Source organism: Emydura macquarii, unplaced genomic scaffold (assembly GCF_026122565.2).
Source record: "Emydura macquarii macquarii isolate MOO-44397 ecotype Brisbane River unplaced genomic scaffold, CSIRO-AGI_Emac_v2 contig_1043, whole genome shotgun sequence".
Lineage (NCBI taxonomy): Eukaryota > Metazoa > Chordata > Testudines > Chelidae > Emydura > Emydura macquarii.
The window spans coordinates 3,242,773-3,386,951 of record NW_027131180.1 but is presented as its reverse complement, the minus strand read 5'-3'; the positions used below and the strand labels follow the sequence as shown (position 1 = coordinate 3,386,951).

General features: G+C 40.3%; 3 protein-coding genes and 1 long non-coding RNA gene across 10 annotated transcripts; 1 reads left to right on the top strand and 3 right to left on the bottom strand.

The window, feature by feature from the left end:
* Positions 1-11,464: 11,464 nt before the first annotated feature.
* On the bottom strand, positions 11,465-26,040 carry LOC137151063 (uncharacterized). Its single transcript, XR_010919153.1, has 3 exons — positions 26,012-26,040; positions 23,095-23,205; positions 11,465-11,549 (listed from the first exon to the last, which is right to left on the bottom strand). It is a non-coding gene; the product is annotated as an uncharacterized lncRNA (long non-coding RNA).
* Positions 26,041-31,344: 5,304 nt separating this feature from the next.
* Positions 31,345-57,544, bottom strand: ZFX (zinc finger protein X-linked). Of its 6 annotated transcripts, none has more exons than XM_067545048.1 (8): positions 57,422-57,544; positions 52,071-52,159; positions 50,943-51,509; positions 40,962-41,111; positions 40,615-40,758; positions 40,387-40,521; positions 37,525-37,665; positions 31,345-35,125 (listed from the first exon to the last, which is right to left on the bottom strand). In XM_067545048.1, the coding sequence occupies exons 2-8, from the start codon at positions 52,129-52,131 to the stop codon at positions 33,939-33,941; spliced, it is 2,385 nt and encodes a 794-aa protein (XP_067401149.1). In that variant the 5' UTR covers positions 52,132-52,159; positions 57,422-57,544; the 3' UTR covers positions 31,345-33,938. The 6 variants fall into 6 exon arrangements, with proteins under 6 accessions (XP_067401149.1, XP_067401151.1, XP_067401150.1 ...); XM_067545050.1 differs by lacking the exon at positions 57,422-57,544 and adding an exon at positions 56,342-57,292; XM_067545049.1 differs by lacking the exon at positions 57,422-57,544 and having other exon boundaries at positions 52,071-52,380.
* A 25,547-nt stretch (positions 57,545-83,091) lies between these two features.
* Positions 83,092-100,657, bottom strand: EIF2S3 (eukaryotic translation initiation factor 2 subunit gamma). The gene is made up of 12 exons (XM_067545047.1): positions 100,316-100,657; positions 98,130-98,193; positions 96,843-96,970; positions 96,596-96,717; positions 94,888-94,982; positions 93,146-93,304; positions 90,686-90,820; positions 89,101-89,195; positions 87,849-87,993; positions 87,154-87,323; positions 85,886-86,058; positions 83,092-83,600 (listed from the first exon to the last, which is right to left on the bottom strand). Exons 1-12 carry the CDS (start codon positions 100,382-100,384, stop codon positions 83,537-83,539), a joined length of 1,419 nt encoding a protein of 472 aa, XP_067401148.1. The 5' UTR covers positions 100,385-100,657; the 3' UTR covers positions 83,092-83,536.
* Positions 100,658-104,567: 3,910 nt separating this feature from the next.
* Positions 104,568-143,182, top strand: KLHL15 (kelch like family member 15). 2 transcript variants are annotated; one of them, XM_067545044.1, is made up of 4 exons: positions 104,568-104,896; positions 105,184-105,231; positions 113,728-114,439; positions 136,492-143,182. In XM_067545044.1, exons 3-4 carry the CDS (start codon positions 113,735-113,737, stop codon positions 137,599-137,601), a joined length of 1,815 nt encoding a protein of 604 aa, XP_067401145.1. In that variant the 5' UTR covers positions 104,568-104,896; positions 105,184-105,231; positions 113,728-113,734; the 3' UTR covers positions 137,602-143,182. The 2 variants fall into 2 exon arrangements, with proteins under 2 accessions (XP_067401145.1, XP_067401147.1); XM_067545046.1 differs by having other exon boundaries at positions 105,115-105,231.
* The last annotated feature ends 997 nt before the right edge of the window (positions 143,183-144,179 follow it).

Below are 144,179 nucleotides of genomic sequence, written 5' to 3'. Positions count from 1 at the left end.
GACTGTTGTCTCCTACATGAATATCTGGATTGGCCTTTAAGTTCTCTTTTATTTTAAAGCATTTTTCTTCTGCATCTCACACACATTAATGTTGTTGACTTTAGTTCAAAATGTTAATTCAACTTTCTCTTGCAATACACACACCTTAGTCATTTGTGGGACTGAAACACGCAGTCTTGTGAAGAGCTTTTTGGTGAAGATGAGTAGAAGCCTGCAGTGTGTGGGGTTCTCAGTGAGCCAGGACCAAAACTAAACAGGGCTTTATAGACCTTGACCTGTATCCAAACTATTTTAACCAAGAAGTGGGTTCTTGAACAAGGGGCTGATGACTACTTACTTGGAGGATGCTGGCACCTTCATTTCCATAAGGAAGCAATCATAATCTCCAACACTAGGCCAGAGGGCTCAACATCTCCCTTATAGATCTTACTAGCCATAAACATCAGTTGTCCAAATTTACAGAGTGCAGCTACACTAGCACTTCCAGAACCTCCACAATTTAAATAGACTGCTCTTGGGAAATGGGATGCTTTCAAATAGCTGAGTTTCATATTTGACACACTTCGAAAGTTACATAGTCTGGCCCTGGGCCTGCCCTTTGAATAGTGGTTTTCTATTGTGAGAGGATAACCCTGCTTTGATAATAAATTCTAGCCCTACTCTGCATTCTGGACATAAAATTCAGATATTTTATGTCAGTATATGGGTATGGGCAAATTACGGGTAAACTACAAATTAGGAGAAGGATGCTTACTGCCCATGCATGTGATGCATTTTGCACCAATCACCAACCTCAGATCCGGGTCTGGCTTCTAGTTATGGCTCCCTGAGTAACAAGGAGGAAGGTTCTTTGTGTCTTGTGTAGCACTGCACTCATTGATACAGAGATATGGACTTAGTAAACCCCATCAAATCCACAAAGCAATCTGAAATGAAAGCAGTGTTAAAACTCTGAGCTTCTTCCATTGTGACATGGAGTAGAGGAGGGAAGCTCAGCAGAATTATGTGGGTTTGGCTCTTGGAGGGGAGACCAAAATTTGTGCAGCTCACCCTGTTTTAAGTGTTTGCTGATTTACTGCTATGACCTGCTACCTTTGTAAGTTTAAATAACACACGTTGCATTCCAGTTTTATAAATATTTGTTATTGTTTAAAGGTTGAAATAAAAAGGGTTAAAAATGGTTAAAGATGCATAACAAATTCTTGCATTGCATTCCCGCTTTATAAAATAGTTTTAATTGCTTAAAAGTGACAATGAAATAGTTAAGAATGGGGGAGTTAAAGAGTCAATGTGTTGATGACTGGGGGAGTTATTGCTTGATTTGTGTTGATGAGTAACTCGGTTAATGACCGAGCCCAGCAGCTCCTCCCCACAGCACAGGATCTCGAGCTGCTGCAGGCGGGCTGCTTGAGCTCTTGGGGACGAGCCAGCCCAGGGGTCCTCCACACAGGCTGGCTGAGCAGCCCCCTCAGCTGGGCAGCTCACACTCTCTGAGACGAGCCTTCCCCCACCCTCTCGTTTAAACGTTTGATTAATTCGCTAAATGGTGAAGCTGCTGCTCACCATTTAAACGTTTAGCCTGTTACCTCCCTAGTACATACGTATGACATCGCAGGAAACATGCTACCATAACAATAACGTTCAGTGTATCAAGAGCGTTCCAAGAACACCTTACTTTGCATGAGACAATACACAGTTACACTGTAAGGGTGAACATGAATGATACATAAATCACACCATAAGGGTGTACAGGGGGTGCAGCATGTCACGCCTTATTTTTATTTCCAACCTGAATTTGTCTAGCTTCACCTTCCAGCCATTTGATTTCGTTATACCTTTCAATGCTAGATAGAAGAGCCCACTATTAAATATTTGTTTCCCAGGTAGGTACTTATAGACTGTGATCTAGTCACCCCTTCGTTTTCTCTTTAAATTAAATAGATTAAGCTCCTTGGGTCTATCATTAAGGCATATTTTCTAATCCTTTAGAATTCTCTCATGACTCGTCTCTGACTCCTCGCCACTTTATCAACAACCTTCCTGAATTGTGGACACCAGAACTGAACACAGTATTCCAGCAGTGGTAGCACCAGTGCCAAATACAGAGGTAAAATAATCTCTCTGCTTTATTCAAGATTCCCTTGTTTAGGTATCCAAGGATTGCATGAGCCTTTTTGGCCACAACTTCACATTAGAATCTCATGTTCAACTGATTATCCGCCACAACCCACAACTCTTTTTCACGGTCACTGCTTCCCAGGATGGAGTCTTCCATTGTGTAAGTATGGCCTACATTCATTATGCTTTTCAATTGCTATAAAATGTACTATTGGCAGCTTCGATGTTCATTTCATGAATCAGTTTCAAAATAGCTGTTAGGCATTCCTCCTACATTTTATCATCTAATTTCAGTTAAATTTATAGCAGTAGCATCTTCCTGTGTCATCACTAGAATTCCTGAGAAATGAGATGATTTAAAAAAAAACCCACGCCAGATGTATTGTATGTTAGTGACATTTAATGGTTACATTTCTTTTCCCAAGAAAGGTTGCAGCTGAGATGCAACAAGATAGGGCCTGCTTTTTACCCACTATCAAACACAAGCAGATAAAGGGATTTACATACAGTCACCTCGTGAGCCAGAGGCTATTTGCACTTCCTTTGTACACTTCTTCTCTTGAGTTTTATGCATTCGTTGTATATTTTCATACATCAATCATATTCCCAATGTCTTGGCTCTCTAATCCTTTGTTATTTTATTAAAATCTTTTCCTTCTATAGGATCAACCATTGTTTTAATGTTTAACTTGCACCTGATGTGTTACAGCTCAGACCCAAGCATGCTGTTTGTCTGTTAGTTCCCATGGTAGCATCTATTAGCTCTCAACTACTCAAACACCTTATTTTTCCATTTACCTCCACTAGCCATTTACATTATCTCCTCCTGCCACCAATTTCCACTCTCCTTGCATTTGACAAGCCATTTGACAGCTTCACATAGTTTTCCACACCAATCTCACAGCTCTTCCAGCATGACTCACTTCTTCTTGATGGTTGGATAATATGCTACACATCTAGCTTTCAAACCTGTAGACCCAAGGGAATAATTTAGAGAGAGTGTTTTACTGAAAGGTATGTGATGCTTTTTTCTGTCCTCAAATTGTCCACAAGCAGTTTATAATTTTCTCATATTCACTTACTGGCATTTAATTCTCAGTTTGCAGATTATGAGCAATTAGTTGCAGGAATTCAAATTTTGAATCATGGTACTTTTATTGGACATACAGGTCACATGGTATATTTTGGTTTCCTAACTGGAAAAGTGCAATTCTCTTAGCCAAATTTCCAGTGTGAATACTCTCACAAATTCTGAAGTTACTTTCCACAAATATTATTCAACTATTTGCTTTGAAGTTACTGTTGCTAAAAATATTCCTATCCATAAAACCCATTCAGTAGAATATTTACAGAAAATCATATTGCCAGCTCTCATGGTCTTATTAGAAGTCTCGTGATACTTGGTGTTTTTCTTAAAGCCCAATTCCTGAAGTCAGGAGATTCAAAAACCAGAGGATAAATAAAAAGAAACCAACATTTATGCTTGTTTGTTTGTTTTTTTTTTTAAAATCATATGGTTGGGGGTGCTGAGTCATGAGTTTTGAATACTTGGGCTGGCAATACTTAGAAAAAATGCAGTTGAAGCAAATTAATTTTTTTAATTAACTTTTTTAATATTTTTGCCATATTTATCCAACCTGTTGTTTTTTTAATAACTGTGTATAATGCATCCCCTGTTTAAAATTTGGGGTTATATTGCCCCAAGCACAGCATTAAGCCTTATTAACATTATTATTAATTTATTACAGCCTCAGCCTATATTAACTTGCTCTGATTTCCTCTGCAGGTCTGGGAAGCGTTGAACCCAAAATAGGAACGTTTCAGTGTGGTTATTTGCATGCTGTCTACAATTCACATTGGATAGGGCATTCTATATCCAGGTTGTTTTTCACCCCAGAAGTGGCTGTATTTCAGTTGAGAATAAAATTATTTCTATACACAAAGGTCACACGGCGATTTGGGATCCTGCGAGATAAAATATTCAGTAAGGAAGTCAATGGGATGCTCTAACTCAGTGGTTCTCAACCAGGGTTACGTGTACCCCTTGTGGTACACAGAGGCCTTCCACGTGGTACATCAGCTCATCCAGATATTTGCCTAGGTCAGTGTTTCTCAACTGTCCCGGGACAGGTTTAGGGGGTCGCACGTGCAAGGCTGGCTTTGGGGGGTGGCAAGCAGGGTAATTGCCTGGGGCCCCACACCACAAGAGGCCTGTGAAGCTAAGTTACATGCTTCAGCCCCGGGTGGCGGGGTTCAGCTTTGCTTTCAGTCCCAGGCAGGGGGCCCAGGCTTTGGGTACACTGAAATGTAAGCACAATGTTTATATTCCAATCGATTTATTGTATAAATATATGGTAACAATGAGAAAGTCAGCCATTGTTACGTAATAGCGTGCTGTGACACTCTTGTGTTTTTATGTCTGATTCTATAAGTAAGAAGTTTTTAAGTGAGGTGAAACTTGGGGTACTCAAGACAAATCAGACTCCTGAAAGGGGTACAGTAGTCTGGAGAACCACTGCTCTAACTGACATGCTTGAAGTTAGGTACATGCTTAAGTACCTTGCTGAACTGGGGCCATAGTGAGCACAGGTAGCATCTGCTAAGGCTAAGATGGCGTTCCAATACCTATTTTCCTCCCTTCCCCCGCTGTTCTCCCCCACACAACACAAACAATTGTACTGTATTAAAGAAATTATACATGATCACATAGTTAAAGACTGTCATACCACCTACGGTGTAATGTACAAGGAGACAGAGATAATTTTGCAAGTTAAACCATAAAACTGGAATATCCTGATTTTGAGCACTTAACTCTCAGGATGGATAACCAGCTGAACATGAGTGGCTAGTGTGACTCAGTGGCCACAAGTGCTAATGTGATCCTGGGATGCACAAACAGGGGAATCTCCAGTAGGAGTAGAAAGGTTAAATTTTACCTCTATATTTAGCACTGGTGAGACTTCTGCTGGAATATTGCATCCAGTTCTGGTGTTCGCAATCCAAGGAGGATTTTGATAAATTGCAGAGGGTTCACCAAAGAGCCACGAGAAGAGTCATGATTAAAGGATTAGAGAACATGCCTTGTGATTGAATTCCTTGAATCTATCTATCTTAACAAACAGAAGATTAAGGGGTGACTAGATCACAGTCTATAAGGAACAAATATTAATAATGGGCTTTTTCAGCCTAGCAGAGAAAGGTATAACACAATCCAATGGCTGGAAAGTGAAGCTATACAAATTCTAATTAGAAATAAGACATACATTTTTAAACAGTGAGAGTAATCAACTATTGGAACAATTTACTAAGAGTCATGGTGGATTCTCCATCACTGACCATTTTTTAAATCAAGAATAAGTGTTTGTCTAAAAGATCTGCTCTAGGAATTATTTTGAGGAAGTTCTATAGCCTGTGCAATACAGGAGGTCAGATTAGATCATCATAATGGTCCCTTTTGGCCTTGGAAGCTATGGATCTACGAACCTTGACAGTGCCTCAGTATAGTTTTTCCTACAATGTGCTAGCAATCCCTCCCAACTTGGTGTCATCTGCAATTTTATAAGCTTACTTTCCAACCATTATCCAAGTCAGTAATGAAAATATTGATTAGTACCAGACCCTGGACTGACCCCTGCCAGACCCCCCCTAGACAGCGAACCATTGATACCTACTCTTTCAACCAGTTGTGCACCCACCTTATAATTATTTCATCCTGACCACATTTCCCTAGTTTACTTATGAGAATGTCATGTGGGACTCTGCCAAAAGCCTTATCAAAATCAAGATGTATTATAAGAATGGCCATATTGGGTCAGACCAATGGTCCATCTAGCCCAGTCTCCTGTCTTCCGACAGTGGCTGGTGACAGATGCTTCCTAGAGAATGAACAGAACAGAGCAATTATTGAGCGATCCATCCCCTGTTGTCCAGTGCCAGCCTCTGGCAGTCAGGGCTTAGGCACATCTAGAACATGGGGGTTGCATCCCTGGTCACCTTGGCTATGAGCCATTGACGGACTTACCCTCCATGAACCTATCTAATTCTTTTTTTAACCCAATTATACTTCGGCCTTCAGAGCACCCCGGCAATGAGTGCCACAGGTTGACTGTGCATTGTTTGAAGTACTTTCCTATGTTTGTTTTAAACCTGGTGACTATTAATTTCATTGGGTGACACCCAGTTCTTGTGTTATGTGAAGGGGTAAAGCAGTGGTTCCCAACCTGTGGCCCTGGGGCCAAAAGTGGCCCACGGCTCCCCTCCCGCTGGCTGCAGGAGAGAGCTGCCGCCTAAGGACTCAGGCGAAGCATGTTGCTGCAGGGCTACAAGACTGGTGCAGGCTCCTTGCTACAGCCAAGAGGATGGGAGATCAGCGCTTCCCTCCCCTTGGCTCCAGCAGAGAGCAAAGTGCTCTGCCTGCATCCCTAGGCTCTGGGGTCCCAGCTGGAGCCAGAGGGAGGGGAGTTGCTGAACTCCTTCTGTCTGGCTGCAGTGCGGGGGCACTGCTGGTGGAGCAGCCAGGACCTACCATGCTTGAGGAGGGGCAGGACTCTAAAAATCAGTGCTTTCTGGTTTGGCCTGCACTTAGCAGGCCTCCCACCATGACTTAGCTGCCAGGCCACGTGCTTCAGTGTGTAGTGACAGTCCCTCATCTACACTAGCGCTTTGTCTGTGCGTGTGTGACATACTGTGAGTAATTTGTAGGTGTAAAATAGTGAATGTAAAAATGAGCACAGTAGCATCAAAATGTTCCTTTAAATATGTAGTGATTTATAGTCCTTAATGATGTATATGTCAATACATTTTTTATGAGTTGATAGACTGGTGGCCCTTCAGGTTTGTAAAAATGATATTTGTGGCCCTCAAGCCAAAAAGGTTGGGAACCACTGGGGTAAATAATACATCTGTATTCACTTGCCCACACAATTCATGATTTTATCGACCTTATCATATCCCCCCTTAGTTGTCTCTTTTCTAAGCTGACTAACCCTTGTCTTTTTAATCTCTCCTCATGTGGAAGCTGTTCCATATCCCTAATCACTTTTGTTGCCCTTCTCTGTACTTTTTCCAATTCTAATATATCTTTTTTGAGATGGGACAGCCAGAAGTGTATGCAATACTCAGCGTGTGGGAGGACCATAGATTTATATAGTGGCATTATGATATTTATTGTCTTATTATCTGTCCGTTTTGTAATGGTCCCTAACATTCTGTTAGCTTTTTTGACTGACACTGCACATTGAGCAGATGTTTTCAGAAAACTGTCACAATGACGCCAAGATCTCCTTCTTGAGTGGTAACAGCTTATTTAGATCCCAACATTTTGTATGTATAGTGGAGATTGTTTTCCAATGTGCATTACTTTTCATCTATCAACATTTAATTTCATCTGCCATTTTGTTGCCTAGTCACCCAGTTTTGTAAGATCCCTTTTTTTAGTTCTTTGCAGTCAGCGTTCGACTTAACTATCTTGAGTAATTTTGTATCAGCGTCAGACTTTGCCACCTCACTGTTTACCCCTTTGTCCAGCTAATTTATGAGTATGCTGAATAGCACTGGTCCCAGTACAGACCCATGACTGACCCTACTATTTATCTATCTGCACTGTGACCACTGTGACTGACCATTTAGTCCTACCCTCTGTTTCCTGTCTTTTAACCAGTTACTGAGCCATGAGAGGACCTTCTCTCTTATTCCATGACTTATTCAGGGCCAGGTCACAGGCAATAAGCACAAATTCACTGAAGCTGCAACCTCTCGCTGGCTGTTACTAAAAAATACCCTGGGGGTGAGAGGGGAAAATAGGTCTGCTGGGGCTTGCAGCTGCTACAGCTCCACTGCTCCAGTGGGCTGGTGGCTGATGAGCTGTTGAGTGTGGAGGATGGCCCCCGCTCGGCTGTTCGGTGGCCCTGTGACTAGAAATCTGTGACTTCCATGACCAAATCATATCCTTACCTATGACAGCTTACTTTGCTTAAGAGCCTTTGGTGAAGGACCTTGTCAAAGGCTTTCTGAAAGCCCAAGTACACTATATCCACTGGATCACCCTTGTCTACATATTTGTTGACCCCCACAAAGAATTCTAATAGATCGCTGAGACATGATTTTCCCTTTACCAAAGCCGTGTTGACTCATCCCCAAAAAATCTATGTTTGGTAAATCTTTTCTTTACTATAGTTTCAATCAATTTGCCTGGTACTGAAGTTAATTCTTATGTTCCTATAATTGCCAGGATCACCTCTGGATCCATTTAAAAAAAAATCATCAGTGTCACATTAGCTAGCTTCCAATTATCTGCTACACAGGCTGATTTAAGTGATAAGTTACATACCACATGTAGTAGTTCTACACTTTCATATTTGAGTTCCTTCAGAACTCTTGAGCGAATATCATCTGGTCCTGGTGACTCATGAGTGTTTAATTTACCAATCTGTTCCAAAACCTTCTCTATAGACATTTCAATCTAGGGCAGTTCCTCAGATTTGTCATCTAAAAAGAATGGCTCAGGTTTGGGAATCTCCATCACATCCTTTGCAATGAAGACCAATGGAAAGAATTAATTTGGCTTCTCTGCAATGGCCTTATCTTCCTTGAATGCTCTTTTAAGCACGTCAATTGTCCAAGCACCCCGCTGGTTGTTTGGCAGGCTTCCTGCTTCTGATGTACTGTTAATTTTTGTGTCTTTTGCTAGTAGCTCTTCAAATTCTTTTTTGGCCTGCCTAATTATACTTCTACACTTGACCTGTCACAGTTTATGCTCCCTTCTATTTTCCTCAGTAGAATTTGACTTCCAGTTTTTGCCTCCAACCACCTCTTTTACTCAGTTGTTGGCATGGTGGCATTTTTTTGGTCATCTTATTGTTTTCTTTTTTTTATTTGGGATATACCTCTATATCTGAACCTCTATTATTTGAACCTCTATTATTATGGTGTTTTTAGAAAGTTTCCATGCAGCTTGCATGCTTTTCACTCTTGTGACTGTTCCTTTTAGTTTCCATTTAACTAGCTTCCTCATTTTTGTGTAGTTCCCCTTTTTGAACTTAAATGCTATTGTGGTGGGGTTCTTTGGCATTTTCCCCTGCACAAGGATGTTAAATTCAATTACATTACAGTCATTATTGCCAAACAGTTCAGCTATATTCACCTCTTGGACCAGATCCTGTGTGCCACTTAGGACTAAATCAAGAGTATCACTTCTACTACTTCCCCCCTATCACTAGGACAGTACTCCTGTCAAAGAAGGAAATTAGCTTGGTTTGGCATGATTTGTTCTTGACAGATGCTTGCTGGCTATTCCTTATAACTCTAATATGCTAGCAGATTTCTACCTATGACTAGAAACATTCATTAAGATAGCTCAGTCCTCCTTGACTGTGCAGCTAGGGATGTTAACTTTGTTTAATATTGGCAAGTTCTTGAAATGTTACAGGTCAGAACTGCTGCTTGCAATTAAGTTTAATTTGTTATGGCAAAATTGTCATAAAACCACACATTGTGCAGTCCAACCCATATACTCATTTAGGAATAGTATTCAATTGCCATAAAAACATGGGAACAAATATCACGGTCAGTTGTACAATCCAGATAAAGTGACAAAACCTGAGACAGGACATTAAAGGGACACCGTCAGAGTGGAGAGATCCCAAATCAACCCTATCCATTTGCCAAATGTATGTAATTCTACAGCAGAGAGGAGTTCCAGACAGAGGGAGTGTGCGTAGGCTTGAAAGACAGTGGCAGTGAACTCAGGGGAGTTAGTACTAGGGTGACCAGATAGCAGGTGTGAAAAATCGGGACAGGCAGTGGAGCGTAGCAGGCACCTATATAAGAAAAAGCCCCAAATATCAGGACTGTCCTTATAAAAATCGGGAAATCTGGTCACCCTAGTTAGGATTGTGGCACTAAGCAAAGTAGGCTGCTCAGTTAAGGATCTAAGGTGAAGAATATCTATTAAATAACTGAGGAGGCTTCTCACAGGTAGTGAGGAGCACTTAGGTCTGAAAAAGACATCTGTTGATTTCAGTGGGGCACTGAGTGAGTGCACAGGTCCATCTGTGAACATGTAATTGCAAAATCAGGGCTATTGTCTATAACAAGTTACATATAGAACATTTCTCTGTGGCGCTTGGGCCAAGTTACAACATTTGTTTGCCTCAGTCTCCTCATCTGTAAAATGGGAATATTTACGTACTTTATAAAGTATTGAGAGGCTGCTTTCATTAATGCTGTCTTGAGATCTGCAGGTGCTATAGAAGGACAAGTAGTATTATTAGCACCTAGGCCCAGATCCTCAAAGATATTTAGGCACCTAACTGTGTAATGCATCATATAATGTAATGCACATTGATTTCAATCGGAGGTAGGCAACTAAATACACCTGAGAATCTCGAACCTACATACTATTACATCATACATTAGAAATGCCACCACACATAGGCAGATACATTTATTTTTTCCAAGCTCCTTAAATCTCATTGCCAATATCTTTCTTTTCTGGCATTTCCAAAATGACCACTTTGTTCCATTATAGCCCACTTGGCTATGCAATTAGCCCTCCTTTTGCTCATTTGTTCCCAGACTACTGGTGAGGTTTGTTTGTTTGTTCGTCCATCCAGAAAGGGAAAAATAGCAAAGAGAAAATGTTCATAATTCTGTAAATAAAATTACTTTAGATTCTCATTCCTTGCATATTATTCTTGTAAGGGTAAGATATGAATCATTCTCTATTGCCGCATTTGTTCATAGCAGTAAAGTGCTAAAATGTGGAGTGCTTTGAGATTAGAAATGTAATTGCGTAGACATAAAAATCCCCTCCATAACCATCACATAGATACTTATCTCGAGATGACTATGTGTGTCCTTCAGAGCAATAACTGTAACAACTGAGAATGTAACAGAGGGAGCTTAAATGTTATGACTCATTTATCTCTATCAAGTCTAATACACTTCAGAAAAAGCATATTGGACATGACATAAGGGACTCTCAGATATACTGGCAAAGCTTAAAGGCCATTAAAATAAAATACCCACCATTACCGCTGTTCAAATATTCTTCAATTCTAATTTAAGGCACCAACACCAAAGACTGTAATTGTGTTATTCCTACTGATATCTAGTATCTATCTAAGAAAAAAGTCTATATTTTGCACACTGTTTGTGTGATAGGAATGAGGGAAATAAACCAGGCTGATAAAACATGTTATTCTTATTGTCATGTGTAATATTAATATTCTATATATCATTTAAGATGTTAAACATACCCTTTATACATCAAAACATGTGAAAATTCTTCCCTGATTTTAACAGGAGGACTTAAGTACAGTAAGTTTGTTAGAGCAGGGAAGTGGGAGTCAGGAATCCTAGATTCTGTTCTCCACTTTGACACTGGTTAGATGGGTAACCTTTGAATTCTTGCTTAATCTCTGTAGCTCCATCTATAAAATAATACTCATTGTAAAACATTATAAGATCATTAGTTCAAAAGTACTCCAAATGTGTAAAATATTATTATTATTATTAAAATACATATTCTGTACCATATGTGGCATATTTCTAAAATTTCAAAGTCAATACATAGAACTACAGATAAAAATGAAATATATGCCAAAAAAAATTGTTGTTATGAATTGTTCTGTGGGCAAGGGAGACTACAATTAGGAAGAGCTATTGAATAGGGAAAATATCTATTTACAGGTAAATATGATTTAGCTGAGGTTAGTCCTGCTTTGAGCAGAGGGTTGGACTAGATGACCTCCTGAGGTCCCTTCCAACTCTAATCTTCTATGATTCTATGAATATTGAGAAAAAATAATTTTCGTTATTTACGTTTGTAGTGAAAGAAAGGGGGCTTTCAAAGACTGCTAGATCCCCTTGGCACGTTCACTGCTTGAAGTCTGTTACAATGATAATTGAAACTGTCACACGGGATGAAAAAAAAAAAAAAAGACCCAAATCAGGTATTATTCTTCAGTCGAAAGCTATACTGTAGTTTAAATTAGCGAGGTGCGGTTGAACCCTTATTTAAAATGTGGTTGCACTGACATCCCAAGAAAAGAGTTTCTTTGTTTAATTGCACTGTCAATGCAGCATGCTTTCAGCTAAAACTGTTTGGAGTTAGACCTTTTAATAGAAAGTGGCAATTTAAATTGCCACAATAGCAGCATACATGGTGCTTAAAGTCACTACTAAACTGTCATTGCAGTTGGCTCTAGCCCAGTTTGTTAAAGCGAAAGAAAAGGTGGAGGGGGTGTGAAGAGGAAATTAAGTGGTGAATCATTATTAATTCATTTGGTATTCACTGTAATAACATTAGCTGTGATGAACTCAGTTGGCTGTACGATGGATGCAACGTGTAATTCCATTCCAGCTTTGCGCTTGTTAACATTCATTGTTAGTGAGCTGATAGCATTGATATGCACTTGTTTTTCCATGGATTGATATTCTTCTGCCATCTTTCACTTCCACGGCCCATGGAGTGGGCAGATTTTACCCAGTGTGCTTACCTGAGCTCAGTTAAATACCATCTGTGATACTTCTAACCTTCCTCCTGAGTTATGAATGATATTTCCAAAGTGTTACTCTCTCGGAATTTGGGGATTTTGCCCAAAGTTCCATCTCTGTATCATACCTCACTACTATTAAGGATGCATTTATGTTCCTTGTGTTCATTTACTTCTTTCTGATCACTAGGGCATCTCGAGGAGGACACTGTGGGATTGCGGCCAGCATTTCTCACAGATTTTCCCGCTCACCAAGTGGCCCTCACTAACCAACAGCAACCCCACTTATCTGGGGGAAGATGGAGTCAGAAACTTTCAAGCATCATCTTGCAGAATAGCTTTTGTCCAAAGAGCGCTGTGGGTCCTAAGTGTCACCGTTCAGGACAACTGTACCTGGATTCCCCCTTCGTGGTTCAGCAGCAGGAGCACCCCATTCTCAGGCTTTCAGCTCCCTCACCATTGCCTTTCTTGGGCAGAGACACGTGACTCGCTTCCTTCTGATCGGGGTATCTCTAAGATGAACAGTTCCCTGCTTTCACTGTGTCATTCCCAGAAAAAGACAGGCTGCCTCAACAGACCGACTTGCTTTCTTTCCAGAGAGACTAACCACAGTGTAACTACCCACATCTTAGGTGGCTTAAATTTGGCTTCCAATAACTCAAGGACACAAAATTAGTGAGCACTTAATCTGGTTGTTAACTTTTCCCATGCCATGCAACTTTGAGGGGGAGGGGTAAACTTTTTTAGTAAAATTCAAATGATCTCCCAGGCCAGATCCCTGACAAAGGTGTTCAATAAAACCAGACCTAACATGGATCCCTACAGCACCCTCTCCACGCTCCCCACCCACTTCAATACCTTTTCATGTATCACCATGCTTGGCTTGTGCTTCATCAGACAGCTTTAAATTGAGGGTATATCTACACTGATGGCAGCAAAGTCACTGCTACCAGATCAATCTTTCTGGATCAATTGAGCGGTCAGTGAAGACCCACTCAATTGATCAGGAAGTCGGCCTAGTAAAACCACCCCCTCAAGTGGAGTAGCGCTGCGTCGATGGGAACTGTGTTCCCATCGGCGCAGTGCAGTGAAGACACCACGCAGAACGAAAGTACAGCAGTCGATGGGAGTTACGCAGCTACTCTCTGTAGCTTGCGTAACTCCCATCGACTGCCGCCGAATTTCCAGGTAAGTGTAGACCAGGCCTGACATGACGGGCTTCAGATCCGCACCAATTTGAATGAACTCCTCCTATGACATGATGACAATATTCTATTTTATGAGTCTCCCATGATTTTTTAGAAGACCCATTTAGCCCAAAGTCCCACTTTCAGAGACCAATCTTCCATCCTATAAAACATATCATGATGTGATTATGACTCCTCTTTCTGAGTGTTGAGTTTAAGTGCCAGACAATTTAATAATACTTTGGATTTCTATACAATCTCTCTAAGCCAAGGATCTCAAAACATTTCACAAATAATCCACTCCCACTCTACCACTACAAGATAGGTAAGTATAATTCTTTAAAGAGATGGGAAAACTGAAGCGCAGAGAACTTAGGTGATTTAGCCAAAGTCACACAGCAAATTTATGGCAGACACAAGATAGAGGTCTCCTGAGTCACAGTTCAATACGCTAATTCCTACAACATGTCCACTGACAAGAAAGAGAGAAAGCAGATTTTTAAAAGCATTTGTTAGGAAGTAGAAAAGACTTGAAATTAGCTTTATGGCAATTTCTGCCTCTCTAGGAAGTACACTATAAAAAAATAAGTTTCCTCAAGCAAACAAGGTGTCAAATACCAGGTCCATTGTATCCTAGAAATAAACAGAGATTAAATCATCTGCTTCCAGTATTTTTGACTGAGCCAGTTAGTAAACTAATGCCATCTACCTATTAAGAAACAAATCTACTGTATAGCTGTTTGTGTGTGATTTTATACTCTATTGCCACCTAGTGGAAAAGACTTTCAGATTTATGCAATCTACCAGATTAAAGTAAGGATCCTTACTTGGTCTTTCATCCTCCACTTACCTAATAAAATAATTATTGTTTACACATATTTGAGCACATTAGTTTATTTTAAGAAACGATCCACATGAGCCTATTTGTCTGAGACCACAATTTCATAATTCAGCTTTTGGCAGAACTGCACAAGCCATGCATAAAGTTTTGGGTAATGGAATTTAAGACTGTTTGTTTTGAAAGAGAGCACTTCCTCTAAAACATGTGTTTACTGACCACATTTTGATATATAGCTGAGAAGAAAAAATATTTAACATTAACAAGCACAAGCGCCTCTTCTACAGAAAGTGTTCCATTAAAAGAAGTAAAATTAGGATTGTGTCAGCACTAACTCTAACCACTGGACTGTGAGCTGGTTAGTTTTCATAAAGGGCTAAGCCTGGTCAAGAGCTGGATAAGCAATTTTCCTCAACCCTGGTGTGACACTGGCTGGATTAAAGAGACCATTTGTAATATTATTTAACATCAATATTTCAAAATTACAATTCATATGAGATATCATTAATGATCTGGAGGATGGGGTAGATTGCACCCTCAGCAAGTTTGCGGATGACACTAAGCTGGGGGGAGTGGTAGATACCCTGCAAGGTAGGGATAGGATACAGAGTGACCTAAACAAACTGGAGGATTGGGCCAAAAGAAATCTAATGAGGTTCAACAAAGATAAGTGCAGAGTCCTCCACTTAGGAAGGAAGAATCCCATGCACAGCTATAGACTGGGGACCGACGAACTGGGCAGCAGCTCTGCAGAAAGGGACCTGGGGGTAATGGTGGATAAAAAGCTGGATATGAGTCAGCAGTGTGCCCTGCTTGCCAAGAAGGTTAATGGCATATTGGGCTGCATTAGGAGGGGCATTGCCAGCAGGTCACGGGAAGTGATTATTCCCCTCTATTCGGCATTGGTGAGGCCGCATTTAGAATATTGTGTCCAGTTTTGGGCCCCCCACTACAAAAAGGATGTGGACAAGTTGAAGAGAGTGCAGCGGAGGGCAACAAAAATGATTAGGGGCTGGAGCACAGGACTTATGAGGAGAGGCTGAGGGAACTGAGCTTGTTTAGTCTGCAAAAGAGAAGAGTGAGGGGGATTTGATAGCGGCCTTTAACTACCTGAAAGGGGGTTCCAGGGAGGATGGGGCTAGGCTGTTCTCAGTGGTGGCAGATGACAGAACAAGGAGCAACGGTCTCAAGTTGCAGGGCGGGAGGTCTAGGTTGGACATTAGGAAAAAGTTTTTTACTAGGAGGGTGGTGAAGCACTGGAATAGGTTACCTAGGGAGGTGGTGGAATCTCCATCCTTAGAGGTTTTTAAGCTGAGGCTTGACAAAGCCCTGGTTGGGATGATACAGCTGAGGTTAGTCCTGCTTTGAGCAGGGGGTTGGACTAGATGACCTCCTGAGGTCCCTTCCAACTCTAATATTCTATGATTCTATGCCATATTAGGTACTGTTTAAAAGGTTACAATTTACTAAGTATGATAATAATGTTTATGTGTCTGTGTCATATTTGAATAGGAAGTTATGGATATGTTTAATGTATCTGTATTTCAATTTGTGCTGTGTTTCTGGGCAACACCCCAGACAGGATGGCTGCAGCAATCACCTGCTTAATGGCCCATTAAGGAAACTCACAGGTACAATGGGCCCAGGGGGAAAAGTGAGGGCTACATCTGATGAGTCATCAGGACTTGTTTATGTGACCCTGGACTCCATCTTTTTTCTGTAAATTTCCACAAGCAGCATGGCAAAGGCCAAGGGACATAAAAGGCAGCTGCACCCCACATCCATTTTGTCTTCAGTCATCTTCAGTCAGTCATCACCTACCTCTGGATCAACCCATCAACAACTGAAGCTATGAATCAAAGGACTGAGACCCATCCAGGTACTAGATATTCACCAGAGGGACTATACAGGCCTGCAAACTCCACAGTTCTACTGGAAACCTGATATATATGGACTTTCAAATCATTTGTGTGTATCTGATTGCTTTAATCCTTTAACATTTCTCTTATAGTTTGTTTCTTTCTTTTTATAATAAACCTTTAGTTTTAGTTACTAAAGGATTGGCTGGCAGCATGGTATTTTGGGTAAGATCCAAACTTATATTGATCTCGTACTGTAGCTGACCCTTTGGGGTCAGGAGGAACCTTTGTGGTAAAGAGCACAGAGTTTTAAATAACTGGTATCTTTACTGGACCTAGTGGCTGATTGGGAGTCAGAGACTGAAATGCAGTAAAGGGGGCTGTGTATATTTATTTTGGCTTCTTGATAACCAGTGTGGGGAATCAGAAGCACTGTTTGTGGCTGGTTCGGAAGTCTGACTTCAGTGTCACCCACCAGTGCTGGGAGAATCTGCTCTCCTTTTGCAGCCTGCCCTGACCTTGGCATTTTCAGGTGGCTACCCTAGGCACGGACGGGTCAGACCTGAGACCGGGGGACCTGCTACTAGAAATTGTGCTACTTTATGGCACTCTTCTCATTGCATCAGTACTTAATCCACATTCAGACCCCTAGCATAGTGTCACAGGGCTCTGTACTGCAAGAGGCATTCTGGGTAAACAAGTAATTTTATATTCTAGGGGTGCAGTCCACACAGGTACTTAGGTGCCTAAGTTCCATTTTTGGGCACCTTGAACCTCAAAACTCCCATTCGACTGCTTCTAATGCTGTAGACTCCTCAACTCACTTGGTGCCTAGATTTTTGACTCTGCTCACTGCTGCCTCTAGGTACCTGGGCACCTATATCCCAGGTAAGCCCCAGAGTGATTTACAAACTGGGAAAGATAGGTATTCAGCTGCCTAAGTCATGTGCGGGGGGCTGGATCCTGTCATTGTGCTCAAAGAATGCCTATTGGATCAGGCCCCTCAGGTAAGTTCACACAAGACAACTAGAGGATGACACGTTCCCTTGTAATCTTTAGCCTAGTGGTTAGGACAATAACCCACAATGGAGGGAACCTCCCCCATTTCAAGCCCTTCCCCATAAGGGCATGGGATTTGAACAGGGATCTACCACATCTCAGATAAGTGCCTAAACCACTACGCTATAGAGTCATTCTAACTCTAGCTGTGGCCCAATTAATATTTAATGAAAGTGGAACTACTTAAATTGGAGAGATTGAGAGAGATGCACATCAGAATATTCCATAGCCTAGTGATCTGGGCACTCACCAGATAGGTGACTGTGACACTAAGCACCCCGGCATTCACATCCTATGCACTATTGGAACAACCTTTATACAAAATATGCCTTGTGATGTGTCACTTGAAAACTAATAACTCACTGACTATTAATATTCTTGCATGATGTATGTACGTGGTGGATATTAATAGTTATGGAAATATATTAAAATTATAACTAAAATGTGTGTAAACCAGGTATGTCCGGGGGAGTTTTAAACAGGTCTGCCCTAAATAAAGGAATGTGTTTTGCCCACCTGAAAGTTACTTCCAAAGCAAGTTGAAAGACAAAGAGACTATATTTACATATCACGTAAACACACCCATCAAGCCACAAGGGGTGGAGGCAAACCTCACCCTAATAAGCGTAGGAAGAGATAGCATGGCATCACCACCTAGCAGGAGAGAGAAACTTGGTCTGGGATTTACTTTGTCGAATAATCCATTTCAAAGGTTTACTGGTCTATAAAGACAAGGGACTGAACCACAAGTGATAAGCAATTGAATCAACTGATTGTATATAATATCACTGTATTATCGGAGTGTGTAGAGTGAGGTCTTCTTTGAAAGCCTATGATGCTGGTGATTAATGTCATTGTGAATGGTATGTATTAACACTATAGAAGGAATTATGGATATTCATTGGTCTTACGCTGTACAATCTGCCCAGACAGAAAAAGAATGTCACAGCTATCTAGCTGTCTCCCTGTGTAAAGTAAGGATGGTGGACTCAAAACAATGGAAGCTGCATTTATATACAGGGGGTTGGGAAGCCCACAGGAAGGGAAGAACAGCCTGAGGTCTTCCTGGCTCTTGAAACAAAGTAATTGAACTTTGGAAGAAAAACAGATGCTGTCTTTGCCATCCATCACTAGACAGACGCAAGGGAACAGGGATATTGCATGCTGAGAAAGATGGGTCCTTTGACCAAAAAGGGGTTTGAAGTTTCTGGGAGCTGCATATAGGTGAGAAACCTGTTTAGCCAGAGATCTTCCACCTAGGGAGACCAGGGAACCTAGCATCTTGTACTTCTGTGAAAAGTCCTGACTGAGGGAATGTCAGCCACGGCTGGGAAGAAGGAAGATTGATGAGAGAAACATTTTACCTTGCTAGAATAAATTTTAGACTTTTAGATTCATGTTTTCACTTGTATTTGCTTGTAACCCTTCCTTTATTCCTTTTACTCGGCATCACTTAACCTATGTCCTATTGTTAATACATTTGTTTTACTATTAATCTAAACCACCAAGGCTGTGTTTGAATTAAAGTGAACGTTAACTACAGTTAATATGCAAATTGGTGGGTTTTGTGTCCTTAAAGGAACAAACAGACTTCAACATTTCTCTGACCTATGCAGGAGAAGGGTGAACATTGCAGAGCACATGGTTTTGGGAAAATTCAGGACTGGGAGCATGTTGGGATCACCTTGCTGGTTGTTACCAAGGCTGGTGGAAGCCAGAGTGGAGCTGTGGGGTTGTAGACAGGCTGCTGGCATCAGAGTTGATGAACCAGGGCTGTCTAGTACACAGACACTTCAGAGTATGACCTGCATGCTCGTTGGCTGGTTGTAAGCATCCCAGGCTAGGAGCTACAACAGCAAAGCAGTGTGAGGCACCCAGGGTTGCAGCACAAGTGATGACACAACCTCTTACTGGTCTAGATTGCATGAACTGAACTCCATCACAGTGACCAAAACCTGTTCAAATCCATTCTCCTACTCAGAAGGAAGAGGGCCTCAAACAAGAGGTCTCACACCCTGTGAGAGTACCTATCCACTGGTCTGAAGGTTATGAGGGAGGTCGTCCCTCTCCTCCCCCTCTGCGAATGCCTACCCACTTACATGACTTTGATGGCCAAGAGTCTATCTTCCCCCAGTTCATGGATTGCTAGCAGGGATTTGTACCTCTCTGCAGCCCAGACTTAGGCCCTATCTCTTAAAAACAGGGGGGGGAGGGGGTGTTAGCACACACCTCTCTCTCTTCAGCATCTCCCCATTGGCTAGCATATGTGGCTTCCTGCCTACCATGCTGGCTTTGTGGATCACCATCTAAGGTGCCTATCTCTCCCCATTTATTGTATAGGGAGTCTGGGCACTTAACTCAGGCTCTGTGGATCTGTGCTGTTACTGTGATTTTCAAGGTGCTGTGCTGCTCAGCATCATAATGCCCAAGTCCCTTTGTGGATCTGGGCCTAGCTACCTAAATTCACTTTGCCATTTCAGCTGGAAGGGCTATTCTTCCTTGTGTTCTGTCCTTAGCTGTTGGGTAAAGTTGCTCCGACCTGTTAAAACAGCTGCCATGTTCCATTCTAATGGTGGGTTCATGTCATCTATATAGAGATAGCAGCTACAGGCAAAGCTAAGTTTACCCTTTTATACATGTTTACTATCATGTAGTTATCCTCATCACACTCTCTGAGATACTATTTTCCCATTTTACAGATAGGGAACTGAGGCCCAGATGCACAAAAGGATGTAGATAACTCATTCCCACTTTAGGCGCCTAAGTACAAAATGTAGATGCCAGTGAGAGGTTCAAAACCCCTGCTAAACTGCTACCTCACCCTGGAGAAACCTTAGATCCTTCAGTGCCTATATTTCCACCATTAAATTTCCCTATATTTCTTCCTTTGGGCATGTGCACTGCTATGTTAGGCAGGCACCAGTGGCATACTGAGGGAGGGGACGGGGAGGGCCAGGCCCCAGGTGCCAGCCTGGCAGGGAGCACTGGGCTGGCCCTTCACGATGCACAGGGGGAGGGAAGCATAGGAGGCTATGAGGGGTGGCTGGACGGTGCCTAGGGGCAGGCGGGGAGCTATGGCTGACCAGGAGGAGCTCCCCCCCCACCTCCCACTACTCCCTGGCCCGGGGGGCGAGAACAATGTGCCCAAGCCAGCGCCGGCCTATGGGGCTGGAGCAGGAGAGGCGGGCTCCACACAGGGGGGAGTGAGAGAGGTGCGGGGGTGGCGGAGGCCGACCAGAGCCAGGCTCTGTTGCCGCAATGAGCGCCAGAAAGTCCCCCGCACAGGAGGAGGTAAGTGACTTGCCCCCCTCCGCAGGTACAGACCCCCCTCCCTGTGGCAGCTGGGGGGCAGCACCTGCTGATGAGAGCCTGGGACCCCTCTTGCCCTACACGGGGGAGGGGGCGCGTGAGGCCTGAAGAAGGGCACAAATGCAGGCTTGGCCCCCGCGTGCCAGAGACCCACAGTACGCCACTGGCAGGCACCCGGGCACCTACCTCACACGTAGGCCTCAGTGGGATCCTCAAACCAGGTGAAACTAGACATTCCCCCACCTATCTCACTTGCAGGGCCCATTCTGGTAGGCAGGTGTTCTCAAAGCACTCCTAACACCACACAAAACAGCCCTCGGGAGTGGAAAAGGTGGGTGTCCTCACCACCGGGCTAGAGAGTCATTCTCTCTCTCTCTCTCTCTCATATTTAATTATTTATCCACAGTGGAACAGTATCGATCGACAGGAGGCTAGGGCTGAGAGATGGGAGACCTCTGTTAAATCCCTTTTCCACATCAGGCAAAGTGGGGAAGGTTAGAACAGAGGGTGCCTCCTTCCCCTCCCTCCGACATGGAGTTAGGTGTGTGCACCACCAGTTTTGCAAGCAACAGCTTAGATGCCGGACTTGAGGAAAGGCTTCCCAGTTATGGATCGCAAGCAGAAATAGGCACCTTCCTCCAGCCCATACTTAGGCAACTAACTCCCTGAGAAGAATGGGGCTTAGGACACCCCAGCCTCTCCTCAGCATTTCCTATTGCATAGCTTAGGCAGCTCCCCACTCTGCTGGCTGGCTTTTGTGGATCCCATTGTGAGGCACCTACCTCTCCCCTTTCATTGTGTAGGGACCCTGCGCACCTGGCCCAGGGTCTGTGGATTCCCCTGGGTGGTTACGCATTGCAACACCTATGCCCCATTGGGGATTTGGGCCTAAATGACTTGCCCAAGGTGGTGAAGCAGCCTATTGAACCTGAGTCTCCCAAGTCCCAGCTATTTCTCTAATCACTTATTTACACCAGGGGCAAAATTCTAGTTTGTGCTGAGAAGCTGCCGCTCCAAGCACCTGGGCCAAGCTTTTTTGAGCAGAAAGAACCTTTTCTTCTGTATCCAGATACTAAAGGACACTGTGCTGCTGCTGCAACATCTTTGAAGCAAACAGCTGCCTCTTTCCCTGCTCTGTATATTTCAATCATGGGCAGAAAACAACCTCTTACAATATCAGGGTATCCAGTGCCGGCCCAAGCTATGGTCTGACTGGGCAAGAGCCCGGGACACCTGATTGTATGGGGCACCAAAATGACTGGCCAGCTTACATAGGTGTAGGGCTCGAGATACTGGCGGAAGTTTTTCCGGTGGCAGGGAATGACGTGGTGTGAGCTGCCACCGAAAATAAGGACGCTGTCAGTTTTTTCGGTGGTGGGGAAGGACCTGGCGCGTGATGAGAGTTGCCACAGATCATCAGGATGCTGGTACTTTTTATGGCAGAGGGTAGGACATGTGCACACCCTAATCAAATGTGCTGTGCATGCCTATGTCGGCCTATCAGGGATGCACAGCAGCAGCGGAGCCACGTCCTGAACCCGACACAATTATAATGTCTGCCCGGGGCACAAGAATGGCTCGGGCCGGCCCTGAGGGTATTCCCTGCTCCCCTTGCGCTTATCATTCAAGTGATGGAAGATGTACTTGGAGAACATAGATTGGTCCTTGTGTAAGGGGATGAGAAGAAACCATGAGGCGGGTCGAAAAGGCATTATGGAGTGATCTATGGATAATTCATATCTGCTCCCTGACCCAGCAACACTCTCTATGCAAAGCCTTTTGCTCCAACCCTCCCCCAGCCACTCGACGCCTCCCCCCAGGCCGGTCAGTCATACACTTAGTGGGAATGGGGAGCCTCTGGATGGACTGCTCTTGGCCAGCATATTAGTACACTTTAATATTGCTTTTGTTTGTGTGGGACATGGGGGTCTGTTATTCTGATTTGCAAGTGCCAAACAGAATTTGGCCTGTAGTTTGTGAAGCACTTGGAGATCCTTCAGGTACCATATAAAATGGGGACTTGTTTATGTAGCTGGTATAGCTAATGATCTCACAGTGTTTGTGTTTATAAAATGCAATTTTCAGGCATTTGAACTTCAACTTTAAAAAAGGTCCTTCCAAGCTAAAACTTTGTTTACAAGCTCTTGGCTCAGAATCAAATTTATTTGGCCACAATTAAAAACTATTTTTGGCTTTATGACAGAGTAAGAGGCGGATCATTTTGTGACCTTAGCTGCTGACTGTCTGAGAGGAGAAGGGTCTCACAGGACTGCATGTTCTACAGGGTTTTCTTGCCATCTCCAGTTTTTATTTGCTTAAGTATCTCTGCATCTGAAACTCTGAAGCAGACAAGATGAGAGCTTTAATTCTTCCACTCACCAAGGCCCAGATCCTCAAAAGCACTTATGCATTGTGACAAGATTGGTGGGTCCTAAGCCCTACCTGTCCCACAGAGACAGATGCCTGTGACCCTGGCATCCCTGTATTCACACTGCAATAGTATTTGTTCAAAATAAGTCTGGCGAGATATCATATGAAAGCTAATAACCCGCTGGTTATTAATAATATTGGAAAATCCATGTGTTAACATTACATGTGAAGTTATGAATTCCCTCTGTATGATGTTACTAGAACATGTGTAAGACCAGACAGCCTAGCCTAGGTAAAGGTGGTAAACAAGGCTGTCCTACGCAAAGAAATGTGGGTTTACTTCAATTTACATATTAGCGGTAAACAAAGCCATTGAGCTAAACTGGCAGGGGTCATCCTGATCTTGAACTCTAGAGACAGAAAATTAACATGGTTCCTGCTCCCTATTAACAGGAGACTGAATTCTCAGAGGCCTTCCTGACCCGCAAGGCAAAGACAGCCCCTTTGGGAATACAAGGAAGAAAGAGAGACTCCTACTTTATCTTCTTGGAGACAATAAAACCAAGACATTCCATCTCTGTGATGGGTCCTGGTCCAGTGGGTCAGTAAATGCTGGAAAGGAGACTAGGGGTGAGAGAAACCATCTTGAACAAAGACTGTATCTTCCTAGATTAAGTTTTAGACTTTTAGATGCATGTTTTCACTTTTATTTGCTTGTAACCATCTCCACCTTCATCTCATATATTTGGTATCACTTAATCCATGCTCTTGTGTTAATAAACTCATTCTGCTTTCATTATACATCATCAGTACTGTGTAAGCTCAGTAAAGTGTGTGCTGAAAGATTAGGCGCTGACTCCTCCTTTCACCACTGGTGGATGTCAGTGGGAGGGACGCCTGGGGGGAGAGGCAGAGCTGGCGGGAAAAGGCGGGGCATAGGCAGGGCCACGATCAGGGCTGGCCCTGACCTCCGGACAGTGCCACCCCGTGATGATCAAATGATCGACAGTCCATTAGCTGGTGGGTAGGAACCGCCATCCCTGGTGGGTGATAAGCACCCCCCATTTTTTTCCGTTGGGTGCTCTAGCCCCAGGGCAACCCATGGAGTTGGCGCAAACTGTCTCTGTAGAGGCAGCAAGCTAACTTTCTCTGTGAGGGTCCAGTGAGAAAGATTGGTCCCTGCAGTGGACATTTTTAGGGCAAATTCAGGGCTGGAAGGGTGTTAAGATCAGCCTGCAAGGAATAACCAGGTTAGGTAAAGGCGGGGTGAGGCTTGTGGGCTGCTGGCAGGCTGTTTGGGTCAGAACTCTTGACTGCATAACCACAACACACACAGGGTTACAAGGCAGATAGTGACCGAGCCACTTACTAGACTGGGTGAACCCCAAAACATCACAACCCCTAAGTCCAAGCTGCAGGGAGGTGCCTCTCTCTGGTTGTGATACACAACCAGGAACCCCTCTCCTGAGTCAGCTGGCTTAGGCACCTAAGGCATCTCTTCTAAGAATGAGTTAGGCGACTACCTCACTCCACACAAAACAGCTGGAAGAGTAGGAGGTGGTGCTACCATCTTATAACTTTTATTCCAGTGGTTAGAGCACTTACCTGGGATGTGGGAGATCCACATTCAGTCCCCTGCCTCTTGTCTAATGGGTAGAAAGGATTTAGGCAGCAGTCTAGTACCTCTGAAGTGAATGCTCGTACCACTGGGCTATGGGATAGTCTGAGATAGGGCTCCCTCAATCTCTTTTATTGAACCTGTTCCACTTTGGCTACCTACTCAGAGTCAATGATCCAAAGGAAAAGAGAGAGGGACTATGTAGCCCAGCGGTGAAGGCACCCGATTTAGCAGTGAGAGACACAGCAGCCAATACCCCTCCACTTATCACTCTAATTATTTATACACATGTAGAACAACTTCAACACGAAAAACTAAAGAAGCCCTACATTAGTAAGTCCCAGATCTTAGTAGTTAAAGCACTCTCCCGAGAGGTGGAAAACTCCTATTCAAACCTTTAACCCCCCTCAAGCAGGGGGTGGAATTGAACTTAGCTCTCTCCCCCATCTAAGCTGAGAACCACTGGGCTAAAAGCTATTGTGTGAGTAATACCTCCTCTTTCTCCAGTCAGATTTTGATTAGAACCTGATCTGGTAGGCAGCCTCTGAGTATATATACCAACTAGGGCCCTAGGAGTAAGATAAACACTACTCTGCCTCCCTTTGGATCACTCTGTGGTGTAGGCAGTCTCTCTCTAGGCATCCAGAGCCCCCTCATCCACTTACACCACTTGGGAAGACTTGGAAATGTTCACAGCTCTGGCATAGGACAGGCAGTAGGAGGTTTTGTAGATCACAGTGGTGCCCAAGTCTAGGGTTTAGATACTTAAATAACTTTATAAATCTGGGTCAAAGAACCTGGGGATGTTCTTTCAATTTTAAAGGCCCTCTCTTCACTGGAAATTGTCTCTTTGTATTGAGGAATGTGAAGTAGGAGGGGTATGAAAAGTACTAAAATACTCCCTCTTTTTCCTATTCTGTATCACGGTAGTGTTCTTTACCCAGCCCTTCCCCACAGCAGAAAGAAAACCACTTTTCTTGCTTTTTTCTTTTTGTAACTTTCCTAGTTAAGGGGTTAATGAGGGGCCTGTATAAATGTGTCATGTCTGCAGCTCAGCTTAGCACCCTCAGTTTGGAGAAGAGGTTTCTAATGAAAATGGGAGTCTTACTTCAGTTTTTTTCTTCTTTCACTCATAGTATAGATAAAAACTCTCATACCTGGCAAGCAGCAGTTCCTTCTCTCCCACTTGATCCAGAAGAAGAAAGAGAATCTGTCAGCTGTTTCCCTCCAATTATCTGTCATTAGGGCCTCAGCAACTCAGCTGTAGATACTTTAAGACATCACAGGTGCAGCAGCAACCAGGAAGTGAGGCAATATATGTACTCCTGCTTTGTAACAGACCTACAGCAGCTCATTTCTAGAGAAGCTTTTCTGCCTCAAAATAGCTATCTGCTTAGTGATTCATGAGCCAGAACCCATCTCTTACAGTCAGGTGGTTCAGGCACCTAAGCTGTTTCTTGCATAAAATTCAGATGGAGGTGGTACCTCTCTTATTATTTTTAGCCTACTGGGTAGAGTATTCACCCACCATGCTTCAGTTTCTCACTCTGCTGCAGCAGTAAGGATTTGAACAGGGATCTCCTACACCTCAGGAGAGTACACTAACCACTGAACTATGAGATATCTGATGTGGGAGTAACCTCAAGCTCTTCTGTTGGAGGTATTCCACTTTGGATTAAAAATTAAAGAGTCAGTAGATCAGAGTGAGAGAGAGAGACTCTAGAGCCTGGTGGTCAGGGCACCCACCTGTGAGTTGAGTGATCCTTTACTCTAATGACTTAATTATTTAGCCAAAGTGGAACAGCTTCAACAAGATAGCTTGAGGGAGCCCCCCGCCATCACAATATCCCGCAGCCCAATGGTCAGGGTGCTATTGTGGAAGGCCCCTATTTAAATCCTGTCTCCTAGTGTGGAGGATGGGGGAATTTAATTGGATTTTCCCACATCCTAGGTAAGTGTGCTAATCATGTGGCTAAAAGTTGTATGGGAGGCACCTTTTCCTTCTCTTCAGTTTTGAATAGGACCCAGTCTGGTAGGTGTTCTCAGCCCACTTACTAGAGTGGGCCCCACAGGCAATCAAGGCAGGGCACTGCACATCCATCATAGGTTTGGGGATTGCACTGGGGCTTTGGCAGGTGATAGGCATCTGGATGCTTAGAGAAGCAGCAATGCACAGGCCCAGAAGCAGAAATATAGGCACCTATATTTTACAGCAAAAATGTAGGCACCAAGTAAGTTTAGGCACCTAGAGGGTTAGGTAGCAGTCCAGCAGTCCAGCAAGGTGGGTTGTGGATCACAGATTGTGATTAAGGTACCTAAATGTGGGGCTAAGGCACCTAAGTCCATTTGTGGATCTGGGCCACAGAGCCTGCTCCCCTCACTAGGCTGCCGTGTCTGGAGACTGAGTTAGGCTAGGCACAGAGGTGGGTATCTCCACTTACTGCTAATAAACTGTGTGGGGTGCCTGCCTGCCCCAAAGATCTTATGGGATGACCCCATACATCTGTTCCCAGCTCTGCCACTGCTCTACCAAGTGATCTTAGGCAAGTTCCTTCCTGACTCTGTTAATAGCTAGGAGGGCTGGAGCATCCAAAGAGATTACTTTACATGCCTTACAAGTGTGGCTATCTTCAATTTCACATCTGAAGTGGTGCCCTAAGGATGGATATTTTGCATTTGGCAAGCAGCTGCCTCCTCAGTCATGGCCAGACCCAATTTATTATTAAGGGCAAATCAAGGACAGGATGATTTACTAAGTGCTGGGCAGTTCAGAATCAGTGCAATAGGATTTCTTTTGACAAGAAGATAGGTTTCAGGTCCCCTTCTGGCATCCAAATTCAGATGGGATGTGGGGGTAGGGAGGGCATTGGGCCTGGGGTTTTTAAGTCAGGTGGTGGGTGAGGCATTGGTACTAGGGCAAGTGGTGCTGATTGGATCTGGGAGAGGATACTAAAAGACATACTCCTCAGAGAGTGCGTTCTTGTCATAGTGGCAGTGACTATCTGCAGGGACAAGGTCAGGAGAAAAAGAGGCAATTCTGAAGTAAAAAACCAGGCAGTGGCCCATGTCGGTGTGTGAGGTGGGCAGAACTTGACACTTGCTGCTAGGAGCCAGCAAGGTGCCCATTCAGGGACGCTAGGCCTCTAGAACCTTGGTTCGTGACCAGTTTTGCATCAGTGCAGAGCAACAAGCCCCATGAACATTCTGGCGTGTGTTGAGGAATTTACCCAACTCTAAGTGAGACCAGGGGTGTGCAGCCTCTCAGATGCTGACTTATTTCCACATTGCATACCATATGTGGTGGTATAGTGGGTATGCTGTGGGCTGGGCATCAGGTGCTCCTGTGGGTTGTTTATCGAGCGGCACACTTTACAGGTCTGGCCTGGTAGTGGATTTTAGTTAAGCTATGGGAGGGATGGTCTCTGTCAGAGCTGTTAAGGAGTCAGCCAGGGAAGATTCAGATAGAGTTTTGGAATCTACAAAAGGGGCTGTGTGGGGAGAAGAGAGCGGACAGTGAGGGCTAGACCCACAAAGGATTTAGGCACCTAAATCCAAAATTTAGATCCTCAAAGCCACCCTCTTCAGCTACTGCCTAACCCCGTAGGTACCTAATTCCCGTAAGTGCATCAGTTTCTGTTGATACAGTCCTCCAGGTGCCTATATTTCTGCTGATGGGCATGCAAGCCAACTCAGTCCTGATGCCAGGCACCTAGTTCATGCCTAAGCCCTGATGGGCTCCTCAAACTACACATTCACTCCACCTATCTTGGCTGAGCTGGTACACATGGTTACCACATCAGGTCCCACACACAATTACAGTGGGGTCACTTCTCCTTTTATGTATGATCACCCCATGCCTAGAGCACTCATGCAAGCTGTAAGGAACTCCTATTTAAATTCCCCTTGGTCTGATATAGGGACTTGAACATAGGTTTTCTAGTTCCCAGGTGAGTGCCCTCACCACTAGGCCATGCTGGCATCTTACTGCTCAGCTGTTCCAATTTGTTTAAACTTCATAGTCCTTGGACTAGCGCATGCATGAGAATGACTCTATAGCCCAGAGCACTTCCCATGGAAATAGGGGCCCAGGTTTCAACCTGTTCCCCTATTTAATTATCTAGACAAAGTGGAACAGCTTCAACAGAAGACTGCCAAGAACGCCTCATAGGCCAGTGGGTAGGACAGAAACTCCAGGAAAAGGCACATGGCTATGAATCACAAGTGGAAGAAGGTGTTCGCCTAACTCTCTCTGAGGGGTGGGGCTTAGGTCATGCTCCTTTCCTCAGAATTTTCTATAGGCTAGCTTAGGCAGGTCCCTGCTCACTTTGCTGGCTTTTGTGAATCCCATTCTTAGGTAACCAGTTACCCCAGTGCATTGTATAGGGAGACTGGGCATCTAACGCAGGGTTGTGGATTCCACTAGGCAGCAGGGCCTCTAAAAGTAAGACATTGGAATGCCTGAGTGTCAAAAAACCAAGGTGACTTATATTACTACCAGAGTGTAAGACGACTGAGATTGGCCTAGTCAAAGCTGTACGGATGAGCCTAGTGCAGAACCCTGTTTGTGTCCAGCCATTCTTTCTTCACAGGAAGTTACACCTTGGAAAAAGAAACGTTGTTTCATGATGATGTGGAAGAGCACATACTTTTGAGGTTCTCCTGGTGAATTAGAATGTCATTCCTTCAGAATTACAGTGACTACATCCACAGCACAGCATGGAATGGGAGCCCCATGGCTTCCGGCTATCAAAAAGTGGTATCTGAATGCAGAGAGGGATAGGGAGACCCCCTTGACAGGGATGATAATTCCATGGTATAAATGTGCTAAGTTCTTCCTGTTTCTCTCTTCAGGGTCAAGAGAACAGATCAGAGGAGCTGGCAGCTGAACATATAGGTACAGTATTGCGCATTTAGCCATAGGTGGGTTGCCAGTTCCCCTGGACGTTCACAGCTGGACGTTCACCCCAGTGGTGAGGCAGCTCTGAGTTGGCCTGACTAGAGGAGCATGGTCTGGGGGTAGCAGATACCCCTTTTACACGTGCTGGGCAGGGAGAGGGAGAAGACCTGTGAATGAATCACTGTACAACTTGGGGGAAAGGGAAACTATTTGGGGATTTAGTAAATGAGTTAGGACAAGAATTAGGGAGTGGAGCCAAGTGCAGGTGGCAGCTGCCAGAGATGCCACAGTAAAGGGTCTGGAAGAGGAGGCAACTGGCCTTTGTGAGGCGACAAGGCCAGGAGAGGGGTAAATTGGCTAGTAGCTAAATTACATGAGTGGGTAAGGATGAGGATTGTCCATCACAAAAGTGCATGTTATTCAAAGAAAAGGAGGTATATTTCTCCAACTGAAAAATGGGTATGATTCTGGTGGCTATTAAGGAAGGCATTAACAATCTGGATGCAGGAAAGCAGCTAAGGAAATAGCTGACCCCTCCTCATGGCAGGTGCCCAGTGCATGTACTCATTCAATAGGGGCCCAGTTGCCTGGAAAACTAGCATTGGAAGCAGACTAGAAGGCATCTCTTAAAGAAGCTGGGGAATTGGGTTGGGTCTCCTAATGTCTGGTGCAGTGACAACTGTCTTTCTCACCTCCTTAATCCTGTACAAGGGGAAGACGATGGGATCCCATCAATGGTGTTGGGGCCACGTTAATGGGGTCCCTAAATTGTTCCCCCAGGTACTCACCTAATGGAATAGAGGCATGGAGAGCTGATAGGTGCTGGGGATTACACAGGATGACTTGAATTGAATGAGTTATTGCTGGATAGCTCCCAAATACTTAATAAAGTTGTAGCCTAGTTAAACCGCATTACTGGTGTCTTGGATTTTCTTCCTGCGATGGCCAGGACAATTGCTTAGATCTCTGTCAACCCATCCATACACAAAGTCATCCATCAGTAAGAGTCCTGTTAAAACACTACAACCTAATGCCCTTTGGCATTTTGATTATTATCCACTGGGGACCTAGACAGAACATATCTAAGTGTTTCTTACCTTCTCTGTAACCTAGATGTTATTTGCATGTGATCCATTTAGTTTAATTATGATAACTGCATATGCTGTTTGTTCTGGAAAATAAAGTAAGAATTATCCATTATCTGAATATTGTAGTAGAACTTCACTAGTACTAAACTGTTTTGTTGAAGCAGACTGACATTAAAACAGTTTAATAGAAATCAATCATTTTAACTAAATGGAAATAGAAGTTAAGTGAATTCAGAGGACCTGCCCTGTTAAGAGTCTCAACGTACCTGCAACCTAGACATAAGAAATGCCCAAGAGTGAAGGGTCAGTCATTCTATTTGCTTCACAAAACAAAGCATTTAAACACCTTTTTAACCAGTAGTACACGAGCTGAGAAGTGGGGATATAAACATTAGCCATTGTGCTAAGTTGATTATATTTTCTAAAAAGTGTGTATCATTAAGTAATATTATCTTAGTACTGGAATCAAGTAAACTAAACGTTCATTAACAAGAAAAATATTCTGATTTTTATTTTTTCACGTTATTATCAAGTACACAATTACAATAATGTCACACATCCCTATATGATTCTATGTATTTTGTTTTTTCTTTTTCTTTTTACAAAGTGTACAGAGGGAGGGACATACAATATTTAACAGGGCATTTCTACAGAACAATAATTTATATTATGTCCTTGTAAAAATCTGTACCTTTTTAAAACATTTAACTGAAACATCCATTTTATAGCATAGCTAATCAAATTATTTAAGAATTAAAACTAGCCTGTAACTAATGTCAGTACATTAACAATAACTACACTTTCATTTTCTCTTTATACAGACAAATACATTTTACAAAATCCACTTGACCAAACCCTTAATTACTCCTTTAAAAAAAGGTTTCAGTATTGTGCTTTAAAAAAGTGTGTATGATTCCAGACTACCTAAGAGAAATAAAGTGGGTAAAGTGTTTTGTCTTTCAGCTTATTTAAAAATGTATAATTCAAAATGGCTAAAACTTCTCAATAACATTGTGGGAATGTATGTGGAATTTATAGTTTTCAGGTTTCCACTTGCAAAACACATAAGAGAAAAATCAATCTGAACAAAGACATTTTGCAAGATTTCAATGGAAAATCTGCACAAAGGTTTCACACACTATGGACCTGATCCTGCAATATAGAGCTTGCAGATAGACTGCTGTAACCACATAGATTCCCACTGAAGGCAGGTACTGGCTACATGTTAAAGGATCAGGACCCTTTATTATTAGCAACATTAGCTAATATAGCACTGGATCAGCACATGTGGTGGCACTATTAATCAGACATCATAGGTTTGGAGAAATACAGCATGAGAAAGCATTAGCCTTTCCTGAAAAGACACGTTCAAGTTAACCTCGGTGTTTACATGTAGAATAAAACATACGGACTGGCTGAGCAATAGCTGCAGTTCTCTATACAAAAACAAAATAGTGAAGTTTTAGGACATAAATATCTGAAAGAGGAAAACTCACTATGGGCCTGATTAAGGACTGAGAGCCAACTTCTGCATCCCTTACTCCCAGTGAGTAGTCCCATTACAGAAAATGGAATTAACTCTGATCAGTAAGTGCTACTTGGTGGGATTAATGCTTGCAGAATCCGTTGTCTTCCTATAATCATTTGGGGTCACATCCTGCAATCCTTTTTCAGTCAACCACTGACTCAGTGGGAGTCTGAATGAGGACTGCAGGATCAATCCCTAAAACATGACTTGTAATTAAGCAATTCAGTTTTGTTTTACATTTGTTGTCTCAAGCGACATGACTTTGTATTTTCCACATTTATACAGCAATTAGCAACCAATATTGCACTGCAACTTTTTCTAAGTAATAGACTTCAGGTGGTAAAATTACATACAATTGTAATGCTCCCCCATTTGTTTATAAACAGACTAGAAAAACTGGGTTAATTCTGGATACTAATTATTTAATAAACAGCAGGTTAATACAGCTGCTGATGGCTCATGAAAAACATCCTATTTAGAAACAGTTCTGCCTCTGTCATAATTTATTTTTATTAAGGATATTTGCATGAAAATTGGATCTATTACTTAAAAAATCATCTGCTCCTTCTATTTCCTAACTGAAATTCTCTCTCTAAATATACATTTGAAAAATTGTCTGAGACATCTATCAGACTTTAGAATAAAACTGAAGTAATTCCAGTAAAAATGTGATTTGACCTAAATACTGTTGTTTCATGTTGTAATACATAAAATCATACTCAATTTGAGGGTACACTTAGCTGTTAACATAAGAAGTTGCAGCCTATCCAGACAAGAAGTGGAATAGCTATATTTTATGTTTTCAATGTTAGTCAGCAGGAAGTTGAGAAAACCAAAACTTTTTTGTGATACAGAACCATTAAAAGACAAAGAAGCACTGAGTAATAAACATAATATTTATGAACAAATTCTTATTCCAAAAAGTGTAAGTATTGAAAAAATGCCCCCAACCATCATTTTTACTTATTATACAGGAAGGAATGAGATCCTTTGTAAAGGAAACCTGAATAAAAATGAAGAATGTATGTTTGTTCAGTAATATTAAATATAATTGCTCAAATGTAAAATTTTTAATTTGCCATACGTTCTGTATATGCTGAACAAAACAAACAGATGGGCCCTAAGAACATTATTCTTGACTTTCAAGTTCCCCATGTTATTTTATACATTGCTGACAATTTTATTAAGAGAAAATTTAAAATATTTTAAAAATTCACAACAAAATTTCATTAACATGGACATTGTGAGTACCAACAAGGTCAGTAAGATAAATGTTTAAATAAGCTAAAGTTGAAAAATTCAGGATGAGTCAGGGTTTACTTTATTAAATGCAACTTTATTGTTGCCCTCTTTTCCTCATTTATTAAACAAACTGAATAGAATTCAGAACACGCTATTGAACAAAATATATAAAAGTCAACTAGAAGCAATAATCCTATTTGTATACAGCAATAAATCAAATGCACAGTATTTTGTTTTTTGTGATCATAGATGATTGGCTTTAAAATAAGCTGACAGACAGAAAAGCAATATTCTTTACAACTCCAAGCCATAAGTCTGTAAAAGAGACTTTAAGGCAGCCCGACATCTTTATGATGCCGCATAATGTGCTGGTTCTTCTCTGAAGGCCTTCGGAAACCTTTCTTGCAATACTCACAACGGTGAGGGTAGTCCTTTGTATGAATGGAAATAACATGCCGTTTGAAGCCTGAGGCATCTGTAGTGCTATACTCACAGTACTCACATTGATAAACTTTCCTGCCACTGTGTGTTTTCATGTGTTTTTTTAGCTCATTTTGTTGCCTAAACCCCTTTCTACATCTCTTACACCTGAATGGAAGATCCTTTGTGTGAACTGAGAGAATGTGGCGACTTAGAATAAACGGATCCGCAATCTTAAAGTCACAATGTCTGCACTGGTGCAATTTTTTACCCTTGTGGGCTGCCACATGTTTTTTCAGTTCTGAGGGCCTATGAAAGCCTTTATCACACATCTCACACTTATGAGGGTAATCCTTTGTGTGAACTGAAATTATATGTCGTTTCAAGTCACTTGAGTTTGAGCTCTTGTGGTCACAATGCAAACACTGATGTGTTTTGCTTTCTTGATGTATAAGTACATGCTGCTGAAGCTCTTTGGTATCCGAAAAAGTCTGAAAACAAATATCACACTTGAATGGCATTTCCTTACTATGTTTAGTCTTTACGTGAGTTTTCAAGTTAGAAGAGTCAGCAGACCTGTAATCACAATACTGGCACTCGTATGGCTTTTCACCAGTATGGATTCGCATGTGCTTCTTGAGCTCCGATGGATGACGAAATCCCTTGCCACACTCTACACAAATATGAGGAAAGTTCTTGCTGTGGACTGCCAGAAGATGACGACTCAGTAACCCTTGTTCCGCTGTCTCATAATCACAGAATTTGCACTTATGCATTTTGTTGGCTCCTTTGTCCCTATGCACCATCTTGTGAGTAAATAAAGCTCCTGCATGAGAGAAGCTCTTCCCACACTCATCGCATTCAATAAGCTTTTCTGTTTTGTTAGTCAGCTTGTGACTCTCCAGGTGGTTATGTAAACTTATTTTTTTATTGGTAGTGTAATCACAGTCCGTGCATCTGTATTTCTTCTTAGTAAGAAGATGCTCTGGGTGGTTTTTCATGTGCCTTTTCAAGAAACCTCTGGATTTAAACTTCTTTCCACAAATCATGCAAGGATAGACAGTCAAAGGATGACCATCAGGGCCAATGATTATTGCTGAAAGTAAACAAAGATATAATGAAATTGACCATCAAACATTATTCTTCAAAGCATTTCATTAACATGAAATAACAAGTAGTACTGTTAAATAAGTCCAAGTGAGTTATTTCCGTTTATGTTATTAAGTTCACTGTAACTACTTTTCTACACTAACCCTATATCACTGAGTCAGAATTTCCCGACACTAACAACTGAAGACTCAAAACTTGTGCATTTGGCAGTACTGTCAAGTATGAAACATCGAGAGAGAAGGGGGTCTTTAGAGCCAACAAATCAACATCACACAAACTACATGAAAGAAATTTGTAGAAAGTCAATAAGGAATAATTTAACATGTCAGTGATTACAGCTTCTTCAACATTCTCGTAAAATTGTCTTAATTAGAATCTAAGTTTTAATCAAAGATGGAAAAATTTGTATTATAGCACAACTTCTATGAGCCAATGACACAACCTTACACAGCAACCTACGTATGCTCTCCCTAACATTCCAGATTTCAAAGTTATACTTTTTAACAAAATGAATGAAGCCCATTCATACCACACACACCCCTGTACAAGATATTTTCTGTAATATATTGTACATTGTTTACTATGAGATCAAGTAGCAGCAATGGACACGATGGATTTTTTTCATATACGCATGGCAAGGAATTAGCAATCATTTCTTTCAGAAGTAGACTTACAAGTGTCATCCATGTCTTTTTCTTCTCAAGATTATACTATTGCAGCAGTTCCCAAACTGCAGGTCGTGACCCCAAGTGGGGTCACTTCATCAGCAGATGGGGTCATGGCAATCCCGAGCTTGCAGAGGACCCCATTTTACAAAATAGCCTCCTCTGCACAGCGTGACCTCACACACACCATATGCACGAGGGCACGTCACACGGAGGATGGTATTTTACTCTACAAAATGGCACCCTCCATGCAGCATGACCTCACACGTACCATATGTAAATATGCCATATTTTCGTAAAGCAAAATGGCATCCTCCTTGCGCCGTGACCTTGCCTGTACACTGCGTGTGAGGTCACACTGCAGAGAGGACACCTTTTTAAACTGCAACTTCCATGCTGTCTAGGGTAGTGGGAAACAACACATCTGAAAATGGGGTCATACAGGGAAAATGTTTGGGAACCACTGTATCACTGTAATGAAATCTACATAGGTTTACACATTAAACCCACCCAGAGACTGAAGTTTTTACAGAACTCATCAGTTCACTTGTTAAGCAGAACATCACCCTGTAAGCACATTGCATCAGTGCCCCAGGAACTGCACTGAATAGCCTAGGACCTACATACCTTAGAAACTACCTCCCTCCTCATGTCATATGTCATGGTTACAAGCAGGAGAGATGTTCAAGCTGGAGTCCTCTTGGTATGAATGGGAGAATGGGAGAACATTTTATGTGAGGGCTCCTCAGCTTTGGAACTCATTCCCTCAGCTCTGTCCAAATTAGCCTGAATTTGATTACCTTCTGGGCACTCTGTGAAGCACATTTTCCCCCAAATAGGGAAGAATCATCAGGGTAGTTGGTAATGGTGCAAAAGGAAGAATTATTTCAACTGTTAATTTGCCTGGTTTGCTACTTGGAAGCTACATGATATGGAACTGCTGCAGTTTAGTTACAATGGAAAGGAATTTTTTATATTTGTATTTTAAGTCAAAGACACCTAAAGAAATGGAGAGGTGTCCTTTCTATTTTATCAGACAATTAAATAAATAAATAATTCAGTGAAGATAGAAGCCTACTAATGTCAACACAATGGAGCTGCTCTTGTGGTTTCAAGTAAAGATTTTGAAAAGAGAATTCGGTCAACTTATTTCAAAATTGAAGTAACTTTAAGAGACATGAGAGAACATGTACAGAATGTATACCAGATAAAGTAACTTATGACACTCAAACTCATTTAGTTACTTGTTAAATTAACTGACATAATTAACTATATTCAGTTTGTTGTGTATAAAAAAAGACAACCAGCTCTTCAGACAAGTGCCATTTACAGCAATATTTTATTTGGCCAAGATCAGCTTCTGACAAAGGTTGTATACTCCAGTCTATTCAAATCTGTATAGCAAGATAAATGTATAAGAATTTAATTTTTTGCCACACTATTGCTTTCGTTTTGGCTGAGAAGGGTTCACTTCCATTCAAAGCTGTGAATTTATGTTTCCGTAACATTTTTATTTCAGAACTTTAAAAAGAAAATACAAGTTGGGTATGTGAATTGAACATCTTGCCAACAAATCAGAGAAGCAAAGTAACCATATTCTCTCTACAGAATGTTGTGTCTTCAAGTCCTCAGTAGCAATGCACATTTATTTACGAGTATGTCTCTATCGAGGTACTTTTATGGCCCTATCACTAAATTACCTAAGCATATAAGTACTCACCTGTTTGGTATTGCCTGGATTCAGGTCTCCTCCTTTTCTTTGGTTTTTGTTTAGCTAGTCTCCCAAGTCCAGCAGACTCATCTATGTGCAACAGAGCACTTGCAGTGCCATTCCGGCTTTCAATCCCATCAGTATTATTACCTAATAAAATAGACTAAAATTACCTACCATCATCACTCAAAAAAGTTTATTTGGACTACAGAAACTATAATGATAAATGAAAAATAGGCAAGAGATAACTTGATAACTTTTAACTAAACTATGGCAACATAAACCAAAAGGCCATTAAAATTAATTGATCCACAAGCACTCTTCTCAGTATATGACAAAATCTAGGACCAACTGTGTAACTGAGTACAAACTGAATGGGGCAGGTACTGGATTTCTATGTGGAAGGACCTGGATTCAAATCCAATGCAGTTTACAGAAGAAAATGGAAGTCCATTTCACAAAGGCTTTTCTTTTTCTAATCTCAATACTGCATTTTAAGAAAAGATGTTGCTATACATTTCTGGTTAGTAATTCTGTACAAAGAATCTCTAATCTCAGGGAATATGCCGAAATCAGACTATTTTTCTTGATGTCTGTTATTCCATTAGGGTTCAATCCTCTAAGACCTCTATGTGTGAATGGCCATTCAGTTCAAGCCAACTGACTTGACTTGAAGATAATGAAAGTTCCATATGCAGAGGGTTTACAGAACTGAACCTTAAATTTGGGAGTCATCGCTGAATGTGCCACAGACTTTCATAAGAATCAGAACAACATGAATACACCTATCTCACACGCTTTGCAAATCTGGAGATTTGACCGTGTACAAATCAATTTTAGTGAGAGTGAACATGCACTCAGCACTGTATAAAACAAAGAGGATACCATCCTTGCCCCAAGGAACTTACATTCTAAATATACATATATATAAATGACATATAACACATCAGATAATGGGTTTAATTCAAAGTGAAATAATTAAGATATTTGTTTTCTATTTAAAAACACATCTTTTGTTGATTGTTTAATACCGATAAGATTTTGAGGCATATGTAAGATTTAAGGAGTGGTCCTAAGAAGAGTGGCCTCTTCAAGCTTTCAGAAGAGAGAGGCAGTTCATGTTGGAAAGGGAAGCATATAACAAGGCATGAAGGTAAGAATGGGAGGAGGATACAAAAGAGCAGCGAGGCACCAAAGTAGAGAGTTGAAGTGGGTGTTTAGAAATGAATGAGATCAAAAAAAATGTAAGCAGGAACAGACGCATGCAGAATCTGAGGATTTTGAACTTCATGTATCAGCTGAGGGAAGCCAGAGAAAGAGCTGAAGAGTCTGTCTGGCAGGTGACATAGATAATTTTGGAACTGAGAACCAATTTAACATATGACACCAATAAAACATAACTGAGGTATGTACCCAAGGGTCCTTCCATATTATGACATGACAAAGTGGGACCTAAATGTTCTCAAATACAGGAAACTGTTTTCCCTACTTGATAGAATGGAAAGCAGCAGAGCCACTGGACTTTGTCACAGGGCAGCAGAAAAATAATAAAATGTGATATTTTTAAACCTCCCTAGTAACATTACCTCCATCACTTTCTCCTCCTTTGCCTTTCATTGACTTTGAGGTTTCTCATCTGATCTCCTCTAAGCCCTCTTCAACCTACCCCAACAACACCCATGCCACATGACTTCTCCTGCTGCCCTTTTCTCACCTCGCCCATCAGATTCCTCTTTACAATTCAAGCATACTACACGTACACTACACTGCACCTACCCACTTATCTACTCTCTATCTTACTGTGTTACCCCCACTCCACCTCATTTCTTCCAGGCTACTAATAATGCCAGCCTCAAATGCCATCTCTAAATTAATCTGTACAGTCATTACCCTGTTCTTCAAAGCCCTCCTCAACACTCACTTCAACTGTGATGACTATGTGAAACTTTTAACTGATAATGGACAGGTAGGTATCCAGAAAGGTTTTTTTTTAAATGACATACAAAGCTAGTCTACTTCTCCATGTGTTCCTATCACTGTAACTTTCATTCTCCCTCCTTCATTCTTTAGTTTGTTACACCACTTGTTGCAATTTATCTTAAATTATACTGTAAACTCTTTGGGGCAGGGACTATCTATTACTATGTGTTTGGACAGCATCTAGTATACAGGGCCCTGATCTCGATTGGGATACCTGGGTGCTTCTTTAACATAAATACATAAATGATCTACTCCAACAAGGAGGAAAGTCAGTACGGGTGGCAACTGGTGCCCAGATACCAATAAGCAAGAACAACAATTCTGAAATATTGGAGAGCAACTCTGAGTTGTACCTAAGGGCTCTGGAATCATTTAAATGGAGAGAACAGTAAATGTCCCCTTTGTGCTTGCTTTTTAAAAGTATTTCATTTTCCAAGTACCAGACTACATATTTATGCACCCATCTAGGTGCATAATAAAGTCATATGCTAACACTGATTCTCAGCTAAGATTTAAGTGAATCCTACATTCTCCTGCTTGTCACTTTGGACAAAAATATTCATCCCTCTATTCCCAAGCCAGCCTTTATTGTACCCAAAAACTGTGAAGGCCAGAGGTACTCAAGATACAATTTTTCAGCTGCGTACTTCTTGCTGTATTTCCTTCTACATTATTTATATGAAGGAAATGTCTGTTCAAATGGAAATAAAAAGAAATTTGCTTTATAAGTTTCATCTTCCTTTTCAGGAATCTGTTTAGTTTTATGGCTGACAGCATTTTGGAACTTTAGGACACATAATGCCAACAAGACATTCTGAATGTAAATGTTTTTGCAGATATTTTGTTACCATCAGTCTCAGTCTTGAAGAAGTACTTGTACATGGACCTTACCATAAGCTGCTGCCCAAGCTATCGGCATAAAAGTTTTAATTTCAGTGTCATCTATTTGCTGTTCGTGGGCCACTGCTGCATCTTCCTCCCCTACAATCACTTCCATGTAAACCTCATCAGCAATTTCTGCAACACCTAAGAGAAAAAGAAATTATTAATGCTCTTTATTCTTAATTTCACATCACTGAAAATAAAAACCCAGTCCCCAAATAAAGGCCACCTACTTACTTAAATCTTCATCTTCAGGCTGAGAATCATTTACAGTCATGTAAACCATTTTTTCCCTTGGAATACGAACACTGCTATTTTGATCAAGTAATCCCACTCCATGATCATTTTCAGGTTCACTCTCCACAATGTCTACTGTGCCTCCTAATTAAGAAGACCAGAGTAAAAGTGGTTTTTTAAAAGTACATTTCTACCAAATTACATTCTAAACTGAAAAATAAATGTTTATACTCTAATATTTAGAATCTATGGCTCTTCACAAATGAGCTGAGAGAAACGATAGTCTTAGAATGTACAGGATTTCAGAAGCCAGGTTAGAGTATTCTAAAATGACCAAACTGCTTTACCTAAATCATCTTCTCCAGGATCAGCTTTGAAGATATAGACTTTGATGACTTCAGGACAAATGCTGTCCACTTTACACGGATCACTTTCTGACTCTGCTTCCATGGTAATTTCAGCAGAACCTTCATGTTCAATTTTCCCAGTATCATCCACTATAAAGACAAATTATGATGTGATCACACAATCTATACAAACAACTGCAAATGAGAGAGGATTCACTTTATTATTTTAATTTGAAAATAGTTAAAAATGAAAACATATTAACTGGCTTGACAAAGCAGTGAAAGAATTGTCAAAAGAATTGCTTCAAATTCCTTTAAAAAAAAAAAAAAAAAAGACAGAAGCAAATCCAAGATGCAAGATTTTCATCTTCTAGAAAAGATAAAAGTGATAAGCTGCACCACCCTATTTAAAAAAAAAAAAAGGCAGCATGCTTGCATTCCTTGCTGAAACAAAGGACAGCTCTTATGTCCTATTTCCACCCAAGCTAGGTGAAATATACTGGTTATGAAGGCAGTGAATGATAGGAAACACAAAACTGCTTCATGGCTTCTCTAGGTTGCCTTCCTTGACCCCTAATACTGAGAACCAGTACTACAATTTGGAACAAAGAGGGGAAGATGAACGACAACCATCAGGAAATACCCCAAAATAGCAAACTGCAGTAAAAAGGGAAGTATACTAACACTTATTCTACAGCACACGTTCATATACTCTTTCTATTTTAACTGCTTTCTCCCCTCCACACACACATCCAACAAGCTATTAATCCCCTCTCACTAAGAGCTGTCCTTTACTCCTCTCTCACATGTCCCTCACATTATAGATGTCCCTTCAGCTGAGAACTGGACCTAGCTCCCTTCTAAGCCTGTCAATAGCTCACCTTTAGTTGGCTAGAAAGGGGTTTAACTACATGAAAACCATAAGGTCTGTCTTTCCCCATTCACCCAGAAGCTGAATGACATGTATTTTAAGAAATCCCAGACCCTGCTTGCTCATTATAGACGGAACCAAGCTCAGTTTCAAACTAATGAATTGCCATTCTAACATTGGCAAATTCTGATTCCATTAATTCCTATCGACTTCCCTACAGAAAGGAATTTAAATTGTATGTAGTATTACAGTCCTATATCTACTCCCCACTATTATTTTGAATTCATTGCAAAACAATCCCTTAAAGGAATATTGTGCCTGTTCCATTGCTGCTCCTCAAGTGACTTCCTCCAAGCAACAGAGTGAAAATAAATTACACCCATATGCTATGGAGATGATATGCATGTGATAAATTAATTTTCCATGCATCTTTTGATTGGCTAACCAGCTCTCTGCCCACTAAGCCACCTCCCCGGTACTAATTCTAACCCTGCAACCTCATAAGCAGCTTCAGAAATCTGATATCTTTTTAAAACATATACCATAAAAAAAGTTTCTTTGCCCAAATGTGGACTTTTATCCCAAAATATTACATTTTCACAGGCTCACAAAGTCCACTATCTCAAAACCCAACAGGGATTTCCCCTTTCCAACAGGACCCAGCATTTTCTTCTAGCACTGTTAGAGTCCAAAGCATTGGACTTGCAATATATTACATTATGTACAATAGCTACTTTAGATCTTTTTTTGAGGTTTTTATGGCTCCTTCAAAGTCATATATAGTTTGGACTCATGGTAACAAAAGGAACCAAATTTAGAGGAAAAAGCAAAACATTACCAATAAAATATTTTAAAACTCTAAGAATGTTCTAATAGCTTTCTGTAACATGTGGCATATACAGAGTAAGTGGTGACGTAGTATACAAGTTTTACTGGTGCTCACGTGGAATGATCTGCATTAATCAGTCATGGTTTTGCCACTAATCAATAATGCAGCCAGCCTGAGCATCATGCTGACCACCCTTGTAAATCACTTTGAGATCTACTGATACAAAGCACTATACAAAAACTAGATATTATTATTGTGCAATCATGTCAACATAAAACCTTTATGCCACACATACACAAGTATGTATTGTGTCTCATACATACTATACATACATTTACACATACATAAAATTTCTCAACAAGGAATGTAAGTTGGTAGCTATCACTATTTGCAGAGAATATTATGCATTATATTACATTACAAAATATTAAAAATGCTCTTTAATCTACTCGTCCCAGAAATAGAAATGGCAGCAGGAATGCACCAAACGCTTTTTGCAAGTGAATGATGAATGAACACTGCACAATACATTGCTTCCAAAGTCCCAAGGAAATCTATAGTACTACCTGAAATGCCTGTAGAAACAAGATCCTAGATCAAGAGATAATGTCCTGGTTAAAACAGCTGTAACTGAAACTCAGAACCTTTTAAACTGGTGGAAAAAGCAAGACATTATGGTGATGTGTTATTTCAGATCTCTCTGAAAATGCAACCTTACAGGTGTTCTCAGGTACCTGGATGCACTTTTATAAATTCCTTGGAATATACATAAGACCCCAAACATAAATGGAAATCTGGCATGAGGGAATAATGTTTTGCTATCATTCCTCAAGTATACTTTTTGTTGTGTTCCTTCTACAGGAGTTACGTACTCCCTTATGGCTTGGCTATCAGCACTGTCAATCATGTGTAGGTAGCGCTTTCTCATCAATAGAGCTTGATACTGCACCACTGAAGTCAATGGGAAGTTTTTCACTGACTTAAACGGATGCAGGAACAAGTCCTTAACAAGGAAAAAAACAACTGACGTTCTAAAGCCCAGAATACGATGTTAGGCAGGGATTATTTTTTGGTTTTCTTTTTTTAAAAATAAACTTCTAATTGTAGGATCTGTTGGGTTTTTTAATAACGTTTGTAGAATAGAAAGTTTCTGGCTTATGAATCAGAAACTCGGTTCCTTCTCCTACAGAGAACAGATAAGGTATTCCTAGGCTGGAGAGTAATCTTTGTGAAAGACATAATTCTAAGGCAACTGTGCAACTTTCAACATACAAATTTATAATTAGTTAGTTTCCTGACTCTCCTTCACATTATATAAAAACCTGAAATATGATACCTATTTAATGTAAGTATCCTTTAATGATCCTATTTAAGAAACAAGACAAAACATGCCAAACTTTTAAAATGTGAGTGTGTGTAAAAATATAGGATCAAATTTTCCCCGGGAGGAAAAATTCCCACACGTATTTCTGGGAGAGCTTGCAGCATAAACACACTAGCAGTGCGTGGCAGATAAGAGGAAAAGACTAGCAAATATGTATGGTGCATAGTGCAATAAGTTCAATAGGAGGAAAATAGGGGAAGAGGATGAGAAGAGAGTAAAAGAGAAGATAAGAGATAACAAGGAAAGAAGAAAATGAGGAGAGACAGAAACAAGGGCGAAGTTCCCAGCAAGAATAACACCATTTCCCTCTCCAACTGGCTCTGTGTATAAAGCATGTATGCACTGAAACACTAGTTTGGCTGCAACTGCTGGCCACTGTCTGCTATCCACAGTGCAGCTGGCTGGTTGACTAGTGATCAAGACATGTAGGGTACCTGCCACACTTAAGCATCTAGAGCTAGAGAAGCATCTACCTATACTGGTTTACTGAAGCTTTTGTATCATCCTTGTAACTATTTATTTTAGGGTGCAGTCTAAAAATGTTATTTTGGTTAGGTAGTGAAATGTCCACACTTTTCTGCATTTTTCCAGCTTCTCAATCTCAGATAGAGAAAATGAGGTTTACAAATATCAACCTGATCAATGTTTAAAACATGAAGCGTCTTAGATGCTTGAATTTTTAATCCATATACATGACCTATCCATGGGTACCACCCCATACCTGTCTTACCCATGAATGCGCCAAACACAGGATGCTGCCATTTTCTTATATTCTCCCTCCTAGAAGTAAAAAAGGAAAATGTGTTCCTAGCTGTTAATTTAATTTCTCAGAGAATGCATGCTCACCGGTTTTTACTAAAGGATTGTGGCATTCCCAGTATATACACTGGGCAGTTGTTAAACTTATCACAACCCATGTCACGGCAAAGAAGAGACAGAATGACTCTACTCCAAAGCTGTAAGATGTAACTTGTATAAATATTAACTAAAAACTGATAAACTTTATAGAAAATTATAGAAAATGAACTAGCTATGTTTTGATTCCTCTGTAACAGAACTTTACTTCAGCACAAGGGTGGGTTGAGATTGCTTCTCCAAGAAAAGAAATAAAAGCAAAACAAAAGCCCTAAGAAACTAGATACTTGTTTCTAAAGCAGAGGTTCCCAAACTGTGGTCCACAGAGTACTTGCTGGTGGTCTTCAGAGAGCTGACAGATCACATAATGCTGGCTCTTTTCTCATTTCCAGCTGCTAAGTTTACTTTAAAAAATGGACAAAAAATACCTACTTTCCTATGCAACTGATATAGTTGCTACAGCAATTTACATGATTACAAATGAAAGATTAAGGTGGACTGAAAGTAGAAGCAGTCCATTAAAGAATCTGTTAATGTGGTCCACAACATGAAAAATCCTGAGAACCCCTAATCTAAAGCATATCTAGATATTCTCCATATAGAGGAATAACTCAGACCAAGAGATAATAAAGGAGTAACTAAGGCCTGGTCTACACTAGAGAGTTTTGTCAACTAAAATCAGCTTTTGTTGACAAAACAGTGCTGCTGTACACACTACAATAACGCCCCCTGACAAAACTGCCCTGTTTTTTCAACAAAATAAAACCACTTCGATGAGAGGTGTAGGGCTTTTGCCAGCAGAGCTAGGGTGACACAGTGTCAGGGAGGGGCTGTCATTCTTGTCAATTTCACGGCTCTGCTGGAGCCATGAAATTGACAAGAAAGCAAGCCACCCCTGCTGCAAGCCTGGGCTGGCTTGTTCTCAGCTCCTGGCTGTGAGGTACCAGGGAAGGGAGAAGTCCCCACGTGGCAGCTGCAGGCCAGCTCCCGGCTGGGACCAGGGAGGGGAGAAGTCCCCATGTGGCGGCTGCAGCCCGTCTCCCAGCTGGAACCAGACAGAGAGTGGAGAGCAGCCCACAGGGAGCCTGGGAGCTCGTGGCAGGTGTAGACATCAGCCACGGTTGTAATTATAGCGGTGGCTGAAAGTCAACATAACTTATGTAGACAAATTTTTCTAGTATAGACAAGACCTAAGAGTAGTTCAAGGAAAAACAAAATATAATTTATCTATTAATAACATTGAATAAATCTGTTAATTGTCTACTATACTACTACAGCATTTGCTTTCCACCAAACATTAAATCTAAAATGAAAAAGTCATATATATATATGAACAAATTGCACTCAAATATGGAAAAAGTGACCCTGGAAAGACCAAATGGTATAACCATCTCTCATATTTCTCTACTTCTCCAAAAATGTGCCAAATTGGGCATAAATTCACTTGCCATCCTTTTACTGTGCATTACTCATCAATAAATACCACACCAAGCCAGCCCTTGAATTCAAAAAAATAATTCCACATTTACATCAATTTCACTAAGATTAGAATCTGGCCCAAGGTCTCTGAAGCCAGTCTGGAACAATAACAACATGCGTTCTGTCGTTATGCTGCCAAAGATCGTCACTAGCACAGGTAATAAGAAAAATAAATAGGGTAAATTGTTTGACAGCTTCTAGAACAACTTGCTAGTTTAGTATTTCCTTAATGCAAAAGGTTGCTGCATTCTTCCCTAATGTTTATGCTCAAGCAAATCCCTAAACAGACTGAGTGAAATGTCAGATTGGGGAATACAATCTAATATTTACACTGTTTATTTGTATTGCAATTGATAAACTAGACTTTCTTTCCACTAAAATGGCAATTTTACTTCCGATGTAGTCTGGAATTTCTTGTGCCCACTTTCTTTTCCACAATGAGCACTGTTATTATGGTGTCCAATACAATGCCAGGCCCTCCTGACATTTCTTCAATGCTAAAATGACACTGCGAACTTCCTTCAATCCCGGGAAATAGAAATCTATCATAGATGAGTTTCCCAGGGTTCAAGACTGATATCTGTCATTAGTCTGTCTTGGACTCTGCAGCAAAGAAGCTCTAATTCCCATAATTTGGCTCATGTCTACCCAGCACAGTAAAAATGAAGCCCTTGAATATTACTTTTACCAATGTCTCCTAATGTTTTCCAACTCATGATCAACATGCAGTGACCTCATAAACACTCTTGGCCAGGACAGTTATGCACAGTACTATTATAATGATTAGACAGTGGTCTGACAGCAAATGTTACTTTTTTTCCTTTTCTTTTTTTTTCTTTTTTGGGGGGTGAGGGTAAGGAGAGGGGGAACTATCATTATGTCTTCCATCTTTAAGATTCTCCTCAAGAGAAAATAGCCCCGTACTCCCAGGTGGTTGATGAAGACAGCCTGTAAAACAAAAACATTTTTATATCTGCTACAAAACCATGGTTATTCAATACTGCCGTTATATGGATTATGGTTCTGTTGACTAGGTCCATTGCTCTTGACTTAATAAAAATATCCAAGAGGAGGAAAAACGTGCCCCTTCTAAACCTAAGTAATGATACAATCACTGTTAGCATATTTGCAAATACCCTTGGTTCTGAAAGAGTCCTATATTGAAAATGTTGGTTCTGGTACATGAATCAAATGTTTCCTGACTCTAGACCTGATTAGGATGTGAACATAATGTGTCTGCTACATCTGTTGATGTCATATAATTTCCTAGATTTGTGGAATATCAATACAAAGTTTCCAAGTCTAGCCTTCATCTCTTCAAATTTCCAATATTTTACCATTCTTATTGCACAAAATACACCGAGTACATCCAGCACAGCTTCTCTTCTAATGAAGCTATTTCTATTGCCCCTGTTTGGTGACAAAAAGCTAATTGCCTATCTCCTGCTTTGACGAATTTAGTAAAATCAGAAATGTAGAAACCTTAATTTCAGTTAGATGATCAGCTCTAATGTCCTCCCTGAAAAACTCCAACACCTTTCTGTCTGTGGCCATTTTTTAACATTTTGCTAATGGCTTTCCAAGTTATAATTAAGATCTATGGCTAGAGAAGTTGGGTTGATGTGTATCTGGCTATAATCTGTTCCCTTTTGGCCAAGATATATCAAGAGTCCTCCTTAAGTGACTTTTTCTGGCACGGATAAAAAGAAAAATGTAGTTTATCAAAACTCTTGGAATCCTTTCCATGTTGTTTAACAGATGGCAGTGGTTTTCATTCTCTGCTTAGTGAATCAAAGGCAGACCTGAGTCAGGTGCAAACAGCCAGGACCTAGTTCGGAACAAATCACTGAGTTTCTAAGGGCAATTAAAGACAGAATATCTACACAAAAGGAGGGCATCACTAGAGGTAAGAAGCATTATCTTGGAAATGGAATGCACACCAAGGAAATCAAGGCAATTTCCTATGCATGCTAGATTCCATTTCTAATGGGAAAAGGATGATTCAAACAGATGAGTTTGCTGAAGGAAAGTCACACAAAATGGAGATCACTAAGAAAGGTACCATCAGAAGAGAAAATGCAGGTTCAATCCATAAATGAGAAGGGAGGAAGAAGAAATAAGAAAAGCTATGTGTGGAGCCATTCAATTATTAGACATCCATTCAACCATTCTCACCAGAGCAATAGCTAATCCAATCTTGAAAAATGAGATGATCAGATTAAGAAGCCAGGGTCACATAGTAGCCCATCCAAGCAAAGGGCAAACAATGAAAGGAACCAACAGACAGAAAGAAGGTGGCAAGTGATCTTGCCTAGGAATTCCAATGAAGAATGTGGGACAGGTTACTTGTGATTCACATAAAGTGTACAGAGTAGTATTCTGCCTCTCAAGTAACAGAACATAATAAGAAAGGCAAAAGTATTCTGAAGAAAACAGGCAAATGTCCATGTATTATAGTATGCATGAGAACTGGCAGCATTTGGACACTATGGTGGCAGGCATCTTAGATTAAGTCAACCTCGCAAAATTCTACTCACCAATTTGCCCAAAAATGAGTAATTTAGATAAACACAACTGAAGAAAGTTGTGACAGAATCAAGGATGATTTCAGGGACTTGGGGAAAAAAAATCAAAGATGGGATTGATATTGGCGATCTTCTCTGAAAGCCATCTGGTACCAAGTGCAAATGAAGAAGGGAGAAGATTCAGCCTGAAGACCAAGAAATACATACACTAAAGATGTAAAAAGGAGAGATTTGAATTCAAATGTTATTTAATTTTTTTCTATAATGAAGTGACTATTCAGATTAGACAATCTCCACTTAACTAGAGGGAGTACTAAACTCCTGACTTCAAAACCAATAGAACCTGTTAGGCAGGCTTTAAATACAATAGAAGGTAATGGGGGAAAACTTTAATTTAACTCAAATTCTAGCTGTACTTTCAATTCAAAATATAAAGTTAAAAGACAGATATGCTTTCCAACAAAAGGTGAATATATTTTAAAATATTAATTAAGTACCTGAGCTAGAGGGGCCAAATATGTTACTAAAACATTTTAAAACACACTGACATATATTTAATAGCAAAGAAAGTAAAAAATCAAGTCAGTTGAGGAACCACTCTGGACCTATTTTTTATCAAGAGGAAGTAACCGACTAAGAATAAGAAAACCTCATCATGTTTAACAGAACCAAGGTTATCGCATGTTCTCAGTCAATCACTTTCTATAGTTAAGAAATTCAAAAGTGAGCTTTCTAACTTGGTTAGTTTATCTGCTTTAGGGACCATGAAGTTGATTCCTATATTAATTTAAACACAGCTACACAAGGGTATTTGACACCAGGAACTCAAATGTTCAGGAATTAAGAAATCTAGTGATAATAGGGCAAAGAGAAAAAAATATTAAAATCCATATGTGCAGAAGATATTATAATTAAGCCAAAACAAACAACAATTCCATTAAAAAAAATATTCAAAGAACAACATTCAGACAATGAAGAACTACTCAAAGAACCTGTACTGAAAATGAAGCAAGAATCAATATATGGAGTCAGTTAAGTTCCATTATTTGAGTCATTAAAAGCTAGACAAAACAAATAATCCTGCAATGGCTATGTGAATGGGTTAAATGACACAATATGTCCTTTCTATTTCAATGATTCTATGACAAAAACCTGTTTAATAGCATCGCTTTCATAAATCATATAGGACCCAAAAATGTTAATCAGATTACACCATTAAAAAGTGTTAGTTGGAGCAAAAGGGTATTTCCCACAGAGAAATAAACTTTATGATCTTGTAATATCCCTGTCCCTGCTACACCTGTTTCAATACTGCAATTCTACTAAACCATACTATTGGTACAAAGGGGTTAAAAAATTTCAAAAAACAAAACCTTAAATTCAAGGTTGCTTCCCAATATTTATGCAGCAGTAGCTGTCCTTTTTGCTAATAGTGTGCCTTCACATGTTCAGTTTATTCAAGAGAAAAAACAAACATTCTAATAGCAAAGGAAAAAGTTATTGCTGCCTGTATTTATACAGCTAAAAGAGGAGATAAGCACAAACAACATTAATAGTATTTCAGATGCAAGACATTTTTCAAATTGCAGAAACACAGAGCAGGTCTATGGCTGTCCCTCTTCCATTTATGTGAAACCATTCTTCTGCTTTCTTAGTAATTTTGCAGCATATGCATTTGTATATATGTATATGCTGAAGCAATGCCAGGTTTATTTCCTATAGCTGTTATAAAGTAAATGGCACCTTACACCTTTGTTACACTAAATATTCAAATAAAAAATATTGTTCTGTAAACTAATACGTGAGTATTTTATTTTAAAAGGCTTATTCTAATAATCAGACAGTAATTTTTTCCAGCTTTCTCTATATTATCTTCATAAATAAACCACCTCAGCAGGAGCACAATTATAACTGAAAATATACATGTACATTTATGAGACCTTTGCATTTCAGAAAACTCTCTTTCTGGAACAAAAATTTCACACAGAACCCCCGTCAGTGTCATTCACTGTCTTTTACTGCTTTACCATAAACTTACAGGAAATCATAAGGTAATCTTCACAGTTGCCCTTATCATCTTGGTGGTGCATGGGGATTCCGTTGGCATCAATCACTGCTTCTGAGGCACAGTCTGCTACCAAGACTTCTTCAGAAACTACATCTTCTCCCAGACTATCGGTGACAATTTCTGCTTCTACAACATTATCATGAACCACATGTTCCACATGTCCAACTTCAGGTACATGCATTGATTCACTTGCCAGTACATGTTCTGGTATAGACAATGCTGCTGCTGTTATGTCAGAAGCTAAAACATCATCTGGAACAGTGCAGTGTGCTAAAGAAACTTCATCAGCTACCTCTGTGCCCAGCACTTGTTCAGGAATAATGACAGTTTCAGACACATCTGCCTCCTCCATGATATCTGAGCATTGAACATCCTCAATAACAACATCCTCAATGACATCTTGGATGACTACAGAGTCTGGATCATCAGGAACAAAGTTATGCACAGTTATGTCTGAGTCCACCACATCTGAAACAAATACGGTTTCTTGCACTTCCACAACAATCTGATCTCCATCCATATGTGCTGCATCAGATCCTGAAAAATATAATTACACCAACATTTAAAACATCCACAGTAACTCCAGGAACATGACTGATATGTATTGGCTGTAAATTATTATAATTTGTCTTCAGCTTATACACAACATATCTATCTACCAGAAGCATTCTGGTACTTTTGACCATATAGACACACACGCGTGCGCGCACACAGAGTGAGAGAGCGAGGGAAGTTGAAAAAGCACTAGAAAACTGTTACTTCCTTACTAGCCATTGGCATTTCTTTGACAAATGAACAACATAAAACCAGTTTTCTAGCATTCAACTAAAAGAGATCATAATTTTTTCAAAAATAAGATCAGCTATTTTTGAGTCTCTCCCATAACCCCCAAACACTTCTCATTTCATAGCGTATCCCGTAGTCAGTACATTCTAGTTATGTTGTTCAGAACTAAAACTAAAATCACAAGTGCAGCATTCAGTCCAAAAATAAAAATAAAACAGCAAAGCACCATTCAGTAAAGACAATTGACTGGTTATAATCTACTTTATGCTTAACATGAAGGGTCTTATTTATATGCTTTATCTCCCGTCAGACCTGATGGATCAAAAAACGTGTTTGGCTCATGTGGCTGCAGTTCAAGTCCATCTTCATCCATGGCCTTTAATTCTCATCAGTCACAATGCCTATGAAAAGTAAAGAAGAGAAAGGTTACTTTCCCAGTAACTGTAGTTCTCCAAGGTGTCCTCCGCATATATCACACTTATTCAAGAAGTGAAATCCTAGCCCCATTGAGGTCAATGGCAAAATATCCCTTGACTTGAGTATGGCCAAGATTTCACCCAAGGTCACTGTGCAGTTACTAAACCTCCTGGAAGCCATACCCTTTGGGACTCACACAAGCAGCATCTCATGTGACTGAACATTAGGGTCTGAACAAGGGGGAGGTGGACCTTAACCACCTCAGTTCATATTTTCTTAACCTCATATTCCAAGGAGATATAGAAAATTCTGAGGAAGAAGGGCAGAGAAAGTGAATACCTAGAGTTATTCCTCAAAGAGGGAAATCTCTACAAATTCCCACTTATGAGAGACTGGTAAGCAATACAATCCAGATGGATGATGGGCTGAGGAATTCAAGTTAATAATGATTATAAAACTACTTGAGAAGGTGAGTAAAGGTAGATGTCTAATAAAAACAAACATGGACATAGCTCTGGGTTTCCTTATGTTCACAGCCTTTGGCAGTCAGAAATGAACTAAGGTATCTAGAGCTTGCAGTTCATACCTCCCACAGGGTGCAAAATGGTTAGTGCCACAAGGTTCCAGACCACCATGGCACAAGCACTTTGAATTTCAAGAGTGGGACTCTGAAGAGGCTCCCCAGAGAAGCATCATCCATTTGCTTTTAGACTAAAAATACCATCTGTTCTCAAAGATTATCAAATTTAAATTCTATCAGCTCTCTGTAGTTTGATAGTGTCAAAACTTCTTTGATGCATAGTAACTGATTAGATCTTAAATCACCCACTCCGCCCCCAAAATCTAAATACTAAAAGGTTAAGAAATTCTCATTAAAATGAGACCACTCCACCCTTAACTCTGTTCCCTTGCATATATGCACTACAATTAGGGTTGAACAGATCACTCTGGCCAAAATAAGAACTAGTACTAACCTTTACTAGTTCCTTGAACTTAATCCAAGCTAGAGGTTTTGATATGTGGGACCAGGGAGAGGCCACAGAATCTCCCTGCAGATTTCTTCCAATAGGAAGAATGTCACTACGTGAAAGACATGTGGTCTTCCTCTCTCCAAACATTTTTGCCAGTGATGGGCAGGAACCCCCACTATCAACGTAATACCTTATTACAGTGTATGAACCTGGAGAGTTAAGATTTTTGTGGAAACCTTAACTGAAAACTTCGACAATTTGTTTTCATTCTTCACCTTTCCTTTACATTAATGAAGTTTTTGCAGTGGGAGGTATTTTAAAAAACAACAACAAAAAACAAGAATTCCCAAGCATGCACACACCCCAGCCAGTAGCAAATATATTCTAATCCTGTCCTTGCACAAGCTAGTCCTCTGCTACTGCCAGCTAATAAACCCTCCTGTTGATGAAAAATAACGTAAACAATTTGGAGGAAAAGTGTAGCCAGAAATTAAACTATGGGAACAGCAGCTGCAGTTTGATGTACAAAAGATACTTTTTTTTTAATGGACCCCTTTGTTACTTGAAGAAGTTCAGTTGAAGGCTCCTGGATCCTAAAAAGGGATCACTATTGACAGTGTTATAGAGTTCTGTTGACATCAATCGGGCCATTTTGAATGTTAAGATATTATGTCAATGGGACTCTCACTGACATGAGGGTCTGCCCAAGCAGATCTCTCCACAAAACTAGGACCCCAAATAATCACTAGGAAGAAACTCTTTTAGCTTTGGATCTGGGAAAGATCACAGATTTGTTGTCAGCATTTGTTAACCCAGAAAAACAAGAACTCTAGAACCTCAAGTATTCTAAGATAGTCATTTATCCAAGTATTTACCACCAAACCTATTTAGTTTTAGCAATTAAAAAAAGTTCAGGCCTATTATGTCTACTAAGAATTTCTTTCCTATAATAGTATCTTTTCTTGCATTGCCTGCCTTTCTATAGTTGCTTCTTTTCTCTTTCTCCAGCCATTTGGATCTCTCCTTCTTTCCCTATATAATGTTCTCTACCATCTTCCTTATATTTTCTCATACTACACAGCCCCCCCCGTCACTTATTTTTCTTTTCTAATTACCATCTCACATACCTCTCCATGCATCCTCCTCAGCACACACATAGATCTTGTAAATTTATCAGACACTTAGTAGCAAGAACTAAACCTGCTAGCCAAAAACTGACAAAAATGATGGCGTGACCTGCTGTCCCCAGGCAATGCCAAGTAGAAGTACTTTTTCTGGACCCTACTCAAGTGCTCCACCTTGTCATACATATTAACCTTTGATCATTCAGAATCTAATGACTTTGAAGTCCTAACTCCCACTGGCTGCTGTGAGAAGGAACATTCACACACTCCGTTCCCTGCTCCGACCCCATGGCCTCCTTGCTTCTGTGATGGATATTATCCATCTGTTATCCTAGCCTTCCCTCAAATTTCTGGCTGCTGCACAAGGAAGTCTCCATTATTCAGCTTCTCCTTTTGGGTCCTTCTCCCCTATGAATAGCTCCAGTGCCTGCCTCTACTACTGCTCTAAGTTCCAGCAGAGTGAAACTAACCTGATTCTTGTAATTATTCAAGGCTGCCCACAGCTTTTGAGTAGCAGCAGCAAAACTGACAGGTCTCTGGTCAGTTCTCACCCTGATGCAGCTTGGCAAAGATACCTCAACATAAGAGGTGCTAGAGCTGTCCATCTGCAAATTCAGAAAGACAGTACTGCATTGGTTTGCACACTCTTCATGTTCAACCATTACGACCAGGATTTCTGCAAAGGAAAGGCTTACATTCTGCAAATGTTGATTGTAGTCCTCTGAGAAAGCTTTCCAAGCTAGAGGATTTTTAAGACTTAGTGGGGGTGAATCAAGGATAGAGTTTCTACCACTTGTAACTTGTAAAACATAGAAATTTTATGTTTTGGGGTTTTTTTTAAACTAGCCTCTACTGACACAAATAAGATTTGCTTTAATACACTTTAAGGCCCCGATCCTATGTATGTGCTTATATAAGCAATACAACTTTATTTGGGGAATATTAATGAAAATCAAGACAAATTTCCTCAGATATGAGGAAAAGTATGAAGAAATATATTTGGAATAAAAATGATATTATAATTCTAGCAAATCAATAAAAGAACTCTACAAAAGAAAACGCTTAATTTCCCAAAATGTTATTCACATCTTTCTCCATAACTCTGACCTTAAATACAATCATTCAAGAAAGGAATGAATAGAGAGAGAGCACGTGCGGGAGAGAGAAAGAGTGTAATACGCCACTGAAGCATGCAAATTCCCTCACCCAACACCTTTCCAAATGAAGCAAGAGGGGAGAAGGCTAAGGCCTGGTCTACACTGGAAAATTAGGTCGGCATAACTACATCATTCAGGGTGTGAAAAATCCAAATGTCTGAGCAACATAGTTAAGTCAATCTTAAGTTCCCGTGTAAAATTCCATCAATCTAGCTACTACCTTTCCAGAAGGTGTATTACCTATGTGGACAGGAGAGCATAGGTAGTGTCAACACTGAAGCACTACAGCTGTGCCACTGTGGTGTTTTAAGTGTAGACAAAACTAAGATATAGCAAAATCATTTCTCCAACTTTATGAATAAGAGTAACACACAAAAATCCTTCGCCCACCCTTCTTCCCATAAAAATAGTAATACACATAGCAAAATCTCCCTCATCCCTGGACAGAATTTTTAAAAACGCACAACAAAATCCTGATCCCACCCCACATTGCTGAAGAGCAATCAGCAAAATTCCCTACTTCCCACCCTGCACTGAAAGCTCCATCTACATTAAAAGTATAACTGAGGTAGGAGAATCAATTACAAGATTTTCCCTGACCTGGTCACATCACAATTTAAAAATGTAGTATAGAAGGGATCTAATTGTGTTCCCATAACTGGGTTAAAGCCCTAAGGAAGCTAAAGCATTAGCCTGCTCATGAGGTCATTGACTGGTAGCCTACACACAACTTATTTCTGGGTTGTAACCAGTCCAGGTTCCCCCACCTGACTTGATCATTGAGAATGTAACACACACACACACACAAAGGGAGAATCATGTTCAAAATTACACCTTTATAAAGCAAGTTGTCCACTTTACAAATAAGTCCCAAGACCATTTTTTAAAAAAAGTTCCAAATATGATCACTTAACCATTTAGCTGTTTGTGTCTTTTCCGGCATCTCCCTCAATTTGGACAGTAAAACCAGCATAGGTTTCCCTGTGGCCCACACTCAGGCTCTAGTCATTTGCGCTCAATGTTGGATTTGCAGACAGTGGGCAAAAGGACGTTTCCTCTGGATTAAGAGCGTCACGGGGCTGTGCTGGGTCAGATAGTGCCCTTGCTGATTTTAAGAGGGCCTAAATCGGGTAAATATTTAGCCCCGAGTGTCTCTTTGAAACTCTTCAGTGAGGGGGACTCTACAGACGAACAGGGGTTGGGGGGGAGAACTCGGTGACCCCAGGCACGGCAGGCAGCCCTTCTTCTCAATGAGGGGAGCCTTCCCCGGGCTCCCCCGCACAGCCCCCCGGCTGGGCAGGGCTGTGTCAAGGGGGACCCTCGCGGCTGCTACAAGTCAGCGTTGCCGCGCTCAAGGCACCGCCAGGGGGGAGGGGTGTGTCTGGGTCGGGCAAAGCCAAGCGGCGCACCCTGCCCTGCCCCCTCCCGAGTATGGCGGGCGGGACGCGGTGTGGCGGGCAGAGCAGGGCGCCCGTCCGTCCCCTCCCTGCGGCGGGAGAGGAAGGGGGGGGGGAATCGCAGGGAGCCGCCGCGGGCGGACAGCGCCAGCCCCTGAGACACAGCCCCGGGGTGGGGGGAGGCTGCGGCCGAGGAGCGGGAGGCCCGGCTCGGCCGGGGGGAAGCCTGGCTCGGGCGAGCGATTAATTCAAGATGGCGGCGGGCGCCCTGCCCCCGCCTCTCGCAGCCTCTGTCCCCCGCCGCCATCTTGTCTCCTCCTCCAGACACTCCGCGAGCCCCCCTCGGCCGAGCTCGGGGCCTAGCAGCGCCTGTCCCCGCCGCCCCCTGGCCCGGCCCGGCCCTGGCCCCGCTCCCCCCACGCCACGGCCCCCGGTGCGCCGCGTCCCGCCACGCTGCGAGGGCCCGGCTCCCGGCCCTGCGGCCCGCTCCTGCCGGAGCCCTGCCGCGGCCTAGCTGAGGCCTCCTCCGGGCCTGCACTGCGGCGCCGCGGCCTGGCGCGGGCACGGGGAGGAGAAGGCCCGGGCCGCGCTGCTTACCGTACGGGCTGGCGGGCGGCGGCGCTCGGCTGGGCTCGGGGGCGGCCTCTTGCAGCGCGACTGGGCCGAGCTCGGCGGCGGTGGCTGCGGCGGGGCGGGCGGGAGGGGAGGGAGGGGCCGAGCTCGGAGCTGAGTGGAAGCGGCCAAGCTCCCCGGGCCGGGCCCGCCGTCAGCACGTCACGTCACTGCCCGAGAGAGACCCAGGAAAATGCGGAAGGGAGACGCCGCCGCCGCTGCCTGCGCCGCTCCTCAGGCCAAGCGCCCGGGGCCGTCGGCAGCGGAGCGGGCCCGGGACTCGGCGCCGCCGTTGCCGGGGAGAACGAACAGGAGGGCGGCGGCGGCGGCTCCTCCTGCTGCGACGGCTGCGGCTGACTCCTGCGCTCCAGCTCGGCCGTAAAATTCCGCTCGGGGCTCAGAGCCGCTCCGCGCGGTCTGGGGAGAGGGGAGCTGCTGGGGACCCGGGGCCCGGCCCGGCGCGGCCCGCTCTACTCTGTGGCCCTAACCCCCGGGGCCGGCCTGGCTCCCCCCCCAACATTTTCCGCCCATCCTGGCAGATGTGCCTGTGCCCCCCGCTTCTGGTGGGGCGGGGGGAGTAAAGGGTTTCGGGGGGGGGGGTTTCTTACTATTTTTGATGGGAGTTGTTCTGTATTTTTGCAAGTGGCAATAAAATCGGATTTAGTAGCGGAGCTCGGGGGATTTGGCCCGGGATACTTCCCAGCGAGCTTCAGTACCCAGTGGGAAACAAATCGATCCAGTTCATTTATCAAATGGGATTTGTGTGATCTGGTGGCTTGTAAATGGGATTGAAACGGAACATATTGAACTGAATATATTGAAAGTTGCTTCTTGCACACTTAGTAGTAACTGCTTTCCAGGTGGATATTTAATACACGCGGTATGCGGGCTGTATTCTCATGTAGAGAACTGGCGTAACTTCAGGTGGTTCTTTCCGATATAAGAACGGGGGTCGGGGCCTAAAAACACATTTATTGTGAATTTTTATAAACTTGTACAGGGAGAAAAATGTTAAAGAACACTGTCAAAGCAAAAACGAGTTAAATGCAGTTTTGAGTACTGCATTTTGCTTTGAGTCCTGACAATTTTAAAGTTTTAGTTATATTTTTAATGCTTGTTTTGTTTTTTAAAATGCACTGTTGCTATGTCAAAGACTCATGTAAACAAAGACCCCAATCCTGTAAATATGTACCCATGTGAATGACTTTGGGTACGTCTACACTACCAAAAAAACCCTAAAAACCTGCAGCTACTGTAGGACTAGGAGTCTAGGGCTGGGTAGGCTGACTCGGTCGGCCCCCTACAGGGCTAAAACTAGCAATGTAGACATTCAGGCTCAGGCTGAAGCCCGGGTTCTGAGACCCACTCTTCTTGCCAGGTTTCAGACCCCAGGCTGCAGCCCAAGCCCAAATGTCTTATACTGATATTTTTAGCCTTATTGTGCTAGCCTAGCAAGCCCAAGTCAGTTGACCCAGGCTCTGGAATTCACTGCCACAGGTCTTTTTTGCAATGTAGACATGCTCTTTATGGCCATAAGTAGGCTCACTGAACTCAGTGTGGGTATTTACCTGTAAAAAGGTTTGACTAACTGAAATGGACCAGGCACAAAGTAAAGAAACTGGTGGGACAGTCACTCCAATGCATTTGTCCTTTATAGTAATCAAGTACTACAAATACTACTTTTAATCATAGTAGGTTAAAAATTCAAACAAGTTAAATTTGATAGTGATACAAACCAGTAAATACCTGAGAAACTGTTAATCAATATGTTGCTTCCAGAATAAGGATAGAGTTGATGCTGCCCTTAACTTAGAAATGTTTTGCTTTTTCCATTTTGTTGCAGTTTAACTTTGTGCAGTAGTCTTTCACATATCAACATGCAAGTTTCAAAAACAGTTCAAATAACACTTGCAAATTAATGTCTCTGTTTAGTATACAGTGGATATGTACCTTGAAATGTATAAGATCCAAATGTGTGAAAGTCGCAAGGAAAAAAATGGAGGAGAAAGCAATGATACTTCATAGGAATAATTCCTTTTAATTGCATTAAGGTACAGATTTTACTTGTTGCATGTAGCTGGCCTGCTGCACCAGCTCACAATAAATTACAGCACTGGGGCCTAAACTAATTGTTTTTTTGTTTTTTTTAAAGCCTACTTTAGCAATAGCTGCTAAAAGACAAACTAACCCTACCTTCCACGCACAGGTAAGTATTATTGTTTGGATGGGAGAGGTCAGAATACTGGGACAACATTTTTTAAAGATATGATCTTAGATTTCATAATTTGCCACTAAGTGGATCTGGTATTGCTCTACCTTAACTTAGCAACTGATTGTTAACTGGACAGTCTTAAAGCAACTCCCTCTAATGTGAACCTTGTACAATAAAGCTCATCAGAAAATGTCCGTTGAAACAAAAAAGGCAGAAAGTAGGGAAAATTTGCAAACTTTTTTTTTTTTTTTTTTTCCCCCCAAAAATACTTTCCATTTTCCTACAAACTCTTAATAGGGAAACTCTAAATATGTGGCTCTGATATCGAAAGCTTTGTACCTAAACACACGTGTCCAGTGTTTAGGTTGCATAGTCTGCAGTCTAATTTTAAGTTGCCATGCCATTCACCATTTCCATGTAAGTGTCCAAGACGCAGATCAGGGTTATACCCTTACAGAGGCAGAAGGCACAAATGATTGGGCCAAAGCGGGAACGGACACCTGGCGAGCAACCTACCATTAGATGCCATGCAGAAGCCTGAAGGCAGGAAGTGTGGTGGAAACCGAATCCAGGTCCATGTTCACTTGTGGGTATTTTCCTGTAACTCTTTCGCAGCATTTGTTCCTCACACCGTGGAAAGAAGATTGGCTGTTGTGAAATAACCCTCTGTGTTTCTCTTTCCTGAACTTTCTCACAGAGATGAAAAGAAACCAAGTGAAACCCCCAGCCCTGGTTACAGAACACTGGCACTGTAACCCCCCTGGTTACAGAACACTGGCACTGTAACACCCCCCACCCCCTGGTTACAGAACACTGGCGCTAGCTGCTACCTGGCAACCTAGGCGTGGCAGCAGCTTGTTTCCTGTGGAGGAACCTGCCCACTCCCTCCCACTGGAGTTCTTCCGCCAGGAGGAGCTACCCCCTAACTGTCATTCCCAACTACCATGGAACCTTCTGATTCCAGCATTCCATCCCCTCTGTTCTGGGGGCGTTATCCAGAACATGCTGCTTGCTGCCTGCTAAGCTGTAGGCCAAGAAAGGACTGTCTGTCACTATACATATTCCTTGATACCTGCATCAGTTTCTTCTGCTCCCACAGCCTTGGGAGTGACTGTGGCAGCACTTCACCCCACTGGAGAGCTTGCATTAAAAACATTGCATGGCTGGAGGACCACAGGAAATTGGGATCTTATTGCAGTTTTAGACTCGGGGCTTGTTTGCACACAGAGTTGTACTGGTTTCACTTAAGGTGTGACTTTAAATTGATTTAGTTAAAGCACTGCAAAAGGATGTGTAGACACTTAATTAAAACCAGTCTTATTTTGGTATAGTTTAAGTCCATTAGGCACAGGTTTAAGCTAAATTGAAATAAGCCACTCTTAAAATGAGTGTTCACATGGGATTGTACCAACTAACAACTAATTCAACTAAATATAAATTCATATGTGGACAAACCTTTAGAAACCCTGGCCAGGTTGCAGAAGGCAGCGAGGAGTTGTCCTCCAAACAGCAGTTAGCCCAAGACAATTGCTAACAGGGATGGTACTAGAACAATTTGAAATTAATTCTTAAAAATAAAACAACAGAGTGCTTAATACTAACAGTTATTCTAATAAGTGATTCTTGGATAGCTGTACATCCTGGTAATTGAAGTAGGACACTCCCACAGAGGGGAAGGACATAGTTTTGAGGAAGTAGGACAGGACTGTCCTTGGTTTATGATTTGAGGCTGAAGCCCTCATCTCCCCCTAAGTGATGTAAGAGTTAATGTATTGACCTTTGGTGGCTATCTTTGCAGACCTGCCTGTGGCAGGCTGTGGTGACAAAAAAGCGTGGAGACTTTACCATATAAGCAGATTCCTTCTGAGAGTATGAGAATGAATTCATAGAGCTTAAGGCCAGAAGGGACCAATATGAGATCTAGGCTGACCTCCTCTATATCATAGGCCATTAAATTTCACACATATACCCCTGTATTGAATCCAATAATGTGTTTGATTAATGCAAAACTTGTATTTTGTTAAGCATATCTTCCCGAAAGGAATCCAAACTTGATTCCTAGCTGTATAATGTAATACCACTTTGGTTGTATTAAAATGCATTTTGTCTAAATGGGCCCTGTCTACCAAGTGATCCAGATTACTCTGACTGCCCTGTCCTCATCATTTACCACTTCATCAGTATTTGTGTCATCCACAAATTTTATCAGCCATGATTGGTTATATTTACTTCCTGTATTATATTGATGAAAATATTGAATAGCATTGAGCCTAGTACCAATCCTTGCAGAATGCCACTAGAAACACCCCCATTCAATGACGATTCCACATTGACAACTACTTTTTGGCATCTGTCAGTCAGCCAGTTCTTAATCCATTTGACGTGTGTTTTATTGATACTGTATAGTGCTTAGTTTTTAGTCAGAAAATTTAAGTGTATTATATCTGTGCAGTTAACTTTATCAATCAGACCTGTTATCTCATCAATGAATAACAATACAGTTTGTGTAACAAGACTTATTTTGAATAGCATCATGTTGACTAGCATTAATTGTATTCCTATCCCTTAATTCTTTATTAATCAAATCTTTTATCAGCTTTTCCATTATTTGGTCTGGGATTGATGTCAGCTAAATGGCCAACACTTACCTAGGTCACCTCGTTTGTCCTTTTTGCATATTGGCACAATATTAATACTCTTCCAGTTTTCTGTAATTTCCCCAGTATTCCAAGATGTATTAAAATTAACAATCCTAGTGCACCAGAGATCTCTTCGGCCATCTCTTTTAGGATTCTTCTTTCTTTATCCTCCCGCACCCTCAAGTGCATAGGGCATCCACCAGTTTACGCCATTTACTTCAGTCGTGTGTTGGTCTGTTCAGGCTTCTAAGTGTCATGTTGATGTATTTGCCTTCTTTCTCTATTGTTCTGCATGATGTTTCTCCAGATCACCCTCTTTTTTGCTTTTCAAGTGTTGTCCACATAATCACTGCCCTGGAAGTCATGTTGGTGGCATACTTTTAAGACTCTTAGATGCAAGTTATTCAGGCCTGCTGATTTTAAAATAGTTCTCCCTTGCTGATGTTGTTTAAGATCCTCTTTTGACCAGGTCTACACTAGGAGCACTTTTGTGGTATAGCTATAACAGTATATTTTACTGGCAAAGTGCTCCTGGTGAGGACGTAGTTTATACAAGCAAAACTGCACTTTTGCTGTTACAGTGTATTCCAGCTTCCTAGAGTGAAATAAACTATACTGGCAAAAGTGCAATTTGGGTGGTATAATTGCATCTACACTAGGGGTGTTTGTCAGCACAGCTATGTCAATCAGGGATCACACACATCACACTGACATAGCTATGCCAGCAAAAGTTTGTAGTGTAGACCTGGCTTCAGTTACTAAAGGACTAGCAAGTTCTTCATCATCCTCATGTGACATAACTATATCATCCTGCTTCTTTCCAAAATACAGAACAAATATTTATTGAACACTGCTGCTTTTTCTGCATCATTATTCACAGTGTTACCATCACCATCTAGTAATAAGCCTGTAACGTTTCTAGGATTTCTTTTATTCCTAATATACTTTAAAAATCCTCATAGTTCTATAGCCAGACAAATAATTGAAGGCTGGCTCTCTCTGCAACTCCTCTTTCCTCCAAATACAGCCCCCTCCCCACACACACACAACAGCTACAATGAATATGAAGTAAATACACTTTTTAATAATAGAAGGATTTTCACTATGTATAAAATAGGTACTTACTGTTTGAGGACTATTACTGTGTATCAGATCATTCCAGGTAAGTGCTAGAGACTTTACCAGATTTTAATAACTGAAATATTTTTAAAAGGTTCTTCTGACAAGTTTTTAGATCATTGGGTAAAAAGAAATAGAATAGAGATCTTTCCTCATATAGAAAACTTAGGTAGTCAAAATTGAAACTATCCAATTTCCTTATCACAGTCAGAAATCAAAATAAAAAAAAATAATTTGTAAACCTCTATTGAGGCAATCCTAGTAGCACTAAAGCATCATATAATGCAGCATTGCCACTCTTGCAATTTTATTGTGAGTCTCCTTATATTTGGTGTTTTTCTTAATGTCCCAGCTCCTGAAGTCCAGTGATTACTTGAAAATCTCAGCTTTCCTTTTGTTTAAATAAGTTTCTAATCCTCATGGTTGTAGAGAAAAACTTGAAAGCATGAATCCTAAATGCTCAGAAACCATAAGAGAAAACCCAATTTTTAGTATTGTTTAGCATTCTCATGATTTTTATGCCAATCTCATTACTTCTTTGGGCCTGACTCAGGATTTTTTAAAAGTTGAGATGGACAATACTGTAATGGCAATGAACGGAGGAGATGCCCCATCTCAGTGCTAATATTACCTGATACTACTGCACCTTTCAACAGCCTGTTACAATGTACTGCAGACTTGCTTACACTGGGTAAATGGTGCCCACACAGAGTTTCCTGCAAAAATACTTTGGCCCAAATCCTCAAAGGTATTTAGGCGTTTAATTCCCACTGAAATCAATCAGAGTTAGGCACCTAAATGCGTTTGGGGTCTGGGCCATAGTGCTTAGATACTATGGTGATAGATGGTTAATAAAATCATGAGATAGCAAAAATAATCCCCATCAAAAATACATTTTTTAGTTATGCAATCTTTAAAACAGGTACTTAGTCTTAATTTCAGAGGGAATCAGCAATGCCGTCTTCTGCTGTGGTCTTTATTTATGTGTACACTGTCAGATATAAATAAATATTCAAGTCTCTGTCACAAACTTCCTGTTTGACTTTGCACAAGCCACTTGATCTCTGTGTAAAATTATTGGCATGACTGGCATCACCACCTATTATTAAGGTTGCCTGACACTTCTCATTGTAAGATCCTGGTTTTCAGTTGCTTATAATTTTGCCAAATTTTAACTGGTTGGGCTGAAATTTCCCGTAATAGGTGTCTGCCTTAGGCTGAATTTTTCTGGAAAATTTCAGTCAAAATGGTTCAGATGATTCAGAGAATGAGGCTAGGGAAAAGTATATTGTTTTGCCAATGTTTAAAAACTCTGGCAGACTTTTCTTTGAAAAGCTCAACTGCCCCACTGCTTTCGAGCAGGGACTTGAAATTTGGTTGAGGGAGGCCATTGTGTCAGGTATAATAAGCCTTTGTCATTCTCATGGAAATCTACCCAAACTTTGCCAGATTACAAGACTTGTGAGCAACTGGAGTTTGCTCAGGCTCTGTAGAGATTGGTTAGCTTTTAGTAGCTAAAATCTCTGAAGATTCCTTCTGCACTGAGCATGCTCCAGCCTGGAGCAGCAGCAGGTTGAGCAGGACTTTCTCTACAATTGCATCTCTGGGCTGCTGTGGACCTTTCAGTTCCTGATCCTGGCATCTGAACTCAGAGCAGGGAAACTGTCTCTCCTGTACTCTCCAGGATATCCCTCCTGGGTCCAGGCAGAGTAGAGGATCAAGCTGCCTGCTTGGAATGGAAAGGGGACAAGTGTCAGACTTGACGATGGGATGCGGGGAGTAGATTGGAACAAGGAGTCTGGGGAGGGAGACTGGCACTGGAGGCTTGCAGTAGGGCAGAATGAAACTGGGACTAGGAGTTACGGTTGGGGGAGACTGAGAATGAGTGGGGCCAGGGGAAGGACAGGAGAGGAAAGATAGATCTGATGAAGATCCAGCGTGCAGGGGGAAAACTGGCACTAGATGAGCAAAGAGAGTAGGACAAGGAGCATGGGGTACTTGGGGGAAGGCAGATTGATCTTGGACATGAAGCCTGGGAGAGGGAGATTAGGAGTGGGAGCCAGTGGGGGATGGGGTGTGGTTGACTGGAAGCCAGGGTGCGGGGGGAGAGAGAGAGATCAGATGTGAAGCTGGGAGGTGAGGAACAGGAACTGGATGAGCAAGAAGACTGGCACTGGGAGTTAAGGGGAAAATTGGAACCGGCGACCAGGGTGGAAAATCTGGAGGGATGAAACTAGGACTTGCTGGGAAATGAGATTGGGGCTGAGATCAGAAGTTCACAGAGTGGAGACTGGGACTGTCTAGATGAGGAATATGGGACTGGGAGAAGGAGCCAGGGTGTGGAACAGAAAGGACTGAGACAGGAACAAGTTTGAGGGGATGGGACAGAAGGGATCAAGCTTGGGGAGAATGGGCAGAATAGTCTGTGCCCACTGGAGAACACTCCCCTAAGAGCCTGGAATGGAACCCAAGTTTCTTGAGGGCAAGTCACTTAAAATGCTGCATTGGTGCAGCTGCACCACTGTGGTGCTTAAGTGAAGATGCTCCTACATCAATAGGAGAAGCCTTCCTGTTGGCATAGTTAATCCATCTCCCCAATGGGCAGTAGATATGTCAACGGGAGAGCTTCTACCCAGGGGCTTTAGGTTGGTATAACTCTGTTGCTCAGAGGTGTGGATTTTTCACACCCCTGAGTGACATAGTTATGCTGATATAGATCAGTAGTGTAGACCTGGCCTCAGTCTCACCATCCCTCTGCTATCAGTAAATATCTGTGAAACGCACTGTCAAAGTGTGTATGTCTCATCCCCCTCTAGTGCTGGTCCACATAGAGGATAACAACTGCCTACTATTGCTTTCAGTTACTCCATCAGCTCCAGTGGCAGATGTCTGTGTGGTGGATCTAAAGGTTCCAACCATGCTGATAACCCATGTGTATATCAATATGATGCCACATGATGGTATTTGTTTTTTCAGAATTTTTTTTAAATTAGTAAATCGCACATACACACAGATATATGTTAAGAACATTTAGGTTGCAAAGTCAAGCATTCAGAACTTAGGAAATGCCAGAATTGAAGTTGCCTGTGAAACCTTAATTTGGCCCCCTTATGTGTATGTATTATGATACATTAATTAATGTTATTATATTACATTAATTATTAATTATATTAATTACATGATCACATACTATTTTTTTTCACAGGCTCTCTGCCTCATTCCCTGCACAGAATTAATCTGATCTGGGGATGAATCAGGGTTGTGTAGGAAAGTTGTTGTCTATAAAACCCCTACCTAATTTTTTTTACAGAGTTTGGAAATTGTGTAGTGAATGACATGAAGGATTATAGGAAGAGAAAAGATGGTCTTGTGGTTAAGACAGTTGAATGCTGCTCTGGAGAATTGGATTCTATCTCTGACAGATGCTACATGTGATGCTACTAAAGTTACTTAAACCAAACTTTTCAGAGGCAGTCACTAACTGTGTACGCTTCATTTTCTGGGTGTCTGACTTGAGACCCTGGGGCCTGATTTGCAGAAGTGCTGAACACTCACAACAACAACTGAAATCAATGGGGGCTGTGCCTACAACATATAAAGTGCTATATCATGTATTCAGAAAAATCAGGTCCTAGACATAGATATCTAAAACTAGATATCTAAAATTAATGGATACTTTTGACCTTAAATCTCTCTGTGCCTCAGTTCCCTATCTGTAAAATGGAAATAATAATAACCCCTTGTCTAATGGGATGTTGTGAAAATAAATTCATTAATATTTGTGACACATTTGGATTCACAAAGGAATTGTAGGCATCCAAGTTTTAAAATGTTGACCAAAGATCACAGTAGTTATGCAAATGCTCCTTCTCTAACCTCCTTCCCACTATTCAAATGTAACATAACTGAACCATTTGTGGTTGCCTTATTGCCACATGAGAATTATTGATGAAGAGTGTATCGAGTTATAATATCCCATATTCATGCATTTGTATTTTTAATGGAAAGCAGTACGAGCAGCTTACATTATGCCTGGGCAAATTTGAGCCTTTCATTCATTTAAATACAGTAAATGTTGATATTTTATTAAGTTCTAGGGGCTGGAGGGAAATCAAGAAGCCTTTTTATCTTGGTTATTTTACTATCAATCTGCTTTTGGGACTCGGAAGAGTGCACTAAGAAGTTCTCAGAAATCAATCACTGAGCATAGCAAATGTATATATGCTGTGGGAAAATAAATTCCTTTTTGGCTTTCACAGGAGAGAGGTTGTGCTAGACAGACAACATTTAAGATCTCTGTAAGAGGCTTTGAAAAGTAAAATGGATGAGTCATACTTTTCCTGTAATGGGAAGTAACACGGTTGCCCACAGCCTGTTCAGAAACTATCCTGTCAATCTGCTCTAATTTACAGATGTGTTCTTCTAAGAACTAGTCAATACATACATTTTAACAGCAGCAATAGCAATGTATTTTGTTGATCTGCATGAATTTTCTACCAGTTCTAGGAATCACAGTCAATAACCATATAGGACCTGACAATTACTTGAAATCAACAGCAAAACTCCTGACTTCAATAACTGGAGTGGCTGACCATTTGCAAGTAGTGTCATATCTATATATTGTAGGTCCCACAAGCCCCAGTAAAACTGGGTCCTATTGTGCTAGGCACTGTACAAACATATACTAAAAAATCCCCCTACCCAAAGCCCCTGCAATCTAAAAAGACAAGTGATATAGGAAGGGTGTGGAGGAGAGGGATACAATCATACATATCCATTATATACACATGCATTTCCATTTCTTTTTGTTGGGTGGGATTTTCAAAAGAGACAGGGCTAAATCCACAAGTTACTTAGGTGTTGCAATGGTGACCTTTGGATCGCTTAATTCTAGGTGCCCTGCTGTCCACTGAAATGCACAGCCCCAGTTAGGTGCCCAGGTTCCCCCTATAAAGCATTGGAAGAGTTAGGTGCCTAAAACAGGGATTTTCAGAAACCAGCAAACTAAATGAGGAGCCGCCGAAGGTAGCTGGGCATGAAATGCAGAGGAAAGAGCTCAGATTCACAAAGGTACTTATTAATTATTTGCATTACAGGCTGAAGGGATGCAGCTATCTCTGCTCAGGATTCTCAGCCATGAACCCTCTCCTGGAGGTAGATGCCTAAATCAAGTCAGCCCTTTCTCTCAAAAGAGACATACATACCCATATCCAATAACCCATCAGTCAAGGCACTCCCATGGGATGGAGACCCAGATTCAGATCTCTGTTCTGTCTGCTATGGCGCAGGTACGTGATCTAGGTCTGCTCCCGCAGTGCCCTATTCCCCAAGCTATTTGCAACACTAAGGTGGAGCTTTCTCAATCGGTCCTGTTGGAGCTGTTACACTTTCTATTAAATAATTAAATATACAGTAGGCCAGAGAAAGAAAGGGCAAGCAAGAGACTAGCTCTATAGTCTGGTGGCTAAGGCACTGATGGGGGACATGGGCGAGCCTGGTTCAAGTCCCTAATGTCAAAAAATATTTAACTAGTTATACAGAGCAGAACAGCTTCAACACAAGAGACCGAGCAAGACCCATCCCAGATTACCAAATAACTTGCTGATAAGGGCAGTCACTTGGGATGTGGGAGATCTGAGTTGAAGTCCCTGTTACAAAGCAGGGATCTGAAGTTGGGTCTCCCAGGTGAGTGCCCTAAGCACAGGGCTATTGAATATTCTGGGACACAGCCAGCTAGTCAGCTCAACAATTCCTCACATGCTCACCCTTGCTGTCCTTTGTGCAGGTTAAGCATGCTCAGAGTGTGCCTAGTGAATCAGACCCTGCAGATAGGCTGGGAAGGGCTGACGTTGAGAATCCCATCAGGGTTTAGGCATGAGCAAGAGCTCCAAGCATCTTGTTAGCTGGGGAGCAGTGGCAGGACCTAGATGGCTTTGCATATACCTGCTGGTAGAAACTTAGCCCTTGCTTGCACCTAAAAATTAGGTCAACCTAGCTATGTCTCTCAGGAGTGCGAAAAATTCATACCTCTGAGAGAAGTAGTTAAACTGACCTAAGCACCAGTATAGACACCACTAGGGCAACAGGAGAATACTTCTGTGAACCTAGTTACTGCCTCTCAAGGGGGTGGATTTACTACAGCGATGGAAAATCCCCTTCTGTCTTTGTAGCAAATGACTAGACTACAGCACTGTGGCATCTGTAGTGTAGGCAGGCCCAAAGGCACCTAGGAGACAGTAGACACCTACAGCATTAGGTGGCAGCTGAGCTGTGATTTTGAGAATATCAGCGGTGCCCAAAAGTTGAACTTAGGGGCCTAAAGAGGCAATGAGGCCTCTTAATAATTCTGTCTTCAGTACAGGGGGTTTAACCAGTGTGCAATAAATAAATCCTGGGACACACATTGCACAATGAGGAGGAAACAAAATATTGAATAGCTTCTCCTTAAGTGAGCACCATCTGTTCCGTGTACTGAATGTGCCAAGGAGTCTGTGGAAAATCTAGTATGTGATCATTTAATTAAAGACTGTATCGTAATGCATACGACAAGGGGGGCCAAATTAAGACGGCACAGACAACCTTATTTCTGGTACTTCCCAGCTTCTGAATGCTTGATTTTGCGACTGTCGTGTTCTTCAAATGTAGGTTTTGTGTGTGATATATATATAATTTCATATAGATAAATATTGGTAAGAATATTCTCTAGTTTAAATGATCTATTTCTTTAAAATCTAATAGAAAATTTCAGAACAAAATAATTGTTCAGTAGGCTCCATAAACACACTTTTGATCTCCCCTACCTGGTGTTTGCCTGCTTGTCATCAGTAACAACATTTTATTCTCACAGTTTGAGTGTGCACATCTAAAGTTGAAAGCATGAATGCTTATTTAATCAAGTGGACTGCTGCAAGACAATATTGTCTTTGACAAACAGACACCAGGTATTGAGAAAGAAACCCCAGAGAAGATTCCAGCAGTTAAATGTATTTTTCTTTTCTATATCTGGCTGAGAAAGTAATAAATGGCCCCAAGGGCTATCTAATTGGATGACTGCATAAAGATTGCATTATGAAATATGATTGTGCCAGTCCCTCCCTGTTTCATTAATAAATGATTTAGCAAGACAGCTAGATATTACAAAACAAACATTACATTAAGGGACACATCCTGTTTCCAATGGGGATTTTAATGAGCACAGACTTTGGCTGTAAATTAGCATTAAAGGTATGACTTAAACTGACAACTATAACAATGTTTTTAAACTCTTCATTATTGTAATAACCTGCTATAATTTATCTCTAATAGAATTTTTCTTCAGTAACATCAGCCTGATACTATTGGTGTTAGGTTCAATAGTGCTTTGAGATCCTCAGATAAAAGGTGCTATGAAAGTGCAAACAGTGTCAGTTTCTCCAGTGCCAACATTGATACCCTTTTCCCACAATCTTTCAAATGCTGTTTGTCACGCTGGCTGGATTGGGGGGGGGGGGGGGGGGCATTTATTATGTTATTTAACATCAATATGTCAGAATCATAATAATTCATGTGAGATATGCCATGTCAGGTACTATTAGAAAGGCTATAATGTGCTAAGTAAGACGATAATGTTTATGTTCATGTGTGTAATGGAAATTATGGATATGGTTGATATGCCTGTATTTCAAATTGTGCTGTGCCTGGGCAACACCCCTAGCCTGCTTAATGGCCCATTAAGAAATTCACAGGTACAAGGGGGAGAAGCCAGGGATATACTTGATGAGTCACTAGGACTTGCTCATGTGACTCTGGACTCCATTTTATTCCTGTAAAATTCCACAAGCAGCATGGCCAAGGCCAAGGGACATAAAAGGCAGCTGCACAACATCCATTTTGTCTTTAGTCTGTCTTTAGTCTCCAGCCTACCTCTAGATCAACTCATCTACAACTGAACTGAACTGAAGCTGTGAAACAAAGGACTGAGACCCATCCAGATACTGGATGTATACCAGAGGGACTATACAGGCCTACTAACTCCACAATTCTACTAGAAACCTGATATATATGGACTTTCAAATCATTTGTGTGTATCTGATTGCTTTAATCCTTTAACATTTCTCTTATGGTTTGTTTCTTTCCTTTTATAATGAACCTTTAGTTTTAGTTACTAAAGGATTAGCTGGCAGCGTGGTATTTTAGGTAATATCCAAACTTATATTGATCTGGTACTGTGTCTGACCCTTTGGGGTCAGGAGAAACCTATCTGTTAAAGAGCACAGAGTTTTAAATAACTGGTCTCTTTACTGGACCTAGTGGCTGATTGGGAGTCAGAGACTGAAATGCAGTAAAGGAGGCTGTGTATATTTTATTTTGGCTTCTTGATAACCTGTGTGGGGAATTAGAAGTATTGTTTGTGGGTGGTTGGAAAGTCTGACTTCAGTGTCACCCACCAGTGCTGGGAGAATCTGCTCTCCTTTTGCAGCCTGCCCTGATCTTCTCATTTTCAGGTGGCTACCCTGGGCGCGGATGGGTCACACTGTTGAAGTCATGGATAGAGCTTAGCAGGCATAAAGGAAGACCATACTTTGGGTAAGCTATTGAGTAAACACAGCATGTTAGCTTGATAACCTCCAGTACAATAAGTTTTGAAACCTTATAGGAAATCTAATTCTTATCTGGATCTTAAGGACCAGAAGGCATGGCCAAAGTAAAGAGTACAATCAACCCAAATGAGGTTTGCAAGTGTAAAACCACAGCAGTGTAGGGCTGTTAGAAGAAACCAGCTTGTTTCTCCCTTCCCCCACTAGACTAGGAAAGATCTGAGAGTTTTTAAAGTCACTTAATTGCCAGATTTTCAAAGGGAAATCAATGGGAGTTAGTTACACACCTAACCTCTCAGGGAATATCTACATTGTGATAAAAGACTGGTGTTATGGCCACTGCTGGCTCCAGTCAGCTGATGGGCTCGGAGAGTAGGGCTATAATATTGCAGTAGATGCTGGGGCTGGAGTCTCCGCAACGGGGGAGGAACCCCAACTGAACATCTATATTGTAATTTTATAGCACCGCAGCCAGAGCTCTCCAAGCCCAAGTCATCTGACCTGGGCTTTGAGACTTTATGCTGCAGGTTTCATATCACAATGCAGAGGTGCCCTGAGGCACTTTTGAAAACCCCCCTAGATGACTATCTGCATCTTTAGATGCCTAAATACCTTTTGTAAAGCTGACCAGTGCTCAAACAGATGACCTCACCAAAAATAAAATCTTTAGAAGATAAACCTGAAGCTTTAGCTACAAAAATAAATTCTCTAGGTGAACATGGAAACAAGGTAGAGTAGAAGCTACATCACGAAGAAAGCAATGTGAAGAGTCAACCTTTAAAATGAGTGGAAAGAATTTAGGATCCCAATTTGTGAAGTACTTAAGTGCATGCTTAACTTTAAGCACATGTGCAGTCCCATTGACAGCAGTAGGACCACTCACGCTTAAAGTTAAGTATATGCTTAAGTGCTTTGCTGCACTGGGACCTAACTTAGCATGTGTGAAAAACACAATGCTCTATCAGACAGACAGAAATAATGAGAAAACAAGTCCATGCCAAAAATATCTGACTCTTTGGCTTCCTAGAGAAGGAATAATTATGGTCCCATAACTTTCTAGTGAAAATAATTATTCCACAATAGATTTTGATATTATTTACAATGGGTTAAATGTTCTGATTCCTACCAAACGAACAACATAGAAGGAACAAAGGAGCAAAATAGGAAATATATTTATTGCTCAAATTTCAGCTAAAAAAAGGAGCTTTAGCAGCAGCCAGAAGCCTGGTGTGAAGGAAACAAAGTTCTACTTTCCCAGACCCAAACAGTCCCACAGGAAGTCAGAAGATCTCAAGATCAAAACACTGAAGCTGCAATAGTCTGTGCCTGTGAAGTTCATGAATATGTTATGAAGGTAAAACTTTTCAGGGATTCATAATTATTTGATAGACTATTTATTAATTAAAACTAGAGAGGAAAATGAATCAGAACCTCCTGAAGGAGATTTTCAGGAGTAATGAGTAAGCCTTATTTCAGTAGGTGCTAAATTGGTTGAAACAATAATTTAAAAAATATAAAATGTTTAGATGCACATCCTATGACAGGGACAAAACAGCACCGTTTCTTTAAAGGAATTCACACCTTTCTAATCTATTAGAATTCTGTGTGTCAGCAAAATAGTGGAGAAAGGAGAACTGCTTGCCATAATTTATCTGAATTTTTCAGAAGCCTTTGATGAAGTATCTCATAAAACAACAGATAGAAAACCTTAAGGGAGAATTAAGGTTGCAGTCATATAACACTGGCTTGTGGCCACTGTACTTTTCCTCAGTGTGAAAATTGAAATGTGAGACTCATACATCGATGGGGGAAAAAACCCTTCCCTCTCCTCCAGTAGGTTTTTGACATTTATGACTATAGAATATGAGTCTTTGGAAGACAGCTTAGTCTCAAGTTATATTTTTATAACTTGGTACTTAGCTGCTTATGTATTGAAATAGAACAAAAAATAAATAAAAAAGCTGCATCTTGCGTTTAAATGGTGCTCTTTTGTTTTCTATATTTGCATGTTCCTTTGTAATGTGTGTATCAACATTTTACTTGAAAGAAATGTGTATAATGTATGTCTTTGTTACCAATTCAACACTTCAGCTTGAGTGCAACATTGCAGCTATCAGGAATTCAGTGCAGATTACAGTACATTTTAAATAATATACATTTAAATAAATGGCATAAATAAATGTTTGTGACAAGATCTCTCACCCCAGGCACTAAAATTCTTCTGTGAACCTCCCCTCTCTGTGTCATGCTGACCATGTCAGGAGTCTTGTTTTGTCTGAATTTCCCTTTTTTTGGAAAAACATATTTTGATGTCTTACTCAGATTTGAGTGTTGTGATCATCATATCCATTATATATGTATGCTATATATGACAGAGTGCTTTATAAAGTATATAAACTTTTTATTACACAGAGTTTTTGTATGAGAAGCTGATATGAAACAAGCATTAATATATTGTGTTAGTATAATTGAGCTGAAGAGCCTATGCAAAACCAATTGTGCATGCATAGTAATGGGAGTGGTGATGTGAAACCAGTATGCATTTATAACTCCTGCATTACAATAAGGGAACATCAGATATTAAACCAGCTGTGCTAGTTTAATTATGGTAATAGAAGAACTCATGTAAGACTAGTTGCACACATATAGCTTGAGCATTTCAATAAGGAGACAGCTGATCTGACTGTAATCACAGATGCTGACACCCCATGTAACAACAAGAGAGCTGGTGTGAAACCTGCTGTAGATAGTCTAACCATTACAGTAAGGGAGAGAAGCTGATTTTAAACCCAGTCTATATTTAGTCCTAGCCCTGTAGTACAGAGAACTGATCTAAAACTCAATGCAGTATGTATAGTTTGGGCATTAGGAAAACTGATGTGAAACCAGCATGTAACTAATATATTGACTAAAGTTCACTTTCTCACCTAGCCAATACTGGAGATATTACCAAGATGTGTAAGTGTGGAAAGTTTAAGTTTCCACTTGTGTTAATATTAAATCAGAGGAACCTGAAAAATGCTATAAAACTATTTTTAAAAAAAGAAGTAATTTAAAAATGCTTTTAACTTTGACAGAATCACTTAAAACTCCTTTTAAAAATGCAGTCTGGTCTCTATCAATATATGGTGTGAGTTTTGGTTGGAAATATTTTGTTTCCCATATACATCAAAACTCTAAATATTGGAGTTTGAGAGAAATGCTGACTAGTGGACCCTTGTCATGTATCAGTGCAAAAGATATGTGCAAATCCATTGTAATGAAAGCCTCTGTTAAAGATTTATCACAAGATAATATGATGTAAGTAATGCAGACTGGCACAACATTTCCAGTCAGCATTGTTTCCATTAACAATGCTTCTGTTTAACATGGGCCAACAGTAAATATTGCACAACATCTCAACACCCTACCATCACCACCACCCTCCGTTAATGACATAGACTATACCACTCTAGGTTGTTCTGTGACCCACAGCCAAGAAAAATGTGGTCAGAGAAAAGGCGGTGGTAACCTTTGTAAAATATGTCACTCAGAATTGCTGTTCATCCATAACTTTGATTACTTTCAACTCTTAGAGGAGAAATTGGTGACAGGTATTTCTTTGATGTAGTTTTGTTTATTTACAAGGAATATACAAAGTCCTGTGTCTCTGAACACTGAAGGAATCAAATATCAGGAAACAGCTTCTTTTGCTCATAGCACCAAGAGCACTCTTTTCAGCCTGTACCGTTGACAACAAACCCTTCCCCAAGTTTCTTCCAGGGTCATACACTGTGCTTTCAGCTGCTCCTTCAGACTATTTGTATAGCTCTCCAGTCCTCCAGTTCTGCCTTACATCACACAAATCTTTACCCAACAATACTCAGCAAAACCACTCCACTCACTCAGTCCAGAGTTCCCTTTTATGTTAAGTGGAGGCTTGTGAATAACTTATCCTTCAGTTATGTTAATTGAAGGGTACATTCACACCCTTCAATTCAATGGGATTTGTGATCTATATGGGCACTGGTGCCTCTCAGCGTAACAATACATTAACCTCCTATGACAGTGAATTTCATACATTGACTATACAGGTATATTTGTTTTAAGCCGTTTCAGTGATGTGTGTATACTTTGTTCTTCCAGTTTTCCTTTATTCTTGTCATGTGGAACCAAGAGAATAAAGGAACAACTGTCTTGTTGTCTCTTCATTATTATTACACTCAATGTATCTCACGCTTCTCCTTTCCACGCTAAATCATTCAATAAAATACAACTCTAATTCAAATTTGTGTACAAGCTTTTCATAAAGCCCAACCATCAGTTAATCATTCATACTGCCTTTCTCGGTATCTGCTTCTATCTTTTTTGACGTGAGGCAGTCAGCAATAAACATGATACACAAAATGCATCTTTAGTATTTTATACAAAGTTACTTCCTATCTCTTTTCTACACCATGTAAGCATTCCATTTTTAATGTAGTTTCTGCACATTCTTTGGAGGAGACCTACTCACTGAGCTATTTTCTATCCCTGGGAATATATGCCAGGCTCATTCCTATAGTATCTACTATTCATGGTAACTCTAGATCTGTTTTTTAGAGTGGAGTTGTTGCTAGTTGTATGTAAGAAGTTTCTTTCTGTGTGGTGCCTTTCATTTTTTTTTAAATTAAAATTTAATCTGTCATGCTACCAAATCTTACAGTTTGATTTGGTCCATTGACTCTGATCATACTACTTAGACATTACTATAAATAGGTTTGTTAGTAGCAGATTTCACCACCACTTCAAATTCAAAACCATTGATAAACATGTCAAAATAGTTCTGTTCCCAATACTAAGCCACTTACAGAAAACTTCATTAAGGTGTAGTTGACTGATATCACACAACAGTGCCTCCTTCTCCCTACATCGTATTCCATAACATTAAACTCAAGTCTTAAAAAAATAATCATCATCAAGAAATGCTCCCCATATACTTCAGGGCTAGAAAATACAAACCACAACATTCAGAAAATCAGGAAATGCAGTTACTGACTCCCACACACATCCTTAAATCTGATCATTTTAGTTTAGAATACATCACTCCCCCAAGATGGTGATCTCCAGGGGTCACATGAACAGCTTAAGGGAAATTACTGAGAGGAGGAATCAGGGGCCAATGGTTATTTTTACTTTGCAATACTGTGGCCTGTACTGTTAAAGGGCAAATGAGTGATGGAGACAGCTCCTTCCTTAGCTACTACAGCAACATTTGCAAATATATGGCATTGACATATGTACAGAGGTCAGGGCCATGTGTTATCTGAGGGGGAAGAAGTACAAGATCATAGTTAAGGATGTAGGTTGCATTATTACATGGAGATTTGGATGTAGTGTGTTTCCTTACAGTGGGAAAGCAAAATGAAGTTCCTTGTTAAGACCAGGAGTCTGTCATTGGAAATGGGATGGTAGACATTAGGGTACAATTAAATGATTGTAATCATCTTTATTACACTGGTACTTAAGGGCCAATCAAGAATGGGCCCCCTTTGTGCTAGGCACTGCACAAGTCCTGAGAAGGAGATGGCCCCTCCCCTGAAGAGCTTACAATCTAACTACAGTAGACAAGACAGACGGTAGGGGAAGGGGTAGGACACACAAAGCGAACAGCATGTCATCAAACATGTTAGTTGCACTTTTTTAAGGGGAAGGGGTTTAGTTAGGAAGGGATTGGCCACATGGAAAGAAAAGGGAAAGGAAGGGGGATAAGAGGAACAGGACAGGAGAAGGTGGTAAGGAGGGTAGGTGTGGAGCTAATCTCAGACAGAGGGAAGGAGAGGATAACCTGCCATTTCCTCACATTTAAGGGTTTGCATGCAATGGAAGTCGCACTTAGGCAACCTTAACTGGTTTTAAAGTCAAGTCAAGTCTGTGCATTTTTAAACACAGCAAGTTTAGGAAAGGAGCAGGAGGCTGCCCTCCTTTCAGCTATTGCTATGGGGTGGCAGCATTTGGAGAAAGTGGCACTGCTGAGCAGGCTAAGGGGAGGAATACTCCTCTCTCTCTCACAAATCATAGTACCCCACTTTAAATAAAGACACATTGCGATCAGTGGCTCCATCAGTCTTAGAACTAGTGTTAGTGAGTTGATGGAGGGAGTAAGAACCTATTAAGCCTACACTGGCCTGGTAGATTTCCTGGGCAGGAGCATCCCTTCAGTGTACATGTGGGAAAGGTGACCTCCTCTGGATGGCTCACTTCCCACAGTAAAGAGGGAGCAAAATACCACTCCATGGCACCCTCCCAAAACCAAATATATACAAATATTTCATGTGACAGAACCTAAATATGTTTAAAAAATATTCCCCACTCAAAAGCATCCTTAAACTGCTAAATATGTAAGCAAAATCTTCTTCTCTGGTCTTCAGCTGGTCAACAAGAGGTCATGTAATTTTCAGCTTCCTTGATTCAGCAGACCTCTCTGCCCATACTCCAGATCTGGGGTGAAATCTTGATTTCAGTGGGACCAAGATTTCACTCTGTCTATACCACAGGATAAGAATCAAGATTCCCCCCCCCCCCCCCCACCTATTTTGGAGATTGCTTTGCTGCATTTTTCCCTCAACATACAGACAAAGCTATTATTCATAGAACTACCCTGAAGGGATAAAAACAGATTTATATTTTAAACAAACACCTCTTTTCCCCCCTGCATAAGTAACACCACCAATTCTCAAAAATATCCACATAGATCATCATAGTAGACAATTATCTGAACCTTAGTTAGCTATGGCTACAGTATATTTGAAGTTTGCCAGACACCACAGGCAACAATACTTTGCAACTTTGTATTTTCTGGCTGTTTAACACAAAGAGTACCTGTTGGTATTTATAGGAGTCGACTTTCTCTTGCTCATAGGTTATAGGATAATTATACCATAGCTTCCGCTAAAGACGTTTAGACCAACAAATGAAGTAATGAAAACCATGGCTTTATATAAACCCTCTTGTACAAAACTGATTGTTTTCTAAAAGCATTAGAGAAGTAATGGGCAAAGAAAACAGATGTAACTATATGGAGTACAGTAAGTATTTGCTAGTTTAAAGAGAAAAATCCCATGATCTGATACAGATTAAGAGTACACAGTAGGTCTTCTGACAAGCAGAGGTCTAAAATAATTAGCCTACTAGGGAATATTGGGTATTTGTATTAATTTATTATATATAAGGAATTATCAGTCTCTGCCTCTGAAGTGACACAGCTAGACCACTTCTATTTGTTTACCTGCAAATCCACAAAGAATTATATTTGGGGTCTAGCAGCCTGCAAAATTTAAATCCTAAAATAAAGATCTGTATTCCACATATTCTGGAACCCTGGATAAAGATTATCCACAAAACACAGATCAAGAATGCTGTGTATGTAGCTTGAAATATAGACATAAAACTTCTACCCTCAGCATGACACCTTATTACTTCAAAAATGCAATGTTCCTAACAGCTTCAATATCCTTCCACCAAACCTTCTAAAAGATTTAATGTCCCTCCAGAATTCAGCAGGCACCCAGAAAAAAAAAGCATTGCCTAAAAAAGCCTCAGTCATTATAAACATATTGGAACTGGCATATTTTCAGTATCACCTAAACATATCAAATAAAAAAAAGAGGCATTAAGTCCAAATGCAAGTCAAGAGCTACATTGTCTCTACTTACATAAGACTCAGCCCTGATACTGCAAACTGGTTGTCTCCTGTAGAGGCAAGCTCATCTTATTTGCATCCAAATGTCTCATGGCAACACACCAAGCCTCACCTCCTTCTACACTCCATCTTGTTCCTAAGCCACACAAATCACAAGAGATTACCTAGTTTCTTTACAGCCACATGAGGGAGAATAAAAAGTGATCAGTAATATAAAAAAAATGCCCATTAGCTTTCAAGTAAAATCCAGTATTAGCAGGAACAATGTCACAAAATTTAGATCTAAAACCTGCAGTAATGACAAAGAAAAAAAGACATGTATTTGAAACCCAAAACTAATGAGTGACTGATTGTATTATCTGAAAAATACCAATACTCTGAATTTATCCATAAGGATAAATTAGGCAATACCAATATGAATACGCTACAATATCCTGAAGATTAGTAACTAATGTAATCATCATTTTAAATAGATTTTTAAATTGAAGGTGTCTAGACACGTTAATTTTGCTTTTATAGTTTGGCCATCTTGGTATCTATAAGTTTTTGTTTGTATTTGGGAGAGGGAGGAACAGGGATTAGGTAAGGTTACTAAAGGCCAGATTTTTAAAACAATTTTCAAATGGGCCTATACATTCAACTCCCACTGAAATCAGGCAGACAGGGACCTAGTTGCTTTTGAAAATCCCACTACACCCTTGGCTGCATTGTTGGATTACTAAATACCTTTAAAAATCTAGCTGAGTTCTTTCCAACTGTACAATATAGCTGAATGTGTTAGCAGTGGTATGATGTATTTTCACAGTGCTGGTGGCCTATTCCACTTTTTGGTGTTTCCCTTCCCCATACAAACAACCAAGTTTCAGTACTTATGATTGCAGAAATAACCTCCAAGGGCAAAAAATGCTGTGTCAGTCTTTGAAACAGCCTGAAATGGTGACTGTTGCATAGAACATGTTGGGCAAGAGCATAGAGAGTCAAATAATACCTCACACTAATCTTGTGTTCTCCGTTTGAGGCTCTCAAAATACTGTAAAAAATAAATTTAGTCTCAACAACCAGTGAGGTAGAGAAATGTTTTAAAAAATTAGAAACAATGTCAAAAAATATTAAATTATTTGGACCAAGGCTACCTAGCAGGTATGCGGCAGACCAGGAATAGAGTCCAAATTGCATCCTCCCAGTCCAGTTTAACTAGTAAGACAATGTTTACTTTTTTCAAACACAAAGGTATCCAAACCAAGAAATCAAATAAAATAGGTTTTGGAAGTGAACACAGTATTTCATAACATGACAAAGAGGACAGGACTGACTTGCCTAGCTAATACAGTAGACACTTGTTTGCAGCAACACTTGTAAGAACAACTGCCAACTGCCACTTATGAGCAGCATTTCCCCTGAGAACGCTTTCCCTACCATGAATTGTGCACTTGGCAACAGCACACACAGGCGTCGCAGAACAGCAACATTTATGAGGTTATGATGTCACACCCAGGGGTGGAGATAGGGCAGGCACATAGGGGCATTACCCCTCCCAAACTGCATCTTTCCACTGCCCTCCCAACCTTAGTCATTCAGCACAGCTCCAGGGCACACAGCCCCATCCACTTGCCCTGCCTGACAGCACCTGCCTGGAGATCAAGTGTAGGGGGGAGTGGCTGGAAGAGAAGGATTTTTCAGGGGTGTGGGGGGAGGGGGAGGACTGGGGCCAGAGGAGCAGCAGAGGCGCAGCTGGAAGGTTTCCTTCTTTCCTCAGCACCTGGCTTGCAGGCCGCAGGGATTGAAGGGGTGTTGCTATTTTGCAGTGGAGAGTATTGGGGACCCTCGTGCCCACTGAGCTGTCCCCTCCATCTCAGTGGTCAGCAGTGAGATGTGGGTGTGCTGCTTTGCAGGGGAGGGCTGGGGGCCATCCTCCCTAGGACATTGACGTGTCTCCTTCCCTTCTCCCACCGCTGTCCGTGTTAGGAGCCCCCCCAGTGCAGCCTGCGTACAGGGCCATCCCCAGCCATCCATCCTTGCCAAGGAGGAGCATGAAGCTGCCAGCAGGAGCATCTTCAGCCTGTCCCTGGAAGCCAGGCTCGCTCAGCCATTTTGCTGAGTGGGGGGCTCCTTGCCAAACCCAAGGGTCCCCTGCTCCAAACATGGGGCTCCCATACCCCACCCCAAACTCCCTTTCCCACAACGTGGCTGCCCATCCCTTCCAAAACACCCTTAACTCTTCATATGCTTTTGGTCAGATGACACTCCTCATAACAGCAACAGGCACATAGGAACAATCTAGCAAAAGGGCACAGAAATGTTGCTGCTGATGGGTGTTTACTATATTAGCTGAAATGCAACTTACATCTGGCATTACACACTTTATCGCAAGTGAAATCAAAATGAAGAAAAGCAAGAATACCTAAGTGTCAGAAGAGATATCCGGTGTGTCTCAAAGAAGTGAATTAACCAAGTTTAAACTTAATATACAATGTGTTTTCCCCTGAATTTGTCAGACTTCAACTAGCTGAGAAAGTGATTTTATAATTAGCATTCAATTAACATTTGCAACTGTATCTGCACTTACTTGTTTTCTAAGCAAACATCCACTTTTACTAGCCTTCCTAGACATTTCAAAACATTTCAGATCAATCATATGAAATATTCACCCAATAGATTAGGCTAGTTTAAAAGCTAAATAAGTTAGGACAGTGGTTTTCAAACCTGGGGTCCATAGCCTCCCTGGGGATCTGCAGACTATGTCTAAGGAGTCCACAAAAGGCAACTATGAAACTAAAGTTCCAGATCCCAGAAAAGGCATTCCGTTTTTCTGAACAATCAAAAGGATCTGAATATTCCCACCTACAGGTCCAAACCCAGAAGTGTTGTCATTACCATAAAAGCCCACAGTTTAGCATCCTTTCTCATGCTGCATCAAGTGCCATGCCAAGCACATTCAACATTTATAGTTAAATTCTGTACAGTCAGTTTTCAGTATAAGACTTCTATGGTAGCGGTCTGCAGCTCATAGGCTGAATTTCTAACATGGTCTGCACCTCCATTCGAAAAATTTTAGGGATCCGCAAATGATTTTCAACCTTTTATTCAGAGTTAGGAGGTAAGCAGTTTATTCCTCCTGTAGAAGGATGTGTCAATCTATATATAGCTGTATTATATCAAACAGCAGCTGTTTTGCATGGGTTGTCTGATCATTGGAAACATTCTGAAATAAGATTAAAAATAATATTTCTACTTCACATCTGATTTATTTGTATTTTCCCCCTTTGTATGTTTCAACAGTAATTATTCTTGAATTTGCATCTTCCAGGACTAAAAAGAAGTCATTGTTAGTAGCCTAATTTCAAAATATAAGTCACCATTCATGAAGCAAGAATTGAAAACATTAAGGAAGTGTCTGCTGTAAAGAGGTCAGAGACGAAACAAAACTAGGTGCAGGGCAAAAACAGGGAATTGGTCTTCAAGGAGAATTTATTTTCTTTTTAAATTCTTGTACTGGTTAAACAATCATTGCAGCCTTTCACTGTCCAAGAAATAAGAATTAATGAAAAAATAAGCAATATTTTATTTCAAAACAGGTTTTGTGGTTTGTGTTTTACATTGGGGTGGCTTGACTGATATTAAACAGATCTTCTCAAACACAAATTAACAAATTAGACATGGCATGAGACACATACAAGTAGTTTCTGCTAAAATGTGAATAATTAGATCCACCTCTATGCCAATTTTTTACCCTTTCATTGGAGATACTGACTAGTATTTTAGTAAAAGGGTAAATTTTCAGTAAAATGTATGGGGTAATGGGAGTTGTGCAACAAATTTCACTCCAAAAATGTAACCCCAGGCATATGGATATAGGCACTCCATCTCTCAAAATGAAGCACTTGTTTTTGTTTTTCAGTCATCATCAATCGTTGGCTTGATTGTCACTCCTCTTCTAATCTGCCCCCAGCCAATTAAACTGCAAAATGAAAAACAAGTTGAAGTTATCTGTAATTGTGTTTAGAAAATATCCAGAATGCATAACCTTTAGTCGTGTTTGTATTGGGAGTATTCACACAGGTTTCAGAAGTTCCTTAACTCCCCCTTTCCCTCCTGCACACTACAAAAACTTAAAGACCACTGGCTGCTGGAAGTGTAGGGGAGGGGAGCGTAATGGAGACAGCATAAGCAAACAGGACTTTTTCTTATGCTATGGGATCATTTTTTTAAAATGTGCTGTTGAACAGTGAAGCACACATGCTAAGATTTTACTTGGCCATAACTGTATAGTTAACTGTAAATGAAAATGTGTTGATAGCTTGATTGCTTTCCAACATGCGTAAATGTTTGCATTACTTTTAAAGGGAAATGAGAACACCTTAAAAAAAGGAATATAGTACTTCAATTTTTGAGGTCAACGTTTCTCACTGAGGGTGTAACCTGAACACCAAGCTGACACAATTCTCAAATTGTTTTTACAACTTGTACTAGATGATGCAGAATCTTCTCTCTCCCCACTCACTACTTCCCCTTACACACCCACTGCTTTTTTAAAATCCACTAACTCTTTCCAGTAGCTCAAGATGCAGCTTCAGAGAACGCTCTGAAGACTACAATATCACTTTTCCAGCCAATAGGTGGTGCATATATTTGATGCAACTACCTTTAAGACTCTCCCAACTCCTTGAAGGGAGCTGTGAGAGAATCTGATATTAAACTTGTCTGCCATCACTCTGGGATCATACACCTTTCAGAACACAATTCCTTGAAGAACAGTGTATGTTGATAAAAACGTAACTGAAGTAATTAATCCAGCATTTCCAGCCTTTCTAGGCTGGAGCTCACAGTTCTAGCAGATCCACACTCAGGCCCTTCATGTCCCTGGTGTTGTTGCTGCATTGTGCCTATTTGTCCATTCTCTCTGTTTTAACCCCTGTGCCTCTATGTATGAATACTTTCCATTTTATCCTAACTGCCCCTCCCCATTTTCTCTCATTCACTTCCCTAGAGAGTCTGAGGAAGGGAGGGTCACAGAGGCAGAGTTTTCTTCCCCTTCCTTTGTACCAGTTGTGCCACACTTTTCTCCCTAGTTAGATCCTTCCCAGTTTGTTATTTACCCATCCCCTCTCTTGCTTCCCTCTTTCAGTTCCTTTCCTGGCCTGGTTTTATTTTTTCTCCTTTCCCTTCTATGATAGTTTAATTGACAACAACATGTGAAAACCTGTGCCACAAACAATTCTAATAAAAGGACGCTGTGGGGTGCCAGCTGCACCAACAAGAACAATCTGTGAGCATTCTGATGAAATACAGATTTGTTTCAAAGGAGGGGAAAAAAGCAGAGAAAAAAAATGCACATAAAACCTAACGGCTAGCCAACCACAGATTTGACTAGTCATTGCTGGGAAATGCTGCTTATCTTCTACTCACAGAGCAGCCCTTCAGCTTCCCCCATTTCTCTCTAGGGGCTCATTCCTTCCTTGTCTGCTCAGAGTGCGCTCTTCTCCTAGCTACTTAGCAGCCACTCCAGTAATCCCAACTAGCTACCTCTCTCTAATGAAGGCATTTGGCTCCCTGCTCTGCCTCCTGATGAGCAAAGCTACAGAGGCAGTTGCAGAAACAGCTGCAAGGTGTAGCTGCTAAGCAACTGCCTACTACAGTGATCCAGAAAACTGGCCATGATTATTTCCCATAACAGGTGATCAAAACCTAGTATGTCTCAGTCAGATGAGAACTACTGGGAGGTATGTTAACATACCTTTATTCTCCCTCAGTGGGAGAGCCACACAGGAAGTGTAGGGGACATCCCTTTTTCCCTCATGTTTCCCACCACACACACTTTGCAAAGCTGCACTGGTAGTCACATGCACCTTGAACTGCTGGGCCCAGCCCCACACACTGAGAATTACTGCTTTAAGACAGTGTCTTAAATTTATCCTGAATTTTTATTTGGTCTTTGACATCAGTGGATTCAAAGTTCCTTCTGTTAGTATTACTGAGATATGGCTGTGTTGTCAAGTCATAACTCATGGCATCAAAAAGGTTTAATTTGCGCATTAATGTTAAGCAGCATGCAGTCTATCAAGTATTGAATTTTTCATTATTCCACTTTTAACATTTTTGAAAAACGTGTTCCACAAAAATGGCGGTCAGGTGCTTAGAGAATTTAGAGGAATAAAAATTAATTCTACAACAGAGGCAGACAGTAGTTGTCAGTGCAACACTGTAACACGGAGAGGTTATCTTGTCACTGTAATGTCAACTCACCGCCAGTGTTTCTCAACTCTTCGACTAAGGGCAATTTTTTCTCCTACTTCTGTGCACACAGGGTTAGTTAGCACTATCTTGCCCAAATCGGCCTTCACTGCGCTAACTCTTCCTCCAGTAGACAAGGATCCTATATTTACCATTAGAACTTCATTCTTGGATAGTTTTTGCACCTGAAATAAGATGTAAAGAATTCTTTAAGTTTTACTACAAATATGCAAATAACTTATGAAGTCAATAGCATTTTGCAGACAATATCTTAAATGAAGAAAAAAACAAAAGCTTTTATATCTGACTGCTACAGCCACATTACCCAAGAAAAATACAAACAGAAAGGGAGGCAAGCACCAAATGTCTAGGACCTTGCCCCACATGAATATGGTAAAACAATGTCCATTTTTAGACACATGGCAAAGCGTTTCTCATTTTCATACTGATGCAGGAGAAATATAAGAGGGCTCAGCACAAGTAATGTTCCAGGTTACTTGCCTCAGGAATAATCTATAAAAGTCAGTCTGCTTTTTTCTGGAAAATAATGGTTTTAAGGTTGCATAAACTATATTGAAAGTTGAAGTGTCTTACCCCATAATTAACATCAATATAAAACAGATCCTTGTGCCTTTCTTTCACCAAATACAGCCACCAAAATAATTGCTCAATCCAGAGTTAGTCACACAGAGAAAATCCAAAATTACAGCAACACTTCCTGCACAACACAGACATGGAACCTCATCCAATAATTCCTGTATCAAGCCCACAACTTTTGAGTTATAGCATCTCTTTTAGAAAGTTATTTAGTCTAGATTTAGATACTTCAAGTGAAGGAGATTCCACCTCATCCTTAGATAGGCAAAAGTATTAGGATATACATGAAGCTAACAGGTTCATGTATGACTAGTTCTGCAGCTGATGAATGGAGAAGAGAATATCAAATGAGAAAGAACAAGGATTACCAGCATTTTTGGAAGCAAGGCCAACTTTAAGATTCACAAGGCTTCAAATCGCTTTAGGTTAATAGGATATGAATTACCTCTCTCTGTGAAAGGCATTCTTACGTAGTATTTAAATAGACGCATGCCAATGTTTTCCCCCTCCGAGATGCAAACATTGTGTATGGAAACCAGGAAGTAAGGAAAGATGAAAGCATGCATAAATAGAAACGCTTACATTTTATAATAGAATTGATGTCCAGGGGATCAACAGCATAAAAGCTGCAAAACAGAAAAAGTCTGACAAACACTTTTAAAACCAAGTACAAATATACTAACCTTTGCAGCTTTCTTGTCTCCTTCAGTGCGCACACCTAGCAGTCGCCTAAGCAGAAAATAGGAAATTTCCAACTCTGTGAATATTTCAGGGAGTGCTCCAACTGCACCAAGAACCTGCCCCACCATTCGGTCAGCCCGACATAAAGTTGGATCAATTTTAGTACCGACACCTATTAGAGAACAAGGCAACTTCTGAGGAATAATTGAAAAGCAATATTTACATGCAAATACATTTAAAGGAGGCCTATAACTGAAATTAACTATTATTCTTAGCAAGATAGTGAACATCCCCACTATCCAGCTCGAGATGGATGTTCAGCACATTAAGAACTGAACTCTCCTGTTTATTCTTTTTCAGGAACGGTGAGCTCTAACCAGCTGTGATATAATACCCCAGGATTCATCATGCTGCTGGAAGCACGGATAACACAGAAACCTGCTGGAGCTGGCCAATGTAATTTAGATAAATAGATACATTTTACACTATTTGTCACTGTTTTATAAAGCTTCAACATATATAAAAAAGTACGCATGAAAGCCAAACATTAGAATTCCATGTAATTCTGCAATAAATTTTTCTCCTGATTTTTTTTTTTGGGGGGCTTTTTGTAGGAAGTGTACTGTTCTGTGAAACCAACAACATTTTCAAAAATAGGCATAAGGAGAAAAGTCTCTTAATTAAAAAATATTCTTACCGATTAGGCCTCCTGGAGCAGCGTACTGGAGATCATTGTGTTCTGCAAAAAGTGATACAATTTTGGAAAAGATTGGCTTGCACATTAGTTTTCCTTCACTGTCCTTGGAGACGATACCAGGTCTGACTTCAAGTTCCTGGCCTACCTAAATACAATGGAGAAAAAGTGGTCAGATGCTTGTTTCACCAGAGTACAAAGTTAGCTGGTGGTGGGAGATCAGAGTTATTTTTCCAAGAATTACATAAATATTAACAGCACTGGGGCTGTTACATCACATAGATATAGTGATAATACCTGGAAAATCAACAACTTTTTAAATGTCTGTATTGCACAGGTAATAAAAAGGTAATTATACTGTCTTCAAATGTACTTTAAAAAGTTGATTTACCAGATGATCACTCTTAGCTTTAGGCCATTTAAATTCTACCTTATTTTAATTTAAATATTTTCTAATACTACAGCAATCCCATACAATATACCACTGACCCAGTATATGAAAAACCAGGTATGTAACAATGTAGTTCCACTGTCCAAGTAAAAGATCAAATCGTATAAATGGTGAATAAACTTGATTTTTTAACTTTCCAGTTTAATGATCAAGGATGTTATTTAATAAGCAGAAAAGACTTGAAAACTTGTTCTGTTGACAGTACTTCATACCAAACCAAAGTATTCAGTCATATGTACTTTTAATGTGGAGACTGAATGCATAGCTACTATATACCCTTTACCTTTATTTACATTTATCAGCACCTTGCAAACTCCACCTTTTAGAAAAAATTTACCAAATAAGTATGTACCTGAAATAAGGGGAAACTACACCCTTATTCATTGCAAGGGAAAGAAAGGGAAACCACTATCAACTTTGGAAAAAAATCACTTCTGTCCATTAAAAAAAATTACTATTGTTACTAGTAAAAACCTAAGTTAACTATAACAAGGACAGAAAAAGATTTGGTTTCAGGGGTTTTTTTGGGCATGGTCAAATTTCATTGTTTCGAGTTTCTGTTCAGCTTTTACACAGAAACAAAGCAAAGGAAAACACTGTAAAACAGGTTTGTGAAAACATGACCAAAGACAGGAGAACTCGGAAGCAGGTAGTAACTGAAGCTACTTTTAATTTTTTTTTTTAAAACTGACTGTATTCCTTTAAGCTTCTTTGTATTGACCATGCAGAAACACCTCTTATGTACCTACTCATTACAATATCTAATGAGGTCTTTGGAGGAAAGGGGGAAAAAGTAGCTATTACCTTTAATACACCTTTTAGAATGCTACCGCCAGCTACACCACCCTTAAGGTCATCTACTTCACATCCAGGCTTGTTGACATCAAAAGATCTAATTACTGAAAAGAACACAAACCCCATTATGAAGGTATATATAAGCTGAATTAGTGACACGATGTGTCATCATGCTATGCAGTCTATTGCATGCAATTTTTTCATTAGTTTTTAAATATTACATAAATCATGGGTCAAGTTAAGCTGTTAGACCCAAAACATGTTAACACATTCTGGCAAGAAATATCCCCCATATTTTAAATATAATTTTAATTAATTTAGTTGCCAGTAAATAAATTTGTCACAAACTAATGAGCATTTAAAAATTATTCCCAGAGCCAAGCAAACATTAGAGATATCAGTGCGTATAGAAAGGAAGTAATGCTGCATCCATCTTTATTAGAAAATAAACTATTTGCCAAATGGAAGAGAACTAAACCAGAGGAAAATATTATTTGCAAGCTTTTGCTAAGTAAAAGAGGTAATCTTTAAGCATTATTCTACAATTTCTTGTGTTCAGAAGTGAAAGTACAACATTTAAACTCCTGCATGCTTAAGATTTAGGTAAAGGTAAATGAAAGAAATGTGTGCTTTAAAATTAAAAGACCTAATCATGGTCCCACTGAGTTTTGGGAGTTTTGCCACCGACTTCAATAGGAAAAGCTTTTCCTAAATCCTTTCTATTGTAGGCTTTCCTGTTTAAGTCAGTTCTCTTTTTGGAACTGTATTATATCAGATCCTTTTAAAAATGCTGAACACTTAGAGAATACTAAAGGAAATGCTAGCAATTGTAATTGAAAATGACCTTTGCTTTTTATCCTCATTTCAAGCAGACCGAAATAGTTAAATTCTATATACACATATACTCTAGATCTATTTTACATAAAACACAGAAATCTAGTGTGGATGAACTGAATAGTGAGATGTTCTAAAAATGAACAAAATCCAATGCTTTAACATTTATGCCTAAGTGACATAACATAATATTGAAGCATGCTACTCAGAAAATTGACTATGAAAAAATGGCACCCTACCAGCATATCCATTCCTTGTGTCTTCAAGTCATATCTATTTACTGTCAAGAGTTTTAACTGCAACAGAATGCAGCTTGATTTTCAGACACCAAAAAGTTGTCAGAGCTTAGCAAAGTAATCTAACCTATAAAGAGCAAATCTGATTTAGAAGTCACTCTGCTTCCTCCCCCAGACCTGAAGAGCCCTGTGTAGCTCAAAAGCTTGTACCTTCCCCAACAGAAGTCAGTCCAATAAGATATTCCCTTATCTACTTTGTCTCTAAGATAAATTACCCATTTTCACTGCTGTTTTCATATTATAGCCGCATTTTAAATGTCCAAAATCAAAGTGATTAATTTATATAGTTATATAGTGTATATATACACACACAACACTCATATTTAAGATTTCAGAAAATAGAGAAGCTTGAAATTGCTTGCATGCTAAATGCTCCTCAGACCCTCTTTAGAGCATTCAGCACAGTGCTAATATTGGGAATAAGGGGGGCTAAATATATCGGTAAGCTTTAAAAATTTACATACCAATAAGTCTTGGTTCTGATGTGAAGTCTCGCAATGGGACTGGAATTTTCTTTACTATATACTCACAAACCACCTCAATGTTGTATTTCAACTGTGCTGAGATTGGAATAATTGGAGCGCCTTCTGCAACTGTACCTACAACAAAAAAAGACCTAGTTTTACATCAGAATTTATGGCGGCATTTACCAAACTGTATATAAATATTCATGCTATGTGAAAACCACAAATGGAACTGCAGGGACAATTCCACATATCTCCTCAAAGCAGAAGTCCATAAATATAAAATGACAGAAATGTCAAGTCATATTTCTTTCCATTTTTGCTCAAATTAAACCACAACTACTCTACTAGGTAGTACAATATGGCTTATACATTGCCTATGGGTAGTTCTGTGTTTCAAGTGGGAGGCCTATATAGTTTGTTCACCAAGTGAGCTCCGGAGGCAGTGTTTTACTCTACAGAGAATCTGCTTCACATGTGATAATCAGGAGTGGCATGACATGAGTTTCAGCCCTGTAACCCTGAGATAAACAGCGTATGTACTGGAGGGGAGAAGTAGAATTGTGCATGTATGCACTTAATGGGCAGAGTTACCACAAAGAGGTAAAAATGAGATTCTTCATGAAAACAGGTTTGGAATTAGATCCCTTCACCCCATACTCATGAGACCAAAAAGTTGTAGATTTTACAACCTGGCCAAACTGCATTTCAGCAGAAACACAACTTGGAGTGATTGTAAGCAGACCACAATGGGTAAACCTATCTCTGGATGAGGGTTGTGAAAAGTAAGAGGAAACCGAAGAAATTAGGTCCAAGATGCACTGAACAGAGTTGAGATATCCTAGAGAGGATGAGAAATCTAAAATATTTGATACAGCAGCAGCCATTCCAAGTTAAGGTTGCAATGAGATTTTTCTTGAAGACGAAAATCCCGATTCATACTTTACTGATTTAATTTAGCTTTCAAATTTGGCACAGTAATTCTTTAGGAAAACAATGTTCTACAGTTTTTCTAGTGAAATATTTATTAAATTCACAAAGCTCCCTTTTTTGAAGTTTTACCCTGGCTTAATCACATTTCCTTTGAGTTTCTCTAGCCAAATAACTTCAGCCTCTACAAAACTTCAAAATTCACACACAAAAGTACCTTGGACTTCAGCCTCTTTTGAGATTTTAAACACATGAGAAGTTGTACCCCTTACACAAGGAAACAATTTTGAGCTATGCAAAGGTTATCTAATAGGACTGCTCAAACTTGTCAATGACATCCATTTTTTGATACTGCTAATCTGCCTCCATAGCTGAGCTTTTGCCCATACCGCTGCTGAGCCAGGGAACAAGGCAAAGCGGCAGAGACGTTGGGGAGAGGAGAATAAAAATGAGAGGGCTTTGGGAAGCAGAGAGAGGGGTGATTTTCAGGAGTGTGTGGAGTTTGGGTCCAGGGCTCATGGAGTGAAAGCCCAATGTTTCTGAGTCAACGTTTCTACACCTGAAAGGCTCCCCTAGAACCACTTGGCCCCTCATACACCACAGCAACAGCATGATAGGAAGCCCATGATGTTGAGATGAGGATAATTTGGGGTTTACAAGAGGGAAGAGACTCTGAAGTCCACTGGAGACTTAGCTATTGCTACTGGTTGTATGCAGGTGTTTGGATGCTACAGTGAGGAGTAGCACTGTAAAACCATAAGACAGTTAGATAGTTTGTGCTCGGTGGGCCTGTAGTGGGAGAGGAGCTTAACTCTGACAAGTCATTTGTCAGTGAATGGGCTGTGTGTAAAGGGAGACACAAGGAAATGTGTGAAAAAGAATGTGTGAGGGAAAGAAATGAGGACTAGGAAGAATTCAAGGTGCCCAATGACTGAGGTAAGAAGAGTGGAGACAGGTAGGCTATCAACAGTGGAACAGACATAGCTGAGAATGGGAACTGATGAACAGATCTCGCTGGGAATTTTTCAACAAAATGGTTGGTTGAAGCACTTGAACCTGGGTTTTCCACATCCCAAGTAAGTCCCTTATTTGCCTGGTCCTGTTGGAGCTATTTCGTTTGTATAAATAATTAAATATATATTGGGAAAGAGAGACTGACTCTATAGTCCATTGTTTAGGACACTCATCTGGGATGTGAGACACTCTGATTCAAGTAAAGCCATTTTACCCCCAATTTTTGTGTGACTAGGAATAATTCTTAAAATCCACTAATCATAGCAGTTTGGAAACAGAATATAATTCATATTTGAAAGAAAAAAATCTTACGGAAATAACTAGAAAACATAACCCATTACACACAACAACATTTTTTTTTAAAAGCTACAAAAGCCTGTCTCATCTGCTAATTCTTTGAGTTGGAAGTCAGGCTATCCTGACCAGTTAGGCTGACATGAAAAGAGTTAACTCCCAGCACTGAAGAATTACCGAGTACTGCTAGCAATGACCGCATTCCTGCTTCTGGAAACTTACCTTGTACAAATGCAAGAATCTGCTCATACTGTTCTTTAGCCTGGCTCTCCTTTACCAAATCAATCTTATTCTGTAGAATTAGAATGTGTTTCAATTTCATGATTTCTATAGCAGCTAGATGTTCAGAGGTTTGGGGCTGAGGGCATGACTCATTACCAGCTGAAAGGGGAGAGGAAAAAGTAATTATGCGCAGTCATCTATAATAAGGATACACAAATGCTCCTACTGTGAGGACATCAACCATCTCATTGTGTGCTTGAAAAAATATTGCTTACTTAAAAGTCATTAAGTAACTAAATGTTTTAATAACTTAATATTTTAGTGCATTTTCATCATTACAGACACAAAAATGCCAAGAGCCCTAAGCTTTAATGACAGACCAAAAATTCAGGAAGTACTGATTATTAAGGTTATCAGTATGGTTTGGGTTCTACTTCCAGGAAGTCACCTTTCCTCTAACATGCTGTTATGATAGTTGAGCTCACCAGGGGTTTGATCTACTGAGGGGGCATGGGGAGGGGAGGAATTATTAGTGGAGAGATCTGACAACCAGAAATTACTTCTCCTACCCTTTCAGTTTGAAAAGACTAGAATTGGCTTTTGGGGTATATAGACGTCCATCCACTCACGCTTTTGTCAGAAGAGTTGACGGGAACTATGTTTAAATTTATAGCTCAACTTCATATTTGAATTTTATTTAGTTTGACACTGGGCAGTTTTATTTGGTAGATTGTGTACACACACAAACAAATGGTGAGTGTGTTCTACTAAAAATATATAGTAGAGGCCCATTTATTAGACCCTCCATTATCAGCTTTGTAGGTCCAGAACAGGCAATCTCTCCAGTAGCCACTAGATGGCGTGGCAGCCTCGCACTTCCCCATTCTCTGGATTATCTGAATTTTTGATGATCTGATCTAGCCCCCCCATCCAATTAGATCAGATAAACAGGGTTCTACTGTATCTTTCTGCCACTGACTTGCTGTATGGCCATGGGAAAGTCATATAACTTCTCTATGTCTCAGATACCGCCTGTGTAAAGAGTTATAACAGTGATCACCCTGTTCTGTGAAGTGCCTTGGTGATCCATAGATCAAAAAGACTAATTACTACATATTAAATATTTCACCATCTCAGACACTTAAAAACAATAGTAACTTGATTATATCGTTTCATTTCCCAAGTAATATATGGTCTGACCAGATGTAACATAATTCACAGTTCAATTTATTTTGGTGTTGCATTATTATACTATTCCGCATATTTATAAAAATAGAGTTTAATTTATTTCACACCCTTTACATACCTGCTGTCAAATCAGATTATTGAAAGTTCTCCCTAAGTCAAACAGAAAGGTTGGGCTAGATAGGGACTTTTGATTTTGTCTACATCACAATGGATTTACTATTGCTCTCCGCCTCATCCCACCCTACCCCCTCTCTTTCGGACATGAATACTACATATTTAAATTAATAGAAAAGGCAGATAAAACAGTTGAGAGAAAAGTAAACCTGCTCAGTAGGCCTAAGCATCTCCAAGATGAAAATCCAACTTTACTGTACAAGTAAGAACAGTTCCAAAATTTCATCTGAACCCACCACGTCTCTACCATCACCCAAATGGTCAAATATCGCTTCAGCTATTGGACTATTAAGTGGCTGTATTTTTATGTTAAAATTAATATTAAGTGGCTGTATTTTTATGTTAAAAACAAAACTCAACTTCCCCATCCCAAATATTACCTATCAAAAGTAGCGCTGCATCCATGACTGCTGCACCGTTCAGCATAGTAGCCATCAAAATATCATGGCCTGGACAATCGACAAAAGAGACATGTCTGTTGCATAAGGAGGATAAACACAAAAAAAACAAAAGTTATCACCAATGAAACTGAATGGTTTGCATGAAGTGACTAGTAGGCACATAGGTTAAAATATGTACAAGAACTGTACATTATTTCAAGACAAACATGTAGAGGTGATTTTTTTTAACTCTGCTCATGAGAACATAAATAAATGAAAGGACGACTCGTTGAAATGTTATGATTTAGAAAAATGGTGACAGCACTACATGTATTTGATGGGATATAATACTTTGTCTTTCAGAAACTTACAAATAAACCATGCACAGTTTAATGTGTCAAACTGAGAAGACCCATGCAGGACATAGCACATTCCCCTTTTCCTCCTCTCATCTCTTCTAAGAGCTGTCTCTCTCCACTTCTTTGCTTGCAAGGTTATGCATCTTCATGTTGGGCCTAGCCAGAACTGCATCACATTTCCAAGATGTATTTGTAACTGTCTAGACCCAATCTTTGGGCAAACATTGTGTAGGCTAAAATAATCATGGCATTTCAAGTTTGTCTGCATTTAATGGGGTAATCCTTACTTTTTGATAACATGCCACAGAAAACGGATTGTCTGCCACTTCAGTGACAATATTAAAAAAATTGACTGTGAGTATAATGAGCAGTATGTTAAAGAAAGCAGTGTTTATTGATTTCTTTCAGTACTAGCTTTCTAACTATCACAATTCACCAAAATATTCTATTAGAACTATTGTTCAGATTGAAAGGAATCTGACAAAAGCAAGGAAACTCAGTTATGGGAAATCATCCTCTACACTTAAGTACAGACCAGGCCTGATTCTATAGCCACCTTTGTGACTATTTTCATTTGAATAATCCCAATGAAGCATCACAAATAATTCCTGAAACTTTTAAACTTGCTTGCTGACCATGTTACACTTTATCAGGAATTGTATAAACAAGTGTCTCTCCCACTGTGCTCCTAACACACAGCCAATCCCAAATTAAGGTTTAACATTTCATAGGTTCAAATTAAAAATCCTTAATGTTTTTCTATCTCTGGAAAAATATGACAAAGATATATATTAGGTTACAGTCTAAAAATAAACTTAAAATTTGTTCACACTTCTGACTTCAAAAGTTAATTCAGGTTACAAGTTAAAAGGATGCCTTTTTTATTCAACAGCACTGCAAGCAACATGGGATTGGAAAGTTAGACTATGTTTTTTCCTGTTGTGTATCACCACCAGTAAAGGATTATTCAGGTCAAATTATGTCCTCAGTCACATCTATGCAATCTCATGCTCTTCAGGATATCTGGATACTACAGTGATGGATATATTAGAAATGCCAACATAGAAGTTGGGCTCAGCAAACTGCAATTTAGTAAATGATGAGAGAGCCAAAATAAAATCTGGCACCTTCTCTCAACTGTATTGACTCCTCAGAGCTAACAGGAGTAAAAAGTAAAAAAATTATTTATCACTTAAGTAAACAGAGGACTGAATATACAAACAGACTTATGGAGGAATAAGGTGTCTTTTTTAAACAATCGCTTTTTAGAGCAGAAGTGTAATTCAACTATATTCAGGAATTATAGACAAAGCTAAAGCAATTGAAATTACTCAATACAGATCAGTCACCTCACTAGTTTAAAATTCCCTTTGGTCCCAGGAATATCTGTAGGGAACTCATCTGGTGTACTACTTCCACAGGACCGGTAACACTCAGGTCGGGAACAACTGGGGTCATCAAGTTTGTAAATCTGCAAATATAAAAAAAAGTTTACTCAAGCAGTGGTCAGTTAAGTGCTTTCACATAGAACATCATAAAAAGTTAACAAAAAAAATCAAAATAGGTACATTTGCTAGATTCATAGTAATGACTAACCTTAGCATTGGCATAACCCAGCTTGATGGTGATATTTCTTTCCAGTTCATTTTTGAATCTAACAGTGTGAACTCCAGAAATAGCTTTTACTACTGTTGACTTTCCATGGGCCACATGACCAATTGTGCCTACATTTTAAAAGCAAACAATCAATGCACAAAATGTGTAACAATCTTCTACAAGTAATACACAGTTACAGAGATTTGTAAAACTTTCAACATCAATATCAAGGACCCAGTTTGCACAAGAACCCAATTTGCCTGTGAGCCCAGAACTTCCATTGTAAGCATGTACAGATTTCTTAACTTGCTTTTTACAGTAACCAACTGACCCTGAAATGAGCTCCATGTGGACAGACCCTGGCATATCCACATGGAGCTCATTACAAGATCAGGGTTTTACTCAGGCAAAGCACCTTTCACTTGAGAGCACTCCTGCCAACCACCCACAGAAGTACACTTCCTCTTTAACTAAAAACATCTCATTTCCAAGATCTTATAACGCAGTAGTCAACTTGTACAGTAGTGGCCTTCTTTCAATGTAAGAAGGGCTATGTCTACACAGACGGCGGCAAATTCGCCGCCGTCAGATTGATTTATCTGATTGATTGAGTGGAAGTGGAGAGCTGCTCAATCGACCCAGAAATTGATGCTACTAATCCACCTCCACCAAAAAGAGTAACACTGCATTGGCAGGAGGGCATTTCCCGTCAGCGCAGCAAACTGAAGACACCGCAGTAAGTAGAAGTTAGGAAGTTGAATTTGGTGGCAAGTGCAGACATAGTCAAGGACTTGACAGGGCTCCTTTTGTGGATTGTTAACACTAATATTTAAAAGAACACTGTCTGTTAGTTTAGGCCCAATGGTTGTTTTTATAACAACTTTCAATACAAGTGTTTATTAATTTTCTCTGTTTCAGTTAGAACAGTTTTTTGTTTGGATTTTCCCTATAGAATTTTAAACTAAAACTTTTTAGCACGATGCTAGTGCAGGGGTGGCCAACGAGTCAGAAACGAAGAGTCAAAAAATAGATGTAGATTTCACAAAGAGCCACACCTCTTACCCTCCTCCGAAAATTCAGGCTGATTCCTCAATTTTGGAGGCAGCTGGTCAATTTCACTTACTGTCTCAAAGAGCCCCAAAGAGCCGCATGCCGCTCCTGAGCTTCATTTACATAAGCAAAGAGCCACATGCGGCTCGTGAGCCGCGGGTTAGACATCCCTGTGCTAGTGCATGACAACCAGGACGTGTTACAAAAGCATTTGGAATTAACTTTGTTCTTTCTTACCTATATTAATTGTAGCTTGTCGGCTGATGACTTCTGGTGAGAGAGGCGTCAGCTTTGTAACATTCTATAGGGAACAGATTTCATAATTTATTTATAATGTACCTAAATATTCAAGAACCTTCAATAAGACAGACACAGTATTCATCTAATAATTATTCTGTTAACAAAACTCTTTAAAATAGATCTAAGAGCTCATAATATTAGAGCTCATAATACTTTTTTAACAGTACATAAAATAGGAAAGGAAGAAAGAGAACTACAAAAAGGTATACACAATATACGTTACCCACTATATACTAATTAAAGAGGACAAAATTAGCAAGCAAACTTTTAGGCTACAAGTAAAACAAATGTAAATTTAGATTTTTTTAAATAGCTGTTTTTTTCCCAGTTGGTGTAGCATGGGAAAGGTCTGTCACACAAAATCTCCTGTCCTTATAACAAGGCATTTTATCTTATAGATGCTGTTTGACACAGTCCAAAAAGAATATTTAATTATAAAATATCTATGAATTATTTTAGGCATGTGAATGTCCTCTTATTCTACTTATGAAACTATTTATAACTGATGAGGTCTTGACCCTATATTGAGCTCCATGTGGGTGAACCCTTGAACCTCTAGATGCACTGTTGTGCCCATGCAGAGCACCACTGAAGTCAGTGCAAGATCAAGGCCTACATTTGTATTTTAAATAAATGTATGCACAAATATACATACACGAGAATGCTGGTGTGGATCATACATTGTGGGCACTAATGCTGTTTATATACGTTAAGTTGTGTGTAGAATATTAAAATAAGTTTACACTTGACATTAGTTGTGCAAGATCTTGAACTTACTCATAACATTTTGTCTTGGTAGTCTCAACAGTGTCCGCTGACTGAATGGTCACAGCAAGTGACTATTCTATTCTGTGCTCAAAGAGACGATTCCCCGAAAAGAGGGTTTTCCCCAGTACATTCGAGTAGAGGAGACCTTTTTACATCACTAAGGGACAGTCTACACTAGAGTTTTGTCAACAAAAGTCAGCTTTTGTCAACAAAATAGTGGAGATGTATATATTCAAATGCCCCTCCCACCGATGTAATGCTCTTGATATGCCGACATATTAAAACCCCCTCAATAAGAGGTGTAGGGCTTACGTTGGCATAGAAATGGTAAGACACTGAGTTCCCTTACATGGGTAGTTAGCTGCTGGAGCCCTGAATCTGACAAGAAAACCAGCTGGCAGCTGGACCCCAGCTGCCAGCTGGGAGCAGGGAAAACAGCCCCTGGCAGCTTTCCCAGCTCTCAGTGGGAAACAGGGATGGGAGAAGCCTGGTACTGGTTCCTGGTGAGGAACAGGAAGTAGGCGAGGCCAGCCCACCAGGAGCCAGCCTGTGGGGATTTGGGAGGGGAGCTGAGAGACCAGGCTCAGGCTCCCCACACTGCCCCTTTTAGGTCAGTGGAAGTGCTCCTGGTGAGGATGCACTCCACTGACCCAAGGAGAGTAGTGCGGACATCAGCAACTGCTCTGCAGTAATGCAGTGGATGTAAGTCAACCTATGTTATGTCGACTTATTTTTTGAGTACAGACGAGGCCTAAGTACTTTATTATCTCTGGGCAGGACTTCCATCTCCACTGCTGTCAAACCAGCCCTATCCCAAGGCACCTTAGTCACATCGTTTTTGAAGATGAAAGGTACTGACACGGACAATGCTGACTGACACAGCACTGAAACACGAGCTCCTCCGTCACACTTACCTAAACACCTAGATTAAGCCTAACATGGGGCATCGAGCCTCAGAAACACCAAAAACGGTGGAGCCCGGGAGCTAAACTCTGGTGTCCGATGTTTTTACAAAAAAACCCGATGATTCATCACCAGATGAACGGCCCCCGCCTGCCCATCCCCCTCACCGCCCCCGCCCCAACAGCGCCTCCCGGGCGCCTCCTCGCCCCCCACAGGGCGGCACACATCCCGCCCGACACCCGAGTCTAGGCTCAGCTCAGCTCCCCTCCCCGCACCCCGGGGGCCCCGGAGGCTCGGGACGGAGGGGGAAGCTCCTCGCCCACCGCCAGACAGGCTGCGCGCAGGCTCCGCCGCCCGCGGGCGCGCTGTGCTCCCCGGTCCCGCCGCCGGGCGAACCGAGCAGGACCCCGCACCCCAGGGGCAGAGCCCGGCCCCCCGCGCGCGGGTCTCACCAGGCTGGCGAGGTCCTGCCGAGAGAGGTGCGGCTGCCCCAGAGTCACTCCCGCCTCGTCCCCCGCCATCTTGCCCAGAAGGAAGTGAGGAGCCCGGGGCGTCCGCCTGAGCCCGGCGCTATATGGGCTGGAGGGGCGCCGCCCGCTCCGAGTCCGGCTCCGCGGGCTCCGCAGAGAGCACCCGGCTCTGGTTTCGCTGCGCTCTGCCCTTCGCGGCTCCGGTGCGGGCTCCGGGGAAGCGCGGCGGCGGAACAGGCGGGCGACGGGCAGCCCCAAGAAGGACCCCGAAGCCGGGTGATGCAACCGGCACCGAAGGAGAGCAGCCCTGGCCCACGTGCGTGTCGTGCGCCGCACTGAATCGCAAGAGAGCGAGGCCGAGAGAACTAGAGACAGACAGGGCATGCGCAGGGCGCTGGCTGAGTGCGCAGGCGCGGCCCGACCGCGCTCAGCTCAGCTGATTAGCCCTAGCGCTAGTAGCGGAAAGGAAGTAAGGGAACGTGGGAATTCTATTCGTTCAGCCTCACTCGTTCTAAGCCGCTGTGGGTGGCACAGACTAAGCGGAGGACCCCAGCACAGCTTTGAGGGCCTTACTAGATTTGGGGGCTTCCTGGTGCCCCCCAGTAACAGTTTGACAATCAGAAGTTGGGGTCTTCTCTCACTCCAAAAATATGACTGATAAATCATTAGATTAAAATAAAAATAAATTGTGGGTTATTTTTGTCTTTTGGTTTTTGTGCCTGTGGGTTCACGTTTTTAGTCTTTTCTATACAAGCCTGGAGGAATGGTAGGTAGGTGGCTAGAAACTTAGGCCTGGTCAACACTAGAAAATTAGGTTGGTTCAACTACATCAATCAGGAGTGTGAAAAATCCACCCACCCCAGCGATGTAAGTCTCCTCGTAGATAGTGCTAGCATACTGAAAGAATTCGTCCATGACCTAGCTACCACTCCTCAGAGAAGTGGATTATCTATGCTAATGTGAGAGCCTCTCCTGTTAACAGGTAGGTTTACACTTAAGTGCTGCAGTGGCACAGCTGTGCTACTGAAGTGTAGAGACAAGCCCTTATTTAAACAAGAAAACAAAAGTCTGAGATTCTCACATAATCACCTGACTCCTCCAGGAAGAACACCAAGTATTGTTATGTGCAGTGTTGCTGTAGCTGTGTTAGTCCCAGGATATTAGAGTACTTTTCCCAGACATGAAGAGCTCTGTGTAAGCTCAAAAACTTGTCTCTTTCACCAACAGAAGTTGGTGCAATAAAAGATATTACCTCATCCACCTTATTTCACCAAGTATGAGATTTGCTATAAAATAATAATTATTGATGACAGTGGGAGCTTTTTCACAGTGAATACAGATATTTATTTTGTGGTAGCACTTACAGACTTCAGTCAAAGGAGGACCACATATAGTGCTAGGTGCTGTACAAACAAAGTAGAGAGCCCCTGCCCCAAGGGGTTTACAATATAAGTGTATAATGTGGCTCTTTTTTTAAAACAGCAATTGCTATGAAATAAGTCAAATTTGTATTAAAAATCACATACGATAAATGACAACAGCAGTCGACAGGAGATAAGGTAATTTTATTCTATAGTAAATTAAGGTGTGTGGTTTTTAATTTGGTTCTACATACAGCTCTACATTACTTTTATTATAATGGGTGCCTGTTAAATGAGCATTTTTAAACATTCCAGTTACAAAGACCATTATTTCAAAGGTGATTGTCTTTTGTATTTAATTCCTTACTGATTGGGTACTTCATTATTTATTTATATTACTTTAGCACCCAGAGAGGACCAATTTTGCTTGTTCTGCACACAAATAAGTCCTAATTTTACAATTAGATCAGTGCAAGTGCTAAAATTTGTCAGTGAAAATGTGACTGTGCCAGGCTAAGAGCCTAGCTTAAGGCAAGATTCAATAGATGGGGTAACAAACTAGAGAATGGACAGTTGGAGGAAGCATGAGGATAAAAATGATAGCAACGTGGTTACATGCATTATAGCTATGTGCACATTTAGACTGTATCAGGTCATTTAATTTATTGTAATTATAAGATACACTTAAATATATATTAATACTCTCTACTGACTATCTATCTGATATCACTTTTAAATTGCAATTTTTTTCTTTCACTATTGCTATTATTATTTGTAGACTGTGTGGTTGGTGATGTATAGAACATAAGATAAGACACAATCTCTACCCCAGGAATAAACAGCTTGTTTTACATACCGACAGTATCTTTCATATGGAATATTTAAAAAAACAAAAATCAAAACCTCTCAAAAACAAAATCTTCTCAGAATTAGGTACAGCAACTCAGATGCTGAAAAACAAAAACAAACTAAGGCCTTATTCTTGCAATAGGATCTGTTCAGCGGGTTCACACAAACACAAGGGTCTGCCTAAACAGATTTGATTGCAAGATTGGGGCCAAAGCTGGCAACCTTTACACTTAGAACTCTTGCCTTTCTCTTGTGAAATAATTCACCTCCTTGGTTGATTCAAATCCAACACCAAAACACCTTTTTTCCCTAAAACCCCATTTTGTTAATCTACCACAATAAGAAGTACAGAATGGAAAATGAAAACTTTATGCACTGCTTTGAAATTAGTGTCATATTGTGTATTATTTATTTATACTACTTAATTTAATCTAGATCCTAATCCTGCACTCCTTATTAAGCAAAAACTAGGGACCCTTGATGGATTTCTGTGGGAGGCCCTATGAGATTTAAATTCCAGGTGGACATGTATTCATATTACAAGACTACCATATAATTTAGCTATTTTGGCAGTCTGAAAAATTTGATTCTGCATGTGCTCTGCATCCCCAATTTTGTATACACACACATTTGTAACTTGAAGTCAATGGGACTCTACTCACATACAAAAGATTGGGGCCTATGTGTGTAACTAACTAAAGTCAATGGAGAAGATATTAGGCCCTAAAACTGAGATGCGGTGAAGCTACCATAAAACTGGTGTACATTACCTGGCTTTAATTTATGTTTTAAGCTCTCACTTTAACAAACTCTAATATTCACTCTCCTTTCCCAAAATAAGTGTAGGAAATGAATTATTTTATGTATAGAGGAAGTATATTGCTGATAGTCTTTCTTTAAAAAAAAAAACAAATGAAAATGTAGCAAAGATCATCATAACAAATTATAACCAAAGATATTGCTATTGATAATGAAATGTACATTACATTTGGATAATTTTGCACATAAAATGGAAAATAATATTGTTTCATAACTTTTCATCAATCTATATGGTGCAAATGTAACTTTTTTAAATGACCTCACTGCTGGGAGAACCACAGATGAAACATGTAACTGGGATGCATAAAGTGTAATGAGAATATGATGCAACGTTTAATTGTAGTTGCCTTATCAATGTGTATTTCTACTCATGCAAAATCATTGTTTTGCAGTATTACAGATTATAGAAAGATGTGAATAAAGTATGAAAATGCCAAAAACAATCACATGGAACATTTTTGGTTGAATAAAGAAGACTTTATAAATAATTTAATCCCTGTCAATGTATCTATCAAACTTTGGAATGGAAATATACACTAGTTATCGAATGATAGGACAGCCTACTTTGGCAATTAACTGCTCTTTGATTACTAGTGGTAAATATGCCCAGTGGCCTGTGAAGGGATGTTAGATGGGGTGGGTTCTGAGTTACTACAGAGAATTCTTTCCGGGTGGCTGGCTGGTGAGTCTTGCCCACGTGCTCAGGGTTTAGCTGATTGCCATATTTGGGGTCGGGAAGGAATTTTTCCCCCAGGGCAGATTGGCAGAGGCCCTGGGAGTTTTTTGCCTTTCTCTGCAACATAGGTCACAGGGTCACTTGCTGGTGAATTCTCTGTACCTTGAAATCTTTAAACCATTATTTGAGGACTTCAGTAACTCAGTCCTATGTTAGTGGTCTATGACAGCAATGGGAGAGTGAGGTTCTGTTGTGCAGGTCAGACTAGATGATCATAATGGTTCCTTCTGACCTTAAAGTCTGTGAGCCTATAAATTAAGGATAAAAGTATTCTAGATATCACAAAAACAATAGAACTATTAACTATGCTTGCATTGTATCGTGGGAGGCAATGAAGGGGTGGAAGTGGTAGTGAAGGCGCAGTGTGAGACAATGAATTGGGTGGGAGTGGTAATGAAGGCGCAGCATGTGAGTCAATAAGGGGGTGGGGGTGGCAGTAGAGGTACAGTGTGAAGCAGCAGAGGGGTGGAGGAGGCAGTAGAGGAGCAGTGAGAGGCCGAGAAGGGATGGGTGGGCAGTGGAGGAGCAGTGTGGGACGCAATGAATAGAGAGGAGGTGGCAGTGAAGGTGCAGTGGGAGGCAGAGAAGGGGCGGAGGGCGGCAGCTGCTTTCGCCCGCGGATCCCGCCCCACTCCGGAGCGCTGCTCCGTCCGTCTCTGCGTCTCTCTCTCTCTCTCTCTCTCTCTCTCTCGCCCGCCCCGGGCAGGTGGGGGCGGAAGTGACGCCGGGTGCGGGGGGCCCGGGCCTGCTGTCGTTGGGGGAAGATGGCGCCCGCGGCTGTGCTAGGCAGCGAAGAAGGTAAACAAGTGTGAGAGGGGGGCGCGGCCGGGGCCCGGGGGGTGAAGCCGGGGCCGAGCGAGGGGCCGGGAGCGCTGGTGCCTGGGCAGTGCCGCGGCGGCGTCTCCCTCGCAGGCGCAGCGGGGAGGCGGCGGCGGCGGAGGAGGAGGAAGGGGCCCAGCCAGCCAGCAGCGACCCCTCCGCCCCGGCGTCACCTCAGCCCTTGCCCGGCTCTTCAGCCCCTCAGTGCGCGCCGCCGCCGCCGCCTTGCCCGGCTTTATGTCACAGCGAGACCCCCCTCTCTGCAGGCTCGGCGGGAGGAGGAGCTGCGTCTTCAGCGCCGCTGCTGCTGAGAGGTAGGTGAAGCCGCGGCCGGGATCCCCTCGCCCCGCCCCGCCGCCGCCGCCGCTGCTGCCGGCGGCCCCAGCCACACACCCGCTGCTCCACGCACCTTGCGCCCCCGCCTCCGTTTTCTCCCCCGTCCCTGATGCGCGGGGCTAAGGGGACCGCCCCGCTCAGTCGCCGGCTGCTGCCGCCGCCGCCGCGTGTGAGGGGTGGAGGGGGAGAGGCTTGTTGCGTGTCTCCAGCGGCAAGGTAGGGGGTAACTCTGCGTGTGTTGGGGGGGGGAGGTGTCTCTCGGGTGACTCTGGGTGGGGGTGTGTGGGTGGGTGGGGAGGGGATGCTCAGGGGCTGTGTAACCGGCTGCACTGTGGGTTCGCGTTCGTCTGGCGTGTGTCTTTCTCTGACCGCCCCGGGCTCTTTTTTTCTTGCCACCCAGAACGGTGTCGCGAGAAACTAGGTACCCCCCTGTTAGGGCTTCCCCCCCCCCCCCTTTCCTCTTACGTCCAGAGAGAGAGAGAGTAGCGTGGTCAGTCATCGGGCTTTCTCACTCCCCAGGAAAATCGTCAATGGCGAGCTGAGCTGCGTGGTGGTGAGGATATATGAACTGGTTAGTGCTGAGGCTTATGTCCTGGCAGGGTCTAGACTGAATTAGTGTGTTCATTTCAAATCTCTCTGTTTTAAAGCAAGGTTAGTTAGCTATGGGAAAAGCCCTGTAGAGTGAATCCTTTCCACAAAACACACGTGGCTTGGCCAACAGCAATCTATAAGCTTCCCACACCCATTCCTGCCAATGTGCACCCTGTTCTAGTTCAGTCAGTTTCCATGTTCATTCAGTCCAGGCCTATGTGCTGAAGTTAGCAACAGAGTTGCTCACTGGTTTCAACTCTTGTCCAGGGTTTTCTGTTGAGAATACTTGTCCATTAGCAAGTGGACTGAGATCACTACTTAGTATTTAGTGGAAAGCATGCCACTTAAGGGAAGAATCCAAAGATTTTTATATCAGTAAACTATCTCCTGGCTCTGAAAATTGCTATTCCATACATTGGGATAATTTGATATTTGAGGCTTGATTCAGAAATTGTGTTAAATATGCCAGTTACATAAATTGTAGGAGTCTTCCAAAAATACAGATGTTTAAAAAAAGTCTGCTTAGTAATCAGCAAGGGAGGAAAAATTTTATTAATTTCTACAATGTGATTTGTAGGATTAGCAAATTTTATCAAAGCATTTAAATAAATACCAGAGTCGATTACTATTGCTTTTTAAAAATTCTTAAAGCTTTTCCATTTCCCAGATGAACTAGGGAAATATAAAACTACTATAAGATTAAGCAAGAACTATGTACAAAGTTTGCACTAAATTAAGGTGGAATGAATATACTTTATTTTGTTCTGCACTTGGTAAAGTGAGTTTTCAGTAGAATTTAGAATTTTGTGGGTTTTATTATAATACTACATTTCCATATGTTACAGTTCAAACCCTTAAGTTTGTCAGTATAAACTGATCAATTTAGATGTAGGGCTGCTAGATATCAAAGTGTTGTCTTGCTACTTTATCCATGTTAGATGAAATTTCATATTAAAATTGCAACATTTAACTAGCTTTTTGTCAATAAAGACAAATTTACATTGAAAAATCACTTTTTGACTATCATTAATTTACTGTTAAATCTGATTGTGACATTCATTGCATGGCTTGGCGAATATGCAAACACTAACTAATTAAATAATTGCTGGACAGTCGTATACCCTGTCCCATACCTAAATAATTTAAAGGAAGGCAAATACCATTCGTTGTAACATTCAACATGTGTTACTTAGGGTGAAATCCTGTCCCCATTTAAGTCAATGGCAAAATTTCTATTGATTTCAATGGGGCCAATCGTTTACCCTTGGATATTAGTAACATGGTCATATCAAGTAAAAAATTTCATAATATCTGCTCAAGCTCCTGTAGTGCAAGTTACTGAGACAGGAGCTCTAGGTGATCTAGGTACGGAGTTAGGGGGCATTCTGACTGGATTGGTAACTACATTTGATTGCCTGTTTGTCCTATAGCTATAGCTGTGCTTTGAAATGTTTGTCAAGCACATTTCTATCAAAACCATTCTCTTTATAATAATCTTAAAATACAGTTTTAAAGGCCCATCTATTGAAGCAAATTTTAATATGCTGTGAATCGTTTTATAAGATGGAAGTGCACTAACCACATGATGATATGCTTTCTCTTACCTAAAGTCCAGATGTATTGGAACCATATTGTCAAACAACATTACAGTTCTGATCTTTTTGTGACTATAACATGGTTTGGTTTCAGCTATGCAGACAAGACCAAATTGGCTTATAATATGAAACTCCAAAAATGTCAATGGGTAAAAAATTTTTAAATGCCTACGTTGCTTGTCTTTTGAAATCTTTGCCACTCGGAACATAGCAGCATTTGTGTCCATTGCAGCCAACGGTATTTTTAACAATTATTTTTTTCCTAGCTTTCACAGTTGTTCAAATGATGATAAAGTCTACTCCCTTCCTTAGTAGGGTTCTAGTATAGTTGTAGTATGATGTGTAACCATGGTGGATAATCCATGTTAAGTTTATGTAACCAGTTTTGGAAATACTTCAAACATAAGCCTAATGGTCCCTTGTGCAGTTGGGCAATTACCTGAAAATTTTCCACTGTTGCTGACTTTAATTCAACTGAATCTGTGTTAGCAACATAGGTAGTACTTTTGAGGAGAGCATGCCAACTACCACTGCAGTTTTAAGCACCATATGAATTAAACTAATGGAAATGATATTAGCATCTATGGGAAACTTTTATAAGATGGAGGTAAAATTTTTCAAAAGCACCCAAGTCTCATTTTCAGAAGGGACTTAAGTATTTAGGAGCATTAGTCTCACTGACTTTCAATGAGATTTAGTCAGCTAAATGCTTACATTGCTTTTGAAAATGGGACTGCACGCTCTTAAGGCATGTTTGAAAATTTTACCCAGGGTCAATGTGTATTTTGGCAAAACTTATTAGAGAACCCTGGAGAGTGCAGGGCTGAACGGTCTTTGAAACATAAATTAATTTTTACATCATAGGTTCTTAGGCTGTGAATATGCTAACATTTTACTTCAAATTTCCTGCTATTGTAAGAGTGCAGTTCTTTCAGCTGTATAGCAATGAAGAACACTAGTGTTGACCCGTTACCATTTCTTCCCTCAAATGTCACTTCAGTTGTTGCTGCCACCAGTGAGAAATTATGAAGAAAAACTGTAGTGTAGCCAATGCTTTATAGTGATAAATACACCAATGATAAAAAACATTCAATTCTTAATTTTTATTTACTTGTAACTGGATTTTTAATGTTTATCCGTTTACAGCAGACAAAAGTCTTATTTTCAAAGATAAGTGTGTAATTATGAATGCCTAATTTGCAAATATAAATATAACTGTACACATCCTATTTTCACATGCATTTGTATACATCTGACCACTCACTCAAGGAATACTGCATTTGTGCTCAGAAGTTAGGCAAATGCATGCATTTTTGAAAACTGGGCCCAAGTCTTAAGTCCTAAAGTAGTTGCACTGTGTGCATTTCATAAAATACAAGTATATTTACATTTTGCTAGATGGATTTTGATGGAAGAGGGAGAAATATAGAACAGACTTCATTATAGGCTCTAAATCTCAATTTTCTGAAAAATAAGACTAGCACTGTGGCTAGTAAAATATTTTTCTGTGAAATGGTTTTGGGCATAACGTTATGATAGAAGAATTTTTGTGTTAGTCATATTCAAGGGTTCAAATTGATGCTTTTTCAGAATTTCTTGGAAGTAGAAAGAAGAAACATTCCCTCTTACTTTATAAACTGGAAACTTACTAGTTCTTCCTCAGTCTCACTCAACTGAATTGTCATAAAACACATCAGTAAGGGGAAAGGAAATTTGCCCTCAACTGAAGTATTGTACACTGGCCATTGTTAGCACCTTCCTAAAACAATAAATTTTCCTAGAAACATTTTGTAATCTTGAATGCATTTAAAAAATGAACCTTTATTTATTGTAAACTAATTTCTAGGTAATACCCCTTTTTGGAGGATTTAAAGACAAAACAGATTGCAGGCCAAATTCATCCTTGGCTGAACTCCCTTTTCAGTAGACTTTTTCTATGGAATTAATTTTCATTTCTTCTTTCACTTGTGACTAGGAGCTCCAGGGTCACTGTGATGAAGTGCTGTTCTCCACAATCAGCAGCAAGAAATTTAAAATCTGGAGTAATGTCTTCAGTGCTTACTTGTCATCTTTATCCTACAGCTGTGATAATTGTGCCAAGAAAGGCAGTACTTTTCCAGTCAGAGTAAAGTAGATGTACTGCATAAAGTGCAAAAAGGAGAAAAATGTCCAAAAAAACTAAGAAGGTTAAGGTTTTTTCTCTTTTGATTTTCTAGCAGAGAATCTCCACTTCCTATGCTACATTTAGAGGTCAGTTGCCGTGATAGCACAGATTCCTCTTTGATGGGGGAAATGAAAATTGCACCTTTGTAAATAACCAGGAAAGGGAAGAAATTACTTCAGACAAGAGGATTATTTTTTTGTTGTGATAGAATGGTGTAGGAATATATTAGACTACATATTGCCTTTAGACAGAAGCACACTAGTCTCATGGGGAAAAGGAAAGTTCCCCACCACCACTACCCATTCGCATTACAGAGCAATTTGCTTAGGCGGAGGAAATGTGAAGCCTAAATTTTGCATTTTTATTGAAAATGTGAAAAAGTTCATTTCATCTTGTCTTCTGAGAAATTGGCTGTAGCACGTGAATAGAATTACATCTAAGGTTGCAAATATGTGTGTGGGAGGAATGGAAAAATGCTTTAGAAAAATAATTGCATCTGGAATTTTTTATGTCACTCGGTATTTAAACAAACTATATTATTGCATGCTGTTTGCTTTAGACTGAGGATATCCGTTTTTAGCAATTGACCATATTTTCTTTGAATTGTCCAGTTTCCCTATCCCTGACTCTACCTTACTAGTCCACCCATGTTTAATGCTATTCATAAGTTAGTGGTTCAGAGAGAGCTTTTTATGTTGGGCTTGCACTAAAAAAAATGGCTCTGCATACCTATTAACGTATTGCTATGTGGCAAGATATGCGTTTAAAGGTGTAGAAAATGCATAGCTTTTATTTTTCCTTTCCACTCTCTCAATACAAGCTTTACATTGTGTTAAGATGGTGGAGTCTCCTTCAGTATCTTTTCTCCCACATTTCTTAAAAATCTGGTCACAAACTTGACATGTGAGTTTAATGGTATCTGACATACAGAAGGCAAAATATTTTGGGATAGGTAAATGAATATTTACAAAAAATAATCCTTCATCTGTCTTTGTTCTACTTTTTTTTTTAAAAAAAGAACAGCACTTGTAATATTAGACTCTTTTTGAAACATTAGGTAATAGTACTGTGTTTAGCACTTTGCACTACCATTATTGAGTCTTAGAGTTGATTTCCAGTTCCAGTCTCTCACTTGCACAGGATGGCAGATGTTTTGGAAACTGAAGATGTCAGTGGAAGCTTAGCAGCTACTCTTTGAAGTCAGGGTTATTTTTTTGTGTGTGTTATAGGGATGTCTTCCACCTCCATCTTACTCTTCAAATAGAATAATTTCAAAATTTTAAGGGGGATACTTTATTTCCAAATTCTTTCAGTTATTTAACCATTTAACGATCACAGTTGGAAGGATGGATAAAAATCTTGAATGCAATCACTATGCTAAAATGTTTCCCTCTTATTTTCTTTGAATCTTTATGAAGAGCAGCAGTGCAAATCAGCAAATACTCCCTTGATGCATTTTTTTTGTCCCTTTTCTTTCTGCCAATCTCTTCCTGTGTGTTTCCACCCTTCTTGTTTAATTATCTTCCAGCTTTGTTTAGAACATTATGAAGAATTTCAAGGCACTGTGTATTTACCAGTTTATTTCCTTCTTTTAACTCCAGAAGCCATACATCATGATATCTATGTATTAAAACAAGACGGATGAGCCAGATGCATCCGTAGAGCCTACTGACATTGTTCCTTTTGCCAGAGTGTGGTTTGAAAAAGTCCCTTCCTTTAGGGACTCTTTGTTGTCTCTTCTACTTTGTTCACAGAGTGAGGGGTTAAGTTGTTACCAGACAAAAATGTGCTGCCATTGACCATCCAGGGGAACTTTCCTTAATTTTTGCCAGGCAACTCCTCTTTCCTCATTTGTTGTTTTACTTTCTTATCCACTCCTCATCTGTGTGAGTTTCAGCTCCTCCCTCTGCATTTTAGATGGGAGAATAGTAGCTGGGGAGAGGACTTTTCTGGTTTTTTTTTTTTTTTTTTGCTCTTTTCCTTCTGAGGTGATGGTGGGGGTGAGGAACTTGGGGCATGGTTCTTTTTCCCCTTGCTCCCCTAATAGTACTCTTCCTCAGCTGCTTGTCATAGTAGTTTTCCTCAGTAGGAGCAGCAAAGGAGGGAATATGACATGATTTCAGTTGTTTTCATTCTGCTGCTGGGGACATGCTATATGCAGGAACAATAGTGGCAGAGGTATGATGTCCCATGATTATAGGTGTTGGGGTGATGGTGGACAGTTTGTCTCTTGTCTCTGCCAATTGACATTGGGGGGGGGGGGGGATCATACCTGTTTATCTGCTGTCCCTAAATGTAGCCATCATGAATAGTGGAAGGAAACTTACTGGGATAATTGTCATTTTCACTCTGCTGCTCCTGCTGATGAAAATTTGAGTAGGGTTCAGGGATTAACCCTTCTTTTATGCAGAGCACACCTCTGTGATCAGTGCTGCTGTGCCTGAAGATTGCCAGCAGTATCCAACAATGTGGGAATAGCACTAATGTTTTTTGTAGGGCTTCTAACGCCCACTCATTATTGGAACTTCAGGTGGGCAAATGGGTGACTGCATTTTTTCCATGCTGTGCTATCTGTTAAGGAACAGCGATGATGCACTACATACAGAGTCTCTTCTAATAATTTTCAGTTAAAATGACAGCTATCATGGTGTGAGGTTTAGAGGAGTGAGGACAACGTTATGATCACTCTAGTAAACTCTGAAACTTGACATACAAGGCGTGAGTTATTTTTGTCTTCACAATACTTAAAAATTACCAAAACTAATTATATTTAAGTTTTATAGAAATAATTTTAAAAAATTAGTGGTTTCTTAAATTTATCATTATAACTTAAAATATATTTTTCAGTTTTAAATAATTTCTATCATCAACCCATTTAGTTTTTAAATTAAATTAAATTAGTTTTCTGTATTTAATAATTCTGAATTTCCTGCAACAGTCAAGGGCAGTTTTATTAAATTAATATAAAAATGTTCACACATCAAAGTTAATGGCTTGCCTTAAACTGGAAAAAGCCAGAAAATTCAGTGTTAAGGCTGAAACTCTGCCTATTTAAGTAAATCCTAGACATTGAATAACTGTTTTTATATGGTCTTTTTTTCTGAAGAAGTGTCTTCCAAATCTCTATAAAGTGGTGTCCCATCATACTCTTACTTTTCAAAATTTCCTACTCCCATGTATATTTTGCTATGCAATATTTTGCACGTGTAGTAGTACCGTCCATCTGAAAATCATCAAGTGCTTAATATGCAGTTGAGCCTTACGAGCCGCCCCCTCCCCCCCCCACCCCCCAGCATATAGAGAAGTATTTGCTGAGTTTTAATCTCAACTGTGCTTCTGATGGCCTTAATATTTTTCACTTTATAAGACTTGTTACCTAGTTAGGCCTCTCAAATAGCACTGTAAGTAGATTTTTTAAAAAATCATCTGTTTTACAGTGGGGGAAGATAGACATTAAGTAGACATTAAGTAATTTGATCAAAGTGCAAAATGCTTTGTTTCCACGAACAACCTAATAGAGAGAATTAAAATACTTTCACCTTCAACTATGATAAGCTTTTAAAAATTATTCCTTTACAGGGTCCTTTTGGGTCTTATTTTTTTAAGATGAGGAAGTTTCCATTCCTTTCAGATGTCTTTAATATCTTAAGTGGGTGTGTTGTGCTCTCCAGTGATAAGCCCTTATGGGGATCACTATGAACATAAACATTCAGTGTAACTAACTTTTGGAAGTATTACACAATTATCTTACCATAGAGTGATGTAAAATCAATAGAATATGTACAATATTGTTTCATTTGAAAATTCATCTGCTTTTAGCACTAGAAATTTGAAATAAATTGAAATAATGTATCATCTTACATTTGATATCTAGAAACTTTTTCTAGCTACATTTTTGTTTATGTTGATTTTCAAGGCAGTATAACAAGTTCAGAGATTAAAAATGGATATTTTCTGGAAAGGTTGGACCACCTAAGCATTTTTGTTATAGTGAAAATTGTTTAAATGTTAAGGAAAATAAACTAATCGATATTAATGTTAAGGTTCATCTGGTCTGGAAAAGCTTGTATTCAGTAAACTCTTAGAAATAACTCTTTCCTTCTGCTTTTATTCCTTTTTTTCAGGTGATTCATGGCAGGGGACGTGGAAGGGTTTAGCTCCTCCATCCATGATACCAGTGTCTCTGCTGGGTTCAGAACACTGTATGAGGAGGGATTGCTTCTTGACGTCACTCTTGTCATTGAAGACCACCAGTTTCAGGCCCATAAAGCACTGCTTGCCACCCAGAGTGATTACTTCAGGATTATGTTCACAGCTGACATGAGGGAGCGAGATCAAGATAAAATCCATTTGAAAGGTCTGACTGCCACAGGCTTCAGCCATGTCCTCCAATTCATGTACTACGGAACTATTGAACTGAGCATGAACACTGTTCACGAGATTCTGCAGGCTGCCATGTATGTTCAGCTTATTGAGGTGGTGAAGTTCTGCTGCTCTTTTCTTTTAGCAAAAATCTGTTTAGAAAACTGTGCAGAAATTATGAGACTCTTAGATGATTTTGGTGTAAACATCGATGGAGTCAGGGAAAAGTTGGACTCCTTTCTGCTAGAGAATTTTGTGCCACTCATGTCCAGACCTGACTTCTTGTCCTATCTGAGCTTTGAAAAGCTTATGTCTTATTTGGATAATGATCATCTGAGCAGGTTTCCAGAGATAGAGCTGTACGAGGCTGTTCAGGCTTGGCTGCGGCATGATAGAAGACGCTGGCGACATACCGACACCATCATTCAGAACATCAGGTTTTGTTTGATGACACCATCCAGTGTTTTTGAGAAGGTTGGTGCATTTGAAAGCAATAGGCAGGATTCATCATTTAGCTAGGGCAGCATGCCGTTAAATAGGTAAGATTCCCAAACCTGTTAGGAGGGGGAGGGGGAGAGAGAATTTTTTTTTTTTTTTAATTTTTATTTATTTTTTCCTGGCAAATAACCTATATAGAGGATCTAATACCTGAAAGTAATGTCTTCTAATTTTAGAAAATAGTATGTTTTATAACTGGAGAACGGGTAGGCTTACAGTGTTGATTTGTAAATGATTTCTTATGATGAGGACATTTTAAGTAAATTCATCCAGATGAAGTTTAGTTTATTTCAGTCATTCTTACTGCTTTCCACATCTTGTTGCTTGATTTTCAGAAACTCTTGAGGGGCCCAAAGTGGATAGGATCTGTATTATTGTAATTGGGCATCAGCATAATCAAAATTTCTCACATACTGAGTTTTAGTTTGTAGATAGATATTGTGTACATGTTTTAAAAAAAATCTACATCTTAATTAAGAGGTCACTAGATACTTTGGTGATGGGTGCTATAAATGCATGTTATAAAAGAAGAAAACTATACCTATTACTCAACATTTGATCTAGGTTAAAATGATACGGTAAAATTTTCAGAAGTTGCTAAGTGTCATTGAAAGGCAATGGTACTTACACTCCAAATTCACTGAGGCACTTTTAAAAATTTTAGAGTATCTTTTGAGATTGTGTGCATGCCTGTGTGCACAGTGTCAGATCCTCATATCTTGTGACAGCATAACTCCACATACTTCAGTTGAGCTAGAGATATTCACATTAGATCTGGACAAGCATAATGTTTTATTAAAAAAAAATCCATTTTATCATTTACTGAGAGAATTTTTTTAAAAGTCATTGCTTTGATTGGGCAGGAAAAAAAACTTAGCGAAATCTCCTATTTCATTGGTTAACTGATATTCTTGGCTCTAATTCTCTTGCTTACACCAGTGCAGTTCCCAGGAAGTCAATAGAATTTGACCTATGGAGTGATATCCATTCCTGCTGCCACTTTGCTCTGTTGATTTCTGATTCACTGAAAACGCAGTTATATATATGCTCAGGGAATAAAATTTTGGGTAAATTAGCAGCTACAAGCAAGGAGCAAGTTTCTCCAAATTCAGTCACCACTTATCAGCCTTAAGGGTCCAGTATAGAATAAATGCTATTCTTAGAGCCAGATTTTCATTTCAGAATACCTACTATTCTAGTCCATAATAGTTAAAAATATATTTTTTAAATCCATACTTCTTATGCAATTAAAAGTCAATATTCTTTTGTACTGCTGTATGAAAATGTATAGTAGAGAATGGGTCTTCATTAATATTTAAATTTTTGTTGTCTGCACTAAAGTGTGTACAGTTCTGAAAACAAACTTTGAAATAACTCGTTGTTCCATATTGGATTTGTTCAGTTTATAAATAAAACATAGATAGTTTGCATTTGCAGGTTAAAAAAACCCAAACACCTGCAGTGGGGTTTTTTGTCTTGTGCATCAGCACCAGTAGTAAATATTCAGAAATTGGGAGTAAGAGTCTTGATCCTGCAAAGACTTACACACATGCTTATGTTTACGTGTTATGTGTAGTCCTGTTGACATTAGCTGATAATTTTGTTGTTTTTATATAATTTACTTATAGTTCCATAGTACTTTACAAATCAAGTCAGATATCCTCTATAGCCCCAAAGATCAGAAGAGGATCCACTAATTGCCGAATGAACAGTGTAAAACAAGAAATGTTGTTTTCAAGCTTCTGAAAGAGCAAGTATTTATTGATATTAGAAAATTACAAAAGAAAACAAAAAATCTCAGTGTAGCTGAGGGACATAAGTTAGTAAAAGCAAGGATATTAAGCTTATGTGAGAGTTTTTTGTTCTTTACCATTACATGATTTTTGTACAGTCTGTCATAACTTTGAGTTTTGTTGCTTTTGCCAGAGTCTCCTTGGATTAATATACTTCAATGTGTTTTTTGGTATGTAATTTGCTTTGTAGTTCTACTTCGGTCTCTGATAAATACATTGATTAAACTACATTATTTTGATTTTATCCTGTAGAACTGTTTTGAGTTAGATTATCTCACAAACCCTCACTTAAGTAGTTCCAAATGTCAGTGAGGGTACTTGGGTGAACAGAAGTTTGCAGGATTGGGCCTTTGCTGTGTAAAAATGTATAGTTAAACACTAATGCCTAAATTTATTAGTTTTTTTTAAGTATAAGAAGCAATTACATTAGAGATAAGTTTGCTACATTTTCATTTGTTTTCTTATGAATTAAGTAAACTATACAATTATTTCAATTTATATGATGCCTATAGCCTCTAGGCGCACACACAAAAAATCACTTAAATACATTTTTAAAAAATGACTTAAATGTTTACATTAGATTAGAGAGATGAGATGCGTGAGATAATACCTTTTTATTGGATCAAGTTCTGTTGGTGAAAAAGAGATAAGCTTTCGAGAGCTCTCCTTCAAGTCCGGGAAACATACTCAGGTGTTGTCTACACTAGCACTTATGCTGGCAAAACATTTGTCGGATGTGAAAAATACACGCACATCCTGAGTGATGTAAGTTTTGCCAGCATAACACTTATGTGGGCAGCGCTATGTTGACAGGAGATGTTCTCTTGCCGACATAGCTACCACTGCTTATTTAGGTGGTTTGATTATGTCAACTGAAGAGTTCTTTCCCGTCGACATAACGTGACTACACAAATGCTCTTACAGTGGCATAGCTGTATCGATACGGCTGTGCTGCTGTAAGTTTTAAATGTAGACTAGTTCTCTGAGTGTCACAGCTAAATACAAGGTGGAACAGATTGTTTAGCATGAGTTAACACAGTGTAAAAGATGGGGCATTTAACACTTCTGCAGTTGTAGCATAAAGGACTGTTAGTGGGTTATATATTGTTGTAATGAGCCATAAATTCAATGTCCTTTATTAAGTCCATGATTTTTAGTGTCTAACAAAGTTATGAATTAAAGCTCCCAGGCTCATCCTTTGGATGTCTGAGAAGACCGATATAGAGTGAATGTTTTGTAAAACATGTTTGCCCATGGGTGATAGGGTGTTTTTTTGGTCTTTTATCATATTTCTGTGTGGGTTCATTCAAGGGTGTAGTGATTAGCTGGTTTTACCCACATGGTGGTTGTTGGGGCATTTAGTGCACGAAATGAGATACACCACATGGTGATCAGAATGTGTAGGACCCATGGATCTTGAAAGATGTGTAATGACAGGTATTGATCATCATAGTAGTGGAGCTACGTCTTCATATTTTACATCTGCTTTTATGACAGGGTCTGGTGCCGCTTTGAGTTGGTGTGTGTCTTGGAATGAAGGGAGCTTGCTTCCGATGATGAGCTTGGCAAGGTTGGGGGATTGTTTGAAGGCCAGAAAAGAGGGTTCAGGAAAGATTTCTTTCAGGATATCCAATAAAAGATACTACCTCACCCATCTTGTCTCTCTCATATCCTGGGACCAACATGGCTACAACAACACTGTAAAACTACATTAATGCATTTCCAGTTCACTAATACTGAAAACTTAGCTCAGCAACTTGTAGAATCAAACGCTATCATGTCTTTATATAGCAAAGCACTTGTGTACAAGCGTAACTTTAATTATAAGTAGTCCCATTGACTACTGATAGGCTTGCAGTGTGCTCTACACACTGAAGAAAAATCCACAGCTGGCCCATGCCAGCCAACTTGGGCTTGTGGGACTCAGATTGTGGGGCTGTTTCATTGCTGTGTAGACCTCTGGACTTGGGCTTTCGGACACTGCAAGTTGGCTAGCACAGGCCAACTGCAGGTGACTAGTTGCTGTGTAGCCATACCTTTATAAGTCAGCAGAACGGGGCTTTGTCAGACCCAGAGGAAGTAAATACTATCATTGAGGGCTAACTGATGAAATTGCTCTTTTCTCAGTCACTATTTTAGGCCTTGTCTACATTCGTGGTTATGCCAGCAAAACTTTGTCACTCAGGGGAGTGGAAACAGCTCCTCCAACCCCCTCTCCCCCGTGAACGATATAAATTTTGCTGGCATAAGTGCGAGTGTGGACAGCATTAGGTTGGTGGGAGATACTCTCTGCTGACATAGCAGCTGCTGCTCATTTAGGTGGTTTATTATGTTATGTTGGCAGGAGAGCTCTGTCCCGCCAACATAACAAGCTACGCTCGCACTTATACTGGCAAAACTTATATCACTCGGGTTGTGTGTTTTGCTGGCATAACCGCAAATGTAGACAAGGCCTCCGAGACATACAGTTGAGTAATGTATTACTCAGAAGAACCTAATATTTATGCCCCAGAGCTGATGCTGGCTTCAAATTCATTGATGTGTGTAACTGCTCGTAGTGGTTGTGGTCTATAAATACTTTCATGGTATGTGTTCTGCATACTATAGATACAAATTCTTTATATTTTACCTTGGCAGTTGACAAACAAATGACTGCCATAGTAAAATACAAGATAAGAGGCCATCTTCAAGGAATTCATGACCAAAATAAAGAGCTTTTTATAGATGGAAACCAACTCCATGAATTGCACCTAGAAACTAATATAAATTTCCAGAGCACAACCCTAATATGTTGTTTTCAGTAATGCACTGTTAGGTAAGCATGTCACTGTATTCTCTATCAGATGGAGTTTTAGTTGTCTGTAGTGCCAACTAGACCACAATGAATAATCCAGCATGCAAATGAAAAAGGCACATTTAATTGTGGTGACGCTGACATCTGTTTAAAAAAAAAATAGGTTACAATCCTTTATGTGTAAAGCAACATGTAAATTTACATTGCTGTATAAATGGTTTCGGACAATTTTTTTCCTATGTGTACATGAAAAAAAGTTGACCACTGTGTTAATGGAACATCCAGAAGCAGTAAAGGATCCATGAAACACCCTGCCAACCAAAAAAAAGGAAACTGTTACATGGAGAGGGTAAATACAACTTGTACAGTTTCCTCTTGTAGCTTTGACCATCCAACATAACCTCATCCATGGAGTTCCTTATTAATTATACATTAAACAGTACAGTTGTATGAAATTAATCTGATGTCACTATATGCATTTCTAAGGTTACTGTCTCTGTAGTATGTAAATATAATTATGTAACTCAGTTATGCAAGTTTCAGTTAGGATACTTGGTATGGTAAAGTGGCTCTACCGGCCTTACTTATTCTTCTTATGTTATCAGTATTTATAGAATAACAGATCTCCAGTAATGTAGGGTTTTTGTTTTTTTGTTTTTGTTTTTTATGGTTTTCTAATGCTGTTGGAGAACTCTAGCTTGACAGTCTTTTGTCTCCCCACAGAACAGGTGTGGCATGTTTTCTCACTCTAACCTGCCATTGTGCCTAGACCCTGTGCTGGAGGAACCATCTTTTAGTAGTTCTGTACCCATTAAACCAGTGACCTCTGCTAAAAAGAAGGCAAATAGTGCAAAAAATGGTGATTTTATTTTTTGGTGTGCACCTGTAGGAGCTGAAATGAGTCCACCTGCCATTTTATTACCCACAGATGACCCAAACAGCCATTAGATGACGACAAGTTTAACTCACCACTGACATGGGATGGATATGAACAGGCAATCTAAAAGTAAAAACTTATGCATCTCATTACTGATTTCGCATTGATAATGCGGAAATGTCATTCAGTTAGTGCGTTTCTAAGACTGTAATTGATAAAACAGACTAGGTGCAGGAACCTAGTTGATAATGAGAAATGTTCTCAGAGTAAATAGGATGTCCTTCAGCTCAGTATAGATACAGATTTTTCTGTGTATTATGTCCCAAGATTAACATCCAATATTTATACATACAAAAGATAAATATCCTTAGAATGGATTTTTTTAAAAGCTTAATGGTCAGGTGACTGTTAGGTATATTATAACTCTGAATGTAAATATTCTTCTTTTGTATTAACTAATATATACATATTTTAACAAAAAGGATTATATGAACTAGATACTGTCATTTCATGGCAGACAGAATTATGATTTATTTGGTGGTAATACCCTAAAATGGGATGAACGTGGAAGCTATACAGTGAAAGCAACTGTCAATTATATCGTGTATCTGCTCTCAACTTCTATTTAAGTCTCAGTCCCAAGTTACCAGTAGAACATTAATCATTTAACCTACTCTACTCATTCAAGGAATTGAGTGAGGTGATATCTGAGCCATTAGCGATTATCTTAGAAAAATCATGGAAGACTGGAGAGATTCCAGAGGACTGGAAAAGTGCCAATCTGTAAAAAGGGGAATAAGGACAACCTGGGGGAATTACAGTCAGTCAGTTTAACTTCAGTACCCAGAAAGATAATGGAGCAAATAATTAAGCAATCAATTTGCAAACACTTTAGAAGATAATAAGGTGATAAATAAGAGTCAGCGTGGATTTGTCAAGAACAAATCGTGTCAGACCAATCTAATAGCTTTCTTTGATAGGGTGGGGGGAAGATGTGGTATACTTTGGCTTTAGTAAGGCTTTTGATACTGTCTCACGAGCTCATAATTAAACTAGGGAGATACAATTTAGATGGAGCTACTATAAGGTGGGTGCATAACTGGTTGGAAAATCGTTCCCTGTGAGGAGTTATGAGTGGTTGACAGTCAAGCTGGAAGGGTATATCAAGTTGGGTCCTATAGGGATCAGTTCTGGATCTTGTTCTGTTCAGTATCTTCATCAATAATTTAGATAATGTCAGAGAGAGTACGCTTACAAAGTTTGTGGACGATACCAAACTGGGAGGGGTTGCAATGATTTGGAGGCAAGGATTAAAATTCAAAATGATCTGGACAAACTGGAGAAATGGTCTGAAGTAAATACGCTGAAATTCAATAAGGACAAATACAAAATAGTCCATTTAGGAAAGAACAATCAATTGCACACATACAAAATGGGAAATGATGGCCTACAAAGGGGTAGTGCAGAAAAGGATCTGGGGGTCATAGTGGATCACAAACTAAATATGAGTTATGAGTCAGCAGGATCATGCTGTTGCAAAAAAAAAAAGCAAACATTCTGGGCTATATTAGCAGGAGTGTTGTAAGCAAGATATGAGAAGTCATTTTTCCTCTCTACTCCATGCTGATTAGGCCTTAACTGGTGTATTGTGTCCAGTTCTGGGCACCACAGTTCTGGAAAGATGTGGACAAATTGGAGAAAGTCCAGAGAAGAGCTAAAATATTATTAAAGGTCTAGAAAACAACCTATGAGGACTAGATTGAAAAAATTGGGTTTGTTTAGTCTGGAGAAGAGAAGACTGATGGGAGACATGATGATATTTTCAAGTACATAAAAGGTTTTTACCAGGAGGAGGGGGAAAAAAAAATTGTTCTTGTTAACCTCTGAGGTTAGGAAAAGAAGTGAGCTTAAATTGTAGCAAGGGTGGTTTAGGTTGGACATTAAGAAAAACTTCCTGTCACAGTAGTTAAGCACTGAAATAAATTGCCTAGGGAGATTGTGGAATTTCGTTCATTGGAGTTTAAGAGCAGGTTGGACAGACACCTACCTGTAAGGGATGGTTTAAATAATACTTAGTCCTGCTTTGAGTGCAGGGGACTGGATGAGAAGACCTCTCGAGGTCCCTTCCAATCCTGTGATTCTAAGAGAATCTCTACCAGTGCAATGTATTGTCATAGAACTGAAAAGTGTGTCCCTGTTTTTTCTCCCCCAAATATTCCAGTTTATAGTATGTATTGACAGGTATGCTATATTATCTATTTGTATGATAACCTATTGAAATCTTCCTTTTTTTTACAAAGATACTTGACCCCAGCGTTGCAAATGTAAATATTAACAATAATTCCAGGGCCTACCATTCCTATGAACTGGATGCTTCAGTTTAAGTATTTTTTTGAGTAAGATGCCTGTTTTAAAAAAATTTGTCGAGTGGAGAACCTGAGTTAGTAAAAACTCACTTTATTAAAATTTTGTTGCTTTTGTGCCTTTCTTCAGCACTCCTGTCCCAGGCCTGGTCTACGCTAGAGACTTTTGTTGACCAAAGTCAACTTTTTGCAACAAAACAGTGGTGGTGTACACACTGCAATTATCTCCTTCCCCCCCTCCCTTCCCCCCCCCAAATCCGACTCCCCTGATTTTGCAACAAAATAAAACCACCTAGACAAGAGGTGTAGAGCTTTTTGCGCCAAACTTTTAGCGACAAAGCATCTGTGCAGACACTGCGCTTGGTTATGTTGTGGTAAATGGCCTCCATGAAGTGTCCCACAATGCCCATCCTGATCACTCTGGCCATCAGTTTGAACTCTGCTGCTCTGCAGCCATCTGCCCCTCCCTCTTTAAAGTTCCAGGAATTTTTGAAATTCTGCTTCTTTTTTGGTTAGCATGGAGAGCTCACATCTCATCTTCCCAGCTGACCATGGCAGCTCCACTAACCAAACGTTTTCCCGCTTGGAGCACACCAGAGCTCCTGGATCTGAACAGCATTTGGGGAGAAGAGGCTGTGCAGTCCCAGCTCCGGTCCAGTCAAAGGAAGTATGATACCTACTGTCAAATATCTCATTTAATGGCGGAGAAGGGCTATGAACAGGACACACTGGAGGGCCGTGCGAAAATCAAGGAGCTGTGGCAGAGGTACCAAAAAGCTAGGGAGTCTAACCGTCGCTCGTGCAGAGCCAAAGACCTGTCACTTCTATAAGGAGCTGGAAGCCATCCTCAGTGGCAACTCCACCTCCACTGCCAGGAGACCCATGGATTCCTCTGCAGGCCTGGAGGCAGCAAACACCAGACAACCCCATCAAAGAAGTTGTGGATGAGGTGGTCAAGTTGGAGGACGATGCAGAGCAGGGGACCAGGTCATTTGGTGACATGGGCGCAAGGGATCTCTTCTTGACCTCCGAAGGTTTGAGCCAGTCTCAGCCCTTCTTCACTGGCATTCAGGATGCAAGAGAAGGGAGTTTGGGTAAGTGATTTTTTTTTTTTTAAACTGATTCTACTTGGTTAGATGAGGTACAACTATCCTTTGCTTTGTTGCATTATACAGGTGGCTGAAGGGATAGAAGTGCGCAAGAGTAGCTGTGTTTGCATGTCCTTCCCATTCCCCTGTTTAGCTAGGCAGTGTGGCAGAGAAGTGTGTTCATGCACATCAAGATTTCACAGGAATCCTCCAGAGAGGCCTCTAGGAAACTTTCCTGGAGGTACTTGACAATCCTTTGCCAAAGATTCCTTGGCAGAGCTGCTTTGTTTCTTTCCCCATTGTAGGAAACTTTCCCATGCCAATTGGCAATCACTTGTTCATGGACCTAAATGGCACACAGGCAAGCGGCATAGAGACCCGGTTTACAGCTGCTTGCATGGAGGATATGCACCCTCTCATCCCTGCTTACTCTCAGGAGTGAAATATCAGCTTCTATGGTCCTTGCCTGTGGAAAATAGTGGCTCAGTTTGAAATTTTGTCCCTATCTGCCTGCATCAGTACCCCAGCAATCACCCAGAACCTTTTCCCCAGCTTGAGTGCCCTTCGCTTCTCCCTCCCCCCCGGGCACAATTCACCATGCCCTGGTTGATCATCAAGCTGTGCGCTTGCCAGCGGACAGTGAGAAAGAGGTGTATTTTCCAGTAATGTATCAATGCTGTTATTGCACTCGTAATAATGCTTTTCTTAATTGTTTATTGTGCTTCTACAGATACACCTTTTGAGGAGAAACCACCTACACACCTAATGAGCACCTGCTGATGAGAAAATGACCATGGAGAAGCAAAGAGGAGATATTCCAAGGATTCCTCCAGTCCTCTGAGGCAGGGAAAAAAAGGAAAATAGAGCATGGAGACACTCTGCCTGAAAATCAAAAAATTGATAGGCAGGAGAGGAGGGACAACCAGAAGCGAGTGATAGCAAGTCATGAGCGCATGGTAAAAGCTATGGTAGGAGAAAATGGAACTGCTAAAGTCACACATAATGCTGCAGACTGAATTCATGTGTGCTCATCCCTTCCCCCCGCCACCTCTTGTAGCTAATACAGAACTGCTCTTCATACCCTCCCCAAACTCCACCCACATATTCCTACCAAACTCCTGGACTGTCTCAGTACCCCATTCACTCCACCTCTTTAGACAGCTTCCAAAATGATAGCTGGATTTACACCCCAGCTGTCATAGCTCACACTGCCCCTCACGGCTTTCTCACCTCCAGCCCAGCTTTTCATGTGTGTTGTGAATAATTATTTAATAAAAACATACTCTGTGAAGAATAAGCAATCTTTATTTGTCTCTTGCACACGGTGGTTGCACCTTACATTGATACACAGTGCAAGCTGCCTAGCAGTCATAGCATGGCACTGTGTTGTTTACAAAGACACCTTATTGATGCTCTTTGTCAAAATAGTTCCTCAAGGCCTCCCTGATTTGAATGGCTCCCCATTGTGCCCCTCCAATAGCCTTGACATTTGGTGGTTCATATTCAGCTGCAAGGTGGTCCACCTGTACGCTCCACCCAGGGGGAAACTTTTCACCCTTAGCATCACAAATACTATGGAAAACACAGGATGCGGCTATAACCATGGGAATATTTTCCTTATTTAGGTTTAACCTGCCATAAAGGCACCGCCAGTGAGCTTTTAACCTGCCAAACGCACATTCAGCAGTCATTCAGCACCTGCTCAACCCAGTTTATTGAAGCACAGCTTGCTGCTATCCAGATTGCCCTTATAAGGTTTAATGAGCCATGGCAGTAAGGGATAGGCTGAGCCTCCCAGGATCACTATGGGTATTTCGACATTCTCCATGGGAATGTTTTGGTCTGGAAAGAAAGTTCCTGCTTGCAGCTTTCTGTACAGGCCAGTATTCCTGAAGATTCGTGTGTTATGCACCTTCCCTGATCAACTCGCATTGATATCGGTGAAAAACTGACAGTAATCCACAAGTGCCTGCAATACCATAGAGAAGTAACCCTTTCTATTGATGCACTCCGTTGCAAGATTGTCCGGGACCGAAATTGGGATAGGTGTGCCATCTATTTCTCTGCCACAGTTAGGGAATCCCATCGCTGCAAAGCCTTTCAGTATTTCATGTATATTTCCAGGACTCTGTTCTTCATAGCAGAAAGTGATTAATGGCCCTGCACACAGCTCCAAAGGTGAATTTCCTAACTCCAAACTGATTAGTGACTGATTGGTAGCACTCTGGAGTTGCCAGCTTCCACACGGAGATAGCCACGTGCTTCTCCACTGAGAGGGCAACTCTCATTCTAGTGTCCTTGTGCTGCAGGGAAGGAGTGAGCGCTGCACAGAGTTCCATGAAGGTAGCTTTGTGCATTTGAAAATTTTGAAGCCACTGCTAGTCATCCCAGACCTGCCTAACAATGCGTTTCTACCACTTACTGCTTGTTTCATGTGCTCAACAGCAGCTGTACACCATGTGCAGATGCTCTGTGAATGCAAACAGTAATCTGGTGTTGTTTGTTTGCAAGGGACATAGCAGATTAGGCACCTTGGATTCGAGTGCCAATTGGGAGCTCATGATATATTGCATGAGCAGCTGCACTGTGTTCAGAACACTGATAACAGTGGAGAGCAGTTCAGGATCCATCCTTTCAGGCAGAGGTGGTGGGCCCAGAGAAACTGGGGCCATTGAAAAATGCCTCGGAATGCAGACAGAAACCCATGGAATGACAGGACAGAAATCACTGCATCATGGGATGTTGAGCCTGCACCCATGATGCACTGTAATCCTCTTCGCCTTCCCGCAACTCCTACCAGCACAAGGTAGCAAGTTGCAGAGTGGGATAGCTGCCCAGAGTGCACTGCTCTCAGGGTCGATGCTAGAACACCAATTATGGACATGCTTCGGTGACACAATGAGTGCTGTGTGGACAGGCACAAGCATTGTAATTATAGCGCTTTTTGATCATTGCTGTAACTCGCATCGACAGAACTTTCTAGTGTAGACAAGGCCCCGGTCATCTTGGCCACTGAGAGCGGGAGTGAACCAAAGATGTGAGGGCTGAGTATTGGAAGAAAGAGAAACAAGCCTTTTTTAAATAAGAGTGACGAGACAGCAGCATTCAGTAGATAGAGAATTGGATTTGGATTCAGGAGACCTGAGGTCTACTTCTGGCTCTCCTGCTAATATCCTGTTTAACTGTGGGCAAGTCACTTCACCTTACTGTGCTTTAGTTTCCATTCTCTTTCTGTCTTGCATATTTAGACTATAAGCTTTTCAAGGCAGGGACTCTGTTTTACTATGGGTTTCTACAGGAACTAGCACAATAGGGCCCTAATCTCCATTGGGACCTCTAGGTGCTACTGTAATATAAATAATTAATAGTAATAAAAATTATTCTTTGAGAGAGAATAAATAAAAGGCTGGAAAGATAAATAAACATAAAGGAGGAAGACAAAATGGCAGGACAGATGAAACAAAAAGCTTGGGATTGGAGAGAAAAGTAAAGGAAAATTGAGAGTGGGAAAGCACAACTTTTAGTTTACTTATTGTTATGAATTATATATGTTCTAAATATTGTTTCTTTGGAAGGTGTCCATAGCTCCATAAATCTTGAGGAAAGGAATGGGGAGGAGGTGATTATAATATTGTGCATTGGACTCGAGCTGGGACACTTGACAACAATGATGATAATGCTTAACGCTTACAGTATGCTGTAATGCTTTTCTGTTCAAAGCCCTGTACAAACATTGACTAATCCTCACAACATTCTTGTGAAGAAGGTAAGTGTTCTCATTTTGCAAATAGGGAAAATGAGGTGGAGTGATTTGGCCAAGGTCCCACAGGTTGACAGTTACAAGAGAATTTTGGATGTGTCTGCTGTTGCCCTAGAACTGTACTGCACTGTGGGAAAACTTTACTACCTGCCCTGCACGTTACCAGGAAGCAGCTTGCTTTGTAAAAGTCTTGATTGTTCACTCTCCATTGCAAACCCAGGAGGTTGTCTGATAGTGATCAGAAGAGAATGGGTTAATGCTGACCTGAGCTGCTGTCCTTTGCAAAGGGGGGACAGGTCCTATAGAGTGGATTGAAGATTGTTGGGATAGAGAGGACTAAGAGAGTTGTCCCATGGAATTTTGGGATACTTCCAGCTGACTCCTGGGACCCAAGTCAAGCAGGGGTTGCATCTACACTGCAAAGCAATAGGGCTTGTACCCTGGGTCCTGGCTTAACTCGAGCTTGGACCCTCCAGCCCTGCCAGGGTCCTGAGACTCTGGGTCCAAGACCTGGGTTAGCGCAGTTGCAGGATAGACGACGGGATAGGCTTGAGCCTGGGAATAAGTGCAGGTTTACGTTGTAGTGTAGACATACCCTAAATTATCTCTGCCTCAGTGTTTCCATATGTGTAAAATTGTAATAACACTTGCCCACCTTGCACTGTGATGGTAGAATAAATTCATTAATACTTGTACAGCACTTTGAAATCCTCAGAAAACAAAACAGAACACACAATAGAAGTGCAAATTATTATTATTCCTAAAGCTTTTGAGCTAGAATAGGTAACAGGTGAAGTCCTTTCCTCTTGTCGTATCTGTCCTGAAGGTGATATTCTTTGCATGCAAGGTGAGAGAGAGGTTATTTAGAATATGAAGTAAAGTGACATCTTCTAATATTGAATCTACCCCAAAGAATAAAGTCTCTCTAAAATTCTGGCTTTAGATATACAAGTAATTGGTATTGGATAAGTCAGACACATCAGCAGTATCTCAGTTGTAAGATACTGAAAGCTTTCAGTTTCCAATGTAAAAAGAACAAGAAAAACATCCATAGGGCCCCCAAAAATATAGCAACAGATGTTTGTACACTCATTTTGAGTCCGAAGATATTGTGAAAATGATCCAAAATCTGGAGCACTGGTGGTGGTGAAACCTGTTCTCCACTTAAAAAGCAAGTTTCTGTTGCAGGCAGCCTCTCCTGTATTTCAATGCAGTTCCTTCTTTTGAAGTTGCAAAATTGTGTTTTGTAAGGGAACAATAACGAAGGGAACATGGGATATTCTGTTCTCTTGTAAAATGATGGCATGATTTTGCCCTATTTTAAAATTATAGTATTATGTGATTGCCTTTAAGTGCTGCCATTTTGGTTTTCAGTCGAGACTCACTATTACTGGTAAAGAAATAAATGCCCCTGTTAGGCTTTGTTTTAGTTTCTTTTGGAGTATTGATGAGAAATATTGATCTTAGAAAATCCTTAAACCAGTGCCTACTTGCTCAGTGACTGCTGGGAAAACAATGCAATATGGGAGACAAGGCCTTATGTTTTTAGGATTAGATACCATTTTATTTTGAAAACTAAGGGGTCTTCATAGACTTATAGATTATAAGGTCAGAAGGGACCATTATGATCATCTAGTCTGACCTCATGCACAATGCAGGCCACAGAACTTCACCCACCCACTCCTGTAATAGACCCCTAATCTATAACAGCAAGTAACCTGTGCCCCGTGCTGCAGAGGAAGGCATTGATTATTATGATGATTCGGTATGGAGAGGAGAAAATATAAAGATTGGGATACAAATTAATTTCTATGACAATTCACAACAGAAAAAGAAGGGGATGATTTGTGAAACTCCTTGATTTTTCTGATGATGAGTAACTGGGAGAGGGATAGAGAATATCTTCCATCATTTTTATTTATTTTCTTTTTGGAAGGTGAGCATAATCTTTGTTAGACGGCATTATCTTTTTTTTTTTTTTTTTTTTTTGCTTCTGTTTATGCAGGCAAAGCTGACCCTAGGGTATGGCGAATTGGGGTGACCGCCCCAGGCCTTGTACCTTGGGGGGCCCTGCACTTCGACATCATGGTGTCCCAGGAAAGGAAGACACCCAGCTGAGGGGGCTTCTCAGTGAGTGTGTGCTTGGTGGGAGGGTGCTGGGGTGACTCTTCCCTGAGAGTGCATGCCACCCAGCTGTGGTGGCTGCTCAGCGAGCGTGTGCAGGGGGAAGAAAGGGGGACCACTGGGTAGGCTTGTCCCCGAGAGCGCAAGCCCAGCTGAGGATTTGTCCCGGGCGCTGCAATCCTCTATGGATGGCCCTGTATGCAGGGCTTGGTGTTTTATGATCTCTAGGAAGATGGATCTCTGCCCAGATAGCCTGTGGACAAGGGGATCAATCCTGAATTATTTAAGTGGGTGACATGGGAGTTGCACTTTCTGTCTCGTGAGCTAGCTTTGCATGATGATATTTCTCTCATATGATACTCTGGGGAGAACTCACATGCACACCATGTCCCATACTTTACAAGAGGGTGTTTACCATAACTTTAAAACTGAAAGAGCAACTGGAAGGAGTGTGCACAAAGAGAAGGGGGACAGGCATGAGCATATTGAGTAATGTTATCCTTCAGGGTGGAGAGTCATTACACTCTTTTGCTATAAGGCAGCTTCTAAAGATCAGCAGGGGAACAGAAAAACCCTTATTGTTTTTAAGAAATTAAAAAATGCAATTTAAAGTGTGTTCTGATTTTTTTAAAGTCAGTCTCAAGTTGACAGTTACCTTTATGCCAAAAGGTATGCACATTTTCTTCCAAGAATTAGCAGTTATTGAAACATTTGTTTTTTCCCTATGTAGTGGTGGTTTTTCACATTTTATGTTGGGAGATTGTCACACAAGTGTATCTTATTCACATGTGAATAATACTGCTGTTTTTTGTTGAATATGAGTATTACTCACTGTTAGTGGCAAGAGCATACATCTGGACTCTGAGATGTGTTTTTGATTTCAAAGCTGTGGACAATAATTCCCACAGAGTTTGCGGTGATGTGGGCCCCAATTCTCTCAGGTAATTAAGCGTACATATAACTTAGTTACGCTTGTGCTTAAGTATTTCATTGAATCAGAGATTTAAACTATGTTGCCTTCCTTTTTAACTATATACAAAAATATTTTAAAAATGTGGTAAAACCAGCCTGTAGGTTGTCTTGTATACCTGTAATTTGTTTCCATTTTGGACAGTTGTTAGATGAGGGTTTCCCCCAATATGTCCTTATTTTTCTCATCTTACTCTATAGTGTGAGTATGGCAAACTGATTAACCTTTGTATGGTTTTATTTTTGTCAGTCTTTGCTTGCTTTGCTGCTTTTAATCCATATATGTTGATCCTGCAGGGTCTTCCTTTTCCTGTTTTATTTCTGATACTCATTTTTCCCCAAATATTCCTTTGTCTTGACTTACTGATCAAAAGTAGCACTGTAATGATATAGCTCTACACTGAAGTGTAATTGAGGGAGGCATCATCTTCAGTGGAAGCTAGTGTCATCACACACCTTTTTATATCATCAATTCAAACCGTTCTCATAATCCTGCCTCTTGTTTAGATGAATGGGAGGAAGCTATATTTTCTGTAATACAGACATCACTTATATACAAGCTGTTATTACAAGATGCTGCTTTTACAATATCCATTGAATATTTTTATTACACTGCTTAAAAGGAAATATTGAGGGTCAGAAAGGAAATAAGAAGAAAACTTCAATTACAGCTGCTAAATTGGTGTAGTATTATTCCTAGGCATTTTATTTTTTGTCATCTTTTATCAGCATGCAAGTATCCAAATATTGGATAATCTGGTAGCACTGTGTTTTTAAATATCATAATAATACCTAGTGTAGGTGTTAACATATTTTCACCTTTCTTCAAATTCTCATAATAGGTACACTAACTACTCAAACACCTAACTGTAGTTTTCTTTATTAAAAAATGCATTGATAATCAAATTTTGTTTGTGTCAGACTCTTGATTTAAGGCAGGAGTTGGAAGTTTGCTTGGATGCTTGTGTGTCAGAAGTCATCAGAGCAACAGTTAGAAACGCAGAGGCAGAATCCCAGGTTTGGGACTGTGCCCGTGAGATTGAAAATGTCTCCTATTTCTACCTACACGCCCCTAAAAGCGTCTGGTTTGGGGCTTTCTCAGGCCTGAATTGAAGGAATAATGCGAGTATATATGTAAGATATGGGAGGTAATTGTCTAGTTTCAGTCCATACTTTAAGAAAGATGTAGACAAACTGGAGTCTAAAGAAGAGTAACAAAACTAATAGATTTAGAAAATTTGACATATGAGGAAAGATTTAAAAAAACCTAGGCATTTAATCTTTAGAAAAGAAGACTGACAACGCACCTGATAAATCTTCAAATATGTTAAGGGCTGTTATAAAAAGGATGGTGATCATTTGTTTTCCATGTTCACTGACGGTAGGACAATAAGTAATGGGCTTAATTTTCAGGAAGGGAGATTTAGATAAGATATTTGGATAAATGTTTGTAACTAAAAGGATAGTTAAGCTACTGGAATAGGCTTCCAAGGGAGGTTGTGGAATACTCATCATTGGAGGTTTATAAGAACAAGGTTAGACAAACACCTGTTGGGGATGGTCTTGGTATACTTGATCCTGCCTTACTGCAGGGGACTAGATGACCTCTCAAGATTCTTTCCAGCTCTACATTTCATTCTGTGATTTTACCAGTAGGGTCATTATCAAACTGACTTTTTTTCTCCAGCTGTTTGGCAGCTGTTTTTTTTAATCTATGAAATTCAGAATTCTAAACAGTCTGAATAAAAATCAGTTTCCATCTCAATCAGCTTTCACTATCATTCTGTCTTTTGTCATGAAATTAACAATGCTCTAGTCATCCATAGCCATCCAAGACAACCAGGTAGACAAGACCTGAATTTCTAAAGTAAAAAAGCAAAATAAAACCATTTGATATGTATAGACAGAGTATGCACGGGCGCGCAAGCATGCATGAATACACTTGTATTTGTTGGCTTTCTTTTTTTTTAATAAAACCACCAGTTTGTGAAGAGGAGTTTGTGTTACTGTTACTTTCAGAATTTGAAGTTAATTTTGAGGTGAGAGGAACACTTCAGATAGGACTGGGGTTAATTTGCTACAGCAGCCTCTACTGAGATTTTTCTGAAGGATAGTTATTTTTTTCCTTTTAACCTTATTATAAACTTCTATATCTTTTCTGCATACTTTATAGAATCATGTCTACTGGAACATAGTTTTTGCTTTGTGAATTACATTAGAAGAAGAAGAATCTTGAGGCAAACCTGAAAAAGACTAAATGGCTTTTAAACCTTAATTATAGGAAAAGAAGGGGTAAATAGGCCTGCTTGTGTACTGAAGGTTAACATGCGAAGCTTTTTTGGTACTTTTGTTTAGTTTTTTTTGTAAATTGTGTACTCAAACAATTAGTATAATAATGTTTAGTTATGTGATTAGTGCAGGTATGTATAATGTGTAATAAGTTTCTTGAAAGATGTAGTGTGAAACAGATAATTATTGGAGAGCTCTTAAAATTACTGGAAGCAGCTAGTTTACATTACATATGCACATACCTGAAAATTTATTCTTTAAAATTCAGCCATAGCACCGAGGAAATGAGGGAAGCATCTGAGAGAGATTTCTTTTGGTCTTTTTACATTTTTAAAATAGCTAAGATAACTTGGTGTTGAAATATTGGTTTTGAAAAACTGCTTCTTTTCTTGAGGTTAAGCTTTGGTACAAAATATAGCTATTTTATGTATTCCTATACAAGATTGTATCACTTTCTAGTTCTGTATAACTTTTATATATTTGAGCTTTTATAAAATTTCATATCTTACATGTAGGTAGCAGGCAATTCATACTAAGTTAGGTAGGATTAGTCTGGATCCAAGTTCTTGAGTTTGAGTTTATCTAAATGTAAATTTTGTAACTTCTGCATTCTGTAATTCTGTAGTCATGAGATTATTGGACATGCATCTTGGAGACAATTACTTACTACAGAAACAAGCAAAGGAGTCTCTTGTCATGAAGTTTCTTTGGCCCAGCTTTTTTAAAGGTATTTAGGCATTGCTCCATTTAGTGTTGCATTGCTTACCTGACTTAGGAACCTCAGTCCCACTTTTAAAAGTGATGTAGGCACTTCCAATGAGACTTAGTCTCCTAACTGCCCAATTCACCTTTTGAAAATGGGAATTGGGTTTCTAAGTCAGTTAAGTGTTACAGTTCTGAATGGAGCAATGTCTAAATACCTTTAAATATCTGGGCCTTTGTCCTTTGTATTATCCATCTTTCTGGCTTGCAGTTTTAAGTTTAATTCTTCTGTAATGGGCGTTCATGTTCAGTGCTTTTATGTATGCATATTATAAATATGTGCTTGTGTAAAATAGCATACATGACACTGTGGTATAAAGTTTTCATTAACTTGGAATGACCACATTACTCATGAATGAGGAAGCTGCAGGTAAGCTATGCAAGTCATCCCAAATGAGTGCTGATAAATCTTTATCACATCATATCTCTGAATCTCCACACATATTGCTGAAACACAATTTTAGAGAGGTTTTAAAAATTGTATTGGGACTATTTTTATTGGTGCCTCGGTTATCATGAATCTAATTGTTCACAGCACAGAGGGAGAGGAAAAAATAAAACAAATACACTTAACATGCCTTTAAAATATTCTAAACTAATTTATTTACAGGAAAAAAAGTCAAAACTTTAAAGTCTGATATTTTGGGACCTTTCAGCTGCTCAGTGGGAAACTGTAAATCTCTCCTTTCTGATGGCATAAGTCTCTCATTTCTGGCCCTGAAGGGCATTGTAAGATATTAGATCTTAAACCCTTAAATCTGTCTCTGATCTTGGGCTGAAAATTGCCTATTTTAGGCTTTGAGTTAGTATAACTTTGGGAGGGAAAAGAGAAAATTCTATGTCAGGCTGATGTTTGAATTTCTGTTTGAAGCTACTCAGAGTTTGGAATCTCAGTAGAAGTAGTGATGGAGATGACAAAGTGCAGATGAGGTGGGCAAAGGTGCATGTTAAATGCAGTTTATCACATAGATTCAACCATCATATGTATCCAAGTTGCATATCTGTCCGAGGCTAAATTGGTGTGGAATGTTTCAACAAAAACAGATGAGCTATTTCCAACAATGAGGTTAGGTAAAAGTACATTGCACAGCCATTTCATTCAGAAGGCCTAGAGTCTCCATACTTTGGAAAGAAGGGACTTGAAACTTGGCAGAGGGGTTGCTCTGGTTCACGGGCTGTCTTGTGCAGTCCCCATAAAAATCCACCTATGCTTGGCCTGCTTTGGCCTCTGAAAAATCTGTTTGCACATGCTCAGTAGAAGTTTGTGAAAGGTTGGCAGCATTATTCTCTCAAGATTATCAGCACTGAATGTTCTTCGTTCCCACACAGCTTCTATGTGCTGATCAGACTGAGAATGCACCATCCCCACAGAGTGACCAAGCCAGGCCGCACAAGACTTTTCCTGCAATTGCTCTTCCCAGCAGCTGAGGGCCACAGTGGTGGCAGGCACTAGAACTATGACAACATGGAGAATGGCTGTCTTGTGCCCTTACGGCTATCCCTGCTGATGCCTATGCAGCAATGAAGAGATGGAGCGAAGCAGTCTGACTTGCTCAAATGCAGAGGGGAGAAGAGAACATGGACAGGGTAGGAGGTATAGGCTGCGGGGAGATAGGAACAAGAGGGATAGGAATAGGCTGTAAGTGTGATAGGAGCAGAGGGGGTAGGAATAGAACAGAAGAGAATAGGCAGAGGAAGAACTGTAGAGTCTGTAACTACTCTAGAATACTCCCGTCCAGAACCTGGAATAGAATCAAGATTTCCTGAGTTCCAACATTCCTGTCAGCAAATAGCCATGAAAGTGTGTGTCTCATCTCTTTCTAATGGCTGGTCCACATAACAGTAGAAGTGTAATAATCTCTACTAGTTGTTTTGTTGGCTGCAGTGATAGAGGTCTCTGCTGTGGGTATGAAGGTTCTAACCCTGCTGATGTATGTGAGGGTCAGTATGATATCACATAATGGAATTCCTTTTTTTTTCCTTCAGTTTTCTTTAAAAATCATTGGAAATCAACCACACAAAACTGTTACAAGAACATTATTATGGTCGCAAAGTCAAACATGCAAAAGTTAGGAAATGCCAGTATTAAGGTTGCCCCCGGGGAGGAAAAAAGTGAACATAGACTATATCATAATGCATGTTCACAATGAGGGTAAATTAGAGTTGAACAGGAAGCTTTAATTCAGGTATTTTCTAATTTTTGAGTGCTTGACTTTGCAACCTTAACTTTCTTTTAATATAGGTTGTTTTTCTTTGATAAAATAGTGTGCCGGTGTGTATAAATAGAAATAATTAGCTTTTTATAGTTCTTTTAATCCCTAGATCTGAAAGTGCTTTACAAAAGCAGGTAAGTAAGTAATATTGATACATGATAAGTTTTACAGACAAATTTGTGTGTGTATTTCAATATTAATAATTTATGCAAATATATATTATACAGACACTTGAAACCTACATTCATATAATTTAATCTGATAAAGGCCCAAAGGATTGGAAAAAGAATTATGCCCCTTGTAGTGACATTTTTTATTTACAGTGAAAGGAAGAGAGAAGTTAGTAATATAAAGCTAACAAAATTATTATGAGACCTTACTTTCTTTATGCAGTAAACACATATTTGAGCCTTAAGGTCTAATAATATTTGTCTTCAAATTGCACGTAATGTAATCCGATGGTGACACAGATTTTTCTTCCTTTCTGGGTGTGGCATGAAGTATAGCACCCTCTCATGCTACCTTGCAATTATTATGTACAAAGTGGAAGCTGGGAACTGTGGCCAACATTTTCAAATTAGGTGCTTATCTCCTATATTTAAGCACTTAAATAAGCGTGGCTGCCTTTTTTTCAGCGGTACTGACAAAACTCCAGTCAAAGTCAGTGGGATTGAAGGTGCCCAGAAATTTTGAAAATCAACCCAATTTTATTTAGGCACGTAAGTATGGGATTTAGGGAATAGGTTTGAAATCTTTGACCCCTCTATATGTCTCAACCTAATATGATAGGGAAGAAATAATATTGCCTCTGCATACATTTTAAGTACATTGTTTATGTAACTTTACTATCTTAATTCTTGAACATAATTGTCCTCCAGGTTTCTCGGAATAAAATTAAGCATTATAATCTTTTAATGATTTACAGTAATGAGATGGCTCTCTATGCTGTTTTTTCTCGTTCAACATTTTAACTTTTTTTTTAAAATGTATCCATAGGTAAAAACATCAGAGTTTTATCGATATTCTCGGCAGCTGCGGCATGAAGTTGACCAAGCCATGAATTACTTTCATAGTGTTCACCAACAGCCTTTGATGGAAATGAAATCCAATCGTATTCGTTCTGCCAAACCCCAGACTGCAGTATTTAGAGGAATGATAGGACACAGCATGGTAAATAGCAAAATTCTTCTCTTGCACAAACCAAGGGTCTGGTGGGAACTAGAGGGCCCTCAAGTACCTTTACGACCAGACTGCCTTGCCATTGTCAATAACTTTGTATTCTTGTTAGGCGGGGAAGAACTGGGGCCAGATGGTGAGTTTCATGCTTCTTCCAAAGTATTTAGATATGATCCTAGACAAAACAATTGGTTGCGAATGGCAGACATGTCTGTTCCGCGTTCAGAGTTTGCTGTTGGTGTTATTGGGAGGTACATCTATGCGGTGGCTGGGAGAACAAGGGACGAAACATTTTACTCGACTGAACGGTATGATATTACCGAAGACAAGTGGGAATTTGTGGATCCCTATCCAGTCAATAAATATGGACATGAAGGAACCGTGCTCAGTAACAAGTTGTATATCACTGGTGGAATTACTTCATCTTCCACATCTAAGCAAGTGTGTGTTTTTGACCCCAGTAAAGAAGGGACAGTGGAACAGCGAACAAGGAGAACACAAGTGGTCACTAATTGTTGGGAGAACAAATGCAAAATGAATTATGCAAGGTGCTTTCACAAAATGATTTCCTATAATGGTAAGCTTTATGTCTTTGGTGGTGTTTGTGTGATCTTGAGGGCCTCCTTTGAGTCTCAAGGGTGTCCTTCTACAGAAGTTTATGACCCAGACACTGATCAGTGGACTATTTTGGCTTCTATGCCAATTGGTAGAAGTGGTCATGGTGTAGCTGTTTTGGACAAACAGATAATGGTTCTAGGAGGCCTTTGTTACAATGGTCATTACAGTGATTCAATTCTCACCTTTGATCCAGAGGAAAACAAATGGAAAGAAGATGAATACCCAAGGATGCCCTGCAAACTGGATGGTTTACAGGTTTGCAGCCTGCACTTTCCTGAATATGTACTGGAGCATGTTAGACGTTGCAACTAAAAAACAAACCAACAAAAAACTCCCAACCCCAACGAAACACAAAAGCTTATCTCTAATTTGACAGGAAAACAAAGCAGATTTAAATCCTTTAAAGACATTGGCTTGTGTGTAAAACAGCTATTAGATGCATAGAGAAACGGGATGTACAGGGAATGTACCTACCAAGTTTATTAGAAATGCCAATAACTGTGGTCTGGTATTGTAAAAGTTTTTGCTTTTTATTTTTTTAAAAACAAACATCATTGCTGTATGTTGGGGGGAGAAGAAAAATCTATTTTTCAGTGTGTTTACTTTATTTTCCTTTTTCTTTGTGGCCTTTTATGCCATGCAGTAAGTTCATTCTTTATAATGGCCATTACAGCAGCATCTTTCTTGGAACTAGTTGAACATAATGATCTACTTAAGGAGAGAAGGGGACAGAACAATAAATATTGTGCATTTTAATTTTCATTAAGTGTCAGGATAGGATTCAGCAGCCTCAGTGGGGGAGTACCTGACTTAAATTCTAGTAAAAAGGGTCTCATTTTGTTCCTTTAGGTTGTGTTGGACATTATTTTTTATTTTCTCCATTTTTGAGTACTCTCGGTCGAGTTTGGCGTTTTTTTTTTGTTTTGTTTTGTTTTCCCATAAATCCATTTAAAATTATCTTAACCTTTTGTGCATGGCTCTTCCCTGGATTTGTATAGTAGTTTTCAGTCAGTCTGCCAAAAATTGCAAGTTATACATTTTCTATTAAATTGACAATGAAGCATTTTTATAACTCAAACACTATTTCTGTGCTGCCTTCTATTGTCTGCATTGTGTTTGTTGGTGGGTAAAATATATACACACACACATAGCCTGTAAGATCTATATATAACGCATCTTTTTATGTGCAATTAGGATATTATATTTTTAACTAGGGCACAGATTGAGCCATATCTGTTGAATTTTAGGTATAGTAGCATCCTTTCTTGAATTAAATAATTACAAAATTCTTAAGTATCTGGAGGCCTAGTTTGGTATCAAAGTAGCCTATCTTTGGTATATACTGATACATTCAGTAATATTTGAACTCTTTATAGTAATGATACATAATGAACTGTTAACAATTTGACATTTTATATATTATTTTTAAAAAGTAAATTCACCTTACAAAGTTTCAGTCCTTCACTTTTGAATGTGTTGCCTTGTTTTTAATAAAAATCAGAAATGTGTCAGTAAGCAAGCATCAACACTGCACTAATATGCGTTTTTTTGTGAGACCTGGATATACTATAATTTTTAGCAATGGCATCGCTTGTAGTTGTGTTGAAGTGATGTGATCTAATATTTTTTTAAAGAATCAACTGATACAAATTGCTGTGTTCTGAAAATGTGGGGTTAGGAGTTGGGGACAATGTTTACCATTTCTGTAACCTTGAAAATACAAACCTACAAAACTATAGCTACTGACCTCATACTTCCTGAAATAGACCTGTGATCCAAGAGGGCTTGAATAACTGCACCATGTTTGAGCACTTTGTTAACTTGTTGACTTTTACTGAGTGTAGATTGGTGAGACTATCCACCAAGATAAACACAATTATAAAAGTAAGCATTAAAATCCTAGTTCTTTAACACTGATATGAAATTAGTCTCTTCTGGAGTGGAGAGGAAAAAGATCACCCCTCTAAAATTCAAGGCCAACATTGAGCTCAAATATGCAGGGATAAACTGCTGAGATAAGCACCTGGATAGATTGTAAAATCATCTGCTTACGTGAAACACCGTAGTATTAGATTTTACAAGATATGCAGTAATGGTTGAGAAACCATTTCTGTTTCAGCATCTCCCAGCCAGAAGTTACTGTAGAAAAGGAATGTACAGTACTCAGGGAGTTCAAAAGAATGCACTTATAAGGGACCAAATACACCCTAAATTGGCTATGTTAAATGGTAACAAGTTCATTTGGCTAAAGTAAATTAGAAATGAATAATGGATATTAAAGTGTTTTGTGAAATGTTCCACGTTCACATTTAATGATATCTTTGTTTTTTTGTAGCAATGTTCTTTGAAGTTCTGGATTAAGAGAGATGGGAGGACATGGAGTTATATTGCAAATTAGCAGATTTTATTTTTTTAATTAGCAATAATTTAACAAAGTAGAGTTGGTTATTGTAATCTTTGTTCAAAAGAGAAAATGTATACCAACTTAGCTGTAATGGTAAAGGAATGTCTAAGCCAGAGATGGCTGGACCAAACGTTCACATGCAGTCTTCTGGTATAGACCACAGCTTGCAATTAAATGTAATTCTTTGCTTATCATTATTTTCCAGTATTTTTCAATTTACAAGTACAAAATTTAATTTGCTTTGTTTAGTAACCTGAAGTACAACCTTTTTGGTATAAGTCAAGGCCCCAATCTTGCCATGAGATGTGTGCAGATGGACCCTTGCAGCCATGGGGGCACCATTGATTTTGGTGGGCCCTGCTCACATGCAGGCTTCTGCCTCTTACATTTCATTGCAGAATCAGGGTTCAAGATGAGTTACTTTATTTTTACTCTTGTTTTGCTCTTTTTTACTAGCCCGTTTTCTGGCATGTTGTTATATAAATGGGGCAGTAAAGAATGCCTACTTGCTGTCTAGGTAGGCTTGTACAAGCCTGTCATGAATATTATTGAGCATTTTACCCCTGCTACTAGGGGTGAGCTGGGGAACCATTGTTGATCTGGAAATTTGGTTTTCCATGATTTAAGTATAACAGGATTAAAGAAAGAAGGCCAAGATTTTACAAAAACGGGTGCCTAAAGTTATGTTCCTAAATCTGTACTTCAGCACCTATGTACGTAGCCTGATTTTTCTAAAATGCTGAGCACCCAGCAGCTTCCAGTAAAGGCAAAGGTACTGGGTGCTTGGTACTCCTCACAACAAGGCCAATTATTTAGGTACCTACGCCCCATAGCCCATATTTAACTTTAGGCACTCAGTTTTCAAAATCTTGTTTAAGGCCTGTAATTCTAAATACAATATTCTGTAAATTTCTAACTTGAACTATCTGTTGGTTTCAGCTTCAGCTGCTGTGTTGACTGTAACTTTTGAGCATTAAGAATTATTGGAATTTGCTTGGTTCAGAACGTATAGGGGGCTGAGAATGTTTTGTAACGTACATTTTTACCATAATTATTATTTCAATCAACAAATATATAATTAATTCATGTTCTCTTTCAAATTGTGATGTAGCTTTTGAAAAATTTTGATTACATTGTTGATATAGCTTGGATGTTTTCTTTTTCACTGAACCATTTTGTATGCATTTGCTTTTCGGCCCTATGCTCCCAATAATCAGTCAGTATTTACACAAAACAAAACAAAAAGGCTGGCTAATCAGAGACTGAATATCATCATTGAGATCTTTTTTACTACTTAAATGTGCCCCTAGTTAATCAAGAAAAAAGGTAAATCCTAGCCCTTTACAGTAAATCTGCTTATCTCCCCCACTACTTTTAAAATTTGTCACACAACCTGCTTTTAAACAGCAACAGAACAAATGTTGGGTCCTTGCCTAGCTATCTCAGTTTCCTTCCTAGCTTTAAGAGGAACCCCATTTCATTATTAGGGGCCGGAATCTGCAAGGTGCTGAGCACTTCATGAAACATGCTGAGCACCATCAGTTCTCATTGGGAGTCCAGCATGCTCAAATACCTTGCCAGTTCAGGCAGATTTGAAAAAGAGCTAAGTTCCCTATGCTCTACATAGTGATTTTTCAGCCATGGAACCTGAGCCCGCAAGCCAACGTCAGCTGACCTGGACGAACTCTTTATTTATGCATGCATAGATATACTCTTTGGGCCCTGAGACTTGCAATTCTGTCTTCTTGCTCTTGGGACCTTCTTTCTGCAGCAGCAAAGGCTGCCTTCTTACTAATGATATAATAATCATCCACATCAGGGATGAAGCTTCATGCTACACTCAGGAAGCACAGGATAAAATTACACAAATACAAATTAAATTAGATTAAAAACTGCATATATATCAATATTGGTTTCTTTAACTCAATATGACCACTTCACAAAGCTGCTCTTTCTAAAGTACAAATTCTGCACCTTATATCTTTATTTCATAAAGGACTAAATGAGGAAAAATCATGCATTTTTAAAATGGGGATGTCATTTATAGGAATGTTTTTGCCTTTATTGAAATATTTTTTCTTGACAGCAAAAATAGTGAATTGGGCTCAAATTCTTCAGACATAGGCACGTTTTTAGCTTGATGTAGGTGAGTGGTCCATTGAAATAAAATGGAAAGCTATGTCAACTATTTAAAAGTAAGTCTACTCACATGTAAAGTTAAGCAAAGTGTTGGTAGGCTTGAGGCCTTAGAGAAAACTTGCTCTTTCCCTCCACCTCTATCCAATGAAGTACCTTGTGAAGTTATTTTAATAAGCATGTTATGTCACAGTTGCAACACTCACTCAAGGAGTGTGGAAAGGGGTAAAGAAGGAAATAAAAGGAAAGAGATGTCAGCTATTTAAAATTAAGTTTACCAAGGTTTTATAACTAACAGTTTGAGATTTTAATGATGTTTTTTTAAGACAATCTGAAAATGTTTTAAATAAATACTAGTGGCTACTTTTGTTATGGCATCTGCATTTTATTTTTCTTGGATTGCTAAGTAATCTATAATTTCAGTGTGTGTAAAATATTAAAACAAGTACACTGTGCTTGAAGTAAAACTAAGAAAAGATGTTGATGGCATCTGTAATCTTGGCAAAATATAGTACTGTTTAACAGGTGGCAGAAAAATAGACTGCTGAGCACAGGTTCCCTGGACTTCCCCTCTCTCCAAATTTCAGTTCATGTTTCTGTGCTTTTTAAAAAAGTTGTAAAGATCAAATTCAAATTTATTTAGATTATAATTGAGTTGGTAGCTGGGGGGAAACCACTTTCTACTTGCAAGTGATATTCCTTATATAGAGCACTGGGGAGGAAGAAAGGTTGGTGTAAATCTAAAAAAATGAAATGTTATATAAGACTGCAGTGGTAACTATATTTTATAGAAGGGTTTTATTTCTTCAGTGAATCCACCTAACTAACTTTTAATGTAGGTTTTGGGACAAGATGGAGAGAAGAGCAAACCTCCCAGTCTGGTCTTCTCTTTTCCTCTGTATTATTTTGCAGAGCTTTAAAAAATGAATTATCATAGGTTGAAGAATGTAATTCCACAGTAGTCTCATTACTTTCCAGTCCTGTATGAGATGGTTGTGTTTTGAAAAGAATGTTTCCAGTATGTTAATGGGAAAAGTTATTTTCTAATTCTTCTGTGTGCGCTGTAGAAATGCAAAGTATTCTGCCTATTAAAAAATAAATCGAGTTTTTATGTACATTTTGGGTTAGCTTTCTCATATCCACCCCAAGGCTGCTATAAAATTCTTAGAATAATTTAAGGTTTGCCTTTTATAACTTTTAAAAAGCCTTTGGGTTTTGGCAGAAGGTAACTTTTCCTAGCTATGGATTCAATATGTTCAGACATGCATATGTGCTCTGTTCTGTTTTTAAACTGAAAAAAATGTACAGTGTGTATAAGAAAAGTGTAAATAAAATATTTTTAATCTTTAAGCATATCCATGTGTAATCTATGCAGTATCTAAATGCAGTATAATACCTGGAGATCTTTTTTTCCACACAAGACTTATGGATCCTATTGGATAAGTATTGTCTTGAAGAAAAAAGAAAATACAATTCACAAAGTTGTATTAATACCCTAAGAAATTTCAATAAGTCAAGTTGCATATGTTTGCACAGAGTTCAGGTTTTGGGCCTTTTGCAATGTTTTATAATCCTTGCTTTTCAAATTCTCCTCCACCCCCAAGATGTGCAGTGGGGCCTAATCTAATCCCCATTTGAGATAATGGAGCCTTTTGGTTGACTTCAGTAGGCACTGGATCAGGCCCATACTGTGGCAATAGCTCTACCAGTTCAGATCAGCTTTTTCAAGTGTAGATGAATGTGTCTTCCAAAGTTGCTGTTTCCTCATCTCTGATTCCTCCTGATGTGACTGCTGAAATTTTCCATCGTGGCTCATTACTGCCTTTAGAATTTTTTTGTTCAGACAAAAATTATATCTTGAGTTTGGGCAATATGGAGTGGTTCTCAAACTTCGTGAATTGGTGATCCCTTTCACACAGCAAGCCTCTGAGTGTGGACCCCCCCTCCTTGCCCTTGTGGGTGCCTGTTCCTGGCCCCTGCAGGCTTCCCCACTCCTCCGCCCCAAACCCTGCACTGTGCCCTAACCCAAGCACCTCACTCCTGCACCCACCGGAGGAAACAGACCTGCATGCACAGAGTGGCTGGTATTGCTGCTTGCTCCTACCTCAAAAGCTGCTCTTCCAGACACCCTCAAAGGGCATTGTGGAGGGCAGCGAGGAGCAATGTCGGGGCTCCCTGCATCCAGGTCATTTTCCCCCTGGGCTGCATAAGGGGAGGACAGAGAGCAGCAGCTCCTGATGCTTGTCTCACATCACAGCTCAGGTGGGGCAAGTGATCTGGATACAGGGAGCCCTGGCATTGCTTCTTGCTTCCCCTTCCTCCTCCACTGCCCCTTAGGGGGGTATGGAGG

What these genes read in the sequence shown, in the direction of transcription:
- ZFX (XM_067545048.1), bottom strand. Translation starts at nt 52,131, where the DNA reads ATGGATGAAGATGGACTTGAACTGCAGCCACATGAGCCAAACACGTTT. An exon ending in AGCTTGGGCAGCAGCTTATG is followed by an intron (nt 37,666 to 40,386) that starts GTAAGGTCCATG and finishes CTATTTTATTAG; the next exon opens with GTAATAATACTGATGGGATT. An exon ending in ATCCAGGCAATACCAAACAG is followed by an intron (nt 35,126 to 37,524) that starts GTGAGTACTTAT and finishes GTTTACTTTCAG; the next exon opens with CAATAATCATTGGCCCTGAT.
- KLHL15 (XM_067545044.1), top strand. Translation starts at nt 113,735, where the DNA reads ATGGCAGGGGACGTGGAAGGGTTTAGCTCCTCCATCCATGATACCAGT. An exon ending in CATCCAGTGTTTTTGAGAAG is followed by an intron (nt 114,440 to 136,491) that starts GTTGGTGCATTT and finishes ATGTATCCATAG; the next exon opens with GTAAAAACATCAGAGTTTTA.
- EIF2S3 (XM_067545047.1), bottom strand. Translation starts at nt 100,384, where the DNA reads ATGGCGGGGGACGAGGCGGGAGTGACTCTGGGGCAGCCGCACCTCTCT. An exon ending in ACAAGCTACAATTAATATAG is followed by an intron (nt 96,971 to 98,129) that starts GTAAGAAAGAAC and finishes TTTAAAATGTAG; the next exon opens with GCACAATTGGTCATGTGGCC. An exon ending in TGCAGCGCTACTTTTGATAG is followed by an intron (nt 93,305 to 94,887) that starts GTAATATTTGGG and finishes CTCCCCTTTCAG; the next exon opens with CTGGTAATGAGTCATGCCCT.